Source organism: Clytia hemisphaerica, unplaced genomic scaffold (assembly GCF_902728285.1).
Source record: "Clytia hemisphaerica strain Z4C2 unplaced genomic scaffold, Clytia hemisphaerica genome assembly, whole genome shotgun sequence".
Taxonomy (NCBI): Eukaryota; Metazoa; Cnidaria; class Hydrozoa; order Leptothecata; family Clytiidae; genus Clytia; species Clytia hemisphaerica.
The window spans coordinates 111,956-251,571 of NW_027104166.1; the positions used below are offsets into that span (position 1 = coordinate 111,956).

The 139,616-nt window shown below is 34.7% G+C and overlaps 9 protein-coding genes across 18 annotated transcripts; 6 read left to right on the forward strand and 3 right to left on the reverse strand.

The window, feature by feature from the left end:
- Positions 1 to 2,685: 2,685 nt before the first annotated feature.
- Positions 2,686 to 27,034, forward strand: LOC136814192 (eukaryotic translation initiation factor 4B-like). Its single transcript, XM_067070697.1, has 11 exons — positions 2,686 to 2,770; positions 6,646 to 6,792; positions 10,903 to 11,102; positions 11,908 to 12,015; positions 21,580 to 21,658; positions 22,011 to 22,125; positions 22,596 to 22,711; positions 24,282 to 24,635; positions 24,938 to 25,051; positions 25,440 to 25,975; positions 26,248 to 27,034. The coding sequence occupies exons 1-11, from the start codon at positions 2,758 to 2,760 to the stop codon at positions 26,338 to 26,340; spliced, it is 1,875 nt and encodes a 624-aa protein (XP_066926798.1). The 5' UTR covers positions 2,686 to 2,757; the 3' UTR covers positions 26,341 to 27,034.
- A 2,992-nt stretch (positions 27,035 to 30,026) lies between these two features.
- Positions 30,027 to 57,709, forward strand: LOC136814193 (uncharacterized). 8 transcript variants are annotated; one of them, XM_067070698.1, is made up of 19 exons: positions 30,027 to 30,922; positions 44,899 to 44,993; positions 45,253 to 45,325; positions 46,206 to 46,274; positions 46,841 to 46,897; positions 47,582 to 47,629; positions 48,311 to 48,372; positions 49,054 to 49,131; positions 50,308 to 50,416; positions 51,178 to 51,316; positions 51,893 to 51,993; positions 52,681 to 52,791; positions 53,329 to 53,466; positions 54,146 to 54,199; positions 54,724 to 54,792; positions 55,273 to 55,353; positions 55,735 to 55,791; positions 56,347 to 56,499; positions 56,852 to 56,988. In XM_067070698.1, exons 1-19 carry the CDS (start codon positions 30,095 to 30,097, stop codon positions 56,942 to 56,944), a joined length of 2,415 nt encoding a protein of 804 aa, XP_066926799.1. In that variant the 5' UTR covers positions 30,027 to 30,094; the 3' UTR covers positions 56,945 to 56,988. The 8 variants fall into 8 exon arrangements, with proteins under 8 accessions (XP_066926799.1, XP_066926800.1, XP_066926806.1 ...); XM_067070699.1 differs by having other exon boundaries at positions 46,844 to 46,897; XM_067070705.1 differs by lacking the exon at positions 30,027 to 30,922 and adding an exon at positions 35,494 to 35,579.
- A 522-nt stretch (positions 57,710 to 58,231) lies between these two features.
- Positions 58,232 to 66,415, forward strand: LOC136814194 (glycylpeptide N-tetradecanoyltransferase 2-like). Its single transcript, XM_067070707.1, has 12 exons — positions 58,232 to 58,663; positions 61,207 to 61,331; positions 61,496 to 61,587; positions 62,038 to 62,154; positions 62,406 to 62,576; positions 62,863 to 62,971; positions 63,548 to 63,619; positions 63,894 to 63,932; positions 64,144 to 64,203; positions 64,474 to 64,641; positions 64,935 to 65,072; positions 65,375 to 66,415. The coding sequence occupies exons 1-12, from the start codon at positions 58,270 to 58,272 to the stop codon at positions 65,393 to 65,395; spliced, it is 1,506 nt and encodes a 501-aa protein (XP_066926808.1). The 5' UTR covers positions 58,232 to 58,269; the 3' UTR covers positions 65,396 to 66,415.
- Positions 66,416 to 66,667: 252 nt separating this feature from the next.
- Positions 66,668 to 71,451, forward strand: LOC136814195 (steryl-sulfatase-like). The gene is made up of 5 exons (XM_067070708.1): positions 66,668 to 66,995; positions 68,006 to 68,185; positions 68,519 to 69,196; positions 70,296 to 70,763; positions 71,070 to 71,451. Exons 1-5 carry the CDS (start codon positions 66,716 to 66,718, stop codon positions 71,378 to 71,380), a joined length of 1,917 nt encoding a protein of 638 aa, XP_066926809.1. The 5' UTR covers positions 66,668 to 66,715; the 3' UTR covers positions 71,381 to 71,451.
- A 1,293-nt stretch (positions 71,452 to 72,744) lies between these two features.
- Positions 72,745 to 76,613, reverse strand: LOC136814197 (uncharacterized). Its single transcript, XM_067070709.1, has 3 exons — positions 75,933 to 76,613; positions 74,520 to 75,514; positions 72,745 to 74,215 (listed from the first exon to the last, which is right to left on the reverse strand). Exons 1-3 carry the CDS (start codon positions 76,540 to 76,542, stop codon positions 73,574 to 73,576), a joined length of 2,247 nt encoding a protein of 748 aa, XP_066926810.1. The 5' UTR covers positions 76,543 to 76,613; the 3' UTR covers positions 72,745 to 73,573.
- An 11,186-nt stretch (positions 76,614 to 87,799) lies between these two features.
- LOC136814198 (acid-sensing ion channel 5-like) lies at positions 87,800 to 95,388 on the reverse strand. 2 transcript variants are annotated; one of them, XM_067070710.1, is made up of 6 exons: positions 94,283 to 95,388; positions 91,651 to 91,804; positions 90,546 to 90,596; positions 89,424 to 89,601; positions 88,344 to 88,435; positions 87,800 to 87,928 (listed from the first exon to the last, which is right to left on the reverse strand). In XM_067070710.1, the coding sequence occupies exons 1-6, from the start codon at positions 95,177 to 95,179 to the stop codon at positions 87,813 to 87,815; spliced, it is 1,488 nt and encodes a 495-aa protein (XP_066926811.1). In that variant the 5' UTR covers positions 95,180 to 95,388; the 3' UTR covers positions 87,800 to 87,812. The 2 variants fall into 2 exon arrangements, with proteins under 2 accessions (XP_066926811.1, XP_066926812.1); XM_067070711.1 differs by lacking the exon at positions 87,800 to 87,928 and having other exon boundaries at positions 88,346 to 88,435; positions 89,429 to 89,601.
- Positions 95,389 to 115,874: 20,486 nt separating this feature from the next.
- Positions 115,875 to 123,759, forward strand: LOC136814199 (mothers against decapentaplegic homolog 1-like). Of its 2 annotated transcripts, none has more exons than XM_067070713.1 (4): positions 115,875 to 116,361; positions 119,668 to 119,814; positions 120,040 to 120,132; positions 121,252 to 123,759. In XM_067070713.1, exons 1-4 carry the CDS (start codon positions 115,953 to 115,955, stop codon positions 121,872 to 121,874), a joined length of 1,272 nt encoding a protein of 423 aa, XP_066926814.1. In that variant the 5' UTR covers positions 115,875 to 115,952; the 3' UTR covers positions 121,875 to 123,759. The 2 variants fall into 2 exon arrangements, with proteins under 2 accessions (XP_066926814.1, XP_066926815.1); XM_067070714.1 differs by having other exon boundaries at positions 120,043 to 120,132.
- Positions 123,760 to 124,762: 1,003 nt separating this feature from the next.
- Positions 124,763 to 125,179, forward strand: LOC136814153 (low molecular weight phosphotyrosine protein phosphatase-like). Its single transcript, XM_067070666.1, has one exon. It carries the CDS (start codon positions 124,763 to 124,765, stop codon positions 125,177 to 125,179), a length of 417 nt encoding a protein of 138 aa, XP_066926767.1.
- Positions 125,180 to 131,075: 5,896 nt separating this feature from the next.
- Positions 131,076 to 133,320, reverse strand: LOC136814200 (hatching enzyme-like). The gene is made up of 4 exons (XM_067070715.1): positions 133,202 to 133,320; positions 131,989 to 132,359; positions 131,455 to 131,609; positions 131,076 to 131,285 (listed from the first exon to the last, which is right to left on the reverse strand). The coding sequence occupies exons 1-4, from the start codon at positions 133,271 to 133,273 to the stop codon at positions 131,113 to 131,115; spliced, it is 771 nt and encodes a 256-aa protein (XP_066926816.1). The 5' UTR covers positions 133,274 to 133,320; the 3' UTR covers positions 131,076 to 131,112.
- Positions 133,321 to 139,616: the final 6,296 nt, after the last annotated feature.

Below are 139,616 nucleotides of genomic sequence, written 5' to 3' on the forward strand. Positions count from 1 at the left end.
GATTCAGGGGGGGAATGGGTTTTGAGGTCAAAAGGACGTATAGGGGGGAAAGAATTTTTTTTGAAGCCAGGGTGGGGGAAAACGAGGGGGGGGGAATGGAAAATTTTCATTCTAGGCATGGGGTGGGGGTGGGGGGAACTCACCAAAATCAATTCAAAATTTAAAAACATCTGGTTTTATGAGATGATATAGCATAATGCTTAGTTTTATTAATATTATGGTTTAAAAACAACCATCCTTTCCATTTATTCTTGAATTAGAACTACCTTAGGGAAAACAATAAGCGTTAAGTTCATCAAATTACAGCTTTTTAATTTTATGCTTGAGGGGGGGGGACAGAAAAATTTTTGGAGGCAGGGTGGGGAAAAATGAGGGGGGGGAATGGAAAATTTTCATTCTAGGCATGGGGGGAAAGAGACCCTGAAGGACACTATGCGGTACCTCGAACCTTGTGTTACCCCCGTACGTGTTCGAGTTTTGGAGATTCCATTGTAAAGTCTGTTTCGATATAATCTCCATTTTCTGGATTTTTTGAAGTCCTTCTACTTTAATGGGATAAACTTTCGCGGGGATTAAATCTCACGAATTTCGTGGATTTGGGTGTCATCCGCGAAATTCCGCGAAATTAAGTCCCAATGGAAATTTAAAAGGCCTCTTCCGCGAAATATTTCTAAACAAAACTCAAAATATGTCTGACAGTAAAAGTCTCAAAATTGTGAAAACATTGCCACCCAATAGTGTCACCCGCAAAATTTTTGAATTTCGCGGATAGGCCCAACCGTGAAATTCTATCCCATTAAAGTACCTAGTAATATTCCACTCCTGAATATCTTTTCAACGCGTACAAAATCGCTATCTTGTTCGAATTCTACCGGGTGTCCCAAAAAAAACTAATCTTTACATGTCTTCAAATGCTAATATTTCAACACTTCGAAATTTTAAGGGTTTCTCAAGAGTTCATATTATATCCTTGTGCGAAATTCCAGGTAAATTTGATTTGTTGTATCATAAACTTTACTTTTTGATGATTTTGATGACGTTGAGCCAAGTCTATCAAAACCATTACCAGGCTGAAATTTGTATAGACTCTATAAACCTGTAATTCGAATTATTTTTCACTTTTTCAGTACGTTGAATCATTCACAAACCAATTTGCTACTAATGAGAAAAATACTGTCTACTAAACAAAAATATCCTTGGCTTGTATATTTTATTTATTTTTTATGTGAAGATCTTGATTGTAATTGATACTTTTGTTGTTGTAAATAAATTAATGATTAAGTAATGATTATATTGAAAAATAAAATCCATCTATTGGGATGATGCCAACCTTTTATTTCATTTAGTCTGTTTGGAAAAAAAGTGGAGCTAAATAATTTATAAGGCATTGTTAACTGAAAGTGCCATAAGATTTGTTCGAGTTTTTAAGAGGCTCGATTTAAAAGAGACTTACTATTGCAAACTCTCACTATTGAATCTTTTAGAAATCCATTAGTCTAAATTGCAGACCTCTACAGATATACTTCCTATATAGCGTCCTACTATCGTCTCACTTGAGCGTCCCACTTAAGCGTCCCACCGTCCCAAGTCCCACTTACCTTAAGGGCAGAAACTTTTGCGTTTTTCGCGATTTTGATCCTTTTTCGTGAAAGTTTCTGCCAGGTAAGAAATTAAACCTGAAAGACGCGAAAAATAAACTTTCCTACTCAGTGTTGCACTGTTTGCTAAGTTTTTGTTACCAAACTGTACCAAAAAAGGTAAATTTTATTTTAATTCGCGAAAGTTCTATCTGTGAAATTTCGGCTAAAAGCTAAAACCATAATTCGCTAAATTTCGCGACTTCTTCCCTGAGTATCTAGTATGCCCTTGTTACCACTCGACCACTTTTGCCTCTACGATGGAGCAATCGTGGACGCTTTTTTATAAAATTCGACGTCAATATAATATAAGCGACGAGAAAAGATGGTGGCCAAAAAAATAAACAAATTTGGATGCAGAAAAAAATCTTGTTGAAATGGCAATTTTGTTCGAATACTCATGGCTCCCAAAACGTCGATGAAATAAAATTTCTCTCAAATCTAGAGGAAAAGAGGTTTTACAAAATGTAAAACGAAACGAGATTTTTAATCCTTTACGAGGTATGCAGAATTCCCTTGAAAAAAATGAGATAAATCAGGCCTGATCTTATTCCAACATTAGCAATGTTATTCGATGAAAGGTTCTTGTACTGCAGTTATCTCTCTGCTCTTTCTATTTGACAAATTCATCTCTTTTAACTTTTTATAACCAACCAGTGACACTCGAAGTTCCAATCAACAACAAAAATAAAAATTAAACATTTCGAAGTCTCTCGGAACATTTTCGAATGTTTTGATTCGATTTGTGTATCAAAACTCTCCTTCGCGGTGACAATTTTTTTTGGTTAGGTTTTTTGTTGCAGTTAAAAGCTACGGTTACGACGGTTCTTTGGCTTGAAGTTGAGGATTTTTATTCCCCCAAGGATCTCTGGAACGGTGGTGTCGAGAAAAAAGCCATGGTCGTCTGGTACAGGCAAGATAGTCATTAGAGCTAGCAAAGACTTGAGCTAGACAAAACAACGAAACAAGTAAACACTTTCTTGATGGGCGGGACTTTACGCCCACTAAGGCGTTGATTTATGTACTTTCACCTTGCTCGAACGGAAGATCTATTTGGCTACAAGTCATGATTTGAAACCACGGCGAGAAGAATCTACTTGCACGTTCTATTTATTCCAAAATGGCCACCCCTGGTAAGACATTTTTCTGATTTTCTATATGATGACTATCACGTATTCGTACAAAATCTTCTCCTATTGCAAATTTTTTCTCAGTGTATTGGCTGTCAAGCAAATTCAATGGTGGGTTGGGAGGCAGGGAAGCTCCAGTTTACAGAAACATTATTAGACGTGCGCGCTCTCGATAAGGATCGATCATCAGAACGGCCCGATGACGGATCGATATGTGATCGATGGATTACTTAACGATCCGGATGGGAGATCGATAAAGGATCGATACTCAAGATTTTTTTAAGCTTATGATTAGTTATCGATTATTTATCGATCTATCATCGATCTTTTATCGATCTTGATTTACGATCGATAACAAATCGATTAACATTTGATGACGAATCGATTAACGATCAATGACGAATCGATATACTCGATTGAAATACTAGCTCGATAATGGATCAACGAAGGATCGATACTCAAGACTTTTTAATGGCTGAATCTTCCATCCGATCTCCCATCACATATCGATCCGTCATCGAGCCGTTCCGATGATCGATCCTATCGAGCGCGGACGTCTGGAATAAATCTTTATCAAAAATATAGTTTAGGAATTTTCAAGGACAGGTCTTGAGGGAGTCATGTGGAAATGATGCCCCAGTTAGGTTCTTTTTTGAGACTCTGAAAATGTCTGAAGGAGTGTGGAATTTGCTAATTTCTGAAATATATCTGACAAGTTTTGAGATAGTAGAGCCCTTGGTGATTCCAACTTCTCAGAAATGACCCGGGAAAATGCACGCTCCAAAGTTGAGTGTAAAAAAAATTTTCAGAGATAAATAAACACGTTTTTGCCTGCAAGGGGTTGGGGCAAATGGGTTTTAAGCTTCTAAAAATGGATGAGTACAAAATGCATAAAACATAATGCATAATGCATAATAGTATTGTGTAATTTACAGAACAATTTTATATTTTCCAAAACTCTCCTTTGTAGAGGCTAAAACTGTGAAATCCTCTTTATAGAAGAGTTTCTTAGTGAACATTCCAATCAGAGGGATTTCCCCAGACATGATATTTACTTTTCGAATCCAAATGAAAGAGAAAACATTCGAATCATAACAACAAAGGGTTTTCTGTCAGCATGAATAATAAGAAGATGCAACAGTTCTTCTTTCTCAAAAAAAGGTAAACACATAAACATTTGACTGTAAAAAGATTCGAAGTCTATTTTCTTTGATCTAGCTTTTGCATGAAGCTCTTTAATTTATATTGGCTGGGTATTGGCTTCCGTCCGCTTCACATGGTTAATGCTTTGTAAGAGGGAAACCCCGTTGAAATTTATTAGCAATTGTTCGAAAAGATCTCTGAGAAAACCCAGAATAAAGATCTTGTTATAAAATTTACGTTGTGGATTAGAAAAGTAAAATACGGAGATATTTTCGTGTTTTTCTACTCTATACTACGTTCTGTAAAATACAACTATGAAAATCAAAATGGCGACAAGCATTTTCAGTCGATCATGGATTTTCTTCATCATCCAAAATTCAAATTTACAGCTTTTTAACCTTTATTTTCTGGTAGAAAATGGTATATTTGTTTTGTTGAAACAGGTTGAATGTAAAATAGGTTTGTTTTACTCCCAGACACGCACAAAAATAGCACTTCAGGATCAGATCACGCATTTCCAAGTCTGACACCCCCAGAGACTTAGAAAGATTGGGTAAGTTAGTTTTCAAAAATCTAAGGAGAGAAAAAGTAATGGGGGGGGGGGAGAGAATTGTTTTAAAAAGCCAGGAATGTAGAAAAAGTTAACTTTCTTCTTCTTCTTATGTTTTACAAATATAAATGTGAAATATGTAGAAATATGAGAAAAAATCTCAATGATACTTCAAAATCTATTTTACAAAACAATCTATGCCTGTCTATGTAGGAAGTTCAACAACCCACGGCCCAAGCATACCCCAAACTTTTTTGGGTCATGTTCTGTCCAAAATAGCGAAAAATTCTTTTGGCCTGAAGTTGGATGTTCAAGCAAAGTTAGGCCACAAAATTTTACATATTTGCCTTTGAAAACTTTGCCCGAACACGACACATGTGTGGCGGGCCCACACATGTTCAGGCCATGGTCGTGACTTTTTTAAGTTCAAAATTACCAAGTGACCTGAAAGAGTTTGGGCCGCTCCATGGGTTGTGAAGTTCAGGACAAGAGTGCTTTTCTGTATGTAGCTATTGTAGTTGTACAACAAGCCTTAAAAGAGGTGGCCACACCAAACTTTTTTTTGGACCTTCCACCCTGAAACAGTTCAATCAGAGATTTTTAAAAAAATATTTAATAAGGGTGGTCCCACAAAAGGTTTTTGGAAAAGCTACTCAGGCTTAGTATCTCCAGTTTTTAACTCAGTATTTCGATAACTAAGGATTGTGCTGTTGTGCTGTGTTTTCCCAATTTCATAAACAGCAGCATTGAAAAATGCAAACATAGGGGTGCTCTTGTGAAAAATGCATTTAAAGTCTGTCCAGATATAATTGGCAGTGGAAACAAGAATGCCTGTAACTTTTGATAGTCAAATATGATTATGAAAATTTTTTTTGCTTGTTTTAGAGAATCAAAAGCGCTATATTTGATTGTATTTTTGGTTGAAAAATTCGCGATTTTTAGCGGTTAAATTTGCGATTGCAAAAATTGAGCTTTTTATCTACTTATGCTATAACTTTCATTTTTACACTAGTGGTAGTTCAAGCTTAGATTAAGAAGTTTGTTAAATTTCAAGGCAAACAAAAAAGTCCTTCGGAAGATATGGGACCTGAAATACCCCTTGGTAGCACTTTTCTGTGAAATATCAAATCTCCAACTTATTACTAAAAAACGGGGGTGATATGATTGATATAACAGTTTTTCGATCATAACACATTTTACGATCTTTTTAATGACATCATAGCCAAACTGTGTTTAGTGTTTTGGGAATTAGCAAAGTTCTTTAATGACTTAAAAATAACAAAGGCAATATAAGTTCATGCTTATCTTTTTCGAAATAATCAATGATACCAATAATACCAATGCACCGAAACATTTTCCAACTTTTAGTTGCACTGTTCAAAAAAGATAACATAACCCCCGTTTTTAGTAACAAGTTGGAGATTTGATATTTCACAGAAAAGTGCTACCAAGGGGTATTTCAGGTCCCATATCTTCCGAAGGACTTTTTTGTTTGCCTTGAAATTTAACAAACTTCTTAATCTAAGCTTGAACTACCACTAGTGTAAAAATGAAAGTTATAGCATAAGTAGATAAAAAGCTCAATTTTTGCAATCGCAAATTTAACCGCTAAAAATCGCGAATTTTTCAACCAAAAATACATTCAAATATAGCGCTTTTGATTCTCTAAAACAAGCAAAAACAATTTCTGTAATTATATTTGACTATCAAAAGTTACAGGCATTCTTGTTTCCACTGCCAATTATATCTGGACAGACTTTAAGTTAAAGCTCTTCTAATGCTTTAAATAGTTTGCACTCTACTTCAGAGACTAAATCTGTCTAACACGACATAGAGTTTTGGCAGGAATGATCTTCGTAAATATACTGAGTAATTTTCCTTGTAAATTCTTTACCACTCCCCTCTAAATCTGACCTCGCTATTAATTAAGAGATTGGTAGGACTGGGTAGGTGTATATCCCTTTTTAAAGCAAATTGTAGCAAAGTAGCATGTCTCCTTTCTACTTTCTTTTTTGAGCAGTAGATTAGCTGGTATTTGTCATTAACATTGCTAAGGGAACTGATGAGGGTATTATTATCTGCAGAGTCATCAGAGTTTTCTTGCCCTTGAAATATGTATGAATATGGACAAGTTTAAATTTGTGGCTTCTGTTTTATTTATTATAATATATTACATTATTTTCAGGTGGTGGTAAAAAAGGTAAAAAGAAGAAGGGAGGAAAAGGACAAACCCTCTCTCTTAACGCCTTTCTTGGTGACACGCCAACGGTTGCGCCGCCATCCAAACCAAGCAGTAATTGGGCTGATGATGATGACCTAGGACCAGCAGATTGTAAGTGTTCAACCCTTTATTAGAGGCCCCCAGCGGACCTTTAATTCACACAAACACTCAATCTTTTTGGACCTACCCCGGTGGAGGTCCTATAAATTAACCGTTGTACGATCGTCCGTTCGTTAGTTACCAGCTTTTCTCGAGATTGGCTCATTAGTTTTTTCTGATTTTTTGCACAAAGATGCATAACTATAAACCATCGAATGTGACGGAGCCCAATTTTCGGAAAAAAATGTTTTGGGGCAAATTTGGGCCAAAAAACAGCTAAAAAAAGGGTTTTTTGGACTTTGTGAAAAATTGGGTCATAAATTTTTTCCAATTTTTTTGCATGAAAGTAGGGTACCATCATAGGTAAAAGATGGCTAAAGCAGTTTTTTGCAAGAAAGGTTTGTTGGCTCAAAAAACGCATGTTTATCTATAAGAATCACTATTAATAAGCATACATCAATGTTCTTACTCAAATTACTCAATTTTTTTTATGAGATAGATGTTTTTTTTGCTTGCTTGAATATGAAAGAATATTTAAAGCATGATTTAATATTCAAAGAGCATGAAATTTTTGTTTCTAAACGGTTTTTTTATAAGAAACAAACGACTAATTTTAATAGATCGTCACTATTTGTGTTCTGAATGGTTGTTTAATGGTCACGTCACGTAGATATCAATTATAAATGTGTTAAATGCATAACCAGGTAGGTCCATAAAAGTATCACTTGTTTTTTTTCAAAATTCACGCTTTTATGCAACTTTAAAAATTATCACGCATTCACGAAAACCGCTGGGAAATCCAAAATTGATTCATTTTCACTTTTGATCATTCTTCAAAAGTTTTGATCTACAGAACCGTCATTTCAAAAGTTATTCACCAGTTTCAAGTTTGCCTTTGTAAAAATGCACATTCATTATAAACACACGTTATAGACTCTTTAAGATTGTCATGGATGTCATGTCATACGGTACAAAGGTATTAATTTCACGGTGGAGACAAAGCAAAAAAATAGTAAAATAGTAATAGTAAAAATAACAATAGTAGTATTAGGCTGATTTTGCCAAAAATGAATTTACCTAATATTCTGAGAGAATTATTCGGCATAGGATATGATTTTTTATAATAAACTAAGAAATATTTTTAGTGTGCTTAATTACTGTATCCGCAGGAGGGGTTGGTACGAAAATCTCAGACATTATATAAGTACTAAAATCTCAGACATATATGAGTACTAAGATGGTTTTCGAAAATTTTTAACATATTGCCACCCCATTTAGTCTCGATACTACCTTTTTTGTATCTTAGTACCCAATGGTACTAAAAGGATTTTTAAGTTTTTTGGGTATATCACCACGTCACTAAAAATCATCATTTCCTAGATTTTAGTACTGAGCCCCCTGGTATCCGTAAAATCTTTTTATTGATAAATGCTTTATAAAAGAATCTGAATTCTTTCACATGAAACCAATAAACCACACAGTTAATGGTACTGTTAATGAAAATCACACTGTTCAGAAAATTGATGACATCTTCCACTATCTTTATAGAACTTCCTTCAGTAGCGTACACAATTCTTATTATGTATAATCCAGTCAGTATGAGGCTTGGTATAAAGACAGTCACAGATGCTAAGAGAGCCGTCCACCTCAATGTCAACAAAGCTCTCATATTCCTTTCGTAAAGTCTCCTATCTTGTGTTCCATCTCCTTCGGTCGAAATTGCTGCTTGGTTCTTTAGAAAATATGAAATTTTAAGATTGAATATTGTTATTAAAGTGATTGGTACGCAACATATAAAAATAGCATGAACCAAAAACGATGATATATGAGTCTCAAAGGAGGGGACTATTCCATTTCGACAAACATTGACTTTTGTATCCATAAATCTTTGTTTCCCATATGGAATATACACTAAATAATTTAAAGGACCTGGTGCCAGACACATCAGATGGATAGTCCAACGTGGTAGTTGTTTTTTCAATGGCTGAGTTATTTTACGGTACCGGTCAAATGCAAGGCCACATAAAATGATGATCGACCCATTTGACAGCGCCAGTGGAAGCAAGAAGATTTCTTTACAAACAAAAGACGCAAATGTAGAGTTCGAGTCATACAATGTGACCAGAACAGCAAAAAATCTTGTCACACATACGCTCAAATCGCTTGCCAAATACGATATGAATAGATAGTAGGAGTTTTTTCCTTGTTTGATACATTTGAAGATGAAAAAGTACAAAATGAGTAGATTTCCAGGCACCCCTAAACAAAGCACAGTGGTTGCAGAGATGAAATCAAGTAAAAACATTTTCTCGGCCATTTTCTTGTTTATCTGTACTTACTTTATCTGTAAGTTTTCTTGACCTTTTAGAAATTAGTAAGGAATAAGTTGTGGATGTTAAAAATAATATCTTTAATGAATATGAAAAATAATTTGTTATTCAATATTTTTGGGTACCAAAACTCACATTGGAATAAAAATTTAATAAGAGTGGTCTTCTTTAGATTAAAAATGTAATCAAATTTAATATATATTTTTATTAAAATTTATGATTGGACGAACTATGGAATGAAAAGACTCAAATTTTAATAGCTGTTTGTTAGATGGTTGAGATTTGACTTTAATTGAAAATTAAACTTTCAACTTTGGGTTGGAGTTAAGACGTTAACCCTTTGAGTGCCAGGGTCCTTTTTTCTAAGTTTTTTTTAAAAAATCACTAGTTCAAACTTTAAGGGCTTATATCTCCTGATCTAGAAGGAATTAGAAGCTCGTATATAGCTCGTTGGATAGCTTAGAGTCTCTTCTTTCTTTTGGGCGCCTTCGGCGCCGCCCGATTTAGGAAGGGCGTGGTGGGCGGCGGCCAAGGGGGGGGTAGGTTAGGGAATTAAAGCAGTCGCTGCGCGGACCTGACTGAACTGATGAAAAGGTGCCCAGTGGTAAAATTTCAAATCAATTCACTAGAAGACAGAATAAAGTAAAACAGGGCCAAATTTGGAGGTTCTTGGATCATTCGTTGACCAAAAATAGTCAAAAAACGGTCAGAATCTCAAAAAAGTGAATTTTTGTCAATTTTTTGCATTTTTTTGACTTTTTTGCTTAAAATTTCGATGGAAAGACTCACTTTTGAATTTTTTTTTGCTTGACCATAAAGGACAATCTAATTCCTACGAGTTCGACCAAAAATAACGATTTCTAACTCAAACTGGGCATTACAGGAGGGCTTCGCCCTCCTATATAGCCCATGTCGTATATATACGACATCGGCACTTAAAGGGTTAAGAGCTTGTTTCCTTTAAGACTAAGAGTCTTCTATTTAACTGAAACTTAAAGCACGTTTAAAAAAATATGAGCCTCATCTTTCAAAAATAGTTATAAAAACGCTGAACATCACCCACAATCTAAATAGGGTCAACATTCAAAAAGTTATAATTTTAAGATTTGAAAGTAGCAGTATAAGCAACTGGGACTTGAATGAAAAGCAATTTGTTCTTATGAGGTAAAAGAATGAATGCTTAATTTTTGTTAAGCCTTTTCAGTCATCGTGTATGCTGACCTTCCTGTTGTTGTTCTAAGGTCAACCTTCTAGTCATCAATCATAGTCGTCAATCCCTGACTGGGAGGCGTTTAAAATTAGATTAGTTATCCAAAATCTACGACCACGTTTTCTTTCTCTCAAAAAGCAACAATTCCTTAAAATCAAAAACTTCGAAATTTTGACCAGTTGTAGATCATGTTTAATTAGATATGATTTGCTGAATCTTGGTTCGGCCACCGAAAATCACGTATTGATTGGCTCGTTTGATTTGACTGAAATTTATTCACAAAGGCTTGAAGTTTTCACCAGATAGATATTGACCTTCTATTATTCGAAGCTTTCTATAATTCGAACTAATTCTCAGTCCCCGTCAAGGGGAAAACACTCTTAAAATACGCTCTATAATTCATTCGAATCTTTCTGTTATTCGAACAAGTAACATTCCTCGTTCGACTTCGAATTAGCGAGAGTTGATTGTAGTCCATCTATAAGTCGAATTTTGACAGAGCTCTTTAAGTTGACCACGAAGTCTGTATGAATGACGTTTTTATTTCTTTTTTACCACCTTTTTCATTTCATTTCATTTCAGTGGCCGAAGAATATGGAGGGCCAACCAAACTACAACAAAGCATCGATCTCTCCAAACTTCCAAGTGCTCCCAGAGCTTCACGAGGAGTTGACATAGACCTTTCCAAACTTCCCAGTAAACCACCATACACAGCTTTCTTGGGAAATCTCCCTTTCGAAACAGACGAAGAAGACATTGTAGAGCTCTTTCGTGGATTGAACGTAAGTTTTCTTTTTTGTCTATAGATGGATTTCTGTTTTCCTTCATAGTTCGCCCCCCCCCTTTCTTAAGGGGTGGTGACACCTTCAGAAAAGTTGAAGAAGGGGATCAGAAATTTTCATGAACAAGGGGGATAGCAAGGAAGGGGGATAGTTTAAGAAGGGGGATAGTTTAAGAAGGGGAGGTTTACATACATATTGTAGATTATTTTCAAGCACAGGTTATGAAATTTGGTCTTCATGAAAGGAAGTTTTCTGTTAGAGTAGTCTAAGTCAAAAAGTCTCTAAGATATTTCACCATATATTTGTTAGCTATTTTTGTCCAAAATAGGCATTTTTAAAGGTTAGGGGGGGGGATGCCAGGAAGGGGGATCATTTAAGAAGGGGGGATCAGACCCCTTTCCGCACTATGTCCTTTCGTGACTTATGGATTTTCTCCTTCTGAGCAAATGCAGTGGTCCTTTGTTTGACTTGATTGACCTAAATTCATGTTTATTTAACAATTCTGCTCCATTGAACTGAAAGTGAACGAGGCGAACCCCAAAATCAAATATTAAATCAAAGATGGCCTATATATTCAAGAGGCCATTTTACATTTACGTTGGAAAATTTACACAAGCTTTCCAATTTAGGGCAAATTTTGTTGATTCTTCCAAGACCCCTTTAATTATGAGACTCTCCATTGAGACATCTTTTGATTTTTAACGACTTCCAAATAAAGTATTGTGTCACAAAGTCATTATCTGACCGAGATTTATTCAATAATTTCAATTATTATCTTCATTGCTTTGTCTATTACACTTTGTAGGTAGAGAACATTCGGTTACCTCAAGATCAAGGGCGTGCCAAAGGCTTTGGTTATGCTGAATTCTATGAAATTGAACAGCTGAAGAAAGCTCTCGCTTTAAATGGAGAGGTATCTATATATAAATAGCCGTAGTCTGTATGTCTCTTTTCTGTCTGTGTGTCACTTTCGTTTTCGCAGGCAATGTTTTTGTTCTTTTAAAAGATGATTATAATTACCGCCTGTTATGTTTTTTTTTCTCTCTCTTTTCTTTTCTTTTATGTTTTCGAATGTAATTAACGACTTTATTTGATTTGAGATATTCGAATTCTTTTCAAAACAAAAAAAAATCTTTTAAACAAAATCTGTTATAGAAAAGAACAAAATATAAAATAAACCGCATAATAATCACAAGACAGAACAACAGCGACATTAATAAGTCATTCAAAAGGCGGTAAAAAAACAAGACTCCGTAAAAAAGACCTAAAACATCTATTTCGATAAATATGTTTCTTGTAAATCTTAATCATTCATTATCGAATTCGAAAAGTTATGACGAAGGTTTTATAAAAAAGCAAAATAAAATTGCGCTATCACGCTTTTTTGTCTGAGTGTCCTAGCTGCCTTCCGGGAGGAACTATGGTCGTGAGCTGACGGGGATGTGCCCATAGATTTATAAAGCCCGAAGGGCTATATGTCGTACTTTTGCTGAAAAGTGTGCTGTAGTTAGGTAGGAAATCCTACCTAGGTCACTTTACATTATAATAGAATTTCAATGCTTGTCCAATCAGAAGCTTCGCGAGTTTTCGAAAACAATAGCAACAATATTTTTTCCGATATTCAGTTATTTTTGCTTGGAAAAGCTTTAAGTACGCCATCTAGCCCGGGTCTGCCGTCCTACTTTCGGCCCTCTGACCCTTAGCAGGACTAAAAAAAAAAACAAGGGAAATTTTGTGAATTAAGCGAGCGTAGCTAAAAAGAATTCAATTGCACAGCCGTCTTGGACGTCGCTGGTCGCCTGTATGGTGTAATTTGAATGGCGCCCTTTCTGATAATTTTAGACACAATTTAAAAATATTTTTCAAAATATGGTCAAAAGATGCGTCACCCGGGAAGGATAAAGTCTAACTGAAGAGAATTCTGATTCCCTTTAATTTTGATTTCATCGTGTTTTAAGCCACCTTCTCAACATCCAAAGGACTAAGTGCGTTCAGCTAAACCGGCGTGCGACGCCGGGTACCGGCTAGTGTTTTTATATAGTTTGTTTTAATAAAACAACTTGTATTTGCTAAAACATTAACGGAACATCAATTAGGAATAATCAAAAGAAAGAGAGATCATTAGCAATTTGAAAAAAACACAAATCATTTTTTTAAATTGTCGCGATAATTTCTATGATCAATAATATTTTTTCATATTTACTCTATATTTACTCTACCAAAATATTGAGAACAAGTAATGAACATTTTAAGGCCCATTTCTTAGGAAATTGCACAAAAGTACTAATTAGAAATACAAAATAAAACAGGGAAGGGGTAATTAAGGAGCAAAGAATTGAATCCCATAATTAAGGAACAAAGAGTGTTTAATATATAACATGAAATCCTAGAACCAAGACGACATTTATTTTCACCAATATTTGGTCATTCCATTAAATTTCCATACAGGGGGTTGGACGAACATTTTCAGGTCAAAAGATATTTCTTTGAAATGTGTGGATACCCCCCTGGAAAATGGAAAATTTTCAAATAAACCCTTGGAAAATTTCTATTCATACCTTAAAATATATCATACCTGAAAATTTTAGAATAATATTTTACCCCCTGTAAAAATGAAAAAATACTCTTTTAGACCCCCTAATTTTGCTCGAATTACCCCCTGGAAATGTTCGCCCACACCCCTGTATGGATTTAAAATATAGATTTCTTCTTTGCATAATATATGAAAAGGGTTGCGAGCCACAAAAAAAGAAATTACTATTTATGTAAAACTCAAGAACAGGCTTCGACCTCTTCGGTGACAAATAATACCCTGAAATTACCCTAGATTGTCAACTTTATTACATTTTATATTTATTCGAAAGGGGGTAGCTTTTTATGGAAAAGTCAGCAGGTCTCTCTACCTCAAGAAGATGTTTTCGAAAATCATGATACTGTTGACGTTAGCAATGAGAAATTATGGAAGATTTTCTTCTTCACCTATTGGCGAACCTTACTTTGTACTTGGTATTGGATCAGCATGTTACCAAAAACATTACAATCAGTTAACTGAAATAAACCTCAAAGCAAGATTCCATGATAAAGTAGTGGATTACTTTTTCAAAAAAAATGATGTTACTCACCCGTTGATGAAAAATAGACGTTTATTTTTCTACCAATATTTTGACGTTTGTAGTGATCATAAGAACACGACATCACTTTTAATTGATTTTCTTTTGAACTTAAAATACACTATTACAGAAGACCCGTCTCCAAAAGCAAGGAGGAAAATATACGGTTGGAAAAATCAATCAAAAATTTTGATCGTTTACACATATTTGGAAAATAATCTTTTTCGATTGATCGCTGAAGTTTTGAGTGACACAGACATCATGATTTTGAACTTGAAAACCAGCAAAACCTTTGAGAAGAATTGGTATGTCTTGCCATTAATACTTGGAGCTGTTGATGACGTGAAAAATATTTTTGAGAATCTTGTCCAAGTTATGGATTGGAACTATGTCACCTTTGTTTTGATTCAGGACGAAATTTCTAGCTCATATCAATATTTTACAGACTATGTCAGCTTTCTTAAGAATCGTAAAGCTTGCTTTAACATTCAAAAAGGTAAACAAACAGCAATGGACACTCTGATCGAAGCAGTGAAAAGTCAAAACGAAGCTGAAGTCATTGTTCTCCTCGGCTCGTCTATCAGCCAAGCAATGTTTTTAAGTGATTATGGTCCTTCAAATAAAACTTGGTACCTCAATGAAAACTACCGTGTCATCTCGCAAACGGGGATGATCATTAGAATAAGAGATACTCGTTATGAAAATCGGATCATAGATGGCGGATATGCACGTATGTTTTTCAGACGTTTTGAAAAACTTTCTCCATACCATCATCTTTTCACACTCGAATACACAATAGAATTGTACCAAGTCTTGAAATATTTCGTTTTGACATATCGCAAACGAGCTAAAGCAAAAAATGTTTTTTTATCATTCATCAAAAAGGTTGTTCGCAATAATATGCATTTCCGTCGCCTGCGAATTGACGTTAATGGACGTAAAATTGAAAATATTAAAAACACTACAGCACTGAAAGTCGCAATGACGCCTTTTAAAAGGCTGAGTCAATGTCCTCCAGTCCACTGTCAATCTGGTTCAGAATATGCTTACACCAAGTTGGACAACCACACTACAATATGGAACGAATCATATCGTTGGATGTGCCGGCCCTGTACAAATGGATTTTTCAAATCACGAGGTGGAAATTCAGGATCCTGTATTCCTTGCCCCGCTATGCATTTTTCGAATAAAGATAGAAAATCTTGTTATGATCCTTACAAAGAACAAATGATATCGATTTCTCAACCCTTCACCATATTCGCCATTACTTTGTCCTGTTTTGGTCTTCTTTCGTGTTTGGTGGTGACTTTGGGTTTCATCAAATATCGCACTACTCCTATGATGAAAGCGGCTAACGTCCAAATGACTTTTGTTCACTTATTTTTCTTCGCTTCGAATTTTGTTCTGTTGTTCTTCAGTTTTTACGGCAAACCAAACGTTTACAAATGTTATGGACGTTTGTTGACTTTGACTGTCTTTTATACAATCATTGTATCCATCATTCAACTTAGATTACAAAAAGTTTTGAAAGCTTTTCAGTCCAGAGTGAAAATGACCAAAGCCGAAGTTCAAAAAATAGAAGCAATCGGAGTGTTTTCCATCATTATTTTGACAGTAGTAAACAATCTCATTTTGTTTTTATTGGTTTATGCCAACCCTGTGAAGATTGACACTGTTATCAATCATCGAAAACTTGAGAAAATATCTCATTGCAATATAGATTTACATTTCAAAATACTTATCGGTTTCACAATTTGTCTACAGTTTGTTTGCTTCATCCAAGCGTTCCGTGGTAAACGACTACCCGGTGCATTTAAAGAAACAATGTCAATTGTATACGGAAGTTTCATGGTTATTTTGATTTTCATTGTTCTGTATCCGATCGCAATTTTCCAAAAGAATATTTTACAAGCAGAAAGTGTTTATTGGATAGCCATTGCATTAAGTATGGACCTTCTGATCATATTTTGTTATTTCCGGCGAATTTACATTGCAGTATTTCACCCGAAAATGAACACAAAAGAATATGCGGGAGCAATTATGCTAAAGAGGATGAGGAAAAATGCTGACACGGCAATTGGAAATATTACGTCATGATTGGAATAGCGAGGAATAACGATAGAATACACTTAAATTTGAATAATGTCATTGATACTGTTTGGAAGGAAAAACAGTTTAACTAAATCAATTATACGGATATTTGAATGCAATTTAACTGTTCCTATTAGAATGAAAAATGTTCATAGTTCTTTTATTACGACCAGTTAATCATAGCTGCGGCTGGGGTGTTATTATTTTTTTCGTGATTTTCAGGCTTAAATATTCTTAAAATACTCTTAATACTTTATTCACTGATTGACTTAAAATCAGCGTTTTCTTAGACATTAGGCTTGTATTGTATGTAATTTGTTTCATAGATTTTTGCCAGAGTTGAGCCTCGTATGATAATGTATATAAGTAGTAGTTATCACACGATACCGAGTATAATATGGGATATATTTTTCGAGTTCAGTATTTTCGTCATATTTAAAATATAGAAAACTCTGAACGAGAAAAATATATCCAATATTGTACGAGTGAAAGTGTGATAACTGGTTTATCGTCAACTTGAAAAATATCAACAAACTTTCTCTCTCCATTTGTCTTTCTCTATGTTTTGTTTCTTCTGCATTTTGGTGAAATCAACATCAAAACATTCGAAAATGATTCGAATGGTCATTAAAAGATTAAAACACTTTTATTTGACAACTTTTTTGTGATTTGAGAGGAATCCGAAAACATTTCTGGGAATAAATTTCGGATAAAGATACAATAAACCAGCTGCGCCGGAAGCTCCGGCTTTAGAGATTAAAAGATGTGAAAGATGAGCTTGTTGAGTTAGTTGTGTTCGAACGTTGCCCACAAACTACTAATCAGAACAGATCAGAAAGCAAAGCAATAAATCTATTGCAGAGCGAGTATGAGAAATAATCTTAACGAATAAATAAACCAGCTGGAAGTTTATCTCTTCTAAGTGATTACACATGCACTTTCTTGCTTAAATAACCAAGCCCATCCCCCGCCCACTCATCCTCAACTAAAAAGTTCAAAATTGGAGCTAAAGGAGATAAACATTTAGAAGTCAATATTTCCAAGTTCTTATAAATTTATTTTTTTCTAAACTTGCCAATAGCGAAGCCATGATGCGCCGTTGATTTGATTGTCCGGCTGTGTCCGGATAAAATTTCGTTAATGGGATAAACTTTCGCGAGGATTTAATTTCGCGATTGGGCCTACCCGCGAAATTTAAAAATTTGGGGACTTAATTTCGCGGGTGGCATTATTGGGTGGCAATATTTTCACGATTTTGTGACTTAACTGTCAAATCTTGCATTTTGGTTGTTGAAATACACATTATTAGCACTTCTTTGATGCCAGTAAACATTCAAAAAGTATTTGTTTGACAAATTTTGAGTTTTGTTTAGAAATATTTCGCGGATGAGGCCTTTCCAAATTTCCATGAGACTTAATTTCGCGGATGACACCCAAATCCGCGAAATCAGCGAAATTTAATCCCCGCGAAAGTTTATCCCATTAAGCCACGGGTTTTTAGCTAAGCATTATTTTTTCTGCTAGGATAATACTTGGAGAAGAGTAGGATAAACCAAATAAAATGGTACAATAGTGTGTATGTAATAAATAGTGTTATATTTGGAAAAAACTTGTTTCGGGTTTGAAAAATGTTTAAAAGGAACAGTCGCCCCAGCCAATGAAATTACGACAAGTCCAAAAAATATCATTTTTAGTTATAACACTGTGAAAATTTCTCCGATCTTGTTCAAATTTACACAGGAATTGTGTTTTAAAGTCTATTCACGATAAGTGTGCACTCTTTTTTCATTTACCTATAACTTTTGAAGGAATTCTTCAATCTTTATAAATTTGGTATCATTGGAAAGATATTAGTGAGTGGAACAATTTGAAATAAAAAAAACTTTAAAAAGATTATAAAAATGAAGATGAAAATGAAGAAGAAAAAAATGAAGATCTTGTAGAAAAGTGCTATAACTATCATTTTCACTGGAGAGATTTTTTGATCTTAGGAGATCATCACTGTGAAGAAATTCCATTAAAATATTTATTCAATATAAAGTTATGATACAAAGTTAATAAGTGATTGAATCCAAAAAACAGCAAAAAACTGCAGAAAACAGCGTTTCTAGACGTCAATCAGCTTATAACTTTGTTTGATATCTTTTGACTGAATGATTATTTTTGAGAATATTTTTCACAGTGATGACGTTCGATGATTAAGGATTTACTTCAGTGAAAATGATAGTTATAGCACTTTTCTACAAGATCTTCATTTTTTTCTTCTTCATTTTCATCTTCATTTTTATAATCTTTTTAAAGTTTTTTTTATTTCAAATTGTTCCACTCACTAATATCTTTCCAATGATACCAAAATTATAAAGATTGAAGAATTCCTTCAAAAGTTATAGGTAAATGAAAATAGAGTGCACACTTATCGTGAATAGACTTTAGTATCCTTTACTGAATTCTCATAGTGATATGTTTGTAAAAAATCTGTGTCGGGTTTGAAAAATCAAAAGGAACGGTCGCCAGCCGCGACGAAATTACGACAAAGTCCAAAAACGATCATTTTCAGCCATAATACTGTGAAAATTTCTCCAATCTTGTTCAAATTTACACAGGAATTGTGTTTTAGTATCCTTTACTGAATTCTCATAGTGATATGTTTGTAAAAAATCTGTGTCGGGTTTGAAAAATCAAAAGGAACGGTCGCCAGCCGCGATGAACAAAGTCCAAAAATGATAATTTTCAGCCATAACACTGTCTGACTGTGAAAATTTCTCCAATCTTGTTAAAATTTACACAGGAGCTGTGTTTCAGTATCCTTTATTGAATTGTCATAGTGATATGTTTGTAAAAAATCTGTGTCGGGTTTGAAAAATCAAAAGGAACGGTCGCCAGCCGATGACAATAATACGACAATAACAAAGTCCAAAACAGGATCATTTTCAGCCATACATAACACCACAAAAAATATGTGTATCAATGGCTGTGTGTTTGAAAGTTTCATTGTCAAGTTTGAAAATCCAAAAGGGACAACCACCAATTATATCATCATGAAAAATGACCAAAAGGTAGATCATTTTTACAGCATAAAATCATGAGAACACACGTATTTGAATTCAGTATACAGTACAACGTACAACGCACCATCAAACTTCTCATAAATCATGTCCAAAACATCATGAATAAGGATGAAAATGATCAATTTTTCACTGAGATTTGCCAGTATTTGCTACACAGTCAGCTAGTCCACTTTCGATAGCCATCTTTTTCTAAATACTTTTCGGCCAATCAAATCACAGTATTATCGGAATCAGTGATCCGTTTTTGTTAAATCGGAAGAGAGAATTGAAGGCTCCTAGGCCGGAGCAACAAGAAAGTTCAAAACACGATCTCTCACTTACCAGAACCCTTTTTGGACCTACCCCGGTGGAGGTCCTATAAATTAACCTGTGTTCGTTCGTTCGTTCGTTCGTTCGTCCGTCCGTCCGTCCGTCCGTTCGTCTGTTACCAACTTTTCTCAGGATTGAATCATAGGAATCTTTTGATTTTTGGTACAGAGGTGCAAAATGGTGATGGCCAAAATGTGACGGAGCCTGATTTTCGAAAAAAAAAACTTTTGGACTTTGTGAAAAATTGGATCATTAATTTTTTCTGATTTTTTGCATGAAAGTAGGGTACCATCATAGGTAAAAGATGGCTCAAGCAGATTTTTGCAAAAAAAATTTGTTGGCTCAAAAAACGCATGTTTATCTATAAGAATCACTATTTAATAAGCATACCGGGTGACCCACGAAAAAGTTCAGACGTTTCTCGACGTCTTGAGGCCGAACAAATGTCCCAAAGTGCTTGGAGTTTAGATATTTAGAAAGTAGATATCCTAACTTAAAATTTGAGCTATCACTTTTTAAATTTGACCAATTTGTTCTCTACTTATGAGCTTTTAAAGTCAAAATTCACTTTTCGGAAAGTGTAAAAAACACGTAAAAAAGGGGTATCAAATTTGGTATTTATTTAAATCTACAAAAGCGCCAATTTTTATAAAAACTAGTCTTGTTTTAAACAAAAATTACTTTTAAAGGTGTTTTTATTAATTATTAATGTCATAAAACTCGTTAAAATAAGTCAATTTGTAAGTGATTTTCTAATTGATTGCATAAATTTAATACCTCTTTTTTACGTGTTTTTTACACTTTCCGAAAAGTGAATTTTGACTTGAAAAGCTCATAAGTAGAGAAAAAGTTGGTCAAATTTAAAAAGTGATAGCTCAAATTTTAAGTTAGAATATCTACTTTCTAAATATCAAAACTCCAAGTACTTTGGGACATTTGTTCGGCCTCAAGATGTCGGGAAACGTCTGAACTTTTTCGTGGATCACCCGGTACATCAATGTTCTTAGTCAAATTACTCAATTTTTTATGAGATGGATGTTTTTTTGCTAATGAGAGCCTACTTTTGAAAAATATGTGTGTTTAGATATGAAATTTTGGTTGCTTGGCGTGTTTTTATAGAAAAACTTGCCAAATTCGATATTTTTTTATAAGCACATTATCAATTACTTAGGTATTAGCTTTTCTAGAGATTGGCTCTTTCATTCTTTATGATTTTTTTTTGCACAAAGATGCATAAATATAAACCCTCGAATGTGACGGAGCCCGATTTTCGAGAAAAAAAATGTTTTTGGGCAAATTTGGGCCAAAAAACGGCTAAAAACGGGTTTTTTGAACTTTGTGAAATATTGGATCATTGTATTTTTTAAACGCATCTATATCTATAAGAATCACTATTAATAAGCATACATCAATGTTCTTAGACTAATTACTCAATTTTTTGATGAGATAGATGTTTGTTTTTCCTCACGAAGTCTTGAATATGAAAGAATATTTCAAGAGCATGAAATTTTGGTTTCGAAACGTTTTTTTATAAGAAATAAACGACTGATTTTAATAGATCGTCACTATTTGTGTTCTGAATGATTTTTTAATGGTCACGCTCACGGAGATATCAATTATATATGTGTTAAATGCATAACCAGGTAGGTCCATAAAAGTATCACTTGTTTAAACGCGGTTTTGTATTTGTATGGTACAATATGAAATACAGCATTTATGTACGCGTTTTTAGCTAATCAGATTGCTTATGTTTTTCATGTTGATGATAATGTGTATTATGTGAGTAAAAGCGTTTTACAAAAGGCTCAAAATTACGATTTCAAATCAATTGACTGCAAGTTCGTAATACAAATTTTTCGAATTTATACAAATCTCAACACTCCCGTTCTTTTGTTGTAGAAAATTCGTTCACGACCGATTCGTATCGATATCGCTGAGTCAGGAAAAGATCAGCGTGACGGAGGGTTTTCACGAGGAGGTAAGTGAAGGGCTGTTAAAAAGTAAGAACAAGATTTCATGCCTGACGCGATAATTAGGAAAAAAACTGAAAAATTCACACAATTTCATTGAATCGACTTGGCAAAAGTGACTAAAATTCTTGGCCTTCAAAATGACACAATTTTATATATTCGGGATTATTCGTGATATGCACCATTGCAATGTCTTCTTCGAACCCAACGGCTGATTGGTTGAAAATGACGTATTGACTGATTTTACGTCACTTACAACCAATCAGCTATTAGGTCCATTGATGTAATGTCAGAAGACATTGCAATGGTGCATATCATGAATAGTATTCGAAACCAATACCATTTTGCATTTTATTCTAGGTTTCGGAGGGCCACCACAAGACGATCGAACTGATAACGATTGGCGGCGTGGTGGAGATGATTTACCGCCCATTAGGCGAGACGATAGAGGTGGCCCAGGTGGCTTTGATCGAAGGTGGGTTATATCGTACCAACTTTGTGTCACTGTTAATTTTTACCGTAAACGATTGTTAATTCCTTTCTATGATCAGAAATGCTAGCGTAACTGTTGACTATGTTATTGTTATTTCATGATTTGAAATTTTATAAAGATCCCGGCGTTTTCCGATTGTTATAACCAATATTCCGAGCTAAAGATAGCTTAAGATCTAGTTTTGCTTGCTCGAATACGTTGCAAAAGTTTTCAAGTTTTCGGCTCATATTTTCAAAATCAAATAGAATTAAGTTTAAATAAGATTAAAATCTTAGAATTTCGCGGAGAGGCTCGCACATTTGGACTTTTCTCGCAGATAACACCAAAATCCGCGAAATTTGATCTCCGCGTAAATTTATCCCATCAAAGATATCTAGAAGGTAACAGTTGGAAGGCCACATAAGAAACACTTTTTACAGGGTATTAATGACTCTCATTTACTTATCTTTCAGAGGGCCACCACGAGATGATATGGATGGCGACCGTGGGAGACCGCCAGTCGGTGCCGCAGACATGGATGATCAGTGGAGGAGACACGACGAACCAGAACCTGAACGAAATGGATGGGGTACGTAACCATACTTATCTCTTTAAAATAATCACTCGAATAATCAACTTCGTGTCTTGAAGTCGTAAATATCTACAGATTGACGAAACACTTACAGATTGAGAGAGGTTATTTAACTTGCGTTAGAAAGAATTAGCGTTAACTAGACGGTTCCCGTCGTCGCAAACGGCGGTTTAGCAAAGCCTTTAGGATGATATGATAAAGATGGTATTGTTGATGCTCTCTAACTTTATTTTTAAGGGGAATTCGAATAAGTTTTCATAAACCACGGGAGTTGCATTATCATATATCGTAAATATCTTTTTATTTTTCAAATGGAATAAGAGAATGAGAGTTCTTCACCCTGCTTCCCCAGAAATAGTAAATAAAAGCTTAGTAAATAAAAGCTTAGTAAATAATAAATCTTCAATTGTGAGAGTTTCTTCAGTAAGTTTGCAAGCGATTTCAATTTAATCGAAAACGGGAACTTATTGAGCAGTCAAACGTCAAATTGAGAGCGTCAATATATCATCAGTGTATAAGAATGGAAAATATATAAAAAATGTTGCTGTATTTACGAATTTGGGGTCGACAACGCGACTTAAAAGACCAAATAGTAACTGCATTTTCGAAAGACGATAAAATTTTTTGTTTTAAAACTGCACGAAATCCCTCTTTCATACTCGAATCAACCCCTTGGCAAAATTTGAGATTGACCAAATATATTCTCATGATGATTTCCGATCCAATGAGGGGTCAATCATTGCTTAAATCCTTCTCAAACTCTAGATATCGTATTTTTCAGTTTTTGATGACGTCATGGGATCTAAAATGCCTCATTTTGAATATATTTAGTATAGAAAGTTTCTATATACCCACTGTTACCCTCCCATCTTATTCCCCATCGAATTTCCGATCCAATGAGGGGTCAACCATCTCCTAACTCCTTTCCAATCTCGAGATATCGCATTTTTCCTGTTTTGATGACGTCGTCAAGTGAAAACGCCTAAAAATTCTGCCAAATTTCAAATTCACTCTCAAGCCTCGTACCCCCTCCCAACTTATTCCTCATAGAATTCTCGATCCAATGAGGGGTCAACGACCTCCCAACTCCTTCTCAAACTCGAGATATCGCATTTTGAAGTTTTTTCCAAATCTGTGACGTCATTCGGTCCCTTTACCCCTAATTTTGTCCCTTTACCCCCGAGAATTTTGAAATTTTTGCGGTCAACAGGTACCTTGTGCCCCAAGGGTCCCAAATAACCAAAAAACGTCAATTATTTCCACGGGAAAATGGGTTTTTAAATTTTCGAAAGATTTGCACTGCAACGACTTTTTCATAGATTACCTATATCCGTATACTCTTACGGTTATGCGAAGCCTGTGATAGACGGAGATGTCTCTTAATGCTGGGCTAGCGTTACATAAATTTTTCATTGTTGATTAGCCATCGTAAGAATAATGTTCTACCCAAAGATGATGAGCAGCATATCCTGAAAACGAGTATTAATCAAGCAATATATGCAATATTTATAGCTCTATAAGATTTTATTTATAAGATTAAAATAAAACGATTTTTGTGAATTTACAGGGAGGAGAGATGATCGTGGTCCTCCAAGGGACAGATTTGATGACCGAGGACCCAGAGGCTTCGACGATCGGGGACCCCCACGAGACCGCTTCGACGATAGAGGTCCGAGAGGATTTGACAGCCGTGGACCGCCAAGAGGATTTGATGATCGTGGACCAAGAGGATTCGACGATAGGGGACCGCCAAGGGACCGGTTTGATGACCGTGGACCACCAAGAGGCTTTGAAGATCGTGGGCCCAGAGATCGTTACGACGACAGAGGGCCAAGGGACCGTTTCGACGATAGAGGTCCACCAAGAAGGGGCTTCGATGACAGAGGACCTCCAAGAGGATTCGATGATCGAGGGCCGAGAGGTATAAAGTCTTTCAAAAATATTTTTTCCTTTTCAAGTATATTATTTTAACGCATCTACTATCGATTTTTTACAATACATTTAGAAGAAAAACGAAAGTCGTTCGCCGCCTCCGACGCCACGCGAGCACAAAACTTGACAAATTCCATTGTTAATTCTGCTCTGTCAGAGGCATCAAAAACAACGTCTTTAAGAGATTTTGTACCAATGATTGTTCTTGAAAGTTTCAGATCTTTTGAATCTAAGCTGAAAACCTTCCTATCTCTCAGTAGTCTAAGAGCTCCATATTGTTTTCTTTTGTAGGAGGTTATAGAGACGACAGAGGACCACCCCGAGGAGGGGACGATGGTGGTAGTAGCTGGAGAAGGGATGGCCCACCTCCTCCTTCTGATAGAAATGCTCCTGATATTGTTCCAGGTAGGGATGTGCTATTTCATTTTTTAAGGCTTCTTCACTTGAGAATATTCCTCAACAGTTAGCATCGTTCTTTGAACATTTATCATTTGAGTATTGTTGTTGTTGTTGTTGTCTAAGCTTGAACATTATTTGGATGTCATACCTACCAGATTCAATTTTATATTTTAACTCATATACAAAGCTTGTCGTTAATGATTATTTTGCCTTCCTTGGAATGGTATAGAATTGACTCGTGACTTTTCTTTTGAAAAATATATGTTTCAGTGTTTCCCATATCAAATGTTTTGCCATTTCGCATCCAGGTAAATTCCAAGGATAGTCTAAATTCCTAATTTATTGATTTAAATGATGCCTTTAATTATAAATGACTGTAATTTGTCTTTTTTAGAACAACCAAAAGAGCGTCCGAAATTGAACTTAGCTCCGCGAACTGTTGACGATGGCAACAAAGACAAATCAAAAGCTACATCTTCAATTTTCGGTGGCGCCCGGCCTGTTGATACAGCCGCAAAAGAACGTCAAATTGAGGAGAAACTCAACAAATCACCTAAGCGAGAAAGTCAAGATCGTGACGAGGACCGTCGAGATGGACCCCGTCGAGACGGACCACGTCGAGACGGACCACCACGCGACCGTGATGACCGAAGAGACGACGGACCTCCTCGCGACCGAGACGACCGCAGAGAGCCGCGTGGGCCACCTCGTGAAGAAGATAACACAGCTGAAAACTGGCGTGACGAGAGTCTACGGAAAGATCTCCCAAAACCAGGTCGTCCTGATGTTGTTCCTGAGTCTGAACGTGGCCGTGATGGCGGTAGAGGCCGAGGGCGAGGTCGTGGAAGAGGGCGCTCAGATGAACGGAAAAAGAATCGAGATAAGGATCGAGAAATCGTTCCGCCCAAGTATGAGGAACCAGCTCAAGTGGTATGTAATTTTTTTTATGTTCTCTTTAAAGTAAGTTTTTCGAGTCCTAAAGAACAAAGACAAAAATTAGGGGTTATTTTAGAAAATCATTAAAAAACTTAATCTTGGCGAGGTGGTTTATATTTTTAATTTCGACCAGTTTTTCCTACTCGACAAAATTAGTTCACACCGAAATTAGTTTACCTTTGTACCTTTGTATTGATATATTTTAACAATAAAGCAAATCTTATCTCGCCTGTTATCTAAAAATCATTATCTTTTCTCATTTCAAGTCCTTTGGGCAAACAAGCAAATTCGCGTTGCTTGGCGACGAAGATGACGGTGTCGGTGATAGTGGAAGTGAAAACGAGGCTGTCGAATCTTGAAAAGAAGGAGAAATTGAAAATTTTGAAAAATTCAATTTGTGAAGTAAGATGTGTGGATGGAAGATTTAAATGGGTAATCATTTTTTATAAATCGGTGAATTTTTCGACGTTGGTTATAACGATTATTGACTTTGGTTATTTTGTGAACAGAAGAAAAAGGAAATTTTTTGCGCAATTTTTTTGGGTATAAAACAACGTAACCAGCATCAATCAAAAGTATAAAGTAACATTTTGGAATTTATATTAGTACAAGTGCAAGAAAATTTTTCAGTAAAAATATTTTAAAAACTTTATCATTGCCATATTATAAGTAGTTTTTCTTTCAAAAAAATTTTTTTTTTGGAAACAATATATTCTTTTAACATTTTTCATTACTATTATAATTACTACTATTTCAGATTTTTAAGTTTCTCAAGATTTTTTTTGTCGTTTCTGAAAATAAAAAATTTAACTCAAATTAAATCCGATGTTTATGGCGGGCCTGAAAATCGTTTTTCCTAGTACTGTTTTAATATGATAATCTCTCGGACCATCATCGCTGCTTCGGGCAAGTTTTTATTTTTAGTTAGCCTTTTAAAAATGAATGATTTTATTTCCTTATTTTTTGAAAAACCAAAAGGTATTATTGTAATTTTTTAAGAAGGAGGAATGAATGAAAAAGATAATTAACCTGTGGAACTCTTTTTTGTGTTAATCATAATTGTTTCAAATAATTTATCTGACTGACTGACTGACTGACTGAATGATTGACTGACTGACTGACATATTCAACCTTTCTCAAGCAAGAAAAAGTGAAGCCTTTAGATTTGCACTGCATCTAGAATGACGGATTAAATCTAGCTCTTTCTTTGTTTTGTGTGGAAACCACGTGGGTCACGTATTTTGGATGGGAAATAAATGTCCTCTTATCCCGTCCGGGAATTTCAAATCTAGCACCTTCGGGGCTTTGAATGTGACTGACTGACTGATACGTCTACATAGAAAGGCAAACAGACTAAAAGATATTTTACGGAACAAACAATTCTTAGTAATATTATACGACTAGTCTATTCCATGCTCCAAGTTGAAACAGTTTTTCAGTGAAACATGCACCGGTAGATGCATTTTCTCTTCAGTTAGAATTACTGTGATGAAAGGGAGCTAGACACTCTTTTTTTTAAGAACCAGTAAATTTTGGATGAGGCTCAGCTCTTCTTATTTTTATTGGCGCGCCTCGTATAGTCTTTATCATGTTCTTATTTATAGGGTGTAATTATTGAGCTAATTCAGGAAATTTAGTAATTCCAGGTTCAGCATTGTTCTTAAATTGTTCTTATTTTTTGGCGATTTCGAGCTTTATTGTTCTTATAAAAGAAAAAGAGTGTAATTGAATAGATCAAGAAATTTCATACAGCATTTTTTGCCCCGCAGGGGCTTTTGTTGCTTCACGTAGCGGACCTGCTCGCCAGAAAAATATTCATGATTCATGTTCATGTTGTTTCTTCCGATTCTGAGCGGGCCGCGCGCGGTTAAAAAATGTTCGCGCGCGATATCTCTTTTGCTGCTACTTGTATTGATTTCCTAGCTATGCACGGACAGAGAAGGTAGCTTCCCGTCTGCACTGCCAGTCCACACAGCTAAAAGCTTTCACAAACAACAAACAGCGCACAAGATTTTATTTTTGCTTGGTTAATATCTTTTTAACGTAGTTGCTCAACTGGATTTACTTGAGGGACATTGTTTGCTACTGAATGAATAACTATCAAACTACTGATATTAGATGAAACCTTATACAATTGTCAGAATGGACGATGGACATCTTCAATGACAGTTTGTTACACACACACACAGACAGAGTGTTATGCGCTGCTCTAACGAAACCCTGCTGATATTATAAAGGCATAGACAAAAGGGAAATTGACCGTTAATTCATATTTGTTTACCTATATAGTGATTTCATTTTGAAGGAAATTAAATTGAAATTTTTGGTGGAAAGACAAACCCAGTTGAAAAACCTTTTATTTGCAAAAGCAAGTGATGACGTCTTCACATGTAAAAGGGAAACCAGTTTTTGTTAATTCTTTCACGTACACGCTTTTTCTTTTATAAGAATGGTGTTTTTTCATTTCATCATGGATATTCTTAACTTTTTGGCGAAAATCATCCAAAAATATTCTTACGGTATTCTTAGGTTAAGATCGAAATTGGTAATCTACAGGTTAAAATGCATTAAAAATGGCATTCTTAGGTTCAGTTGCTAAATTCCATGATGGCAATATTCTTACCATATTCTTAATTTTTTGGCCATTTTCATCATGGACATTCTTATAAAGTGTATTCTTATAAAAAAAAAGCGTGTAGTAGAAGCCTGAGCAGGGAAAGCTGTAGACCTCAACTATTTCCATATTTTGATAGTCAACATTTAGATTTCATTTTCCCTTTTTTTTAACTTATTCTTTTTTTCTATATTTACACATTAAACTTATTTTTCAACCTTACAAACAAACTGAGTTCACACGGCTCCCTCATCTATCCTCACAGAAGTAGATTTTCTCATGTTAAAACTCCTGTAACCCCCAACCTTCTTCTAAAAAGCTTATTTGAATCGAATGTTTTGATGACGTCATACTAAGTTTGAACTTTTGATAGTGGTTGTTTTGATTTTTTAGGAGCGATAAAGAATCTATAATATCTAATTTATTTTCTATCTAATTTTTTATCTTTGTGAAATTTAGCTGAGACGTGCAGTGGAGAATTGATGTTGGAGCTATAGGATAAAGTGCTTGAGTAAAATTGTTTATGCGATAGTCTTGCTTTTGGGCCTTGAAGTAGATGTCTATTTGGGGTTTTAGGGGTACTAAATTTGTTTAATATCTTATTATTATGTTTTAACAAATTTAACTAAATTTTAGCTTACATTTTTTCATCTTCTTAAAATAGAATTAGGATTTTGTTCAATAGCGTGCACCATTTTTTACACCCCTTTCTCGATAACTCGGTGAAAAAACTCTTAGCTAGTTGGATTACATGATAGGAAAAGGAATATCTCTTGTTTTGAATGGGTTGGTTATTAAATCTTATTGTTGTACTGTTCCGAAGTTAAAGTGTAGATTTGGGGGGGGGGGTGTATTAGGGTTGCGAGCTGACGGGTATGTGCCGCCCGACTTTTGACTTTTGAACCTTATTGGGACTAATTTGACCAAATTTTGATCTTCCAAGGAGCAAAAAGTTGAAATTTTCCTTTTTTCCGACCCTTAGTTGGACTGAAATTTAATTTTCTGGTTTTTCCAACCCTTACAGGGACTTTCACGTCCCCAAAAAGACACCCTTAAGGGCGGCACATGCCCGTACCCTTCACTTGCTTAAGTACACCCCCGGGATGTAGGTATTTTCTAAACTGTCCTATTAGATTTTCTCGGGTCAGTGATACAGGGGTATAATTTCTGGTAAAGTCTAGGCTTCGGGTCATATTAAAAACATTAAGTAGTTGTTAGGATTACACTAGATTCTGAATAATTCATTCATTCATGAAATAATTTTTCACATTCAGTTTAATGGATCCTTGTTGAATACGCTGTTAATCAAATATTCACATTCTCCAATTCAGCATTATATCTACGTAATCAAAAAAAGGAAAAAAGACAAATTATTAAAGAAAGGAACAAAGTGGAAACAAGCAAAAAGTGTCATTATTTTGGCAAAATCTATTTTATTTCTAAATTCAATTGAATAATTTTAAAGATAAGATTACTTGAAATTTCAACAGTTAGAAAATATGACTAAGACTTCAGTCCGGAGAAAATTTGGTATGGTAGGGACATTAGATTCAAATTCTGGTGCAACAAGTGGCTTGAATGGAGTTAGAATAGATCAATATCCTGAACAGAGATTCCACTTCAGCAAATCATTTGACCATGATGATCGCCCAGTAAATCAAAATAAAGACTCGTCTGATTTTTGTCCTCAAATTGGCAACATTTGTAACGTTGAGAGACCCAGAGCGAAAACGATAGGTTTTGAAAATCAAGATTTTGGACATACTCTGGGTTCTGAGAAAGTTAGAATGTCTACCGATGGTTTATTTGTACCAGATGTTATGAACGGAAATTTGAGAGTTGAATCGTGCTCAAAGAAGATATCAAATGGACGACCTTCTCCGTGTAGTTTTGAGAAACCTGGATCCTATCAAAATTCGAAAAGTATAAATTCTTCATTTGATCAACCTATTATGAATACGAGAGTCAACGAGTTAAGAACGAGTGAATGTACTCGTTTACGACAACGACCTGACCCGCGTAACCGACTACGATCAGAAAGTTGCGAGCTGGTTACGACAAGTTTACGACGGAACGATTCATTTTTACGAAAATTACGAAAAACATTCAGTTTGGATGCGATCGATTTGTCATCAGTAAAAGATAAACTGATAGTTAAATGTGATACTTGGCGCACACGCTCGATGCGACAAAGAAAGCCGCCAGCGGATTTCGCTCGGCGACGTCGTAGTTTCTCAACGAGCGAGATAGAGAATGTTGGAAAGAGCCGAGAATCAGGGCTAGGAGAACGTGTATGGTCGCTGCATCGATTACCATTTTCATATGAGGTTTGTCAATTCTTTTATTGTTACACGTTTTTTAATAAGGACGTCAAAAAATTTTCGAAGCCTTCGTAGTAGCGTAGACAAGGGGGCGCAAAATTTGTGTAGGAGATCAGATTTTTATGACACTGTAATTATCTTTTTATATTATAAATAGATAATTACAGTGTCATAAAAATATCCTCTCCTACACAAATTTTGCGCTCCTCCTGTCTACGCTACTGCTTCGGATGCTCTTAATTTTTCGGTTTTTAAGCCTAAAAATGTTAAGTTCTTAGATTGTTCTTATTTTCGGCACTGTTGGGTATTTTGTTATTCTGTATGTAGTCCACAAAGGCTAAGAGAATTCTTAAAATGTTCTCAAATTTTACATAGTTCCTTAAAACACCCCCTTCTCACAGACCCGGTAGGATTCTTTCAGCCAGTGGGGGTAAAACGAAAGGACTGAAATTCAATGGGGATTGATTTTCCCGTACCTTTTATGGGTGGGGATTTAAATTCCATTTTTTTCGAGTCAGAAAATCAGTGAAGATAGGAAAAAGAGCATGATATTTTGCAGCGAGAAGGGGTCCCAGTGGGTCTGTGAGAAGGGGGTATCTTACATGCCGAGAATGACTGAAATGCCAGTGAAAAGGGTCAAATAAGTCTTTCATAGTATCGATTTCTCTAGACAGTTGTGTGTAAATGTAAGAAAATTATACCAACACAATAATAGTTTTTACAACAGTCATTATGATAAAAAGAATTAACTTTCTTTACAATTTTCATGACGTTAAAGTTATTGAGAATTGTTTTTTGTAAACGTTATTCATAAAATAAAAAAATGACAATTAATATGCCACAGAGAGAAACATTTGATAAGCATTGCAAATTTAGTGAAACACACACAAGAACTTTCTTTCTATAGAAGTGGTGCGACTCAATACTTTTTTTCGGGACACCCTGTACTTCTTTTTGAAGTACCTGGTAAAGGAAACTCAATCCAATTTCCAAACGCAATTCCTGTAGAATTAAATAAACACTCTGTTTTGGATATAGTTGCCATGAGTAAGCAGATATTTGCTGAAATAGTTAATTATTGAGTCATTATATCAAAGGAAATTTGGTATCAATTTATATTTAATGCTTAGAGTTTTAATTTGGGAAGAAGTAGCTATTAAGCTTTATCCTTTGACGTTATTCGTCTTAAATTTTTATCCGAGAAAATCTTGATTTAAGCCTCAATATTATAAGGATTCATCAACTTCAGTTTTTTCTAAATAGTCGCGCAGCTGAGGTCGAAAAACGTTTCATTTCGTGATACATCTTTTAGATTCCAAAAAAAATAACGGAAACTCGCGAATTAGTATGTGTAGATTACAAAATCAAAAAGTTTCCACCATATTATCGTGCAAGTAATCGGCGATTTTTTGCGTTTCCAGGCAAAATTGCAAGGCCTGTAAATTCATGATTCTTGGGGGGTCTTAGCCTGGGTATCCAGACTCAAAATTTTAGAAAAAAACACTCTTACCTCAACATACAAAGTTTCTAAAATTATAGAGTCTGGTGCAACTAAAAAAGTCTGATACAGTTTTGAATGACACAGTCTGTGAGTAAACCCTTGTTGACAGAATCTCAAAACTTTGGAAACCCAGGCAGACACACATAATTACTTACCATAAAACCTCTTTTACAAACTCAATAAACTTTCAAAACCACTTTAAAGTACATCAAAGCATCAGCCACATTCATAAAGGCTCCTTTCCAGCGGCCATTTTGTTTAGAAATGAACTTGTGTTTTCTTTTTCATTTGTTTATCTTTTTTTGCAAGGTCAGCTTTTTCCATAAATTATGCGCGCGCATCGAAAAATATCAAAAACCCCGCGAAAATTCTGCTCAGTGACTGGGCGCGTACTGACCAATTAGCGACACTCGCATATGCAGGGACAGATATCCCTGCAGACGAGTTACTTGAACCAGACCGTAAACCTGAGACAAGATAATAAAAAACTAGACGGTGAAATAGTTTACGGTCTGGATATCCAGGCTAGGGGGGTCTTCAAATTAAAAAAAAGACCTATTCAACATGATAGAGCTCTTCAAACTGAGCAAAAAAGTGTATTACACCAAAGTCCCAACTTCTCTAGATCAAAAGTTGTGGGCCTATTTGTGGTAAAAAACTGATGGAAAACAGGGAATTTCCCCACAATCTGCATTAGTTTATGCAAAATTAAACACCTTTTTGACCACAAATAGGCCCATAACTTTTGATCTAGAGAAGTTGGGACTTTGGTGTAATACACTTTTTTGCTCAGTTTGAAGAGCTCTATCATGTGATATAGGTCTTTTTTTAATTTGAAGACCCCCCAAAAATCATGAATTTCCAGGCCTCGCAATTTTGCCTGGAAACGCAAAAAATCGCCATTTACTCGTTACTTGCACGATAATATCGTGGAAACTTTTTGATTTTGGAATCTACATATACTAATTTGAGAGTTTCCATCGAAAAAAGTGGAATCTAAGAGGTGTATCACGAAAATCATTTTCTAAAGTCTGTCCAGATATAATTGGCAGTGGAAACAAGAATGCCTGTAACTTTTGATAGTCAAATATAATTATGGAAATTTTTTTTGCTTGTTTTAGAGAATCAAAAGCGCTACATTTGAATATATTTTTGGTTGAAATATTCGCGATTTTTAGCGGTTAAATTTGCGATTGTAAAAATTGAGCTTTTTTTCTACTTACGCTATAACGTTCATTTTTACACCAGTGGTAGTTCAACCTTAGGTTAAGAATCTTGTTAAGTTTCAAGGCAAACTGAAAAGTCCTTCGGAAGATATGGGACCCTAAATAGCCCTTGGTAGCACTTTTTTGTGAAATATCAAATCTCCAACTTATTACTAAAAACGGGGGTAGTGATATGATTGATAAAACAGTTTTTCGATTATAACACATTTTACGATCTCTTTAATGACCTCATAGCCAAACTGTGTTTAGTGTTTTGGGAATTATCAAAGTTCTTTAATGACTTAAAAATAACAAAGACAATATAACTTCATCCTTATCTTTTCAATAAAAACAATTATACTGTGATTTCACTTCGTTTCGAAATAATCAATGATACCAATAATACCAATGCACAAACACTTAACATTTTCCAACTTTTAATTGCACTGTTCAAAAAACATAACAAAACCCCCGTTTTTAGTAATAAGTTGGAGATTTGATATTTCACAGAAAATGCTACCAAGGGGTATTTCGGGTCCCATATCTTCCGAAAGACTTTTCAGTTTGCCTTGAAACTTAACAAAATTCTTAACCTAAGGTTGAACTACCACTGGTGTAAAAATGAACGTTATAGCGTAAGTAGAAAAAAAGCTCAATTTTTACAATCGCAAATTTAACCGCTAAAAATCGCGAATTTTTCAACCAAAAATACATTCAAATGTAGCGCTTTTGATTCTCTAAAACAAGCAAAAAAAATTTCCATAATTATATTTGACTATCAAAAGTTACAGGCATTCTTGTTTCCACTGCCAATTATATCTGGATAGACTTTAGCCACTTTTTTCGACCTCAGCCGCGCGACTAAAAGTTTCACAATACAATATAAGAAACCATAGTCCGTATAAAAAACCCACGGTCTGAAAGCCTTTTGTTTCTTTCTATTGTTTCGAGTTAGAACTTGCGTCGAGAAATTATTTTATTTTGCTCACTTTTTGATCATGTAATTAACTTTTGAGCCAATCCCAAGAGAGTATTTGGTAACGTGATCAAAAACTGAGCAAGTCGATTTTCATAATCGTCATTAACAAAGAAGAAAGTTAACAAAAAGTACAATATTGTAGTCTAAAAATTAGAATTTAAGAATTTTCACTCATTACTATTGCGCCTAAAAGTTATAAACTATAATCGTTATAAACTATTATATGTATGTATCTCAACCCTCATTTAAACAAGATACACGTTTTTTTTATATAAGGAACACGTTTATAAAGGAACTTGAAGCTGAAAATGGTCCAAGAATTAAGGAATTATGATTAAGGAACTGCTCAGGCTCAGAATAAGAAATCAAGTTAAGGAATATTAAGAGTTAAACTTGAACTTACCCACATTTAAAATAACCTAAACATAAAGATAAAATATCGCTGAAACGACATTCAATGTGTCAAAAAGAGAAAATTTACAGAAGTTATACTGATACTGAAGTTACATACTAAGCAAATCCTACTTAGCAGCTAAGTAAATAAGGAATTATCGATAAGGTACTTTCAGACTCTCTGGAAAATAAGGAACTCCAGGCTCGGAGCCAAGTTAAGGTTCCTTATTATTGTATTCTGAAAGTTTCATAAAGTTTTCAAGCTGTTGGAAAAAAATTGTCAAATTTGTCATACGAGGCGAGAGGTATGAAATTTCATTGATCAAATCCCACCCGCGAAGCAAAAGTATTTACAATGTATCATTTGCGTAAAAAAATATATGTGAAATAAGTTTATTGATTGCTTGCTTGCTTGATGTAAAGTGATTTCAAATTTCAAAAACAAATTTTTCTGGATCAACCTAAAGTTGTTTTTCTTAACGTTCTGTTGAAGTAGATGATCTGTTTGTTGATGGTTGGTTCCAGTAGTTTTTGTTATTGAAGCAATTGAAAATGTCAAACGAAGAAACTTTTGAGAATGAAGAGGTAACTTAATCATTATTTTCAAGTATTTGAAATGTTTACAACTCCAAATTTCGAAATCTCTGAACAAATGAGGACTTTCCTTTTGTGTGTTTGCGACCGTTCAGGGGGAGGGGGTATTGTATGGGCTCAACGGTGTTGACGGTCTTAGCCCTTTTCATTTTTGGTATTTTGGTAAAGAAAAAAGTGACGATGTTTCGTTGTCAAACGTGCCATGCGATGACAAAATAAAGATTTTGTCAATTTTTGTTGCCGTTGTTGGTGGCGCCCTCGTTAAGGGCGTTTTTTTACAAGGTTTTTCAACATTGATGTACATTATGCCCATACCATAGCTTTGTTACATGTTACATTTTGAACATTTTTATCAGGCGACAATAAGATAATACGTAACCCATTATAAAAAACTCCTACGTGTCTGTATGTTGTCCTAATTACTTATATACACTGTAATTAAACTGCTTTAAGATTTGGATTTAAATTAACCTTGATCTTCAATTGACGGTGTTCCTGTTGAAGCTTTATAAAAGCAATTCAAATGATTTGAGGGCAAGAAATCTGATATAATTATCGCTATTAGATCTTTCTCAATTCTTATTAATTTTCTATAAGGAAGAACTCTTTCAGGGGGTCAAAGCAATTTCTAATTTGCTTCTTTCTTCATTTAATTGACATGGTATTATTTCAGCTCGTACACAGTCCTGTCACCTTAAAACAGGGAAGCTGGGAGGACATACCCTCTAAACTTTAAGGTTAAAGTTACCAAGAGTGACCAGGGCTTGAAATAACGGTTGGAAATCGGACATTGTCCGACCCAAATAGCTTCTTGTCCGGCCAGAAAATCATGATTTTCAAGCTAAAGCAACCCTGATCGGACATATTGTCCGACCCACTTGATATCATTATTTCGAGCCTTGGTGACTACTACATCAGATACAATTTGCGAAAGATTTATTTTGAGCTAGAAATGCTTTTTCAGTATGAGTAACAAGACCTGACTACGGTGCTGGCCAAAGAATTATAAGAGCCTTCCAAATACTTGTTTCCCTACCCAAAGAAAGGTCATTGCTCGTGTTCGCTTAAGAAGAGGCCTTGCACCTTAAGAGTTGCATCCAATTTTGAAGGAAGAAGTTGGTTAGTGCATAAGATTGATTAAGAAAAGAGCGTTTTCGCACCCCCCCTCCCTTGTCTGAGCATTTTTAGGAGAATAGTATACTTGTACTGGTTTATAGCAGCCCAGCAAAAAGGTCACCATAACCTTTAATCGATATGTAATTAGGTTTTAATGACCCCCGTCTTTTCGTCACAAATCTATGTGATTTTGGTATTAATTATTATAAGCTTTCAGTATTTAGATATCAATATCCGATAATTATTCCGGGGGGATTTAAAACATTGCTTTGACTTAATAATAAACCTAACCGGAATTAACCATTTTTTATGAATGTATATTTCTTTAAAGTTGGACTACCATATAAGTTCAGTTACTATTTGTCTTTTCATATGCTCGGATGCGTTTGCGTTGAGAACGATCTAAAATTGCCAAACAAGAGATAGTTGTAGTATTCCTTGACACGTTGCTTGCCGTATTTCTTTTATTGGTTGAAAAGTTGATTTTAATTCTGGTTTGACTTTTCATTACCGATCGATTTTATTGGTTATTAATTTTTCAATAAAGACAATAAAGACAAATTATTCATACCCAAAGCACGCAGAATGACATTGAGTCCGTCCGTCAATTTGAATCGAAAGAATTATGTATTTGATATCAGAGTGAGTTTTTTTTAACCTATTTTCATCACGAAATCTAAATCTGTAGTAATTTACTTCTCAGTTCTAGAACGATTTAGAAAATACTGCTTTTTGTCTGTTTTTAGCAATTCATCTATCCTAAGGAACCTGACAGAACTGAAAGTTGCCCCACGCAGTGGGAGCGGGGTTCGAATACAGTTGACGCTCTCTTAATCGACGTTCTACAATTTGATACGCTCTATTATTCGATAATATTGAAAGTCCCCGCCAACAAGAAACTCTCATGAATGACACTCTACTATTCGACACGCTCCCTTGTTCGATAAAAATCCACCCCCTCCCCTTGAAAATCGAACTAGAGAGCGTCAACTGTACTAGTTAATCAGAGTTGAATAACTTAAAATGGTGCATTCACAGCGATACAGATATTTGACGACAATGCAACCCAAATAGCCTCTCGCTAAAACCTTATAAGCTTTTATATGGCCTATTTTTTCATCTCAGTGTAACCTTCTTGACCTGAATTCTTTTTTGTGTCAACAATATTTCATTTATCGCAAATCTACGCTAATCAACATTATAATCCAGTCGCGAATTTCGATTCTCATCAATTTTCTAAAAATATTATTGTTGTAGTTGTCCGGTTACTAAAACCACAAAAGTCTTTACTAAGAACTTAATCGACAGGTTTAACCAATCGGATTGCTTTGATTGTTGAGTAGACTTTTGGATAGTAACGAGATTATGTATTGGAGATATTCTACGGCTACGGTTGCGGGGCTGCCTGTAAGGGTCGTCAACAAAGGCGACATGTCGTTGTCTACTTTGCTCTGTACGGGAAAAACACCAAAACACCGTATAAGCAAAGTCGACATAATGCCGTACGTCAAATATCGAACTTGCTTTCACCCGCCATTACTTGCCTTACTCGCCATTTCCCTCGCCACTTTAGCCGTAGCCGTAGAGAATTCCAGATACATAATCTCGCTAGTAACGCTGTAAATACGGTTACCATAAATACACCTTTTTACGGTTAACTGCTTCGTATAAAAAGTCACCAAAATTTCGAGTAAACAAACAAACCATCTCATTGGCTAAAAGCAAAAACATACGAAACGGCTAACCGGAAAAAGGTGAAATCTTCTGCTTTATCTTCCGGAAGTCTCAATAAAGCTTTATAAACTTATAGCTAGATAACAAAAGTAAACTTTCTAAATATATCAATTTCTAAAGCGAGAACACTCGTAAAACCCAAAACAAACCCTCCACCATAAATAGTTTGATATAGATCCCTGATAAAACCCTATGAAGAAACAACCGATTTTTAAGAACGACAAACTTGTTTATGTTATCTTCTTAATGACATTATCATGCTGATAGATAACGGATTGAGTCAATCTTTCTTTTTGTAAGAACCAGTAAAATTTGGTTGTTCTTATTCTTGTGACTTTCAGCCTTAAGAATTCTGAAAATTGTTCTTATCTTTTTCGTGTAAGGACTAATATCATGGCATGTCCTTGGCCATTTTTTAAATCTGAACTCAGATTTGTTCTTAACCTGTTCTTAGGCACGGAATAAAGAACTTACTTACAATTGCATCAATTAATCTGTTCTTAAGCAAAATGAGTCACAATGTACCCCATTGTTGTGTCATTAATTTTGGATACTTTCATTACATGATTCGATTCTGTAATTCGTCGTTAAGTGCTAGTCTATTTAGCTGTCTTCACCAAGATTGATAGTAATGTCTATAGTTTAAAACTTTCGTTGGAAAGATATTTTAAGTATAATTTGATCAATTTTTGACGAAAATGAATGTTTGTTGGTATGAAAAATTAGAGTGGAATGTTAAGTTGTTTCTTCTATTTTGAAAGATATTCTAAATATTTGAACGTACTTAATGTGTGCATTGAATGTTCTTACAAAACCTAATCAAACATATCATCCAAATGATCCTTTTTCATATCATTACAAAGTGTGGCAGACATCACTTGCTTCAGCTTGCTTAACAACCAAATCTTAGCTAGCCTTTACTCCGCGACTGTTTGTTTTCTGACATAATAGGAAGTCAAGGCTTGTTTACAGTGTTACTATGTCACATCCAATAAACGTTCATATTACATCACACACATTTTAACCACAAGCACCCTTTAGGAGGAATTTTATCTCGAATTACAAGTTTTTTTTGAATGTTTGATTCATCATAAGAGGAATTGACTGAGTGAGAGAACTTTTTTTAACACTACAGTAGCTCTTTTGTGTGTTTTTAAAAATTTGTCTCTTGATGACGACAGAAATAGCGCGTTTATCGTTGTGAGACGTTGTTTAAGTTGTTTTTGATGAAGATAGAGTGACTAAATCATTAACTGATCGTTCTATTGGAGTTTTAAACTTGACATCTTTAATGTGACTGGAAAATTTTATGTTGGGAACTATTACGGGAGCAAATTTTAGATTGCTACAAAAATTGTTCGTTCCCAAAAATCAAGCGTTACACTTTCGCTCAAAACATATTCAAGATTTTTTTATTGATATTTTAAGCTTGGTTGGTTTTGATTGGAGTGTATTACGTTGTAGCCTCCTTTTGCTCATAGAAATATTTAACTTGAATGTATCGATTGAGATAAAAAAAGTTCAATTGTTGAGTTCGATTTTTCACCAATTCGTTTTGATGGTTGTGCTTGGAGAAATGTCAGCTGAAGCCTCACAGCCGCAACAACAGGCAGCCCAGTCAAATGGCTTTGTTGCTCGACTTGCAAGCCCCTTCAAAAGTAACTCTGCAATAAATAAAGTACGTAATTTCAAAGCCTAATTGGTATCTTTAGTCAAATACTCTTGCTAAGTTGAGCTTCTAGTGTTCGAATTTTCTAGCATTCGAAGTAATTCGAAGTTTCCGGCAAAGGAAACCCCCTCGTAAATAATCTCTTCAATTCGAATATCTCTGTAATTTGAACATATCAAACACTTTTTGTTTCAGCTCGAATTAGTGTATCCCAAATTTTACCTCTTTTTTAATACTACACATTATTAGTGTATTCCAAATTTTACCTTTTTTTTAATACTACACTTTCAAAAAACCCACGTATTAAATAATTGCATGAAGGAGATACAATATAATACCTACTTTGTTTCAAATTAGACGCGATCATGTAGCCTATAAGCCGATTATGATGTCATTTACACAGGCTAATAGATGTGTAGTGCCCTCTCTCTATACTGTGATATGATCCCTTTCGTTTTTACTTCTTGCAGAAAGTTGCTTGAATAAGACCGCTTAGATGCTTCATAAAAGTCAACAGTTTACTATTGACAGAAGCTACATTGTAAACACTGTAAAAACCATAGTTTGTACAAAATTGTATCCATACTTAGCCCCTTACAAGGCTGTCTTATACAAAACACAGTAACCCCACTAGCTTACTGATTAAGTTTTACTCGAATTTGATTGGATGTCACTAGTTCGACACGCCAAGTTCATTTTATCAAACTTAAAGTTTGAATCAGTTATGATTTTAATTTACTACCCTATAAATAAACCCTGTTAAAGTCACTGAAAGACCGCTCTAATCTTTAAGTCCGGATCGCATAGTGCTGCTTGAATGATTCGATTAATTGCTAGTATGTTTGATTGTGCCGGTTCAATCAAACAGTCCAAGGCGTCGGTGTTTTTTAGACAGGACGGCTCCTTAGATCTCGATAAACATTTCCAATGTAGGTTATGGATATTTCCCATAGTGATTGTCTTAGATTGTGTTTCCTGCCATTGAAATTTTATTTTGAGTCTTGAGCATGTTAAGCATCATTATTCAGAATACTCGATTTAGATGTTGGGGCCCAAACCGAAAAAAATTATTAACAGAAACCTCCTTGAAAGTTGTCCTTTTTTCCTCATCCAATCTTCATTTTAACCCATTTTATTGTGTAAAAATATTTTGCCAAGACTTCTTGAGCTTTCTCTTCTCTCAACCATTTTAAATTTTACTTCGAAAACACATCCTAACCTCCTGCGCTATTTCCTCCCCTGATTCTCTGCTCCCTGCATTTACGATGTCACAAGCGGTAATGAAAAGATCTCTTTCATTCTATTGGCTGAGGGATGGATGACGTATCATTAACGTTTTATTAACCTCACAGGAAGCAATAAGTTTAAAAAGTCAAAAATACTTACTGAAGAAGGTCATGCGTTGAATTTGCTTTATTTCGCAATCAATTAGATTAATTGTTATGTAATGCCTTTCTTTTCATTAGTCATAATTATTCGTTTTTTGGCATTCTTTCTCTTCTTGTTTTTTGTTTTACTTCCGTTTGATTGGTATAAAATTTTGAATCTGTTGCAACTAACAGACCTCATGGAATACAATTTGCAAACATAACTCAGAACTCTTAAGTTTTTTTTAGCCGGAGACTATATCTTTGTATTTGTGGATTCTAAGCTTTAGTGTCCTTATTGTTGAAATCAATTCTTATACTTTTTCAAACACTTCTTTATATTTTGCTGCGAGACTTTTTTGTTGATATCCTCCTTATCTCAAAAGCTACCAAGTTGACCTTGTAAATAAAAAATCACTAGACGGCCTGCCTTCCCATCCACTATCATACAATACGGCTATCACTTATTTTTTTATTTTTTCTTCTTGTAGACAGCCTCTCTTTCATGCTGACACGATAAAAATAGCGGTATAACTTAATACCTGGCTTACAACCCCAGCTGGCACACAACGTTGTTTCAGCGTTCATTTAACGTTATATGGACGTTGTGGACGTTAGATAAACGTTGAAACAAGGTTGCTTGCCAGCTTTCAGCACTTGACTGGATACTAAACGACGCAACATGACAGTGTTTTAAGCATTTCCCTTTAAATGTTCGTTCAAAGAATGACTTTCATTTACGTCGTTGTTATATAACGATTAACATAACCAAACCACCCACCGAACGAGAGTAGGTGTTTTTACAGCAAAAAGCTATCAGAAAGTCGTTAGCATGTTACTTGTCAAAGGTTTAACTTTTAATAATTGTTTAAGCGAAATAGTTGTAAGTCTCCATTCCTCACATCACGATCTTATTACCCTTGCCCATGCCACGATTCTTAGGTAGAAAAGGACTATCAAAATATAGATCTTATATTTAAAATCTAGAAAGCTGGCTTGACACTTTAGCACTTCGTAAACATGCAACACAAACGAATTCAAAGGTTCTTTTAGAATTAATGGATTTCACCCCCATTTCACCGGGTCGCTGGAGCTAGCCATCATGACAAGGAATTAATCATAGAATACCTTATAAGATACTACTATTAAAGACACCCAATATGTCAAAAATCCAATGGTGTCACTGTAATTCATAATTACCAATCAATCAATAAAGACACTACAAGCTACATATTTCACCTTGGTGATATTTATGTCAAAAGCATATGTCTAATTAAGCATTCTTTTATCTTCCTTTTGCTATAATTAAGAAGTGGGAACAACAAGTTATGTTTATATAGCAAGGTTCTTAATTACGTTATTATCATTGTTTATGGAAAGTACTACATTCTAATTACAAGAGAGAACGAGATAGACTTTAGCAATTTTCGTAAAGGAAGCTTAAATTTCTATCCTTCTTCTATCCTCTTGGCTTTGTTTTTGTATTGAGGAATCTTTCATCTTGTACGTAAGGTATTATCCTTGACGTTACCCTACATATTATTTGTTATTGGGAAAGATGTTGACGAAAGAATGCATGTGAGTAATTGTTACAACCAGTTTCTTTGTTTTTTTTATTCTATTGTTTACTTCACTCGATAACGCCTGTAAATTCTTGTTAGTGTTACAATTTTTCAAGGCTACACTATCATAGTCTTGAATACTCAATTTTATATTGTATTTACTCTTAGAAAGTGTGACATTGGTTTAGAAATCAAGAATTTGTCAAACCGGTAGTTAAGTTATGCTTTAGAAAGTTGAGTCGTGGACACATTTTGTTTTGATTTATATAAAGGATTTCAACTGTGTGTTGTTTTAGTGAGTTCAGCCACACTGGAGTTTCAAAACACTTTAACCGGTAGTCTCGGCATGATAGAGATTTTGACGTCTTTAAAAAGTTTCACGTCAATATAAACAGTATTTTCTTCTATATAACGGTTTCTCGACAGAGTGTAACATTCTGATTTTAGAAAGTTAAAGGTGTGGAGAAAACGAGCTTGTTTTAAATGATTTTTATATAGCGCAGAAATTTGTCATTCAAAAGACGAAGAGTTTGAATTTAGCGCATTGTTGCTTTTTTGTGATTATGATATTGACGAAAATTGATACTTAATGAATTGATTGTGAATAGATTGATGAATTGAGCGAACAGAAAATTGAATACGCTCTATCAAATAGCTTGAACTTGGACTGATTTATCGAATTTGGGTACTGGGGAAGAAAAAGTTGAGAGCACTTTACAAAGGACTTCTAAATCTTGAATCTTTTCTACATTAAACTAGAATTACAAAAGTTCAGTAAAAATGTGGTTTAAGAACGTTTTACATCGTACAAAATCTATGGATGTTATCATTATTCAACAACAAACACCTGAAAAACCTCCAATCTCTGGCAATGGAGGCGAACCAGGTCCTATTTTAAGAAGAGAAGGACTATCTCGGAAGGAGCGTCCGAAATCACTTTCAATTCGTCCAAATTATTCTCCTGCGGACAATTCAAGAGGCTTTTTTCGGACAAACACTCCTTCACCGACTGAATATCGGTTCAATATTGGAAAGGTACCTCGATCGAGTTTTCAATAACAGTATTATACACGATTTTTTATAAGAACAAACTATGTAAGAACATAGGGCTTCGATGTCCAAAATATCAAGAACAAGTTAAGAATATTTTTTAGGCTTTGTGTCTAACACAAATGGTCAAAAATACTCACAAAACGTTTTTAGGCTTAAAACTCAAGAAGTTAAGAACATTCTAAAATTTTGGATGTGCTTACAAAAAAACGTGTAACTAGGATTCTGCTAATTGGCCAATAGCTCTCTTTATTTTGAATGCAGTTTTATTTACCAGCCTTTCTATTGCAAAATAAAGAATATTGTATGGTATCGCAAACGTGGTAGTGTATTTTGATTAAAAACAAATTTGTTGTCTAATCAACTTATCGCGGACTCAAAGCTTGAAAAATGAAATATCTCAAAAGGCATGGCCTCATCTTTGAGGTTCATCGATTGAGTTCATGTTTGACCCTTGATCAAAAAGATTTAATCTCCAATTAACGGGCACCTTAAATTCGGACACCAATAAGCGGACGCCTTTCTCAAAACCTATTAGCGACCACTACTAATCGTGAACCTTCGGGCATTCCAAATGTCCAAGAAAAGGGTGACGCTAAGATTTTACTAAGAACCGTAAAGAATTTTTTCAGGCTAAAGTATTCAAACCATCTTGTAGTAAACGCTAGCTAACTCGAACTCGAACGTCTGATTTGTTCGAATTTAAAGATTCAAAGATTCGATTTATCGAGAGTTCACTATATTCGGCCGTTTTTGTTGTCATTCCACAATTTCTAATCTCCGAACCTTTTTTCTTTCCTATCTATCATCAGGCGAAGCAGGAGAACAACGTGATGATGTTGAAACTTGCCAAGGCTGAACAACAGCTGCATGAAGCACTCGAAAAAAATAAAGTCCTTCAAGATAAGTATGTGTCTCAATATTTACTATCCACAGGCACTCTTCAGCTCTGATTGGTCAAAATGGCTCCTGTTAATGACCCATGATGGAGATCAAATCTTTGTTTTGTGTTTTAAAAATCTCCTCAACTGGGCAGCTATTTAAGCCCTATTCTTATCGCAAGGCTGGGTCGAAGAATTATCTTTCTTGATTATTTTATCTTAGAAAGTTTTTTGATTCTAGCGTTGTTATTCTTAAAATTCTAACATAATTTTTTTTATTTGCAGACTTTCAGAACGAGGCAACCAATTAGAAGACGTGAAAAGACAAGTCAAAATGCTGACTGCAAAACTCGAGCGCGTAAGTGATATATTCGGATCTATTAAAGCCGGTCTCCACTTGCGCGCGTTGTGATTGCACTTTATCTAGTAAAGCTTCCACGCTATTAGTCAAAAGAAAAATGAAGCGATTCCATTGGCGCGATCTGAGGTAACTGTTGAAAAATGTTGAAATGTATTCAACTTTTTTTTTTCGAGCGCGTGCTGCATTTTTATGACGTAATCTTTTTTCCAAGCAAAAACAATTGAAGCCAAACGGTGTTATCACAGCACGCGTTAGTGGAAACCGGCCTTTGTATCCTAAGATTTTATCACGGTCACCGAATTCATTATCGTTTATGGAACACTAGTTGTTTTTGAAGGTAGAAATGAAACCATTATTTTTGAGTATTTTTGACGTCAATTTTCAAAGTGGAACTCACCAAGAAACGGAAATGAAAAATGCCAGTTTATGGTGAGGTGCTCCCCATAGATTTTTGTAAAGCCCAAAGGGCTAGATGTCGTGCTTTAAGCTCTTCCAAGAAAAAACAAAAGTGAATATCGCAAAAAATATTGCTGCTATTGTTTTCGAAAACCCGCGAAGCTTCTTATTGGTCAAGCGCTGAAATTACGTTTTCCTACCTCACCTCATCACACTTTTCAGCCAGAGCATGACGACATCTAGCCCTTCGGGGCTTTATAAATATATGGTGCTCGCCACTGAGAACAGGGCGAATTTGGTTTTTGGATTTATTCATTACACGGGTAGCAAATCAAATCGTCTAAAATTTTTAGAGCTGCCTGCTTAGTATAATACCGAACGAAATTCGATTGATAAATTATATAATAATTCGGTCCCGGAAGATTTATTCTTAACTCAGTAATCATCAATGAACCGTATTTTTCTTCTTCATCATTATCAGGAAATCCAAAGTTCCGGAGATTTATACAACAAAGTTAAAGAACTTGAAAAATCAATACAAAATCATTCGGTATGGTCTATCATCATTGTTTATTTTAATACTATATACCTATCTAACACGCGATCGAAATTTCCGTTTATATTTCTTCATAAAAGACAACTCTTTTCCTTTGAAAAATATTAATTCTTTAGTTCCGATCTTCAATTATCGAATTTCCGAAATTATTATTAATGGATTTTAAATGAAAATTCCGGAAAATGTTTAATTTTTTGTCACATACTTTCTTTGTATGATGTGGGTTTTTATGTAACTAAAAATGATACCTCTGCTAATGTTACATGACTCAACTATAATTCACGAAACCGCAATGCTGTACATTTGCACGCTTTAGAACACTAATTTAAACAATTTCTTTCGCTTCTTCATCTAAAAAAAAACAACACGAATGATTTTATCCATCTAACTTTCACCAAGGCCTTTTAAAGCTATGGAGAATTTTACGGAAGATTAGCCTCTATTCTTTACGAAGAAGTTGTAACCACCCATAGCGATTTCTTTCTACCTTTTAAAATCAGGAAAACTACTGACTCGTTTTTTCAGCCATTTTCATTTGCATTCTCCTTCCATATTTTTAGCAGTTAAATGGCTCACTCGTCACTGATAACAATGACAATGAAGTCAGCCTGGATACGGTATGTTATTACTTTGCCATTGACTTTCAATCCGAAAGCTAGAGGTGAATCTTCAACATTCCCGAAGCTAGAAAAACGTAAAAAAAAAAACCTTCAAAATTTAGACCGCCTTTCGGATGACGGACTGAATCTAGCCCTTTCTTCGTTTTACATTTTACTAATTTGGTCCTAATTGTTACATTCAATCAAGCGTTTGTATGAAAACCACGCGGGCCGAGCAACTTATGAAAGAAACAAATGGCTTTAAATCCTGCACAGGGATTTGACTCTAGACTTCGGCCAAACCTTACATACTTTACATAAGTCTGTGTTCTTTGTGTAAACACGTGACTAAGACCTGAAAGCACGTGCGCGAAACTGTTGTTGTTTTGAGTTATTTTTACGATTTCCTTTATTTTGAAAATCAGGTACCACTAAAATCAAAAAATACGTGATACGGATATCTCGGATAGCTATTTGGCATCCAAACTACATATTGATTTTTGTCATTCGCTTTCAAAAATTACTATAAGTATCTTGATACCGATATCGTACTTCCGTTTCTATGTACAGTTCCCTGTCTATAACTCAAGTTCACAACAGGGAACACAACTTTGTTCGAATTATGGAGAGATTCGAGCTATGGAAGATCGAAATAGAGAGTTTGTTTTTATCAAATTTTAATGATTTTTATTTTATTTCCAGTCCTTCTTAAATGAAAGTATCGAACAACTTGAAGACCATCTACGAAGGGTAAGAAAAGCTTTTTGTCTGTTTATGGTAATTACAATCTAAGAATGCCGTGTTCCGAACAAACTCTTTACCATTCTCCTTGCAAGCAAACAGCGTGACTAAAGGGGTGTATGATTATTTCCATCATCAACAATCGATACTCCCCTTGCTTAATAGATGGCGTCACTAACAGCCAATCAAATCCAGCTTAACACTTTGACCACGAATATTTCATAAATAACTTTACTCCTTTCTTTAATACAAACATGTATCACTTTCTGATTAACACCGTGTCATCAAACCGCTTGGTGACAGAAATCTTTCCCTTCTATGATAAAACTTTTTTAGCATCGATCGAGCTTGTCCTAAGGTGTAATTAGAGCCGATATTTCATGTGAATAGTCCAGTCACCTAGAGGACTTTTAGATACTTTTTCGATTGTTTTCACGGGGTCCACGACCGGCCGGCTTGGCTATATATCATAAACTGAACGAAGCATTGAGATTAGCGGGGACTCGATTCGGGAGACCTTGGTTTGTAGCGCTAAAGCCTTGACCACTTGGCCATCGTTCTTTAAGATGTATTAACGGTATGCCAATATTAAAGCCGTGACTAAACAAACTCTTATTAGAGAAGTGACCCTTTTTATCTTTTGAATTTTGAATTGTGAATAATAAAAATGAATTTATTTATTACTTTCAGCGCTCAATCACACCGATTGGAGATTTAATGTTATCCTGCACACTTTGTAATGCACGGATCAGGTAAAAGAATAGTTTATCATTTTGTACGCTAATTCGAATTTCTCTTACTCGAAGTTTTCCATTTCAAGGTTTTTTTAGTCTCTTTAAGAGCTCCCTACAGCAGACCTTCAATTCACGCAATCACGCAATCGCGCAAAAAAAAAATTCCAAATTCACGCATTCACGCAATTTTTGTTCACGAAAAGTTTTCAAATTCACGCAAACCGCCAGAGGGGGGGGGGCTATAATTTGAATCTCCCGAAATCTGAACAAATTAGACTACCCGACCGAATTCGAATTAGTGAGAGTTAATTGCATGTTTTTGGGTGTAGTTTATTATTACCAAAACGACAACGATTAGACTGTTAACCCTTTGTTTGAATTTAGTCAAGAAGCTAGAGACAAATTGTGTGCCAGTAGGGAATTTCCATCATATTCTTTTAATCTTGATTCAAATTAATCCCCTTTTAGCAACTTGTCAGGAAGCTTAGTATTTAAGTAGGGTAATAATAATCATTTGATAATGCTAATCATTTAATTATATAGACTGCCCTGAGATTTTTGATTCTGTTTCTTAATGAGTAATTAAAGGTTGTGAAATTTTCTCGGAAGTTCGTTTAATTGGGTTCGATTAATTATTATAAGGCTGTTCTTCCTATCCAACAATACAAAAATTAAGATAACATCTTTTTCTCATTATAGGATTGACGAACTTGAATCGCATTCTGTTAAATGCTCATCGGGAAATGCTAAAAAAGCAAACGGAAGCGGCCCTAAATCGTGAGTATTTTCTCATGTATATCGTTTGAGTGTTCCTGCTCTTTGAAACAAAGATCATCACTTTTATTTGAAAATAGTGCGACTGTAGTGCAGTGGTAGAGCATCTCGCTACGGTTCACAAGGTTGTGGGTTCAACCCCCAGCCGGGTCATACCAAAGATGCCCAAAATGGTACTTGATGCCTCTCTGCTTGATGCTCAGCAATTAGGAAGGATTAAGGGCAAGTGGAGCAATTCAGGGAGAAAGGGTGGCGCCCTCCCCTACCTTCAGGTAGATAGCTATCGAAAGAGCCTTTGGGTCGACTCCGACTGCGGTTGCAGACTTACTTACTTATCTGAAAATATGATACCAAAAAGCTTGTCTGAATCGCAAACCTCTATAGATAGACTTCCTCAGCCTCAGAAACTCTTTTCGCTAGTGGAAGAACCGAAGCCTGAAAAGTTGGTTGTATTTGGAGCAACCCCGGCTCACAGACCAACTGAGACCACCACCCCACTGGACAATTCGACCAAAATTTCGTCCCCGGTGGCAAAATTATCCTATAGTTTCAGCCCCACCGGGAAATTGAATTCGATTTCATCCCCATTTGAAATTAAAGGCGAAAATTGCACTCCGAAACCATCCAACTGGACTTTTCGACTAAGGAACAATAGAATTTCTACTTCCATCCCCACTGTAGGAAAGATTCTCGCCGGGGCTGCGACACAGGGGTGTCCGTTTTGATCATTCTTTACATTTGGATATTTTCTACTCCAAATCCAAAGTGAAGTCTATCATAGCCTATGATCGCTTTTTCCCATATGATTAATTTATTAACCATAAAGTAATGGTAGCAATGAATGCACACTTAAAGGTTTTGTTTTTAAATAAGAGTTATATCGTTTGCTTACTCATCAACTTTAATTCACAAGCTTTTTCACATTGGATTGACACGGTTGAGGAGATTGGTCAGAAAGAGGAAAAGAAAAATATTTTTTTGCTTATATCAGCACAATATAACAATAGGCAGACACTGTCCTGATATGAAATATGTACCTGATATGAAATGGGAACACTTATGTAAAAATAAAACCACAGCAAACCTCCCGTTAGAGGATGCCAGCATCTTACACTTAAAACAAATGGGGTTTGAGGAGAGTATTGTATTTCTTTTCAATTTATGTTTATTTAATTCCAGTCCGACACAACCTGGCATGCTTGTTGCTACAGTAACTTGCGCACAACGAAAAGGAAGCATTGTGGGTGGTGGTCCAGAAGAATGCAATTCGTTCAAAGTTATTTGCAAAGTAAGTTTAGTTCTTGTATTCTTTGGAAAGCAGGGAGAGAATAGTCTGATTTGCAGGCCTTTTTCTTTCTTATAAACTTATGAATCTATGAATGGGCTTTTCCAGAATTTTTTTTTTGATTTTTCGAAGTATCGAACCCCCTAGATATCCTACTTTATTAGTAAAGACCCCCTGGATATCCACTCTTAAAAATATGCACAACCGCCTGGTTATTCTTTCTTATAAAGATGCTTACTTCTGGATATCGTATTTTTTAATTGAAAAGACACTTTGCCCCCTGGATATCCGCTCTCTTGTAGATATTTCACCCCCTAAATATCCACTTTTGAACAAAAATCGTTAACCCCTGGATAACCGATATCCTTAACAGGGGGCACGGACTATTTCTGGAAAAGCACAATGCCAATCTCGTGCCCAGAGCCACGTGTCACTTTTTTGAATTCACTGATCAACGTGATGTAATCTTTCGTGAACGTTATCAGAATCACAAAAAAGTGAACTAAGAGACTAGGTAAGAATGTGTTGTATGAATGTACCAATTGGCTTTAATAAAAAAATACCTTATTACACGAATATTACTAGTCATTTTATTAACACGAATTGACAAATTTCGTGTTAATAAAAACCCTCTTAATTAAAACCAGCTGCTGTTTCCTTGAAAAAGCAGAAAAATTCGTGTTAATTTCAGATCGTCCAAATTTCAAGGTCGTTGAATACTTGCTTGAATATTCGTGTAATAGAATTGATTTGTCCTTTTTTAGACAACGATTCCAGAATATAAACAAACATTATTGGTTTCTGAGCGTACGAAGGAAGATTTCTTGTGGTTCAGAAAAACACTAGAAGTATTACACCCTGAACGTATCATACCACCACTCAAATTTCAAGATGATCTAGCAGGTATTTGTTTGGCTCTTTGCTTATCTAACTTTCCATAATTTCCAAATTAAATTTGAAGATTTGACAAATTGAAACATTTGAACGTTCAAAACTTTTTTGTAAGAAGGAGGAAGGGTCTGAAGAATTTGACTAAGAACATGTTCAGACGTTACGGTTTCGTATCGCTCCGGTGTGGTATTCTTTACGGATAGGAAGTGTTCGTACTCATTTTGGAATGTTTTGGAGCATGAAAACGGAGCAGTCCCGTTCCGATGAAAACAGTGGAGCGAAACCGTTTCGATCTGTTTTGTTTTGTAATGTCTTTTTTTTGACATTTCCAAATTTGACGTTCACACGGTGTTTTGGAACTGTTTTCTTTTGCGGCGAAACGGAACATAGCAGACGTGGTCCAAATCTTAATAACAAATTAGAAACAATATGATAGAATTAGAACATTAGAATATTTATGACTTTTTTGAAAAATAAAGAGCAACCGATAGAAATCGTGTAGTTTTTGGATTCTATACTTTCAAGATTTTAATCGCCAGGATTCTTATATTTTACCAAATCTTATTCTCGTTTTATTTTCTTCGTCAGCCAACTTGCGAGAAATCCAACGTTTCTTGAGCAGAACTTGTGTCCACAAAGTATTGAAATCAGATTCACTGGTCCGTAAATTCTTCGAAGCCACCAATAAGGTAAGTAGGAAATATTTGATAATATTTATTTCTCGAATGCGTCTATCTTAACCACTGACTTATGCTTCATTAGGCCTTTTGATGTAAAAATTCAACTTAAATGAAATGCTTATTGCTTATTGCATTCTTTGCCTACACAATCATCCGGTGTTAAGCAATTTATTCAATCGCGTTTGTAGCGCATATTGGCGGTAACAGCTTCAAGCACTGAAAAGCGGTGAATGATCGTATAATTTAGACATGATGATATTCAAAACACAAAATATATGATGCATCATCAACCTCTAACGGTTAGAGGTCGAATGATGTATGTTTTCATTTACGACCTCATCAACGGGAATTCCTCGTCAAAATTTTTTTTAGCTGCAAATTCCAAAACTCACGTTCAATCAAGCAGCTGGCTTGCTTTTAATGATGATAAATATACAAAGAGATTAAGGCCTGTGAGAACTCTACTCGACCAGGTCTTAGATAAATTAGATATTTCTATTGATGAATTTTGTACCCTTGCCCTTAAGGGCAAGAATTAGAATTTGATGGAGAGATGTGTGACTGAGAAAACAGGGACTTATCCCAGGTTTCCCCTCCTTGCACATCTCTTCATCTCTGTTTTACCTAGGAGTAGGGATACAGTAAATTTATTTTAGGAAAACAACCAATCAAACAACAATTTTCAATTTTTTTTAGGAATTAGATGAATTGAGAAGGAACCTGGAGGCGAAATTACCTTCACCAATGAAACATCACAAACCGGCTGTGGAAGTAGAAGATCAAGATGGAGTCTTATACAAAACACAAGTGAGTTCAATTATCCTCCTATTTCAACTTTATTCGAGACTCCGGCGTTCCTTCCTTCGTTTGAAACCAATGAAATGACTTGAAAGTACCAATTTTACCCAATGATTTTCTACCGTTTCTTAAGGATTTTAGGTAAAGATCAGGTAGTCTAAAAATTTAGTTTTCATTGGAGATTTTTTTCTCGATGCTCGAGATATATTTAATATTCAAAAAATGAGGCTCAAAATGTTGCATACGAACTCTCTCTTCGATGATCAGGGCATTTCATGTTCAATTCATTTTTTGTATTAAGAATAACACCTTAATTGGGAAAACTTAACCGGGAAAACTTAGTCTTGTAAAATTTAAGTCAGGGGAAAACTTCGTTTCTTTTATAAAAATCTTTGACACAATTCCCTTGAAGTTGCCCAGAAAGCTTTTTCGGCAAGGGAAATTTCGTCACTCGTTAGATATTTTGTCACTCCCAATTCATTTCTCCCTTTAAAGGTAGCTGAACTCTATTTAATTTCTTTTTCTTCTTTCGTGTTTTCTTTGCAGAAATACGTCAGTCAATTATTGATGAACTTGGAAAGTTTGGTGGAACACTTCAGATCAAGTAATAACAAAACTGGTGATGGTTTAAGCCAATGTTTCAAAATGCTCAGCGAAGGGGAACCAGCCGATACGTATCTTAAAGTATGATCTCTTATCAATCAGTTTTTATTATACACTGGAGTCTCCATAACTCGAACTCGTATAACTCGAATGTCTCCTTAACTCGAACAAGTTTTATGGTCCCTTTAGTTAACAATGCCTTGCAAACTTACTCCATAATCCGAAATTTCCGTAATTTGAATAAACTTGTGCACCCCGTGTAAAATAATATATGAGATCTCAGCAGTGAGCTTTACATAAACACTGGAGGCAGTTTCTTAATCCCAGCCGAAAAAAAATCTTTTAATCGTAGTTTTTTTATAAAAGGGGTTCCCTAATGTTGGCACTACTCAAAGTTGCTTTTTCCCTGTATGTGACGGAAAAACTCTTCGACGTACATACATGTGGTTCTAAAAAATCTGATTAAAGATGACAGAAATAACTTAGTCCATTGATTTTTAATATAAGTCAGTGTTATTCAGTTACTCGATATTAAAATATTCGTGATTCTCCATCTTGAGCCTTATATTGGCGACAATATGAGAGTATAAAGATAAATATTCCATCTGGTTAACTAACCATATATAGACTATATCATAAATCTTAAAACACCATGTTGACCAGAACGAAGGGTAATTCCCACAAATCCTGCTAAGTTGTCATCTGGGCTACCATATGAAAGATATTGATTAATTTTTCATTTAATTTTTTTCATTTTTAGTCAATAACATCAAGCTTGAGCAGTATCATACGAGATTTAGAAAATAAAAATAGCGTAAGTGGATTTTTTATCCAAAGTAATCCTCTAGTTTTAGAATTCAATGGGCAGTTCTAGAAAAGAAACCATTACCCCTTGTGGACGACAGGGTTTTTTGGATTTTTTTTTTTCACTTGGATATCCTATTTTGAAAAAGGTTCCGGAAAATGCAAGATTTTCTTAATTATTTCGTCATCCATATTGGAAAATCCATGTCGTCCACAGGGGGTAACGGACTATAACTGGAACTGCCCTAAAAATTTTAATTGCTTCCATGCAAATGTTCCCTAATTCAAACAAAGACTCCCTCAGCTTTAAAGATCTTTCAAAATAATGCTTACTGTTCATTCTTTGTCGATCGAATTAGAGAGAGAATGCTTTGTTTGAGTTATTCTGGCATTTCTCAAAACGCTTTTAACCTCGGAAAGATAAAACTCGAAATTTGACCTCCACCCACCCTATTTGCAACACCAAGTTAACATAGCATAATCTTCTATGGTTCAATTAATGAATATGTTTCCCTCGACTTATTTCATCTGCAGGTGATATACGATGAAAGTGTATTAGCAGAAGATTTAGAAAGCATCTTGGATATGGTGCAATCAGCTGATGTAAGTTTCACCTCGTTCGAAATTTACTGTGTTTGAATGAATTTCATCCTTTTTCAGATGGGTTTGACCTTTTTTTTTATTTTCCTTACTCTTATTGTACCAAGGATTTGGCACAGTCGAGCCTACATTACTCAAAACTCTATACCCCAAATTATTCTTGACTCAAACAAGTTTTCTGACCACTTCAGACTAGTGTACAAGTTTGCTTTCCCCGTGAGTTATCAAGACTCAATAAAGATTTTCCAGTATGACATTTCACAAGAAAAGTTTTATCAAATACAGTGGATTCTTTCGGTATAATTCGAACTTCTGTTATTCGCATCTTTCCTATAAATCGAGCTAATTTTAAGTCACCATCCCTGTGAAACTTTCTCAAAATGCTCTTCGAATTTTTCTGTTATTCGAACAAATTAGAATTCCGATTCAAGTTCGAATTAGAGAGTGAGTTAACTGCATTTTATTATATTTGTCACTATACAGGAATTATTATGTCGTGTGGAGAATTGTGTCAATACGTTTTTATACTGGGAAGAAGAGATTCGAGTTTTTGAAGAAATGAAGGTAGCGATCAAAGTCAAATTTTTTTTTCTGCATTCAACATGATGTTTTTATAAAATCATAATTTGATCTTTTGAAATATTTTAAGGTCAATAGCTTTCCAGGATTGCCGGAAATAAGACGAACAAATAACTTGATTATCTTATGAATGCGCCTTTTAGAAAATTAATATTACTCAGAACCAAGCTTTGAAAGTCCGAAGGGTTGCCATCCTATGGGAGAAAGAGTGGCGCCCACCCCTACCTTCGAAAGAGGAGCCTTCGCGTCGCCTCCGACTGCGGTCGCAGACTTACTTACTCATGGCTCAAATGGTGCAATTTTATGTCAAAGAGTGTATTATCATGTGAATTTTTAACAAATTTTGCTTGATCTTTCATCTTTTAGACGGAGGGACTAGTCACTTCTTCCAACGGAAAAGACATCACTCACCTTTGGGCTGAGGTAAGAAAACCACCCTTAATTGCTTTGAATACTTTTCGCTACATAAAAATCTGTTGAGAGAGCTGTATGTATTTCTGAAAGCCCTTAAACCAGATTAGACTTTTCTACTCCCATAGTTTTTGTTTTATTTTGGAGATTGTCTACATAACTGGCTTTATTAAATTTGGCATATATCACAAATCTACCCAAGTTATTTAGGTGAAATAACATTTAAAACAACTTTTAACTTGCCCTACGACAAACCCTAAAAATCATTTAACAATTTGATTGTATCAGTATTTTAAAGTGATCCTACACATAAGAAAATATTATCAGTGATGTATTTGGCAAAAGAAAGTTTGATACAGGGCTGTTTTTTTCTCCCCTATTTGCACAAGCCGATGAAAATGAACTAGAAATCGCAAAAAGTCACTTAAAATTACTGTACTGGAGGAAAATTTACTTAGATATAGTTGAACTGAAAACCTTTTCACTTGTGTAATCGACTTTTTGCGAACATACAACGCCATACAAACTGTGACAGGGTTTTTAAATTTTTGTTTTTTTGTTTTCCAGGCTTCATCAAACTGCCGAACAGCCAAAGACGAATTGGAGCGCATGTGTCGTCATCTGTCTGAGGAGTTGAAGGAATTTGATTACCGCAAAGAACAAGAGCTCAAACAAGTCTTTATTGAGTACGCTGAGTCAAGATTTGACGTCTTTGAGAAGGTATTATAATACGTCAACTTTTTTTTTGGATTGTTTCAATAATTCTAACCTTCAAGAAAGAACGAGTAGTAGCTCAATTAAGTTGAAAGTTTTCCCGTCTCATATGAAGAGATTTTTGCGTCTCCAATTTTGCATAAGTCAACAAAATTTAGAGAATATGTGCTACACAGAAAACCTTGCTTAGACCACTGTAGATTTTGATGTTGAACAGGTAATGCAAGACGAGGATCATTCGAATGAGATTTATTCCAAAGTTTTTTTACATCTTCTCGTCCAATGTCCAATTTATCGGCATTATTCAACTGCTTGAATTTTTACTCCCTATAATTTATATTTTTATCTTCATTTTCAGATGCAAAGCAAATGGTTTGGTGTGAAACTTATGTTAGATACTGATATTGTTCCATCGCTTAGAGCTATCGATTTCAATGATCCAAACTCATGATGACGGCGAAAAAAACAAACAAGACAAGAGGATACGAATGAAAATTCTTTCGCAGTTTGTCAATGAGAAATTGAACCTCGTGTTGATTCTCAAGTATCAGTGGTACCCAGCCTCTAAAATCGAGAAATAGATTTGAAATTTAAGGGCTAAAGGGAATATTGAGATAAGTGCCAAAAATCAAAGCGATAAATAAAAAGTTTTAATTGGTGACTGACAATGATCTGACTATGGTATTATTAAATCTGGACGATTTTGGTATTATTGGGGAAGAATTTGCAGAAGATATGTACTGTGCATGCTCCTTAGAATATTTTTAACAAGATCAATAATATATTCTATGGTTACTACCCTTTTTGAATGATACGGAAAAGATTCACTTCAATATATTTTCAACACTGAAACAAAATAGTATAGCTTATTATTTTAACCTAAAATCTCACACACTTAAAATTTTTCGATTTTTCAGATATTTTCGTGTGATTTTACACGAAATTATTTTTAATTATGGTTAATTAGAGAACTGATACCTGGCTGTTTTGGTATATCTGCTTCTTGGGCAGTCCTGAACTTTTGCGATGCCTGATTTCTTATTCTGCCATTGTGAATAAGTTTTAATATTTCATAAAATTAAAGTTTTGTAATTTTTTTTTGTATTTTTGCAAGGTTATTATTTTTCAATAACATTTTTAAATGACACTCATTTCGTAATATATTGCTTTATATAATGTATTTGTTCGTTAAAATGAGAAAATCTGATATAAACTAGATGAAAATTTTCTTAATATTTTTCGGCTATTCCTTTACTTTTGCCTTAAAATTTATCAAATTCTGCACCATTTTGATCTCCGCTAGAATATAATTCTTACGCTAGAATACAATGAAAAAGGTTGAAAAAGGTTCTGGGATACAGTATGGTTATACTGACCAAAGACTTTGTATTGAATTCCTTGGCGCCGAATTATTTTACCACTCCAATATCCTTCTTTACCATCATCTGCCCGAGCATCTGCTCTTCTTTTTCAAATCAAAGAACAAATATCAAAGCTATATACAATAATTTTGAAAGAGGCTTTGAGTTTTACTTCTAGTATCGATGGAATGGATGATCATTAACAAATTTCAAATCACCAGAAATAGGATCTCCCTGGCTCCCGTTTTTCTTTGGCTCTCCCCATTCAAAAAAGTTGCGGCAGTGCTTTTTGTAGACGATGCATGCTTTTTGATGGCTAACCGGAATTCTTCCGTAGTGAAATTTGCCGGACTGGTAAGAACCCATTAGGCGGGAAAGTGAAATCCGGGAAACACATTTTGGAAGGGAAAGAAAGATGGCGGACGAAAATGCTGCATATTGTCCTCAAAATGAACAAGCTTCGTCGCAAGAAAACTCAGTAGAAACAGCTTCCAAAGATGAAATAGATGCAGGAGATCAATCTAATGATGGAGAGAATAATGAAACGACATCTACAGAACAGGCCTCAACAAAGAAGAAAAGGAAACGAAAGAAGAAGAAAGGTGGAGCTGCGGGAGGTGAAGCTGCTGCTGCTGAAGATGTAGTAGATGGTGAAGAGCAAGCAAATTCAATCAATCCTCCAAGATTGAATGCAGAAACTCTACAAAAAGCTTTTGCATCTATCATGCTCAATGAATCAGCCCTGGAAAAGGAGAAAGCATCAAAGAAACACTTTGAATTTTGGGATACACAACCGGTTCCAAAACTTGGTAATTTTTTATTTTTTTTATTTGTGCAGCATTTTTCATGTCTTTCAAGCGTCTGGTAACTGGATGCTGCTAAAAACAGCCCGTTTCGGAGAAAAACACTACTATTTTTGGCTTCTCTTCTGTAGCGCATAGCATAGCGGCACACACTGCCCTGCCTTTTTTTAACATAAAAAAAAGTTTGATATTTTTAACTAAAGGTACTAACAATAAACATCAGCAATCGCTAGGAAAGGGTAGCTACAAAGCTCTAAAACAGCATCTAATAATATGAAAACCAGAATATGATTCTTCAATCAGTTACATCAATATGCCTTCTTGTTACCTGTCTTTATAAATATAAATAAAAGTAATCACGGAAAAGGACGCGAAAAAAAAGACATAAGTGTGAGAACAGAGTAATCAAACTCATTAGAAAAAGTACCATTAGAAGTCATAAAAAATCAACCTGAATAAATGCAATCGAAATTCCAGAGAACTTCATAATTCCCCAAACAACATTACATTACTATGTCAAACTCCCATCACATGAATTTTACAATTACGTCAGAGTAGACTACGCTCGCCACCGAAGAGGTTTATTTGGAAAGGGTAATTATATTTTATTGTTCGCTTCTTTTTTAAAGATTCGCCGGGTTGGAAAAGTATGAATTTCTTTGTACATATTTTACCTACCCCAAATATTTAGGAGGCTGAGTTTTAAACGAATTGTCAAGTTGGAACGAACGATAAATGTATCAAGGTCTGTTTTATTTACCCCCTGGTGACTTAACAAAAGAGACTTAACTCGATGTTACAATCCAATTATTGAAAGTTTGTCTCGGCCTTTTTATAATGAGCGAGACATACGTTCTCTGATTACGCAATTTTCATATTGACATTTTCGAGGCATTTTGATGTAACTGTCAATGGGAATCAAGCTATATAAACTGCACTTACAGTCAGGAACAAGTGCAAATTAGGATACGACCCTGCCGATTCTCCGGACAATCCGGGGATTTCTTGTAAATGTCCGGAGATTTTAACATTTATTTTGAAACTTAGTGCCCCGGAAACCCGGACTTGGTGCGTTGTTTGCGCTACGCACGTAAAGATAAATATGCCTTACTGGCACTGTGATGTGCCATACTGGCTATGTGGCGTGCCATACTGGCCGCGCGACGTACTCTAACGGCAGCGCAGCGTGTATACCTGATCGTGCGGTACATTTAGATGGTCGCGCCGCATGCCTCTATGGACGCGCGTGGTGGTGCACAAGTTACATGTCCGGGGAAATATAGTTTTTTTTCGATCCCCAGACATTTACCCCGGATTGTCCGGGGAATCGGCAGGGTTGTATTAGGATACCTGTCTGCAATCTCTCCTACTTAGGCAGTCAGGGCCATCTTGGTCTTTTATAACATTAGTTCGGATAGAATAAAAACATACCTGATCAACACAACCAAACCTTCTTCTTGCGTTTACTCTTTCCTTCCCAACAACTTTCGTTTTTGCTTATGTAGGTTTTAAAATCCACAAGTAATAAACCGCTTATAGCTTTATTTGAATAAATATGGTTGAAATACAGGTTTTTTGGTTTTTAGTATCCTAATTAGGATGTTGATTGCTATTTTGGATACTATTTTGTATCCAATTTTTAAGATACTCTCCTAAGTAGGAGAGATTGCCGAAGGTATCCTAATTTGCACTTGTTCTTGACTGACTTACAAACATCAATATTTGTCACATCTAACAAAATTTAATAACAGTACTATCACAATGGACAAATAAACAAAGGATTTTCTGTCAAGAGCCTTGTAAACATTCCAACAACAAGCAAAAACTTCCATCAGCGCCGTGCATATTTTGTCAACATCCTTTTCATTGGATAAATACCACTAAAATATACAAGATAAGTAAACATAAGCAAGCGAGCACGGCTTAGCTAAACGCACCTCTCTTATTCATTATCTAAGAATTGAAGCGGGCAAAGATTACCGCGGGGGCTGATAGCGGACAAAGCTTATTTGAAGATATTTTCAGTTAATCCAAGGTAGAACAAACTAAACATAGAAAGGGGGTATTTTTTAGTGCTCTATACGATGATCGGTATTTTTTTGGAATTCTATGTTTAGATTTTCTACCCGGCCCGGTTTCTATGTACGCGCGCAAAAATTTTTGAGAATCAATCCTGAGAATGAAAAATTTTAGGAATGGATGCTTTTTATTTTAATGCTAAAAAAAACTCTAACTTCGATCCTCCTAAATGTAAAGAGGTTGCAGGATCTGGGTTAGAGAGGCAAAAATCGCAAATAAGCTGTTGAAAGTCGTAATCCTGGAATATCAAAGGTCCAGCTATACTGTCTGTTGTCCCGCCCAGACTCCCTGCTCATATTACTCTTGTTGCCATTGCAAAATTACCGCCCAACAGAAATTTCCTTATTTGCAGCACTGAATATTACAAAATTACAATTTAAGCTTTTCCTTAGATCTGTGCATCACATTCATGATAAATAGTATGAAACACTTCCAAGGCAGTTACATGTTTTTATTTTTTGTTTCGTCAGATGATAAGATCAGTTTGCATACCAATGAATCCGTGGAAGGTGACAAACAAGACATCCGTCAAGAACCATTTTCCCTGCCACCTGGCTTTGAATGGGATACATTAGATTTGGGAGATGAAGATCAGGTCAGTATTTCATGAACTGTGATCACTCTTCAGACTTTGTACTGGCATTGTAATGGGCTATTCCCTTTAACATATGCATGGTGTGATTTAAGAAAAATTGCCTTTTACAGCTGTGGTTGGTTAGGAATTGAAAAATCTTTTATTTCTTTGTCATTCATTTATAGTTAAAAGAGCTGTATACATTGCTGAACGAAAATTATGTAGAAGATGACGACAATATGTTCCGATTTGACTATTCTCCCACATTTTTATCATGGTTTGTTATTGATTATTGTTTTTATACAATCGAAAAGTTTTACTGTGGACCATCACTTTGTATTAATTTTAGCCATTTAAAATGACTAAGGGTTATCATAGCACCAAATTTCAGCCAAAAATAGCTGTTTTTAGGGACCTTTTGTGCTTTACCCCCGGTTTTCTTTTGTGCAGACCCCCCCTGGTCAATTTTTTTTCAAATTTTCTTTCTTCAAAGTTTTAATCTACCATTTGGAACATATTTGGAAAGTTTCATGTAATATAGAGCATTTTTTACTTGCAAGCAAAATCCCTTACAATTTCAGTATTTTCAGACAGCTGATAATTCTCCCAGCCAGGAAAAAGAGCTGGATTACTTTTAAAAATGAAATGTTGTACGAACATTGTAATCTAATTTATCTTTGAGACTGTTTCTAGATGATGGATGAATTTTTTCTTATTCAATCTCAAGGGCACTTCGTCCACCAGGCTTCAAGAACATATGGCATTGTGCTGTTCGTGTTTCTACAAACAAGAAGCTGGTTGGTTTCATCAGTGGAGTACCAGCAAAAATTAAAGTATACGAAAAGTAAGATTTGCTGATGTTTCCTATTTTTCCCTATGTCTTGCAAAAGCTATTAAGAAATGATCCAAACTCTACTGCGTGTGAAAAACTGGGAAAAAGCTGTCTGGATCTCACCATGAAAAGGAAATTACCTTTAACTTTGGTTTTTTTTGACTTCGCATTGTTTGTTTTTCAGAAAAGAATTATTGCTTGGCTAATTCTGGAGCAAGAAAATTGTTTAAATTCTGTCAAAATGTTGCTCCCTTATTTTCTAGACATGTAAACATGGTCGAAATCAATTTCTTATGTGTACACAAGAAGTTACGTTCAAAGCGAGTTGCCCCAGTATTAATCAGGGAAATAACTAGACGTGTCAATTTAGAGGGAATCTTCCAAGCCGTTTATACTGCAGGTATTGTGCTGCCAAAACCAGTTGGAACTTGTAGGTAAGAATATTTCATAGATTTATCCATTCATCCTTCTGTTGTCTGTAAACAGATCTGATGCCTATGGAAATTTCAAAATTCTTTGCCGTTCAACGCTACGTTATGCTCTAGATACACTCTTGTGCAGAATACCTTTCAATTTTATTAGCATCTATAATAGACAAGTTTTGTGAGAGTCACAATGTTTTGGTCAGTTGCAAAAATATTTTTTAAGAACAATTTTTTTTAGTAGGACCAATGAATTCAAAAGTTAATTTTCAACAAAGATTTCTTTTCATGTTTCTAGATATTGGCACCGCTCAATAAATCCTAAGAAATTAATTGAAGTCAAATTTTCACATTTAAAAAGAAATATGACCATGCAAAGAACTATCAAACTTTATCGGTTACCAGAAGTAAGCCAATCTTTCTCTGAAATTGGCTACCTTATTGGAACTAATTTTTGCGGGAATTAATTTTAGCGTTTTTCGCAGTTTTTTGGCAAAATTCGAACCTGCGAAATACAATTTTTTCCAATTTTATCGAAAAATTTGAAAAATCCCTAGGAAAATGAAAAAAATTTATTCCAAAAAGGGCAAAACCTCGAAAATTAAAACCAGCAAAATGCAATTTTCCAATTTTTCTGATTTTTCCGACCGCAAATATTAGTTCCCGTGAAAATTAGTTTCAATAAGGTAGTACTTTATACTAAAATCTTATTTTGTTTCTTTTATGAGTGTTTGTATAAAGTGTTGAAATTTGTGTCGGAATTCCGCCCTGTGAAGTATACAAGGCTGCTTATAAACCGTCTCAAAGTTTATAGCAAGAATTGAAGAATGCAGGCTAACTTACTTTGTAGAAACCATTATGTGTCTGAAATTAAGAACTATGCTTTAACCACTGCGCAGCAAATCTTGTTTGTTTATGATAGTGATTTTAATGATAAGGAATTGTTATTATTTTAATATTTTGATTGACCTTTACTATTCCAGAGACTGAAAGATAGAGAATTGCGACCCCTAACTGAAGCTGATGTTCCCAGTGGTCATAAATTGTTATCAAATGTAAGTAAATAAATCTTGTATTGCTTGTGTGCACTTTTTGGACTTATTCCATCATGTTTGCAATAAAACGAGGCTGAAATTAGGCTGAAAGTAATGACAAAAATTATTACCTGTTGCTCGAAATTCAAGCCCATTTTCAGCCCTTAATCGGGTTATAATTAAGAACATCCTAGTTTGACAAAGTGTGAACCAAAAAATAACCCTTGATCTTTCATTCATTGTAACATAGTATCTTTGTTTTTTCTTATAACTCGTTTTTTTTGTTTTTTTTTAGTACTTGGCTAAATTTGATTTGGCTCCAATGTTTGATGAGGTTTGTTAAAAATAATTTTTGTGTTTACTTGACGACCAAATCAAAATGACTGGAAAATGTTCAGTCAGTATTTACACTTAGGATTTCAGCCTTGTTTTCTTTCTTGCTTTTCCTGATAAACCTTTTGATGCGTCAAATTTTCTTTTTGACATGATTGATTTGTGCTGATTTATGACTTTTATGCTCATCTTTTTTGTCTTGTCTTATTCAGGAAGAATTCAAACATTGGTTCTTACCTAAAGATGGCGTAGTTACTGCGTATATCAAAATGGTATCTTTTCATTTGACAAATTTGCAATTTCATTATTGTTTCCCGTAAACCTTTTTCCAAGTCTATATAAAAATCAGAAGACATCGAAAGAAATTTATTTTTATAGTATTAGGGTCTTCTGTCTCAGACGAATTTCTCTCCGAAAGAAGTATTCAAAAATTCAAAATAAAATTGAAAAATCTCGGCTGATTCTTTGTGTAAATTATGTATTTTGTCTCACATGAAAAACTTGACTTTGGCTAAAGATAATTCTTTCATTTTGTTTTGCAGGACGATAGTGACAATGTGACGGATATGTTCAGTTTTTACCAGCTACCTTCAACCATAGTCGACCATCCAAAATATAAAACCTTGAAAGCTGCATACTCATTTTACAATGTTGCAACGACGATGACATTGAAAGATCTTTTATCTGATGCTCTCATTGTAGCTAGAAATGTAAGATTTTTCGTTCAGAATTAGCTGTGTTACCAATCTTAACACACACTTATAATACAGCAGGTGTCGAAGCCTTTTTGTCACCAGTAAACGATAAAAAGTTTTCCAACCCCGTCATCACATCTTGATAGTTGAATTTTTTAAAGGCAAAGGAACTCAACTTAATCTATGGAGTGCGATGATACTTTTTTAAAAGATTGTACTGGCCTTTATTTTTCCTTCATAGATTTGCTTGGTGTTTTTAAAAGCTAATGAAATTTTCTTCTTCATTTTTTTCTTTCATTGTTTTCCAGGATGGTTTTGACGTTTTCAACGCACTGAACCTAATGGAAAATGAAGAAGTTCTTGAAGAATTGAAGTTTGGTATCGGTGACGGCAATCTGAATTATTACATATACAATTGGAAATGCCCAACTATCCCACCACAAAAGGTATGAAATAGTTCCTTTGACATACTTACGTCTGGTTTGAACACTCCTCCATCCAAGTAACATTTTGACTGTATACCTTATTATTGAGAATATTCAATCACCAAGAAAGCTGTTGTCAATTTTTATTCGCAAGAATGAATCCTTTTCCAAATGAAGACAAGGAAGTGGCGCGGGGGAGTGGGTGCTGTTTTTTTTAAGTATCTACATAAGTTTTTATAAATCATTCCCTTTGAGTGTATACCTTTAGAAGTGTTTCACTAATCAAAAGTTGATCTTTAGTAATTTCTGTATTTCACTTATAGGTTGGACTTGTATTACAGTAGGGGATTGGTTCACAATGTTGTTGGTGAGCTCTTATGAATTCATTATCTTGGCTTTGGCTTCTCATAGAATGGTGGATGGTGGATGAGCAGAATGTTTTCAATAGAACCATTATGTCTGCCTGTGACTGAAGCCCATTCAAAACATTTCGATACAGCTCGTTCAAGTCAAGTGTCAATTGAAACTAATTTATAAATTCTAGGTTAAGAGCGAGGGATGAAAACTCCAGAAGAATTTGAAAGCCTCCGCCTTGGTTTTTTTTTTGAAATTCAGCAAAGTACAAAGACCTAGAAATCTTTTTTATGTTATTTTTATGTTTTTTTTCTACCCGAAATTTATTCTTATTAACAAAGTAGATCTATTTGAAAGATGAATTACTGTAAATTTTTCAATGTCAGTATGATTCAACTTTTTTTAGCATTTTTCTTTATTTTTATTTTCGATATGTTTTTCTTCTTTGACTAGAATTGAGTAGCTAGATTATATTAAAAGAAAATGCTAGTAGTAAAAATATAGTTACTTTATTTAAATATACGAATTTAATATTCAGTTTTTCAATGTTTATTATGTCTTAGTCTGAACAAGTGCAGACCCTACAAAACCGCTAAAGAGCATGAAGCGGATGCCAACAGACTACTAATTCATGATATTCATGGAGTAATGCTTTACACGGAAAGACCCCGGTATTGCCAGTAGTGGCAAACTTTATTGTCTAGTTAAAATTTGCCACTACTGGCTAAAACCGGGGTATTTCCGTAGAAAAGATTACGTCATGAATATCATGAATCTCTGAGCTCAAAAACCAGCGAAATTCATATATCCTTTTCAGATTTAGTTTTTTATTTTTCTTAACCTTCAACTACATTCCAATATTTTGTAAAGTCAGTCCACTATCATCTGGATTTGTAATCGTTTGCAATTTTTAAAGAAAAACCTTTTTTCGCTTATTGACAGCAATGAAAACAAAGTACTTGTAAATAACCGTGCCCAAATGATCATAAAAGACGAAACAGAACACCAGAGATCACTCACGTCCATCTTCCATTTGAAAAATAGATTTTTTCCTTATTTATGTGTATTGATTTGAGAGGTAGCAAATAAAAACCATTCTAGATGCAATTCAAAGCATCTATATTTATAAACTCAACATTTGATCCCTTTTTTTTGTCCCATAGCCATGTAGATTCAAATGATCATGCATATCAGGCTATATTTTTTTCCAGAGATTATTCACGTTCGATTTTCTATATGTGATACTACTTCTTTTATCCCATAGATTATTATAAAAAGTAAAAAAATAAAGAACAAACAAGAAAAATGAAATGAAGATGGTAACACCAATATTGACCATACTGGTATACTTCCTCATCAACAATCAACCAATCAAATGCAATGATGAAGAAAAATCTTCAACATATTCATCAAAGAAACCAAATTTCGTGATTCTTTACATCGAGCATTTGAATGAGATATTGCTAGATTTGGAAGGTTCAACAGATGAATTACCAAACCTTCAGAAGTTTGTCAATTTTGACGGTAACCGGTTTCGCAATGTTTATGGTGAAGCGTCTTCGGCATCAACTTTTGCAAGCTTATTTACTGGTGAGTGAAAATTAACCTTCTTTATTCACCGTCATAATATTTGACACAAAAGGGGAATTCCCTCAAAATTTTAAAACTTGAAGTGATTTTTAAGGGCATTAAGTTACGGTTGGAAAGTAGACTCTGGGTTTTAAAATCCAATGGAACAAAGGGTAAGTACGGAAATCGAAGTTCCCGCCCGAATTTTAAATTCTTAAAAAACTTTAAAATATTGTCAATGTATTTTGACGATGATTGTAGAAGTCAATGCTCCGATTGCTACACCACTCTTGCGGTAATTAGTTTAATTAGGCTGACACGTTCTCCACATTGGAGCCAGTGGGAGCAACAAAAATTATACAATTTTAAAGCAATTAGACTTCATACAACAATCATGGACAAAAGGTTTGTAGACTTTTAGGGAGAGGGGAAAGTAGGGCATTTTGAGAGATTTTTCTCAATTTTTGAAAAGTCTACAACCTTTTGTCCATGATTGAAGCCGGCTTCCTTAAGATTAATAGCTTTCTTCGATTTTATTCGACCAGATGATAAGATCAGGTTGTTTTTACTATAATACTGTTCAGGGTTTCGGTAGCATGGGAAAATCTATCCCATGGTACCGAAACCCTGAAAGCAGACGGGTAATCTATATCAATCTAATTACCAGTAGTAAGTTTATTAAAAAAAGGAATATAAATAGCAAACAAAGTAAATAAAGCAACAAGCCGAGGTAACAATCATAATCGTTCGAATTACTAAAAGTTCTACTGACATAGCCTCTTAAAATAGATGAGGTGACTCGACGTTTTCTAATGACAGCTAAGTTACATACTGGCCAATCTCGCCAGCTGACATACGAATAAGAAAAAGATTTCAGGAATCTTGGATTTACTAACTGATTTCTCACAAGTCTCTAGATAGACATTTTGTGCAGGATCCCACAGTTAGATTTCTCTTCAACTGCTTCACAAAACGAACGCATTTAGCCTACTGACCATTAAGATAATTTCCACGTTCTATCTCGATTCCAGGTAAACCAGCAGTGAACACTGGTATCATTCGTGGTAAACTTCTTCCGTTTACCAGTTTCCCGAGTCTTGCAAGCAGTGGTGGGCTGAGTACTAAAGAACCAAACCTCGCTTCCACACTGAAGAAAGAAGGATACTCAACAGCTTTCTATGGATACTGGAAATTAGGGCTTGGTCCTAAAGGTAAAAAGTTTGACAATTTTGTGAAAAATTCAGGGACATTGATGAATGAGTCTGAATATCAAAATCTCCTCCACACCTTGCCTTATGTTTTCTTTATGCCATTTTTGTGTTTTGTTTGACCTATACAGCACTCTAATACTTTCTTTTTCCCATACAAGCAAATTCGCAAAACATTTGGAATCGATGCCCTCATAGCCCCAAAAATCTGGAATTCAACACACTACCATCTCTCACACAAACATGTCAGTATTCCCACCCATGCTCTCATACTTTCTTTTCCATGCAAGCCAATTTACACACATACTTTATCCCCTCAAATGTTTTTATCCATAGGTATAAACAACCCTTTACAACATGGTTTTGACACATGGATGGGTGTGGCTTACCCACATAACGAATGGTGTGAGGAACAAAAGAGTGTCATTACAAACCAAGAATCACTTTTAAACCATCCCTACCTCAAGTTATTCTACCACACCTCATTCTTATGGTTACTGTTATTCCTATTCTTGACAATGCTGGTCTGGTTTAAAGTAGTGTCTGTATACCTATACATGAATTTACTGGTTTATACTGTAAGCACAGCTTTGGCTTTCTATATCTTACTTCACCTGTTTATAGTGCAGCGGTCAGCTTCGTGTGTTATGTACAGGGAGAACGAGATTCGTTTACAACCTTACGACATGACAAATCTAACACTGTATTTCACAACAGGGGCTTCATTATTTTTGAAACAAGTAAACGAACCTTTTTTAATGGTTGTCAACTATTTGAAAATGTTACCACCGTACGTTCATTCGCCTTATTTTTCAAGCGAGCGAACGCGGTCGCCTAGATATTATGCTCTGCAAGAGTTGGATTGGAGTGTAGGCTATGTCATAGAGAAACTTGAGGAGCAAGATATTTTGGATGACACGATAGTGATTATAACAGGTGGTAATTCATGTAATTGGAAACCAACTTTGACGGATGCATATCAGAAAACGTCGACAGGTTTTGAACATGTTGAAGGTTAGTATCAACTTAAAGAGGTGAAGTTAAGTATTTTTGATATTCATGACGTAATCATAGTGGGAACCCCCCCCCCTAACTTTAGGGGGGGGTTGGAGGTTTTCAGAAAAATTTAAGCAGGTGGGGGTTAGCCTGCTCACAAATCTTAGGTGGGGGTTACCCTATACAGGTGGGGGTGACTTTTTTCAGGTGGGGGTTGGAGAGTTTATTTACTAGTTTTCTTATTTTGACTCAAAAACTTTCTTTCAACCCTGCTCATCATAAACATATACATTGACAGTAAAAGTCTATTTCTTCCCAAGTCTAATAATTATAACAAAAGATGTATGAAGTATAAAAAGCATAGAAATTATTTTCAAGTGATTAACCTTGCTTACCCTCAAAATTGTTAAAACAGTCAAAAACCTTTTTCAGGTGGGGGTTGGAAACTTTTCAGAATTTAGGTGGGGGTGGTCCAAGAAGGTGGGGGTTGGGTCAGTAGCATTTTTCAGGTGGGGGTTACCCTATGCAGGTGGGGGTGACTTTATTCAGGTGGGGGTTGGAGGGGTGCTGCCCACTATGGTAATCTTTCATACGGAAACACACGAAAAACACCGGGCGTCTGCCACTTGCTTCCTTGTTTAAATTCAAAACTGGTGGCAAACGCCCGATGTTTTTCGGGTGTTTCCGTATAAAAGGTTACGTCATGAATATCAAGCATGCTGCTAAAGTCACGACGATGAATATGAAATTTAATAGACTAATATATGTTACGAGACGTTAGCATGGGTCAAACTCGAGTCTGTTACATTTTCCGCGCTTGTCGTTGTTGTTCAACCGGTAACCTGACTAATAGATTATCATGTAGAAAAATCCCTTTCAATTTAACGCACTACCGTACTTACCTATAACAATCCAAACGCTCCCTTAACAATCTAAAGCGCCAAAACCTAAAAAATTTTGATATTTGCTTCGGTATAGCCACTTTTTGTGCGATTTTTGTGCTTTTGATTGTTAAGGGAGCGTTTGGATTATTTTTAAAACTAGAAGAAAGAATGCTTCCAGTCAGATTTTGGAAAAGCGTGTAAAATATTTTTTAATTGCATTATTTCCTTTTTAGTGAAAATAAATTGGGATGATTGTTTTCGAATCCCGTTATGGATAAAAGACATTAAACAAACGAAAACCAGTGGGGTTCAACCATCCGAAGATATCGACGAGATCTTGCCTATAACATCGCTATATAATACCATATTAGATGCAGCTCACGTGACCAATATTAATAAGAATAACAACAAGAGTTTCTTGAAGATGATCAGAAAAAGGGATGAGTCGTGCCCAGTCCCAAAACCTTCTTTCTATGTAGATTTAATGACAAGGAGTGCTTTAGAACAATTCTCATTTACCGATGCTAAAGATTACAATAATACAGACGTTTTTAGTGTGAATATGACTGGCTTACGTGATCAAATTGATGAGGTCATTATGAACCAATCAGTGAAGACTTTGTTTCATTATTACAACGTTGAAAAGCCTGTAATGTTGACTTTCGAAGAAGGATACAAAATCATTTATTATTATTTAGATGGTGAGATTTGATTGATTTCCTAATACACCTTTTTACGGTTAGCTACTTCGTATAAAAAGTCACCAAAATTTTGAGTAAACAAACCATCTCATTGGCTAAAAGCAAAAACAAAAGCAAAAAAATGTCCAGAGTAAGAGCACAGAAAGCACATTGTCCTCTTACTCTGCACTTTTTTTGTTTATGTTTTTGCCTTTAGTTGTTTATGTTTTTGTTTATGTTTGCCCCGACTGGTCTCTATTGTTTTGTTCCTCAAATGTCTTTTGTTAGATAAGAAGCTAAAAATTTTTTTTTTTTTTTTTTTTGCAGGATCAAAATCATTACGAAAACTATCTGAGCCAATCATAGTGGATACTGTCCCAAAAAGATTCCCTAGCAACCAATCAGAGCTCGCCACACATCTTAACAATATACTTATTAAATCAAGTGACATGTTAAAAGCGCATTTTCAAACGAGACAGAATTCAAATTTATGGTCTTCACAATTTGAAATGCCGGTTTATCCGTGGTTATTACCGTGTCATAATTTCCCTTATTGTCGTCGTGTTTGGGACGCGAATGACGATTTTCGAGATTTATTCCCTTTTGGGAAACCTCGAAGCGAGAATTTAGATACTTAGCTAATATTGTAATATGCATGTAAATAAGTCATTTTCTGACAAAATTTCTTTGATATTGTTTTCTTAGACAACCGCAATGTCAAAAATCTCCGACATTCTGCTCCATAATCAAAATATCTAATTTCTTTTTGGGGTAAGTGTTTCTCGAAGACCTTAAACTGAAAATTGGTCTATTTGACCATTTTGATGTTTTATTCTCTGAAATACTATAAAACAGCTAGAGAGCCTAAACCAAAGTATGTTCCAAAAAACTTGGTTTTCTGTAAATTTAGATAAAGTTTTTTACATTAAGAATTTTTAGTGGATGATTTTGAACTTTTTAGATCTTTCAAAAAGAGAGTATATTTTTCTATTAGGCCAAAATCTTTGAATATATTTTTCCCTTAACTTTGAAATTCAAACGTTGATCTCAGGATTGTAACTTATAGCCCAAGAAGAATATGGAAAATTTAAGATCATAATAGATCAGCCAAGTTCAAATTTCAGAATAAAATAAATCCACAATTTTTGATCAAGCAAAGGAAATTATTTTTTTCTTCACTTCATTTTCATTAACATTAACAAGCTTTTCTGAAAAATTCACTAAAATTTATCTACACATCGAGGTATATCTTTTTTCTTTCAAGAGCAATAGCAATGTTCAAAATGTACGGATTGCAATTTTTTTTTCAAATGACCAAAACAAACCTTAAAATGATTTTTTTTGGGGGAGTCTCTAGTCTTCCAGGCATTCCATGACCTAAAGTTTAGCAAAATAGCATAAAGTTTCATTCCCTATATCTTTTAATAACAATGCCTTTTCTCAGTTACCCAGAAAATTAAAGGACCAATTTTTCCCAGTCTTTTATTTACAATATTTTATATTTTTAGATACTCTAACATAGAAAAATATAAAGAAAAATTTAAAAATCAAAATTAATTCAAATACTTTGGAACAAATCTAATGAAATGGTTTTATATTTTTAGATACTCTAATATAGAAAAATATACAAAGAAAAATTAAAACATCAAAATGAATTCAAACACTTTGGAACAAATTTAATGAAATGGTTTTATATATTTCTAGATACTCTAACATAAAAAAATATCAAGAAAAATTGAAACATCAAAATGAATTCAAATACTTTGGAAAAAAATTAATGAAATGGTTTTATATATTTCTAGATACTCTAACATAAAACAATATCAAGAAAAATTGAAACATCAAAATGAATTCAAATACTTTGGAAAAAATTTAATGAAATGGTTTTATATATTTTTAGATACTCTAACATAGAAAAATATGAAGAAAAAAAATTGATAAGTCAAAATGAATTCAAATACTTTGGAACAAATTTAATGAAATGGTTTTATATTCTGGATGCTGAACGTTATAATGGCGAACCAAAACTTGTGAACTATTAGTGAAAAATTTGGTTGAAGTGATATAACTACGTATTAAAAAGTAAGTTTTTACTAGGCTGTCCTATTTAATATCCATACAAATACCCTGAATAGTCGAACGTGCGCAACGCACTGGGCTCAACTTCAGTGGCTTCAAATTATTCATAGGCCCAATTGTAGACCCCCAGATATTTACCCAATGAACAAGTGTGCAAAATTTCAGCCAAATCCGACCATTTTTTAAGTCTCCAGGCTGCCCCAAAGTTTTAGCCTCGTTTTGGCGAAAAACTCGTCCCCAGTCCCCCAAAATAAAAATTTTCAAAAAATGGAAAAAACTCCCCCAGATATTCACCCAAGGAACAAGTGTGCCAAATTTCAGCCAAATCGAACAATTTTTGAAGTCTCCAGGCTGCCCCAAAGTTTTAGCCTCGTTTTGGCGAAAAACTCGTCCCCAGGCCCTAAAAATCAAAATTTTTGAAAAACGAAAAAAACACCCCCAGATATTCACCCAAGGAACAAGTGTGCCAAATTTCAGCCAAATCGAACAATTTTTGAAGTCTCCAGGCTGCCCCAAAGTTTTGGGACATACACACACACAGACAGACACACACACACACATTCTCAGATTCTAACTCAACTGAAGTTGAGAAAATGGATTGATACCCCCTGGATATTCTTATCGGATTACCCCTGGAGATATTTTCTTTTTCACTCGTATATTTGGAACTCGTACCTTTTATGGACACTTGATTTTACAATATTTACATTACAGTATACTTGTTTCTATGTTAAACCAACAGTCAAAAGACTTCATACATTATTTATATCATCGCACACAATTATCAAATTGGTTGTACATCGCATGTAAAGGTTACTTTTATCATGGTGATTCCCCCTATTACCAACAACTACGGTGGGCCATTCGAAACCCTTCCACTTGGACCATCCAGCCATTAAAATTCCACCTTTCAAAAGATATTCATATGGTGAATAAGGAGCATTAAATTCTTTAATCTCCCATCCGTTATTTGTCCCAGACATGATCTTATATCCATTAGTTATATCAAAACTACTTATAACCAAAATACCTTCGGATGTCATTTCTCTAGCTTTATCTACACCTTCATCAAGAGAATCTACTGTGATTGGACGACATCCACGTGGAAAGTTCTTTGGAGGCATGGATATCGGTGTGGTCCCGAATATATCGTGTGCTATCTTTTTCTCTGCTTCTAACACTATCTCTCCACTATTGCGAAGGTTTTTGTTGAGATTGACCCCGGTAAATGATTCAATGCTCATTTCTTGAAATTGAGCATCTAGTGCAATCCATATAACATCAGCGATATCTAATAATTCGTTTAATGTACTGGTTTCATACTGAAATTCGTCAATCAAAAAGGCTTTAGGTCTTTTCGCAATTTCCATTTTTTTCATACCTTCTAGCAAATCCTAAATTAATAAAACAAGATTCTGTTCATTAAATAGATTTCAAGGCAATATCATTTAAATTCATAGTTTGTCCGAAAAAATAAACAGTACAAAATTTATAGGTATATCTAACTCATTAGCTCCTAATAGGCTTAAGAATAGCAGGATGCTGTATTTTGTTGAGGTAAAGTATAGGATATCAAGGTTTCGAAAAAAGATGTTCCCGTTTAATGTAGATTTGAGAGGCAATTTTCCCCTCCCCAACCAAAATAAGGCTGTATTGAAGGTTTGAAAACAGCTCGGTGAAGAAAGTAATCAAACTTACCCAATTGAGATTCCCTTCAACATGTACATTATACTTTTGTAGATCATATACTGTTCGCCAGTATAATAGAGTCGATTTGAAGTGAAACAAACTCTTTCCACATATGTACATCACATAACCACTGAAATATGGATCTTTGCTCAGCATAATTGCTTTCTGCTGGAGCAAAAAGCTTTTACCTGTGCCATAACCACCTTTTAGAACGACTTTCTTGTACTTGGGATCATCTGCTGTCAGTGCTGGTAATTGTTCCTTGGAGTGGAACAAAATGTTATGGCTGGTGCAGACTGAGTCGATGGCATCGCTGATGTATTTCACCCAACTGGTAGTTGTGATGGGTGCTATTTGATCTTTCTTTGAGATGTGGATTGCGAAAACAATGAGTCTCAAGACGCTTTTCAGTTGCTCAATGGGTGGTAGGAAGGGTATTTGAGAGTTTTTCTCAGGAAATTTGTTGAATATGGCTGACAACCACATTTTGATGTCAGTGTTAATGCTGATATAATGCAAGCTTTCGAACGTCTCGGTGTTTTTCTCAACACAAATGATTGGCACAAACGTCCAGCCATCACCGAACTGATCCCCAAGTCTTTTTTCGAATAGTCGGTGGTATTTCTCAGTTTGTTCAAAAGCAGTATCAGTGAGTTGTCTCTTCATCTCAATTCCGATAACTAGTTTTCTTGACCAAGAGAAAATGACAAGATCGAATTCTTGGTGTTTCTTCTTTTTGACATCAGTCAAAAAACAAACAGATTGAAGAATTACTGTATCATTGAGAACGGAATCTTCTTTCATTGACAAAAATCGATCAAATATTGTGTGCTCTATTTCTTCACCACGTTCTGATAGTTGCAATTCGAAAAACCATAACAAGTTTGAATCTTGTGGTGGGTTTTGTTCGACCAGTTTTTCAACCTCGCGTTTTAGATTCTTTTTACCACCATTGCTTGGAAACTTCAGAAGACAACTTTGGAGAGTCGTCTGTAGTTGTGATGCTATGATAATTCAAATTAATGTTTATGTGAATATCAATATTTTGAAACCTAAATCACATCTTCAAAGCTTTGAAATTAAAGTTATCAGACAGATTTCTTATTCAAAGAAAAATCAATAAAATGTCAATAGATTTTTACTTCCAAACTGGAAAAAGTGGCTGTAATAAAGCATCAAATACAGCCAGCCCGGAAAAAGCGGACAAATTTTTATGTAATAATTTATGCCGAATTTTATGACTTCAACAATCTCAATAACCTTTTCAATCATCTAGGAGTTGAATTTATATTTATTGAACAGTTTTGAGGATTTTACTCATTTTACATAAAAATTTGTCCGCTTTTCTTTGGGACACACTGTAGCTTTCTCATTCATTAGTGGCAGGATTAGTGACACAGCATAACCATAAGAAATTCTCACCTGTCGATTTAGATCTCAGTTCTGCAATGCAACCTTTCAGAAAAACATCATGTTCTGACATAGATGGGGGTAGAGTGAGGCTATTGACAGATAACTCATTAGCAACGAGATGAGTGATTTTAACGTTCAGAAGCCATTTGGTGAAATCAGCAGCATTTATTTGATGGACAGTTTCACTGGTCATTCCCTGATTTTGTATGAAAGTCTGCAATTGCTCAGTAAACCAATAATTTGGCGATCCCTTCGTTAAATTATCTAAAGTCTCAAGACACTGCTTTTCGATGTCATAATCAAGCAGAGCAACAGGAGACTTCTTGGTGTATTGATTGGAGCAAAAGACCGGAGGTATAAAAACTGGTTCATGCTGAGCAGGATCAAAAAGTGAAGTTTCTCCATATTCTCGTTCAAGCAAGTAATCGGCAGCTTTAATAGGATCTGTGAATGTTTGAGTGTTACCAAGGTTGAATTGTTTGACTTGTCGGTCTGATACCATCTGAAAGTTCCTCAATACTTGTTGATGAAGTGATTTATCTGGTGAACATTTTGTTGAATCGATTGCTTTTGGTTGTAGATTTAACAGTTTTTGTTGAACGGTCAACATCGCTGCCATTTTTTGATAGCCTTGATGCACACACTAAGCCTTCATTCAAAGTGTCTTACTAATCACACAAACGTCAATATTTTTGTATGTTGTTTTTGTTTTATTTTGATTGATTTTTAATATAAACAAACTCTCCGTCTTACAGTTTATGCGCTCCTTTTGTATTATACAAATAGACATATATTTATCTCTGTTCTCTTAACATTCAGTCATCCCAGACTTGTCTTTGGTACTAAACTATTCTTATTCTTTGATGCATTTGAGCCTTGATTATTATAAAATGAAAAAAATAATTAAAAAAAGAAAGTTAGAGCTTTAAGCATGGGCAATTTAGGCTCAATCTTTCTCCCATCTAAAGATTAACAGATTGATAGATTGATAGATTAACAACCTCGTGCTTAATTTTCAGAATTTCTAAGGCTTATTTTATGAGCTTTTAACTGGCGGTCTGTGTTTTTAAGGTCCACCTTTTTGAACCGAGAGAAAAAAATTAAGGCTTACCCTATTTTATAGTCTCGATTTCCAGATCACTATTCTTAACACACAATGTAGGAGCAATCCTGCCTCAAAGTCAAAAAAAAGAAAAAAATCCGTACGGGAAATTGGAATACTAATTCAAACACTTGAAAAGTAAACAAACTTCTAGGTAGGTTTTTTGTCATACTACTGTAAAAGAAGCTCTTGAGTAAAACTGATATTAATTAGTAGTCTAGCTCTAGACTACCTATTTCAGGGATGCTGGTATACACCGACAAGGTTACTATATACACTATTCCTACAAAATGTTTCATTCCTACTGAAAATTTCATATTATAATAAAAAACAAGCATAAGTAAAATTCTATAAGCATACATTTTTGAGTGAAAAATATGCCTCTGCTTTGCTTACTCATGCAATTGGGTAAATATTGCACATTATTTCTGGATTTGCTTAATTTTTTTAAAGCGCTTTTCTTATAAAAATGTTTATTAGATCATGTTTAGACGACTGACTTTATTCAAAATTAGAATAGGCAAGGCAAAAAGTGGGCCTTCTAAACCAGAGCTTACACACTGGAAAGATTCTAAAAATCAAATCATGAGTCTTTTATACCGTTTGTTCTCCCTCGTTTACAAATTGTTAATTTTTATTTTTGGACCTACCTCCGGGTACCCCGGTGGAGGTTCTATAAATTAACCCAAGTCCGTTCCGTCCGTTCGTTCGTCCGTCCGTCCGTCTGTCTGTTACCAGCTTTTCTCAGGATTGGCTCATTAGTTTTTTCTGATTTTTTGCACAATGATGCAAAATGGCAATGCCCAGAACGTGACGGAGCCCGATTTTTGAGAAAAAATTTATTTGGGCAAATTTGGGCCAAAAACTACCTAAAAATAGGGGTTTTTTTTCTTGTCATTACTTTTTTCTGATTTTTTGTACAAAGATGGAGGGCAAGATTCTCTAAAGAATGGCTGAAGTGGTTTTTCCCGAAAAATTCTTATTCGCCTTAAAAAACGGATTTTCGTATTTTGGGGGAAATTCCCATTAACCAAATAAGCAAATATAGCTTTTCTCAATGTTGACTCGTTATTTTTTCTGATTTTTTGCACAATGATGCAAAATAGCAATGCCTAAAATGTGTCAGAGCCCGATTTTCGAAAGAAAATATATTTGGGAAAATTTAGGCCAAAAACTGCCTAAAAATAGGGCTTTTGGGACTTTGTGCAAAATCCTGTCATTACTTTTTTCTGATTTTTTGTACAAAGATGGAGGGCAAGATTCTCCAAAGAATGGCTGAAGTGGTTTTTCCTGGAAAATTCTTATTCGCCTTAAAAGACGGATTTTCGTATTTTGGGGAAATTCCCTTTAACCAAATAAGAAAGTATAGCTTTTCTCGATGTTGACTCATAATTTTTTTCTGATTTTTGCACAATGATGCAAAATGGCAATTCCCATGACCATTTTACAATATTCAACACACAAGCTTTATTTTTCCATTCTGAATTTTTGTACAATTATTGTCACTTTTTTCTTATTTTCATCTGATGCTAATCATTAGGTAGGTCCATTCAGCATGTTGCTTGTTTCTTCTTAGTGAACAGGAGATTGAAATAATCGTAAAAGAAGAACAAGAATTCAAAAGCTGTCACAAAACTGAAGCCAAGACCAAGTCCGATGTTTCCTCCGATCGTCGCAGAAATAAGAAGAATTTTCAAAGTAAGGTGACTGAGCTGTTTCTAGTTTTCAAAATTGTTGAGGCATTCTGAGGCATTTTATGATACCATGAAAAGCACAGGTCAGAATCATATATTGATGCTCTGCCGACGAATTGAGATTCTTTTCATCGTGCAATCAACGAAGACAAAAGTTGCATACTGATACAGTCTGCTAGACATTAATAAGGTAATATTTGTTCTTCATCTTTAATTCTTTCTACAGTGATTAGATTGACACATGCGCGATTAAATTTCTATTATTTGTCTTCAGAGGTTTATATGTTCTTTGAAAACTTAACCTCTGATACTCAGGGTAATTTTATTATGATGTCAATTTTCGGCAAAGAAGATTTTCAAAAAAGTTTTCAAAAACGATTTCGACTCTTTTATCTATAAGATCGTGAAAGTAGGTATGAAAATTGGGTCGTTTTTAAACTTTTCCGTCAATTAGACCCCCTTAAAATTTTCCGAAGTGACTCAAAATCCTGCTGACGTCATCAGTGAAATCGACTTTTAAACCAGGTTCAAGTGTTAGGTTTTGATACGTCCTGAAAATAGTATGGTCTATAAGGGTTGGATGGCTAGATCACGAGGTATTTGGGTTTTATTAAAGTTGTGCTACACGTGGTATTTGGAAATTTTCAGGTTGTGACCAAAATAGACTTACTTTTCAATTACCCTCATTATTTATAAAGTAAGTCTAAATTAGGCACATTCAAAGTCAAAAGTACTATTTTTGCCTTTTTTTTATGTCACACTATTTTTGAAACTGATCGTGGGAGAAACAAGTTAAGCTAGGGATTAATTTTTTAGGTGGGACTTTTAGGGTTAGGTGGGACCTGAATTTTTAGGCGGGACCTGGAACCCCCTTACACACTGTGACAGTTTACCAGGACTTACGTCAATAAAACTCTTTCAAACATTTGACGTCATTCGGTGCTTCTAAACTCGAGTCCAATCTCCTTTCAGCGAATGAGGGTTGATAGATATATTAATCTAAAGGAAGAAAGTGGGGAATGTCCTTTACTCACCTATCAAAGTTATCCATTCCACTTTTTCGGTAATTTCTTCAATTATGATTTGATTTTGGAAGGATGAAATGTGAATCCTAGCTATATTTTCTCTAAAAAGAAATTAAATTTGAATGAATTATTTTAACGGAAGAAATATTAGCGAAAGGAAAATTTTACGGATTTGGTGTATTTAGCCAAAATTCGCCCAATTAAATCCTCACTGAAAAATCTATTTCTGCAATCCGCCAAATTTCTTCCCTTAAGGTACCTTAAAACAGCAGGGTACAACCCATAGCCGGGTGGTGGTGTCTATTTTTGCAATTCAAAAAAGTTAGTACCAGGTACTACTTTAGGGGTGGGGGTGTGTATTTTTCACTCTTCTAGCAAGTACAGGGTACTATTTGGGTACTTTTTCACAGAGTTTTGCTCCTTTTTCAATAAAAAAAGTAGTCTTTTGTAATATTTTGACTTTTTTCAAATATTATTTTTTTGATTTGAAATTTTTTTTAATTGAGAAACTTTTTTTTACCCTTTTGAGAAATTTTTTGATTTTTGTGAAGACAAAACTTCCGAAATGGCCAAGAAGTGTGTTATTAAAATCAAAGGACAAAAGCCTCTGACTTAATCAATGATAGTTTGTTTGAATTATCTGTCCATTTCAGTCAGAAGAACTAACATAGTACCCTCTCTTTTGGTCTATTCTGTAAAATATAAGATTTTAGGAGGTGGTGCTGTCTATTTTTTACAGCAAAATTGAAGTAGTACCCGATACTAAATATGGGTGGGTGGTACTAAAAAGAAATTGAGTGAAAAATCAAGTTAGTACCCTATGGGTTAGTACCCTGCCTCTGTACCCCCCCCCCTGTTTAAAAGGGTAAAACCTTATTATTTCAGTATAGTTTTATCAGTATATCAAAGACTGATAGTAATTGGACTGATACGATAGGAGACTGATAGAAGGGCCAAATCTTTTAACTGCTCCAAAAGAATTGGTATCTGCAAACTTAGAACCCCTATGAGTAATTCTTCGTTTCAAAGACAATTTTTAATGGATGATTTTGAAGTTTTAAACTCAAAACAAATGAAGATGAAAATCAATGAAGAAGAAAAAAATCTTCTTTCTAATAGAGAAAAAAACATTTTTTAGCTCAAGAAGGATATGAAAGATTTGATACATTTGAGATTCGTCAAGTTCAAATTTCAAAATACAAATCCAAGATATACTATTGGTTCTTCACTTTATTTTCATTAACATTATCAATTTTTTTTTATTTATCTACACATCGAGGTATTACTTTTAATCAAATCTTTTTCAAGCAAAGACAATGTTCAAAATGTACGGATTGCTAAATTCTTTCGAAATGACAATACTCTCGGGTACTTAATAAGCAGGGGTTTGGAGTAAGCAGGTGTTTGGAGTAAGCAGGTTGGGTGGAAAAACTCTCAAAACATAATAAGTGGGGGGAGGGGGTTGGAACAAGAATGTCCTGGGTGAAAGATTTTTGTAAAGGAGGCTAATACAGTAGAGTTAGGGTGAAAGAGGGAACATTCAAAAACATTTTCCCAAAAATCCATAAGTGGGGGAGGGTTTGAATAAGAATTTCCTGGGTGAAAATTTTCGAAATATTAATTAGCGGTGCCCATCGCTTATTAGGTACCTACCAGAGAGTAATGGATCTTAATATGGCTTTTTTGAGGCATGTCTAGTCTCCCTGGCATCCAATGCATACCCTAGAAGGTTTAACAAAATTGCATTATGTTTATTCTCATTATCTTTTATTGATACTTACATAGTTGTCCGGGAACAAATTTAATGAAATGGTTTTATTTATTTTTAGATACTCTAACATAGAAAAATAAAAAAAATTGAAACATCAAAATGAATTCAAATACTTTGGAACAAATTTAATGAAATGATTTTATATATATTTTTAGATACTCTAATATAGAAAAATAAAAATAATTGTAAAATCAAGACGAATTACAACAATTTGGAACAAATTTAATGAAATGGTTTTATTTATTTTTAGATACTTTAACATAGAAAAATAAAAAAAATTGAAACATCAAAATGAATTCAAATACTTTGGAACAAATTTAATGAAATGGTTTTATATATTTCTAGATACCCTAACATAGAAAAATATAAAGAAAATTAAAACATCAAAATGAATTCAAATACTTTGGAAAAAATTTAATGAAATGATTTTATATATATTTTTAGATACTCTAATATAGAAATATAAAAAAAATTGAAACATCAAAATGAGTTCAAATACCTTGGAACAAATTTAATGAAATGGTTTTATTTATTTCTAGATACTCTAACATAGAAAAATATAAAGAAAATTAAAACATCAAAATGAATTCAAATACCTTGGAACAAATCTAATGAAATGGTTTTATTTATTTCTAGATACTCTAACATAGAAAAATATGGGTCAAGCTGGAGTTTTTACAAGTTCTTTAATGACTCTGTTGTTCGTTAAATGTTGAGACAAACGATTTTATTACTTTTTCTAAAGAACGCGTCATCCCTATTGTTTAAAAATAACCAATCAGTTAAGCATCTTCTAAAAACTCCAAAGCATCCAAAAAATATGAAGAAAAATTGAAAAATCAAAATGAATTCAAATACTTTGGAACGAATTTAATGAAATGGTTTTATATTTTTTTAGATACTCTAACATAGAAAAATATGAAGAAAAATTGAAAAATCAAAATGAATTCAAATACTATGGAACAAATTTAATGAAATTGTTTTAAATTCTGGATGGTGAAGGTTATAATGGCAAACCAAAACTTGTGAACTATTAGTAAAGAATTTGGTTGAAGTTATATAACTACGTATTAAAAACCACCCCTCCCTGTATGGACATAAAATGGAATACATCTATTCGCTGATTTTATGGATATAAAATGGAAAAGCCTAATTTATTGTAGTTTAACTCTAATTTTTTCACAGTTTTTCGTAAGACACGTGTTAAACAATCAAATAACTTTCCAAATATTCCTGTATAAAGTTTGTTTGTAGATTTCTATTGAAAATCTTTCTCACTCATATTTTTGATTGCAATTTTATGGACACTTGATTTTACAATATTTACATTACAGTAGGTATACTTGTTCTATGTTAAACCAACAGCAAAAGACTTACATTACATTATTTATATTATCGCACAATTATCAAATTGGTTGTACATCGCATGTAAAGGTTACTTTTATCACCGTAATACTCCGCCTCCGTATCAACAACTACGGTGGGCCATTCGAAACCCTTCCACTTGGGCCGTCCAGCCATTAAAATTCCACCTTTCAAAAGATGTTCATATGGTGAATAAGGAGCATTAAATTTTATAATCTCCCATCCGTTATTCGTCCTAGACATGATCTTATATACATTAGTTATAGCAGTACTTATAACCAAAACACCTTCGGATGTCATTTCTCTAGCTTTATCTAAACCTTCATCAAGAGAATCTACTGTGATTGTAAGACATCCACGTGGAAAGTTCTTTGGAGGCATGGATAAACATTCTTTGGATATACGTGCTATTTTTTTCTTTGCTTCTAACACTATCTCTCTACTATTGCGAAGGTTTTTGTTGAGATTGACCTCGGTAAAAGATTCAATGCGCATGTCTTGTAATTGAGCATCTAGTGCAATCCATATAACATCAACGATATATAATAATTCGTTTAATGTACTGGTTTCATAGAATTCGTCAATCAAAAAGGCTTTAGGTCTTTTCGCAATTTCCATTTTTTTCATACCTTCTAGCAAATCCTAAATTAATAAAACAAGATTCTGTTCATTAAATAGATTTCAAGGCAATATCGTTTAAATTCATAGTTTGTCCGAAAAAATAAACAGTACAGAATTTATAGGTATATCTAACTCATTAGCTCCTAATAGGCTTAAGAATAGCAGGATGCTGTATTTTGTTGAGGTAAAGTATAGGGTATCAAGGTTTCGAAAAAAGATGTTCCCGTGTAATGTAGACTTGAGAGGCGATTTTCCCCTCCCCAACAAAAATAAGGCTGTATTGATGGTTTGAAAACAGGTCGGTGAAGAAAGTAAACTTACCAAATCGAGATTCTCTTCAACTTTTACATTATACTTTTGTAGATCATGTACTGTTCGCCAGTATAATAGAGTCGATCGGAAGTCATACGAAATCTTTCCACATATGTACATCACATAACCACTGAAATACGGATCTTTGCTCAGCATAATTGCTTTCTGCTGGAGCAAAAAGCTTTTACCTGTGCCATAACCACCTTTTAGAACGACTTTTTTGTACTTTGGATCGTCTGCTGTCAGTGCTGGTAATTGTTCCTTGGAGTGGAACAAAATGTTATGGCTGGTGCAGACTGAGTCGATGGCATCGCTGATGTATTTCACCCAGCTGTTAGTTGTGATGGGTGCTATTTGATCTTTCTTTGAGATGTGGATCGAGAAAACAATGAGTCTCAAGACGTTTTTCAATTGCTCAATGGGTGGTAGGAAGGGTATTTGATAGGTTTTCTCAGGAAATTTGTTGAATATGGCTGACAACCACATTTTGATGTCAATGTTAATGCTGATGTAATGTAAGCTTTCGAACGTCTCGGTGTTTTTCCCAACACAGATGACTGGCACAAACGTCCAGTCATCACCAAACTGATCCCCAAGTCTTTCTTCGAATAGTCGATGGTATTTTTCAGTTTGTTCAAAAGCAGTATCAGTGAGTTGTCTCTTCATCTCAATCCCGATAACTAGTTTTCTTGACCAAGAGAAAATGACAAGATCAAATTCTTGGTGTTTCTTCTTTTTGACATCAGTCAAGAAACAAACAGATTGAAGAATGACTGTATCATTGAGAACGGAATCTTCTTTCATTGACAAAAATCGATCAAATATTGTGTGCTCTATTTCTTCACCACGTTCTGATAGTTGCAATTCGAAGAACCATAACAAGTTCGAATCTTGTGGTTGGTTTTGCTCGACCAGTTTTTCAACCTCACGTTTTAGATTCTTTTTACCACCATTGCTTGGAAACTTCAGAAGACAACTTTGGAGAGTCGTCTGTAGTTGTGATGCTATGATAAATCAAAATAATGTTTATGTGAATATCAATATTTTGAAACCTAAATCACATCTTCAAAGCTCTTTAAAATTAAAGTTATCAGACAGATTTCTCATTCAAGGAAAAATCAATACAATGTCAATAGATTTCTATTTCCAAACTGGAAAAAGTGGCTGTAATAAAGCATCAAATACAGTGAGTCCCAAAAAAAGCGAATACATTTTTATGCAATAATGTTTGCCGAATTTTATGACTTCAACAATCTCAATAACCTTTTCAATCATCTAGGAATTGAATATTTATTCATTGAACAGAGAATTGGAATCATCTTATTTTAATTATTTTTTGCCCAGTTTAGATAATGAGTTTTGAGTATTTTACTTATTTACATAAAAATTTGTCCGCTTTTTTTTTTGGGGGGGGGACACGCTGAAGCTTTCTAATTCATTCATCACTAACAGGAAGACACAGCATAACCAGAAGAAATTCTTACCTGTCGATTTAGATCTCAGCTCTGCAATGCAACCTTTCAGAAAAACATCATGTTCTGACATAGATGGGGGTAGACTCAGGCTATTGACAGATAACTCGTTAGCAACGAGATAAGTGATTTTAACATTCATAAGCCATTTGGTGAAATCAGCAGCATTTATTTGATGGACAGTTTCACTGGTCATTCCCTGATCTTGTATGAAAGTCTGCAATTGCTCAGTGAACCAATGATTTGGCGATTCCTTAAATAAATTATCTAAAGTCTTGAGACACTGTTTTTCGATGTCATAATCCAGCAGAGCAACTGGAGACTTCTTGGTGTATTGATTGGAGCAAAAGACTTGAGGTATAAAAACTGGTTCATGCTGAGTAGGATCAAAAAGTGAAGTTTCTCCATATTCTCGTTCAAGCAAGTAATCGGCAGCTTGAATTGGATCTGTGAATGTCTGAGAATTACCAAGGTTGAATTGTTTTGTTTGTCGACCCAATGTCATTTGAGAGTTCCTCAATACTTGTTGATGAAGTGATTTATCTGGTGAACATTTTGTTGAATCGATTGCTTTTGGTTGTAGATTCGACAGTTTTTGTTGAACAGTCAACATCGCTGCCATTTTTTGATAGTCTTGATGCACACACTAAGCCTTGATCCAAAGTGTATTACTAATCACACAAACGTCAATATTTTTGAGTATGTTGTTTTTGTCCTATTTTGATTGATTTTTTATGCTTTGATTAATAAAGCTATTGATATTTCACTCCTATAATTGCCTAGCAATAAAGACACAAAAGGTTAAAAAAGGTCTTTATAGTACTGTCTTATTTAATCTTGTTTTTAAAACATACCGATCATAACAATAGGTTCAATCAATCCTTTTAAAAGCCTTAGATATTTTTCTTCACTCTGTTTGTATAGGAACCACTGAATTTTTATCTAAGCTATAGTTCTTAGGGTTTATAGCTTTATGCATGCACTATATTTATCACTTTGGATCGCTTAAAACTCAGTCATTATTTTTTGTCGTGTTTAATTAAGCCTTATTAATCTTATAAAATTGTCGTCATAAAAAAGTAGTTATGCTTGATTATTCAAAAGAATTTGTCCTATTGTTGATACTTTTGGCTCCCGCCAGCGGTAACTCTGATCACGATATTATGCTTTTTTTCTTCAATCAAGATTACGCAAATCAGCAAAAAACTTAGATAATCATGCATCCATTTGAAAAAAGTCCAAATCAGGCATCACGGCTCAAAAATCTTTCAAATCAGGATCACGTTTTGACCTCTGATCACGCAATCACGAAAAGAAATTTCCAAATCACATAATCACGCTAGAAAAAAGTCTCTTTCACGAAATCACGTAAACCACTTGGGAGACCTCGTAAAAATGCACCCTGTTTTTAAGTAAGAGAAATTTGAAAGGAACTAAAATCCTCAATCTTGCTCTTACTTATCTAAAGAAATTCCAGAGCTTTTAAGATTTCTCTTTTGCCAAGGGAAAAGAATTAAAGGCTTGACCTATTTGACAGTTATTAGGCTATATTCTTACAAAATGTCTTATTCCTACAAAATAGTTCATAAATAATTACGAAAAACGCTTTTATATGCATTGATAAAACTTTGTAAGCAAAATACATTTTTGAATTAAAAATACACACTTTTTCTTTTATAAGAATATTTTCTTTATAAGAAATTTAAAAATATCCTAAGAATACCACCATCATGAAATTTGGAAAATTACCCTTAAGAAAGCCAACCTAATATAACCAACCATATAAATTGCCAATTATCCCCAGCAGTAGGAAATGCTTTCACAAAAATGCCAAATTTTTAACTTGAGCTGAGGTATGTACTTTTGGTCTTAACCTAAGAATACCGTAAGAATATTTTAGGATGATTTTTTCCAGAAAATTAAGAATTTCCATGATTAAATAGAAAAAACTATTCTTATAAAAAAACGTGTATGCTTATACTTTGCTTACTCATGCAATTGGGTAAATATTGCACATTTTTCTTTTTTCATGTAATATTGAGATATGCTTGGTATATAATTAGGTCTGGGAGGGGGTACTAGGGTTAGCGGATGAGAGGTATGTGCGGATGGGACCTCCAAAAACAGACCCTTAGAGAGCCTGATTTTTGCTAAAAAGGTGACCCTTAGAAAGATTGTGAATTAAAAATTGTGAATTTTCCGACCCTTAGAGAGACTAATTTAAATTTTCCGATTTTTGTGACCCTTAGAGAGACTTTGAAATGTGAAAAAACAACCCTTACCGTCTGCACATACCCAGCGGGTGTTTGCATTATTTCCAACATTTGAGTCTAAATATGCTTAAAAGCGCTATGCTTATAAAAATAGTGTATTGACCCTCTGCCTACTTAAATTCAAAATTAGAAAAGGCAGGGTGAAAAGTAGGCCGTTTCATCCAGAGCCTACACACTACAAACATTACGCAATGTTGGAAAGATTCTAAGATTCTAAAAGAGTCTTTTTACCGACTGTTCTAAATGGCTAGTTTTTATTTTCTCTTCTTAGTGAACAGAAGATTGAAATAATCGTAAAAGAAGAACAAAAATTCAAAAGCTGTCACAAAACTGAAGCCAAGACCAAGTCCGATGTTTCCTCCGATTGTCGCTAAAGAAAATGAATTTTCAAAGTAAGGTGACTGAGCTGTTTCTAGTTTTCAAATTTGTTGAGGCATTCTGAGGCATTTTATGATGATGTCAATTGTCGGGAAACATGATTTTCAAGTTTTCAAAAATAATTTCGACTTATTTATATAAGATCACGAAAGGTAGGTATGATAATTGGTTTCGTCAATTAGACCCCTAAAATTTTCCGAAGTGACTCAAAATCCTGCTGACGTCATCACTGAAATCGACTTTTTGAATCAGGTTCAAGTGTTAGGTTCGATGGCTAGATCACGATATATCTGGGTTTTAAAGTTGTGCTAACTCAGCAAAAAGAAACATCGATCTTAAAACCAAAATATAGGGTTGATAGATATATTAAACCAAAGGAACAAAGTGGGGGAATGTTCTTTACTCACCTATCAAAGTTATCCATTCCACTTTTTCGGTAATTTCTTCAATTTTAATTTGATTTTGGAAGAATGAAATGTGAATCCTAACTATATTCTCTCTAAAAAGAAATTAAATTTAAATGAATTAATTTAAGGGAGGAAATATTGGAGGAATATGAGAAGATGCAAAAGCTTTTGCAAGTAAAAACTTTCGCGATTTTCGCGAATTTTAGCCCTTTTCTCGAAAGTTAATGTCTTTGAAAATTCCTGGAAGGGCCACTCGCGAAAGTCTATCCTCGCGAAAAAATTTTTGAAAAAAATGAAAAATCGCTTAAACTTCAAACTTTGAATAAAATGTAAGATTTATGGTACTTTTTAGCCTGTGAAAAGCTAATTTAAAAGAAAAAAGTTTCAATCCTATTCAAGAAGTATTTGTCCCTCAGCTAGTCTAGCATGCTAGACGACTTAACTCAGTAAAAAATAGAAAGTAGAAAACTTGACAGGAGCATCAATATAGTCGTCTAGAATATTTTGTGCACAACAAACTTTTCATAAAAATTCTCTTTTTTCATGTTTTTGGATAACATTTTCAGGGGGTCTTGTTGGTTTGTTTTGGTTTTTCTTTTTTTCTTTCACTTAGAAATTCTCATTGGCTGAAATTTTTATTTGTTTATATATTTTTTTGTATATGATTGTTTTCTCACCCCGCAGAAATCTGCGGGCCCTGCTGGAACTCCCGTAAGCTACGGAAACCACCTTAGCCCAGTCGTTTATTTTAACCATATTCCGACATAAAAATTTCCCGCTTCCAACAAAAACGTTATAAACGACTGGATTCCCAGTCTATCCCTCAGCCAGTTTTTCATCTGAAAATTTTTTATTTTTATATTTTGATTGGCGAAAGATTTTGTTTCCGAAAAAGTATATTTCGTCAAATTTGCGAAAGTAAATGTCGCAAATTTCGCGAATTTTCGACCACGCGAAAAATTTATTTGTGAGGTGGTAACGCTAGCAGTAAAATCGAGCCTAAGATTAACGAATAAGAGCAAAATAAGCCATTTTTTCGAAAACTTTCAAAATTAAAAAAGCTGGTCTACTGGAGCTTACCGTACGTTTTCCGCAATTTCGGTAATGGTTTTATTCCCCCATCCAGGCATATCATGTTGGAGTATTTTATAAACTCCACGATTCCCTAATTTGCGTTTATCTTTAAGAAAGTTATAACCAACTCTGCGACATTCGTTTGGGCAACTCTTAATACATTGTTTTTCAACGTCTTCATTGTCTGAAAGTGAAAGTGAAAGTAGTTTTTAATGAATCTTTTTACCAAGAAAACTTTGCCATAACCCTCTAACCCTTTCTGTGTCCATGTCAAGTATATATTTTACATTGCGGAAATTTTTCGACAGGCCCATGGCATGTATATTTGACATTGCAAAAACGACAACCCTTTTGCAAAATGATATTTTTTAGAATCAAAATTGAGGACCCGCACAAAAAAAAACTGGGCAAAAAAGTCCAGTATATTTGACATTGCGCCTGGCGGCTAACAACTGGTGATTACAAATATAATATACATGCCATTGTCTGCTCAAAATATTTTTTTTCATTTTCAATTTTTGTCAATTCTTTTTGCCATTTTTTCCCCGTGGTTACGGAAAGGGCTAAACTACTGGTACATGACCTAGTCTGAATCGCAGACCTCTATAGATATACTTCCTATATATTTCTATAAGAAACTTTTTTCGCTAGACGATGAGCAAAAGGCTTTACATGACCGTGAATAAACAGAGTTTTATCATGTGATGCTTGTGGAACTGGGTTAATGAGAATGATACCGTTTCTACCATGTTCAGAAGGCTTTTTGTTAAAATAATCTCCCTTTCAGCTTAGTAAAAGATATGTATTTGTGCTTGTGAATTTCTTTGTTAGATTTTCGTTATATTTGGTGCTGCTTGCTGTTATGAATCAATAGAGGTGACAATATGCTTGAAAAGGAGTGAAACATCTACCTTAAAGATAGCTTTCGGAAAAAAAATACTTTACTAGGAGGTCCCTGAATTTCAAAATTTTCACACATGAAAATACTCTCCTAAGCTATGATTTCTTTTGACTTTGGTTACAGGATAAAGGCGGAATACGAGATATAAGCTGTTATGGACTGAAAATTATGCCTTAATATCTGCGCTGCATTTTAGATGACGGAATGACCCATTTTCGAAATCTTACCTCTGTAATGAAAGTAGCCAGCCATTTCTTTTATGGTACAGTAAGGTATCCCTAAGAAAACAAAGGAAATCGCAAATAAAACAGTATCTTCCCCATAAAGAAACGTAAGAATTTGTTTTTATATTTCAACCATTTTACGCCTGCAAGGCCTTAGCTTTATTTAATTGCTTGTCCGTCGAACGAACGTAGTAGCTTTTTTGTATATTATTTCAGTACCTTTTATGATTGAATTCTGACAATTCACTTGTTTACTACATTGTATCCTCGGTTTTAGCAGTGATACTATCAAAAGCGTAAAGCCTACTCAATGTTTTTTTACGTAGATAGCATACGCCTTTTTTATAGAAACATTCAACATTTTTGTAGCCTGCGATTGTTCTTAGCTTTTTGAGTTTTGAACTTGAAAAATGTTCTTAAGGATTAAGCATGCTCTTATTTTCGCCATTTTGTGAGTATTTTTTACCATTTTCCTTAAGAAATCGAGTGTTTTAGAGTCCACAAAGCGCTAAAATGTGTTGTTCCTAATATTTTAGGTATCCAAGCCTTGTGTTCTTATAAAAAAACGTGTAACAATGTAGGACTTTGAGACAGTCTTTTGATAGTTTTTACAGGGTACACGGCTTGGCTGCTATCTATTAGCTGAACGAAACATGGGAAGGAGCAGTGATTAATACTGGGAACCCCCTCAGGCCACCTTGTCAACGCACCCTGTTTACATTGGAAATCATGCAGGATTTTACTGTACACGTTTTTTTTTATTAGAACACCTAAAATTTGGCTGAGCCTGGATGTGCCTATTTTTTTAGCAATTTTCAGCCTAAACTGTTCTGAAATGTGTTCTTAATTTTTCTCTCTAAATCGACATCATCATGCAAAATAAAGAGCACTTAAAATTGGTAAAATTTGGACAATATTTGACTCTTGATTTTAGAAAATCCTTCCCTAAGTTCGTTTAAAACTGCTTGAAAAGAGGAAAAATTTTAGTTTCTTGTCATTTTTTTCAAAGTGAGGCTGGGCATGTTCTTACGATGTTCTTAATTTTTTGACGAATTTCAGCCTAAATGTTCTTATAAACTGGGTTCTAATAAAAAAAAACGTGTATTACCTTGCACTTGATGATAGATATCAGGGCCTGCGCAACCGAACTTTTTGTAAACATGTTGAAACATACAGTCGTTTATACTTGTCGTTTTCGTGTATGGTCGATCTTTGATGAATTTCAGCTCTTTTTCACCACATTTGCTTTTCAAATGCCGTGTCTAAATTTGAAAGATAATTGGTAGCTTGGTATTGATAATTGAAAACCTAAGTTTAATTCGTTGTCTTAAGAAGTCGATAATTTTTCAAATGTGCTGTTATAATTACGTTTCTTTTTAATTTCTCCTCATCCGGTCAAAATATATTGAGAATTTTGGTTAATTCCTCATTTTTAGCAATTCAAAGTGGGCGAGAAAGTCGCTTTTGGGTTAATTGATAAATTTAACAAACACTGTTTTGACCGCATGCTGACAAACGCTCGAAGTGAAGCATTCATAAGTTTGAAAGACCACAAACCAAACTTCCAAAACAACCCCAAAACGAGACTTCTGAATCCAGCGAAGAACGAACTGGGACGTATCAGTAAAGGCATCCTCGATAAGATAAATAAACAGCTAAAAGCAGCATTAAACGTGAATCAATGGCAGAGCACAAACGAAGTAATCAAATGGTTTACTGACATACCAAACAAAGGTCAGCATAGATTTATTGTTTTCGATATCAAGGACTTCTATCCATCCATAAGAGAATCGCTAATGAAAAAAGCAATAGACTTCGCAAAAACGTTAGTTGACATCCCAAACGCTGATATCAAAATCATAAACCATGCTCGTAAATCACTCCTATTTGACGGTGACCAAGCATGGATCAAGAAGAAAGGGGGCTCATTTGACGTAACAATGGGTGCATACGACGGCGCAGAGCTCTGTGAGTTAGTTGGTATATATATGCAACGGTTGATTAGTCAACGCTATGACAAGAACAAATACGGACTTTACCGTGACGATGTTTTGGCTGTGTTCGAAACTAATGAAAACGGCTCAGAATCTGAAACGATCAAAAAAGACCTCCAAAGAACATTCAAAGAGGAGGAACTGGACATTGTTATCGAATGCAACAAACGTATCGTTGATTTTCTGGATATCACATTGAACTTAATCGACGGCAGCTATAAACCTTTGAAAACCGACTTTCTGAACATTCTTCGTCAGAAGACATATTCAACAACGCAAAACCGGTGTACGAGAGAGCTCTCAGAGACTCGGGTTATGACGTAAATTTGACAAACAATCCCCCAGTTCAACAAACGCAGAACCGTAACCGTAACTGTAAGCGCAAAATAATCTGGTTCAATCCACCATACAGCAAATCAGTATCCACCAAAATTGGACATCGTTTCCTGACACTCCTCGACAAACATTTTCCCAAACAACATAAGTTCCACAAGATATTCAATCGTAACACAGTAAAAGTGAGCTATAGTTGTACGAAAAATATAAAATCGCTCATCGATAGCCACAACAAACGTATTCTCAAGCCGACCAACAACCAAGATGTTCCTACCTGCAACTGTATCGTGAAAAACCAATGTCCGCTTAATGGAGAATGTTTCGCCGAAAACACAATTTATGAAGCCACGATATAGATCGATGACGATACTAATGACGATACCGTGCCAATGATGAAGTGCATTGGTCTCGCTGAAACTACATTCAAAAAACGGTTCAGCAACCACAAGAAGTCGTTTAATCACGAGCGGTATGAGTACGAAACAGAACTTTCCAAACAATATTGGAAATTCAAACATCAAAACAAGAACCCAACCGTATCGTGGAAAATTGTTAGACGAACTGGTGGATTCCAACGAGCCTCGATGAAATGTAATCTTTTGTTTAAATGAGAAGCTTGAAATCGCCACAAAATTCGGTGACATTATGAACTCAAAATCTGAACTGATATAAAAATGTAAACATGTCAACAAGCACACCCTCGCCTTGTTTGACAGCAAAGACTGAAATGACGTCAATTTTGACAAATGAAGACATCATACATTGCGAATGTCGTTTTTGTAATTTTTTTAAATCTGACTGAAGACTGCCTGAAACGGCACGAAACTCCGAGTATCGGAAAATAAATTTGTCTCTATTCTTGACTGATAAATTTATTCAAATATTTCAATTCGGGAGGGGTTTATAGACTTCCAGGCTATTATTCTGAGCCCTATTGGATCATTCCTGGACTTTGGATCCTCAGATCCTAAGGTCCTAAGTCTTATGTCTAGCATTAAAACTCAGAGTTAGAACTCTACCCTTCGAACCTAATTTAGAGCAATTTGGAATGTTTGTGGTTGTAAGATTTCGTGGGAATTTCCCTTTTTTCTCAAATAATTATGACCATGATTGTAGCTATCTACCAGAAGGTCACCCTTAATCCTTCTCTTTAATTACTGAACTTTAAGTAGGTTGCACGCGTCCCCTCTGATATGCTTTGATAGATCAAAATCAATTCTGGGGATGCGCGCGGCCTAAACATTAAGCAGAGAGGCATTATGTACCATTCTGCATTAAGCGCGAAGTCTTTGTAATGACCTGCTTTCGGATTGAACCCACGATCTTGTGCACCGTAGCCGAATCCTTTACTTTGCACTACGATAGATGAACAACCTAGGACTATCACAAAAAAGATTACGTTATAATTACCTCAGTTTGCGTAATCTTAACAGCCGTTTCCCACCCAGGGTTGACGCTGATTATTTCATTATCAGTGTTCATTCCAAAAGTGTTGCCATAACTTGTCATCTCGAGGTAAAATCCATCCAACACACTAATTTTCTTAATATCTGACAGATCAAAGGTCAATGAAAAACCATTGAAATATCCGTTACTTCTAATGGTGAGCCCTGGGTTACCTTTTTGATATGTATTAAAATCAAAACATAACATTTTCGGTAAATATTCAACAATTACAAAATCTGATTTATTGCATGGTCTCTCGTAAAAGTCACACGAAATCGACTGATTCTGTTTTTCACCGCCTTTGTCAAAAATTGTCCGAATTAATTTTGTGTCTGCGAAATCTTCGTATGAATTCATATATGCATTCAAAAGTTCCATGTAAGTATTGATTCCTTCTTTGTTAATTATACTCATAACTTTTTTATACACAGTCGAGTTTGTTTTGTTTTTGATCACTCCATCTATGAAATATTTTATTTCATCTGTTGTTAAATTACCTTTTAGTTCTTGAAGTTTACGGTTCGATATAGTGTTTAATGGGCAGATGGAGACAGTCGGGAATTGTAGCGTAGCTACATCTTCGAAATCATTAACCGTTACTGTTTTATGTTCCAAATAATCGAATAATAAATTGTAAAATAAAACCACAACAAATGCTGTAATAGTACTTGTTATCAAAAACCAAATAAATCTCCTTAAGAATGACCCTTCGAATAAAAAGCGAAACCCATGCATTGTCACATTTTGACAGAAATCTTTGAATAGTAGTCTACGTTGGCACGTCTCGTCTTCCTTGAGGTCTGCTGACTTGACAGTGTTTTCTTCTTCCGAGATTTCATAAACTTTATGTTTCATTTCCATCTTTTGAAAACGATTTCAACATGGGTTAATGTTATTAAAATATTTGCTCTCTTGACTCTTGTTTTTTAACTTTCTTCCCAATTTAAACAGCTACATAATACCAAAACCTAATATTATCTCCTTGATGACAGTTGAAATTTCAATCTCAAATCTCCTCAAATTGTTTCGATGGTAAAGCTTTAATCTATCTAATTCAGATTTAGCACCAATTTCTAATCAGACATTTTTGTTAAATAAATTTTCTTTTTCATTTTGTTTTAAATTATTCATCAAAATCTTTCCAAACAAGTAAAATTTACTTTTCTCCAAAAATGATATCTTTTCGATATCAAAAATTAATATTATTCATCCCCGCTGTGTGTTTAGGTTACGATTGTCGGATCGGTTGATTCATTTCAATTTTGCCCACATTAAAGGAACTCATTTATTTAATATTACCCTGCTTAAATTTTGGCTATCTCTCCCCTTGGGTTTTGAATTTATTCATTTCATTTCGTCTGAATTTTCTCTTACCAGACGGTCATAATCGATAAAGTGGATCATCGATACAATCGAAAACTAATCGAAAGAATCGACAGATTAGATAATCCATATCTATGACTAATATCGATATTAAACATTATTTTGCACTCGATCATTAATCAAATATCTTAGATCTTATAGATTTTTAATCGATTTTATCAAATTTATCGATTGCTTATCGATTTCATATTGTAATCTAGTACTACTAATCGATACTAGTGATTGACGATCGCTGAATTATAAAAAACAATTGTTAGCAGGACGTAATCGATTCAAATCGTTTTGGTCTGAGTATACCTTAATCTCAAGGGAAAAAGTTATAACGCTATAAATTAGCCAGCCAAAAAAACAATACTTTCAGCCACAGTTTTTCCCTACTAGTGCGGCTGAAAGCGAGATACACCGTATTATTGAGACAGAGGTGTAGAAGTCCTTATTCATGGTATTCATAAGACACCCCGGTAACACCCTGGTTTTAGCAAATAGTGGCAAATTCAAGCTAGAGAAAAATTGTTTAAAGTTTGGCACTACTGGAAAAAACTTCGGTTTGTTCAGTAGAAAACATTACGTAATGAATATCAAGAATAAGATTAATTAGGGAACTTACACGTTCATTAAAATTCGTGAGTGTATTTCTATCGGGATAAATAGAGCGTCACGCTTGGAGAGAGTTAATCTTTTAATTCAAAACTTATTTATTCGCCTGCATATCATTAAAAATTTACATATTTAAGTTTGTATAAATTAGGGGAGGGGATGCAGGCCAGGAGTCCATCCAATAGACGTTTCCGTCTAATCATATGGAATGGCTACCTGGACGCAGATTTTTTTTCTGTGGGGTTGATATAACTATTAGAGTAACAATATTTCAATATTCCAAATAACAAAGTAAAAAAAAACTCAACGTAACTATCGACAAAAAAATATATAGTTATATAAGTAATCTTTTGTTTTAATAAATCAAATTAGAGTATTTTTATATCTATATGGACTTTCATTTTTCTGGTATGCAAGAGGTCAATTTTGAAGGAACTCGCTTATCTTTTTTTTGATCATATATCCAGATAATGGTTGTAGATCGATTTTAGTATGTAATATTAGCTGGTTCCAGTTTAAAAGAGATTGGTACTTAATCGATTTCAATCCATAGTTTAATGTTTTGGCTTTTGGGCGCTCCAAAAGTTTCAGTTCGTTATTTCTAGTAAGATAATTATGAGACAGAGTTTTGAAGTTTAAAATGTTCGTAACAGCTTCAGGAGAAAGATTAGTGAGAGTTTGATGTACGAGTCGGATATTGAACTTTGTTACAGTATGTGGCAAAGTTGGAATATCCAGGTTAATGAAAAGAGGAGCAGATTCTGCATTAAAATCTGAAAAAGTCAAGATGCGCACGCATCTTTTTTGAAGTTTGCCTATTCTAGAGTTTTGAGTGAGACTTTGCCCCCATACGATTATTGCGTATGACAAATGAGAGTGAAAAATAGCATAGTATAAAGTTTTAAGAATGGTCTGTGGAACAAAGTGACGCAGTTTGGATAAAATGCCATTTGACCTTCTAAGTTTTGCGGATAAATGATCAAAATGGAAATTCCACGCTAGACATTCATCGAGAAAAAGACCAAGATATTTGACACATTTCGAAAATTTCAAGACATGCCCATCAAGATTGAGATTCATTGTATATGGTACAGGTTTATTTTTACTTCTAAACAGGATAACCTCAGTTTTTGTAGTATTAAGAGAGATTTTGTTGGCACGAAGCCAAGAGGAGAGTCTGATTAAGTCAGAATTCACTTTCGTCTCAAGTGAATTTAGATTCGAATCGGAAGAGAGAAGACAGGTGTCGTCAGCAAAGAGGTTTGTTTCGCTATTCAGAATGGCTTCAGGAATGTCATTTATATATATTAGAAAAAGTAGAGGCCCTAGGACAGAGCCCTGGGGGACTCCGTGTCTGATAGATCGTTTTGAGGAATCATGCCCAGAAATTGAAACATATTGTTTCCTCTCAGTCAGGTAAGATCGAAACCAGAGAAGTCTTTTATGGTTGACTTCCTTTCACAAGTAATGTTTTCATATAAATATGCTGCCTGCTGTCTAAGTTTATAAAATATTTCTTCTGTTTGTTAGAAAATTTATGTTCTGCAAATTAAAGGGTAGTTACTATAGTTTCAATTGAACTTTTATACATTGACTGTTTTAGGTTTTGGTTGTAGGCACAGGTCTAATTTGTATGCGATCCATGACCCTATGTGTCAAAATTACTTTTTTCATCCTACAAAAACGCAATAAGTACGTATCAGTGTCTAAATACCCTTTTTGAAAAGACCCTATTCTAAATGCTTATAAATTGTGAAAAAACCTTTAATAGAGTATTGTATTTTTTTGATAATGCATCTATAAACATACCATTGGAGATTATATCAGGAATTTCGTAATAAGTAATGTTATACGGTTTTATGATGAAACTTTTGTATGTGGATTTTAGTAAACAAAACTTTCGAATATTGCTTTCATGTTGTTTTTTGGTGTGTTGAGTGTCAAATTTATGCTGATGTTGGGGTAAAATAAGCCGAAATAGGGTGTAGCCATACGATTTTTTATTATATGCCAAAAATTCGACAAAATTTGCAATCATGTGATTACTCAAGTGTTTTTGAACACAGATTGTCTATGTAATCAAAAAATAATTGATCATAAGGGGAAGTTTTTGACACGTTTTTGAGAAGTTGAAATTTCCCATTTTACTATAGTAAATTTTAGTAGAGTATAAAAGTGATACGTTCAAGTGGGAAAATCATTCTTACCCTTTCGTATTTAAAGACATTTGACTTATTGCGTGGTATTGCTTCTTTCAAGGACGATGGAATGATTGTAGACGTGACACTGGTGGCTATAGTGAATTAAGATTGACGATAAAATGTATACTTTATGTAATTTTTAAGACTTCCTTGAGTTAAGATTCCCTATGAAACACCCCTATATGAATGACTCTTTTCAAATTCTATTGTTTACATACAGATCAATAATGTATAGTGGGGATGGTCATTTCTGTGGTGTAGTTTTCCAATGAAGATGAAATCTAAGGAGTTTTTTTCTAAAGCAGTGCCACGTCAGGGGTGCCTCAAATCAAGAAAGCTTTGAGTTATAATGGGCACAAGGCAGTCTGTTCGTAGTTTTTAATAGCCTGGAGATCCTAATCTAAATCGCAGACCTCTATTCTCAACTTCAGTTGAGCTACAATCTGACAATGTCTGTGTGTGTGTCTGTCTGTGTGTGTGTCTGTCCGAGGGGTAAATCACTCGAAAAATTATCGTACACCTCTACAAAAAGTCAAAAAAAAAAGTTAAAAAGTAAAAAAAAGTCAAAAAAGTCAAAAAGTCAAAGAAAAAGTCAAAAATTCTTAGAAAAAAGTCAAAAAGTCAAATAAAAGTCAATAAAAAGTCTTGTAAAAGTCAAAAAGTTTCTTGAATGGGCGGATGGGTGGAGCAAAATTTATGGGCGGTTGGCGTTTTTGGACAGATTTGGGCGGAAAATCTTAGGCGCCCGAAGGCGATGGGCGTTTTTGTCGGGAAAAAGTCAAAATGGAAGTTTGAAAAAAGTCAAAAAAAAGTCAAAAAAAAGTCAAAAAGTCAAATAAAAGTCAAAAAAAAGTCAAAAAGTCAAATGAAAATTCAAAAAGTCAGAAAGTATCGTACACCTTTTTTCAAGTGATTTACCCCTCGTGTCTGTCTGTCACAAAAACTTTAGGGCAGCCTGGAGACTTCAAAAATGCTTGGATTTGGCTGAAATTTGGCACACTTATTCCTTGGGTGAATATCTGGGGGTGTTTTTTTCATTTTTTGAAAATTTTAATTTTTGGGGCCTGGGGACGAGTTTTTCGCCAAAACGAGGCTAAAACTTTGGGGCAGCCTGGAGACTTCAAAAATGGTCGGATTTGGCTGAAATTTGGCACACTTGTTCCTTGGGTGAATATCTGGGGGTCTACAATTTGAAGCCACTGAAGTTGAGCCCAGTGCGTTGCGCACGTTCGACTATAGATATACTTCCTATATATATAAAGAAACTATAAGAAACTTTTTTCACTAGAGGATGAGCAGACGCCTAGGAGATCCACGCTAGGATTTCTTCTTTTGTATACTGATGGCAAAATGAATAGCATTGTTTAGACTTTGATTTTGAATTTCTTACCTTCAAAATATTTGATAACACAGCCGATCAAATTTTGTTATTTTTTCTTGGATCATACTTTCTACAAAAAACGGGAATAAACTTTCTAGATTATTAAATCATAGTAAGTCTCGTAGTAAGTGAGGACAACGCTTGATTCGAAATCTCCAAATATTATTTTTAGTCAAAAATTGGCCTAACAGCTCGAACCCGTCCGGTATACATCAGATTATAAAAGTTTTCAATGGGGTTAATTTTATCCACAGGTTTCAATACTGGGTCACGGGACTTTGGAAATCCCAAAAAAGTACCCTTAAGGGGGGCACATACCGTACCTACCATTTGCCTAAGTACCCCTCCGGGATTGTGTTGTAGATGGAGAGGAAAAGAAGATGCTGCCCCCGTATGGTTAATAGTCCTAAACTATAATAAGCAGCTCAGTTCACATAAATCTACTAAATGTATCCATAAAACCTTTAAACCTAATTGGGCTTTTCCAGAAAAGGATATTGATTTTTCGAAGTATCGAACCCCCTGGATATCCTACTTTATTAGTAAAGATGCTTACCCCTGGATATCGTATTTTTTACTTGAAAAGACACTTTACCCCCTGGATATCCGCTCCCTTGTAGATATTTACCCCCCTGGATATCCACTTTTGAATGGAAATTGTTAACCGCCTGGATATCCGATATCCTCAACATGGGGGTACGGAGTATTTCTGGAAAAGCCCATTAAACCTAATTCAGTTTATAGAGACTTCACAGTAGATTTTTTGGTCTTTTTAGGCTACTAACTCTCATTCGAAATTTGCTTTTTGTCAAAGTTGTACCTTACTTTTTACTAGTGGGACAACTTTTGCAAAAGCTGAATTTCAAAGGTGGAAAACAGAAATTTTTAGATTTCAATAATTAGGAGGCTATCCTGTGGGATGAAATTAAATTAAACTTAACTCCTTTCGAAAAGTTGGTTGATTCTGAACAATTAATATAGCTAATCTTTCAGAGTGAACTGCCTTATCAAAGGGAGAGGAAAGTTTAGACTGGCACGTCACTCGGATTGGAACGATTCCACGTGGGAAAAGTGAGCGTAGGAGAAAAATTTGACCCCGGGTACCAGAGGCCAAGTTTTCAGAGAAAATATTGATATTCATTCGATCTGTAAATATTGATATTCATTCAATCTGTGATATTCACGGTAAGATTTAAGAAGATTTTTCGGCGGGAAATGTTGAAAAAGTATCATCCCTCTTGTTTTCTTTTATCCTCCTAAGCAGTTTCTATTTAACAACAAACGCCCTGCGCCCCTTCGATTCCCGCCCTATTTGACGTGATTAATTAATAGACTATGTAGTTTGCTAGTCTAAAGAAAATTTTAAATGGTGGAAGTCACGAAAATTGGTGAACCATTTGTATTTTTTAGAGAATGACCTTATAGCATAGATTGTTCTCAGTTTTGATGATCAGTTTTCCTACGGAGTTTATAAAATGCACTGACTTATCATAAATTTTATAATTGATTGGGAAATTCTTAAATGTCCATATGAAAAAGTAAAAGCAATAAATAGCTGACTTAATTCAAAAGATGTCCTTTTATGATATAGAAAAGAGGTTGGCGCGCCTCTATGCTGACAAAACAGAATAAACAAAATAATTTCTCAAAATTTTTGCTCACGAGGAACAGAATGAGAAGGAATTAGTTTTTTCTTTTGTTTAAAAAATGCTGTGGAAGCAAATGGTAGGATAAACGTTCAAAATCTATTTTGCTTTACATATTTCTTCTTAAAATGATACCTTTGTTGTGGAAAGGTTTTTGTGGATTTTTCAATTTTCTAGTTTTATTTTTTTCATGTTTTTTTACACCATTATCCTCTAGTAACCCTTTCCGTTCCAATGTCGGTATATACCGACATGAGCACTTTTCATTTATTTTTTGCTGAAAGATTTCCTTGGGTTTTTGAATGGAAAAATTGATGAACAAAAATTAATTCGATTGTTTTTAATATCAATTTCATAATTATACATTTTGCAACTCAATGTATAAAAACACACATTACTCAAATTTCTGATAGTTTTTATGCAGCATATTATGTCGACGATTGGTAAATAAATGGAACCTTTCCCGCGGCAAATAGGTTGAACTTTAAAAAAATACCGGACCAATAGTTAAAGGGCTAGTTTCGATATTCCGGATATCCTCCATAATGACCAAATCCTTTATAGTCTTCTACAATATTTTGCCGTTTTTCATCTACGTAGCTCACCCAGCATCTTTGTTGTTCCGTTTGCCTGGTGATGGGACGTAATCGAAAAAAAGAACAGGAACTCGAAGCCCAGTCACAAAACTAAAACCCAACGCTAGTCCAACACTTCCTCCAATTGTTGCTGGAAAAATTAATTCGATCTTAGTAAAATCTTCCACTAGAAAGAGGTTCAAATAACATCATGAGCTCAGTGTCATGTTAAAGACCTCTGTTGACTGGAGTCGTTTATAATGCGTATAACAAACACAGTAGTATAGGCGTTATATGATAATACGGTCATTGTTACGGGATTTACTTTGTATAAACTAAAATTGTTCCCTCCATTACTTTTTGCTTTATTTGCTTAATCTAGCAAGCTAGACGACTAATTCAGACATAGAAAAAAATAGAGTAGTAGCTATTTTGTTTTCTATGTCTGAATTAGTCGTCTAGCTTGCTAGACCATGGAGGTATAAAGAAACAGGAGAAGTATGCTATTGTAACCAAGCTCGCCCTACGATTAAAAAAGTTACGATGTATGCATGCTCATAATCTCATATATCATGCATTTTTAATGAGCTCTTTTATCCATAGGTGAAATCCTATTGGCTCATTTAAGCGTTAGAAATTAGATGAGACGAGATTCATTGTTTCTGACATCAGTGTAAGAAAATATTTGGACTAAAAAAAGGCCTGTAAACTTGGCAATCCTTCATCAAATGATAAGATTTTTCGATCAATGTTTTCCTTAAGGTGAACTCTATTGCTTGATACTTTCCTCCAAAATTCTCCAGCGACTTTATGTCTACAGATTGAGTCTGAAATCGTGTGTGCTTATAAAGAACTTTTCATTTTCTGGCTTGAGAAAATATCTTTTCAAAACAAAATTGAACGGATAGCGAAATGGAACATAAACTTGCTTCGTGGACGAATTTTTATCTAATTTTCGTATATTAAAAGGCGAGAATCTTCAATACTGATTATTAGAATGTTCATAGCAAACTTGAGTTCTACTAAAAAGTCTTATTTCATCGGGCGAGCTTAGAATTTCTTTTGATACATTTTATAAAAGAAATCAAAAGACTTTAACGACCAATTACCGACACATTCAACTCCTGTTTTTCTTTATACCTCTATGGCTAGACTAAGACCTCTGCAAAATCAGGGATATGTTATAGCGGAGCTGGATAACGCACATTTGAAAAAGCCTTGTTCTATCTCTGTCCCTGACATTAAAATTTGATATGAAATTAAACTTTTTTAATTACAAATTCGTGAAATTTGGATTTCTTTTTAGCCAATGAGGTCGTGTTCAGACCAAGGTTTAAAGCAATTAGGTCTACATGTTTCTTTTATATTCCTTTTGTATCTAACGGCACGCTCCTCATTAGTTAAACCAAAGTTTAAAAAGGAATCACCCTCTAGTTTAAAAAAAAAGTTTTTACGATTTCGTTACAGTTTTCTGAATAGAGGAAATTAGAATTCGCAAGTGAAAAGCATGCTCCTTTTGTAAATGAAGAAAAAAGAACGTGAAATTTATGACTTAGAGACGCTCGGAGCATCTCTAGCAGTAATGGCTTCAACGACCACGAATTAGTGTTTTGCAGAGGGATTCCCTGAAATCTTTTTTGTTTCAAAGTATCTCAAGAGAGAAGATGACATGATTTCAAGTTAGGAAAGGAGATTCCTCGAGATCGCCAATCGATGATGACAAAAGAAAAGTGATTATAATTAAATTCCCATATCAACAAAGTACTACTTGAACCTTAAACTTAAACTTTCAGGTCTGAACACGACCTGATTCTGCTGCTGCATTTATCGTCCACGATTAGAAACTTTTGATTATCAAGAGGGTCTGTAAAACATTGGTGAATGACAATTTAAAAAATGAAAAACATTGTTTTCATTAGTAAAGTTATAAGAAATTTCTTCTGTAAGATTATAAATAGCTCTTTTTCATTTGAAATACCGCGCTACACCGCGGGGTGCCTCACTTTCTAACTGATATTTTCAGATAGCAAGTCGGTATGTCTGATTATGGAAAAAATTTCAAGTCAATTGAAACAATATTTGTCAAAATATTTACATCCGAAATTTTTAAAGAGAAATCATGAAAGCTTCTCAAATTCATAACGCACGCTGATAAAATTAGATTTCATTTACAAAGAAGCTTTTGGGTTATCTTTTGCAAATATTATTTTGATGAAAAGCGGGAACATCATAGCAAAATATATGCAAACGTACTGCATGAATACTTCGTCTGCTTCATTTTTCTTAAAACAGAACACTCAAGGGGACAGAGATGGCTTTCTATTATGAACAGTTTACAATAGAAAAGACAAAGGAGCAATCCGCTAAGGAATTCTCGTCCTTCATCCAGCTCCGCTATAACATATCCTTGGCAAAATCGACCATTATTAAGAATTTGTTTTGTCGACTTGCCTTATCAGAGCTATAATTGTCACCACCCCCACACTGGTTTGTATGAATGTATGACTGTACTTTATTCACTGCATAGATGCGTGAATTCTGAAAAAGACGAATTCGTGAATTCTGGGTCTACTCGGGGGCTCATTATTTGCGAGTTTGCGAGGCTTTATTTTTTTATTCCTGCTCAGTCATACCCCGTCATACTAGCTTGCTATAGAGCTTCCTCGGGACTTTTGATGACAATAACTACACGTTTTAAGGAAGGTATTTATTTGTACAATGTGATTTGAACAATATTTAGGGCATGTTTTTAAATACACCTTATGTAGAGTTGATCCTACTCTGTTGCAGGGGTGGCTTTACTCCAGAATGTATCTCACGTTTATCGTTTTGTAGTACACTTTGTGAGCATGGTCTGTTTGATAAAAAATTTCCCGTACGGAAACCTCTGTGATGAAGTATGATTTATAAAAATCAACACTTCTCTCATGTCTCCCCTCTTTCACCAAATCCATCGCAGCGGTCGGAGGGGTACAGACTTTTTCTGGAATAGCACTATACAGATTTCTGTTGCTTTCTGAGACAGATGTGTAAGTCTTACCAATGAGTGTGGTCCAACTAACAACATGTATTAGCACGTGGTATTGCACTAAGTTGTCCGAAAATGAAAAATGAAGACTCAAAATGTTGTCCCTACAAAAAAGTGAATAAAAAAAGAAGAACTTATAATTTTTATATCAGAAACCTAGCCAGGAAACCCTTAGGCCTCCTTAGAGATTTGATTTGGTCCTTTGGTTACTTTAACCCGTTATTTTCTACAAGAAAATCTGATGATCTTTCACTTATATATTTGGTTATTTTACAATTTTCGAGAGACGGGTTGTACGCTGAAAATATCAAGAGCCGCGCGTGCACTGGTGTCGTATGTACCCTATATGATTTTCTGTACCGCAGATATTGCAAAATATTATGCTATCTATCTCAGCCCTTTGAAAAGTATAATGGGGGGGGCTATAATGTGTCAGGTTTGAGTTCATTGGAAGACTCTTTTATTTTCAGGTTTCGTAAAAGTCTAAAATTATGTATATATTCATTACACGTTTTTTAAAAAGAACAGAATATATAGGAACATCAAGCTTCGCTGGCCAAAATGTTAAGAACAAGTTTAAACATATATAAACATTTTAAGGCCTTGTAGATTCAAAAACACCCTATTTCTTAGGAAAATGGTCAAAATAAGAGCCTGTTAAGAACATCTTTTGGTTTAAAACTCAAAAAGTTAAGAACATCCGAAGGCTTCAAAAATTTTGAATGTTCTTATAAAGAAAAACGTGTATCTGTTTTATGTATACCTATGTATACCTAATTCGAAATTCAAAAATTTCATTCAAACTTTTGTTTTCCCATTCAGGCACGTCTCTTTGAAGTCTTTGGAAGGTCATTAAATTTCCAATGTTGACTTCAGAGCGTTTGACCTCGTAATATGGATTGACATTCCATTGGACATGCTTCGTAGCATTCTGATTCGGTGTGGTTGAAAATTGCATCTTCTGAAGTAATCAAAGGTAATTAGATTTTTGCTTATCATCCTTATAGGGAATAATAGGCCTTCGAATCAAGGATTGTTTTCAGACTCAAGTTTCCATTAAAACAATTTTCCCTCGAGGAATTCCTAAGAGATTTCTATTGTAATACTCCCGAAACAATCCCACGATGCATCGCTTTTTTAGAAAGATAAAAAACTCCGATAAGGTCTATTAGCGAGATTCAATAAGTTTGTGCTGAGAGCACAAGTCATTTTTTCAAGATTTAACAACTCTTCCCTTTTTTATTCAGGCTATTCTAATAAAGATAAAAAAAAGAAAATGTTTATACCTCAACTATTCCCCAAAAATGCTTTGATATAAGAATTTTTGCTTATAGCCTTATTTAGATTATTTAAGAATTTTTGCTTATAGCCTTATTTAGATTATTTAAAGTGAGCAAAACAATATTACCTCATGCTGTGCCATTTTGAAGGAGTGAAAGACCCCTGTTTTAACTAATACTTTCTCATTAGTGCTATATCGAAACGTTGATAAGCTTTTCCGTAAGCCTCAATAGTCACCACGGCTCCTTGATAAGAGCTTTTCTCGCGATAGTCTTGGTCCCAAACGAAAGAATCAAACAGGTCTAAATGTATTAACAATCCTAAATAATAATTCAACGTTTTTGGAAATTTCACCGGTGGTTTGTTATGGTCAAACCAGTTAAATTGAAAACATGTAGTTTGCGGTTCAGCTTCTATGCATTTAAGTTCTGGGCAAGGTTTACCGAAGTATGTACAGCAGCCGCCTTATCTGCGTTTTAAAACATCCAACACTTTAGATTTAGTAAGTGTCTGAAAACAGTTTGTGGTGTAGTATGATTAGATTTTGATAAGTTTTAAAATTATATTTTTCCAGAAGTTGAACCATAAAATTACTTTAAAATTCAGCCTGTCTTAGGCATCAATCAGAAAAATAAGAAGTATTTATCGACCAAGAGTCGATTGAATTTGGTCAAATTGTAGACTAAAGGAGCGGGGTGCCAGAAATAGTGATCAGATGCATAGGCGGTTTTAGATCACATCGAACATATCAGAGGAAGAGATTTGTAATTATAATTTCGTTGTCTTTTAACGAGCATTGCACTCCTTTGCATGTTTCCGACGTACTTGCTCTATTGTTTTAAATCCGCCAGTGAAATGTGCATTTTTTGTGGGATGTGAGGGAAATACAAGAAAATGAGAATATTCCACAGTAAATATTTCTATCTTTATTGTTTCCGTGTGAATGACAAATGATAATAAATTATTTTAATTGACATCGGTAGGTTTTGACATATATCAATTAGCGGTTTGCTTCATTTCAGAGGACCACACCAAGCGACACTCCTTAGGAAAAATGTAAAAAAATACTTTAGAAACAGATCTACAAGATTTTATACATATGAACAGATTTGTGTGTAAATGAAGCTCAATAATTATGCCTGAGACCTATATTAAGAATAAATTAAGAACAATCCGAACATCTGACTGAATTCTTAAGGCTTTGATGGCCACAATGTTAAGAACAAGTTGAGAACATTTTAAGCTCGATTTTAAGGCTTTGTGGACTCTATAATACACCCGATTTCTCAGGAAAAATGGAATTAAAATTTTGGATGTTCATATAAAAAAAAGGTGTACTTCACTGGACTGAGCGTCATCAAAAAATATAAAAAAGCAAAGTTCAGCCAGAAGTCGACTTTAGTCTACCTTCCTCCTGGTCTGAAGCACGCATCTCTGACACTAGGTTGTAGGATGCTTCCAGGATGCTACACGTTTTTTATAAGAACAAACTATATAAGAACAAGTTAAGAACATTTTAAGGCTTTGTTGATTCTAGAACGCTGAATTTCATAGGAAAATGGACAAAAATACCCCAAAAATGGCGAAAATAAGAGCATGTTAAGATCATTTTAAGACTTAAAAATGTTTGGATGCTCTTATAAAAAAACGTGTATAAAAGAACAAGTGACAATGGAATTAAATAACGGTCACGTTTTCCACCATCATTATTGTTATAAAAAGATTACAAATTAGAGGGTATAAAAATAGTTTTTTGAAAATCGATTATTTTGATATCATTAATTGAACAAGGATATCACAACACTATTGCATCGACGTGCAACAACTGTTTTCCCTTATAAGAATTTAAAAATTTAAAAAAATTTTTCCTTATATTAATTTTTGGCTACTGAGCCAAAATACGGTCAAAATGAGTAGCTTTCTTCACTTTCAAACTACTTCATATTCAATTTAGACCGAAATTTGCTCTTAGTTTTCATTTTTAAGGCTTGGGGACCCGAGAATTTTTTTTCGCGTTGATGCAATGCAACATACTCTATCCCACCAACACAAGAAAAGAAGTGTGTGTCCCATGGTTTTTTGTCTTTGTTTCATGGGACAAAAGGTGAGGGAAATACCCAGAAGACACGCTGATTTTGTCCCTGGGACAATGGAGCAAAATTGATTCACTTTTATTGAGAAAAATGAAAAATGAAAAATGAAAAAGAAAAATGGGGTGGAGACACAAGAAAGCGTTTCAGGTTGTTGGGATGGAGCATGTTGCATTGCACCAACGCGAAAAAAATAACTTCTCGTGTCCCCAAGCCTTTAATCTTAGCTTTTTTCAGCCTTATTATTCAATAACTTCTCTGTAAGAATCTAGTTCATTTATTTACTTTCTTGTTCTTACAGATGGCGACAACAACACCACAATGTCAATTCAAAACCACCAGAAATCATCAACATATGCAAATGACGTCAATGAAGTCAATTAACGTTCAACTTGAATGAATTTTTAAATTGATTGTTAAATTTAATGAATAGTGATTACCGACGCTAATTGAATGCGAAAAAATACAAGCTCTTATCTTTGGTGTGTGGTGATGATCTTATGTGGGTTTGTAAGTGCTCCTTTTTTCTTAAAGTTTGTATTGTATAGAGCTTCGCTAATCAGGGGGGGGGGGTACTAGGGTTGGCGGATGAGGGGTATGTGTGGACGGGACCTCCGAAAACCGACCCTAAGATAGACTGATTTTAGCTGAAAAGTTAACCCTTAGAGAGACTTCTTTGAAAAATGTTCTTCCATTTTTAAAAAAAGTCCTACCCTTAGAGAGACTTTTTTACAATCAGAACAAATTCTAAAAATTGTGAATTTTCCGACCCTTATAGAGACTACTTTGAAATTTTCTGATTTTTCCAACCCTTAGAGAGACTTTAAAAGGTGAAAAACCGACCCTTACCGTCCGCACATATACCCAGCACCAATTTTTGCTTAAGTACCCCCGGTTCGCTAATTCAAACTTGTTTTATTCGAATCTTTCTTTTTATTCGAATCTCTTTTTGATTTACACGTTATTCTTTGTGAGAACAAACTATTTAAGAACAAGGCTTCAGTGGCCAAAATATTAAGAACAAGTTAAGAACATTTTAAAGCTTTGCAGGCTGCAAAAAAGTTACAAAAATGGACAAAAATACTAAGCTTAAAAACTCAAAGATTTTAGATGTTCTAGAATGTTTTGTAGAGCAAATTACATTTTTAGTCCGAATCAGCGAGAGTCAACTGGGTTGTTTTCACTATTTTCTTTACATTGAGGGGGTTCCACTTTTTCATTCTAGAAACAATTAATTTTTTTACTGTACTTGTGATCATGTTGCATAGAAAATACCGAAACGTCAAGAATGAATAAAATTAAATTTTTAGTTTTCACTTTTAGTACGAATAAATTTATCTGGCCCAGCAAGAAATCTTTTTCAAATTGTGGATCATTCTGCCGTGATTTGGTTGAAGAACACAATGCCTTTAAATTCGAATATAAATTACCACAAATGGGAGATCAAATCAACTGACCTGAAGTTACAATTTTTGCAGATTTGTCCCAATAAGGATTGTAAAACTCACAAAAATTTTCTCTTTTTCCTCCTTTTTAGTTAAGGGTCTGAGAGTCGAAAGTCGGGCGGCACACCCCCGGTCGAATCGCAACCCTAGTACCCCCCCGGGTTTTGAATATAAAATTTCTTGAAATGTAAATTTCATGAAAACCTCTTTTGGAAATTTCTTAGTGAAAGCTTTTACCACCGTTGTACACCAAAGTCCATGAAATGAAATCAGATAACATGAAAATGATATAGAGACGCCCATTTGATAGCGATGGCTCCATCTTTATGGTCGAAAGTTTTATCATTGCTTTTCTTTATTATGTCTTTATTATTGGGTGGAAGTTTAACCTATGTTCTTTACGTAAACTAATGGTTATCGATTTTGACCCCCCCCCCTTCTCACAGGCCCACTACGACCCCCCTCCCACTGGGAAAATTGGCCAAAATATCATCCCTAGTGGAAAATTATACTCTAGTTTTTATCCCCGCTGAAATAATCAAATAAGAAAATCCTCGCTGCAAAATATTGTGCTATTTTTTCTATCCCCGCCGATTTTCTGACCTGAAAACAATGTAATTCTAACCCCCAGTTATAAAATGCATGGAAATATCAATCCGCATCGAGATTCAGCCCGTTATTTTTACTGAAGAAAAAATCCATCGGGTCTGTGAGAAAGGGGTGTGTTTTGTGAGGCCTGAGTTGAAATCTTTCTTCAAACATCATTATGATTCTTTGTTTTTGTGTGAGTGTTAGCTTTATTTTTCGCGCATTTTTTTTTTTGTCATTTCTCTGATATCATGAATTGCAATAAAAATGGACAAAAATACACGCCTGACTGCATTATTTCAGCTCTATTTTAACTCTAATTCAGTCCGTCCTTTAAGAAGGTGTGTGTTCTGTAGTCCAGAACCAACTTTGCAGTCAAGAAACTATACATCAAAATTTTAAGTAACAAAGCAACTACTTGGAGTTAAAAATTAAGATTTAGAACAAGAACCAAATATGAAAAATAGATTTTCGTTGCCCCGCCCATTTGTTACCTTGAAAAGAAAAAACTTGGAATCTGGCGGACTGTTTTACGTTCCACCTAAGTAAAAAAATATTATTGATATTGATCCGGGCCACTTACTCGTGACATCCAGTCTATCAAAAGGCCTTAAGTGGACCAAGGATGTGTGCTCCGCGAATCTTTGTCAATCAATCGAAAGGGCGAGCACGCATTACCCCATGTGTTTAATGCCCCAAAGATTAAATTTAGGTAGTCATGTGTTTGGAAAAAAATCTCCGAGTTTATCTTCAGACGCTTGAAGTCTTCCAAATATGACTTTGCCATGACCATTTATCATGACCATTACTTTCTAAAGTACCTTCCAAATATGGCCTCTTCGGGACTGGGATATTCCAGTTTTCTTTACACAACAGTAAAATCCTATATCTGGCTCTAGTCCAATAGAACCAGGCACGATGCACTGGGTACGGCCGCCGTACAAGATTTTCACAAAAAATCCCGAAATTTTCCTCTTCGTCGGTAAAATCGCTTAAATTTCCTCATTTGCCGTACCATATTTAGACAGCTTCCGCCATGACTGAGAACTCATTGTGTGTGCTTTTAAGCCCCGAAGCAGTTGTAAATTTACTGGAATGGTGAATTTAGGGGGCAAACATAGACCCTGTTAAAGCATTGTACCTTATGTTATCAATTTTTAACCAGATATTCAAAATGGTAAATGTGTCTAAAATCATGGCATGGTGTCTTATCAATATAATCGCGTGGTTTAAAAAAAAAGCGGAAGTTTTTTCCTTTTAAGTTGAAAACGTATCTTGATACAAAATGGTAAAAAACACACCTTGTAACCATATCCATCATTATGAAAGGAAAATATCCCTTAAATTGTTTCAATAAACCCATCAGATGGGCCTAGATCTTTAACATTGTTAAAAGCTTTCTGTTCTTTATTCCATTAAAAAAAATGGCTGAAATCAAACTTTTAAATCAGCCATATCATATCACAATTTTTTTTTTTAATTAGCATTTTATGAAAAATATGTAAATGGCGTCTGTTTTGTCTGATATATCACCTATATACATGTAAAACTTTTAGGTACATTTTTCCTCCATGAAAATCAATAAGACGTCTCTTCTGATTGGTTCTTTTACAAAAAAACTCATGTGAATTACTGGATTTAGAATTTATCTTCTTCTTTTAATTCATGGCAGGCAGAATTTTACTACTGAATCTTTGGAAAATCTTTAAAATCATATTCTTAAAGTGCTTTGATCTGTCTACTGATAGAAATATGGTCTTTATAAGGGGTAGGTAATGTGTATCATACCCTAAGTAACCTTTTTATTGGTAGTACCCTACCGTTTATAGGCACTACACTAGAGGAACTCAGAACATTGAAGAGAGGAAGAGATATGAATGATATTCATGACAGTGTACAAGAAAAAAACAAAATTGAATTACGATAGTACTTTAGTAAGTAAGTTATCGTCAGCTAAAGATGAAACTTAAAGTACTATCGTAATTCAATTTTGTTTTTTCTTGTACACTGTATATGAAGTTCTGGTCCTGATCATCGAGCACTTTTTGATGGAATCATTGTTCAGTTATTTATATTCATGATGTAATATTTTCTACGGAAGCACTCAAAAAATCCCGGACGTTTGCCACTAGTTTTATTGTTTAAATTTAAAATTAGTGCCAAATGTCCGGTCTTTTTTGGTGCTTCCGCATAAAACATTACGTCATGAATATCATGATTTCAAGATATTGCCGAAATGTTCTTTCTTTCTTGTACATGTTTTGATATGGGTATTATTTATCGTCACTCCTTTTTTCACAATGATCCGAATTTTAGTGTATTTGGCTTTCTTATAAAAATTCAAAAATTAAAGAATGTGATCCGAAATTTTCCCCGGGAAGAGGGGCTGCTGTTCACCCTTTTTACGATCATTCCTTCATGGAGATGACCCTTTTGTAAACAATTTGTTTCCCATTTCAAGATAATATCTGCCTGTTGTTTAAGTGGTATATAGTCAAAGAACCCAGTGTTATCCAGGGCTCAAAAGCGCGAAGACCTAGGTGGACTGGCTTTTTTCTATGTGGGGGTGGTTTTTTTAAGAAATGGCAGATCAGACTCCCACTCTGCTTAACGGGATGGAATGCTCAATTTGCCCAAATATAGGAAAAGTGGATTAAATTTCGTGTGAATTAATTTTCGCGATGTTCGCGAATTTTGGTCATTTTCGCGAAAATTAGTGTTCCCAAAATGTTTAAGATCCGAATTTTGGCCAAAAACTCTAGGAAAATGAAAGAAATTGGATGAAAAGAGGCTGATTTGCAAAATTTTGTCCACGCGAAAATTTTAGATTCTCAATTCGCGAAAATAAGTCCACGCAAAAATTAATTGAATTATAAGGTGAAATCTTTAAGAAATTCTATCAATTCGATCTTTTGAAAATTTCTTCCCGCAATTCGTTGAGTCTGAATCGCAGACCTCTATAGATATGCTTCCTATAAGAGGCTTTTTCGCTAGAGGATGTGCAGAAGCCTAGAAATTAGTTAGAGAAAGGTTAAAGAATGTTTGAATTGAATGTGAAATCTTTGTGGGAATTGTATTATATGAAATTTAATTTACGTAAAAAGTCTGAAAGTGGCAACTGAAAATATTTAAATTTCAAATTTGTACAAAATGTCAATACCAGATTTCCAAAAATAATATTTCTACTATGAATGGTAATGCGTCTTACTGTAAAGTATGATATTAGGGTTAAAAAATGATGGTGGAATGTTATGGGGCTATATCAAAATATATCAAAGAGGGTGCGTGCATCCTATTGTTCTCTGAGAATAACAGCCCAATATAGCTTTTTCCACAGAGAATCAAACTTCAGATTTTTTCTTGCCAGAAGAATTTTGTTACTTATTTTACCGGGCTGTGATAAGGAGGAAAGTCTAAAATGCAGTTATGAATACCATAATAATAGAACCCATGAAAACATTTTTATGAATTTTAGGAAAAAGGAGCAAACCTTTAGACATCAAATTGTCAAGTATCATCATTGTCAAGTTTCATCTCTGACACAAGAAATAAAGCACGAATTTCACACCGTCCTGCAATGTTTTACTTTTAAGAAAGAAATTTCATCTTGAACAAAAAACGCATTATGCAGAGCGAAATATGTAATACACGCATTTCCTATTAGCAGATTCATGTAAAAAAATCACGAAAAAACGTCGAGTAAAGCTCTATATTGCACACATAAGTATATTTTTTTCAAAATGTCCAGAGTATGAGGTAAGGTCTCAGCCAATCAGACATTTACTCGACGTTTTTTCGTGACTTTTTTATATGAATCTACTAATAGGAAATTTGTGTAATTCAAAGGTTGTTTAAAGAAACCTGATACGCCCCGCCGTACCTTTCGTACTCACTGGCGTTTACAGTGATGAATATTTTTTTCAAGTCAAGCTCTCATTTATAGGATTCTAAGTATGTAACTCGTAGTATAGTGTAACTTAGTATTACAATGGACTACAGTACAGAAAAAGACGTGTGTTTTGTTTAAAAAATACATGTCCAATCTTTCCCAAATTTTAACCAAAGATGCATCTAACTGAAATCTAATTCGACATGTACTTATAGAATTAGAGCTATTTTACGATTTATGACGTCATAATTTGATGACGTCAAAATTCACACTTTTATTGATAATTAATTTTTAGGTTAATATTTAATTACTTTAAAAAATCTAGACACGCCCTAACTCACCCGAGAAATTTTATCATCTTAATTAAATGTATGTAATTCAAGTTTAACTCTCTGAGTGGGTGTGTTCCTTATAAAAAATATATTCGTGTATTCTTATAGAATTTTGTTCCTAAAAAAGTGCCTGCATCTCTAGGCTTCTGATCATCCTCTAGCGAAAAAAGTTTCTTATATATAGAGGAAAAGTATATCTATAGAGGTCTGCGATTCAGACTACTGCATCTCCGACCGTTGACTCTCTAACTCTCCACTAAGCCGAACGTATTTTTCTTCAGGGGGGTTGCTCGATTTAGAGAGGGAAGGAAATGTTCATGAATAATGAAGGACTCCTTTTATGACGTCATCATACTGTTAGAAAAAATAAAAAGTTTACATAACAAAGGGAGAAACAGTGCAAGTTAGAGATAGAACGGTATAAAACGTACAAGATCGATTTGTCATGTCATTTTTTATTTTGTAATGTAAAACTGTGAGAATTGTATTTTCAGAAAAAATCACCCCTGATATTTTGTACAGGGATTTTGTCCTCAAAACAATTTGTCTTTGTGCAATTAGCCAATCATGATAAGTTATCTTCGATTAATTGAAATTTATGTAGACACCCCGGTTCTGTCTGATTAAAATGTCCCGGCGTCAGCCTGTTTTCAGCAATCCGGCAACCATGATAATATCACGTGGTGCAAAATTATCCAATCACTTTACGTTAGAATGTTTATATCTTATCTCTGATTGGCTCTGTATTATCACGTGATAAAAAATAAGCTTCTTGAATCGAAAACATGATGTTCTTGTACGAGACTTAGCACTCTCAGACCTTGTTTTCTCAAAGGATTTCGAACCAAATTATTGGTGGTGTCGCCAGTTACTGTCTTCTTGTCTGGGGATTTATCTTACATTCTTTGATTGCTAAAGATATTTTATCTCTACTTCAATATGCCAGTTACTTCACTATATCTATGTACCTTTTTATCAGCCTTTTATATTTACATAAATTCATAAGGTTTTGTTTGATTTTGGCTTGGCTTTTTTAAAATGGTTTTTATTGGTGATTTTGAACGTTTGTGAGTTCGAGTAATACATATATATGACAAATAATAACAAGCAGCTATTGAAAGAATTTCCTTTGAATTTGTTTTAGATTAATTTGTTATTTTATTACAAAATTTAGTTACAAACAGAAGGTATTTTCAAGATGACGTCGATGGGAATGAGTTCCTTGTTCTCTTTTACTTCTCCTGCTGTCAAACGACTGCTTGGTTGGAAACAAGGAGATGAAGAAGAAAAATGGGCAGAAAAAGCTATAGATTCACTTGTCAAGAAGTTGAAGAAACGAAAAGGTGCCTTGGAAGAATTAGAGAAAGCTTTGTCCAATCCAACTGGAGAATCTAATTGTGTCACAATTCCAAGAAGTTTGGATGGTCGTTTACAAGTTTCTCATCGTAAAGGTCTTCCTCATGTTATATATTGTCGTGTATGGAGATGGCCAGACTTACAAAGCCACCACGAATTAAAACCATTAGAATGTTGCGTTTATGCCTTTAGTTTGAACAAAAAAGAAGTTTGTATCAATCCATACCATTACCGTCGTGTTGAAACACCAGGTAATTTATATCCTCCAAACTTGTCTGGCAAAAACCATGCATTACTTGGGGCCTGATCCTGCTCTAGAGTCACAGAAGTAGGGGCAAATCTGAAGGGTTTTTTGGTCTGGAAAAGCAAATTTTGTAAGTTGGTCAATTTTAATATCTTTCTAGTGAGCTTTTACTAAGGTTTTTTCAAAGAAGTTTGAAAACTACTGTACCTTTAGGTAATAATCCAAAACTTCCCTTGACAATCAGAAGCGCCGAGGTCACAAAAATTCAGATAGTGCTGTGGTACAGTCATTTGAAAATAAGATAAAGCCAAGCTGGCATAATCTGTGAGTATCTTCCACACTGTTTTCTAGGCGGCCAACTTAATGCATTCTTCAGAATATTCTGTAATTTGTATTTTCTAAAGAAATGTTTTCATTTGATTGTTCAGGGAAATTTTGGGTGTTATAGGTAAGTACAACGGTAATACAGTTAGGTGTATTTGCTGATTGATAAAATAATAAATTTATTTCCACTTCTCTGGATAACCTGATAGTAGATCAATTTCAACTTAATTTTTATCTTAACTGTAGTAAACAAAACATCCACAAGCAGTGCTTAAAATAAAAGTACTCATACAATCATTTGATATGATTGAAGTCCCAGAATGCTAAATAGCATAATAAATTGTGCATGTATTTATTAGCTTAGTAGGCAAATACATTGTATAGGGATATCAATAAAGATGATTAGGAAAAGGTCCATTTCAATACAGACACTGATACCACTTGGACGTATATAGGACACTTTTCAAAGCTTCGTTAGTTGAACATGCACGCCTTTGGGTTAATCCTGAGTTTTTTACCAAGATAATAAAATAACACAAATCATCTTCTACAGGGTGCGTCATAAAAAAGGTTTCTCTCTTTAATGTGAATTTTTTGCTGATCTTAAAAATTTGAAAGATAAGGCAAAAATAAAAAATTGTAGTGTTCCTGGAAACTGGCCGGGTGAAAAAATGGAAATTTTCTGACCCGTCCGCAGACTATGGGTTTATCTTTATGGTTCATCATAAAGAAAATCAAGTTGACCGTTCAAGCTATCAAACGTTGTTTGTTTAGATATTCCCGCTTGTAAATCAAGTTTTGTTCGTTACTAGTTGATGCATTAGTATTCAGAGCTTACTTCATACTGTTTGTATATACATAAAAGTTATCTTTGAAGTCCTATTTCAATGATCTTAAGTTATTAAATATATTTTTAAAAGAAATTTTCCAGCCGGCCACATGAGATGACAGCTTTTTTCTTTCACCCGTATTCCGGAAACACTACATTTGTTTTGTTCTCCTAAACTTAAAATTTTGATGGGCTATTTATTAAATTTGGTTCATTAGATCAAAATTTATGCTCAATTAAACAAAAAAGTTACTTTCAAAAACGTTAAAATCGACCTATATATCAAATTAATCAGAAGCATAATTGCATTGTACATTATTATTCTTTTTCTATGGAAAGGAAGGTTGAATTTCAATAAAGAAAATTCATCAGAAAATGCCATAAAATTTTGTAAATTCATAAAACTAAATCAGTGTATATCCAGTCTAGAACCAAAAAACTACGGACATTTTTGATAAAGATAAATTAAAATGATTTTTATGAAGATTTTAAACCCTTACGAGCCTTCAGATTCAAAGTTTATGTTTTTCATTACTAAAAAATGCTCTTATTCATGTATATAAAGGCTATTGCAATTGCCAATTTTAAAATAAAAATTTGTAACCCTCCAAACGATTTGGAGTACATTAAAAACGAGACCGGTCTTGGTGCGGTCGTGCTCGTGCTGCTTTCCGACTGGTTAATTGTGCATGTAAAAGTTAAAAAAAGCGGCCAGAAGACCGTGCACAGTTCCGTATGGTCCGTCCGTGCGGACGATGGTGCGGTCCCCGCCGACTAAAGCGGACAATGGTGCAGTCCCCGCCGACTAAAGCGGACGATGGTGCGGTCCCCGCCGTTTGTTTATATTTCTTTCGGTTGCCGTAAGAATTTCAGCCTCGAGTTCAACCAAGCAAAACAACAACTTGTTTCTGGACACACAAAAAGAACTTGCGTTGTTTGATGTTCGATGCTCACATGTGAATTCTTGAGTTCAACTTTGTTTATTTTGCCGAACGTTATAAAATCGGCAAACAGTCATGTAAAAAACCATTCCGCAAAATGTATGCTGTTTGTTATGATTTCTCGCCTGCCGGCAAACGTTTCGAACGGCAAAATGTCCGCACCATGACCGCACTGAATACCGCACTTATTCAAATGGTGCTCTTTAGTGACCGATCGAGTGCGTTTGAATGGATTTTTAGAAACGATTTTTGGATGATTTCTGGCCGATACAATGGTATCATTTTACCGCACGGTAAATCGTTTCGCCGCTTTTTTGCCGCACATTTTATCGATCCGTCCGCACCAAGACCGGTCTCATTTTTAATGTACTCCAAATCGCTTGGGGGGTCACATTTGATAGGTTGGTTTTCAACGTTTTCAAGCACTTTCTGAAAGTAACTTTTTTATTCAATTGAGCATAACTTTTGATCTAAATGAATCAAATTTAATAAATGACCGATCAAAATTTTTAAGTTTATCTTTCTTCTGTCCAATGAAATAGAAATAGTTTTTTAATTTTTTTCTATTTCGACCAAAAAGTAATTTTAAAGAGAGAAACTTTTTTGTGACACACCTAGTAGATTATTTTCTATACAGAAAAAACATATATAAACTTTGAGCAAATTTGAATGGGAGGGCAGAAATGGTTTCACTGATATAACACAGATTTTTAATTTTGAAACTCTTTAGACTATATCCAACACTGAAAATGCTGAAATCAATCAGCATATACAGCAAATATTCATAAGCTGATTAGATTAGGAGCTCTAGATTTTTCTATCCATCTCTATCCAAGTACCCTCAGGTACATCTTGTTTAATATGATCTTTATTTTGATTCATTGGATTTAGAAGTTCAAAATTTGGTCAAAACTCTTGAAAAATGAATGTAATTAGATTGGTGCACTAAAAAATATTTTTTACCAAAATTGGTTTATTTGGAAAAGTTTTTCTTTTATATTCGACAAAAATTTAAGTTTGACAATATCTGACGATTTAGGTTTTTAATGGTTTTCATAACCCTCACTAAGATTTTCTTAAGGTCCAAGAAAGCAAACCCCTCTGATTTATATAATTATGTCTTGAATATTAGGTCAAGTGTAATTAGCATGTGTTCGTTATATAGCAATTCACAGCCAATACAGAAGAACATGATGTATTAAAATCTTTTTTGTTTCAGTTCTTCCACCAGTATTGGTTCCACGTCAAAGTGAATACCCACGAGGACCACTTCCATATCATATGCAACATGCTAATCACCAAGGAATGCCAAACAATGCAAACTTTCCTTCATTTTCACATTCCAGATCACCTGGTGCTCCTGGTGGTAAGACTGGATTCCTTTTGTTTCAGAAAAACTGTGTCTTTTTTTAGCCTTTTTTTTAATTATTTTGGCAAGGCCATAAACTTGGGGACTACTAAAAAGTGGATTTTGGTGAACTTTGGTATACAAATCTTTAAGCTTGATGAATACAGTATCTGTTTAAGAAACATATTCTCAATGCTCCTGAGCAATTTCATAGTATGATTCTTTTTTCTTTCTTTTTTTCAGAAGAAGGACCACCTGGTTATAATGGAGTCATGTCTGAGGATGGTGGTAGTCCACGGCCAGATCTCTCAATGGATGCTGATAACATCCCACCAGGTACAATTTTTGAATTTTTTTACAATGTTTTGAAAATGCATAATATGCCCATATAATACTTATTCATAGAGAAATCAAAGTTTGAGATTTTGTTTGATTGTTTGAAGCAAAAACAGCTTGATTTCATAGCTTGAAAACATACATATTTTTCAATTAAATGTATGTAAATTAAACAATCAAAAATACATTATTTAACAACTGCTGAATATCAAAGTTTAATGTTTGAATATCAGTATTAATACCTCATCAGATCATTTCATTTCATTCATCATTTGAAGGCCAAATTCTACATCATGTTTATAGCTTTTCTTGCAGCTCTAGCCTTTGCAGACTTTTTGTCTTTTTCAAAGCTTCACATCTGCAAGATCTTCTATTCCAATCGTTAAAACAATTGATTCCAAACAGTCTAAAAAATGTTGAAAATTTACTTTGACTGACTTTGGGAAGAAACTTTGCAGAAAGATACTTTTGCAAAAGTTAATTCAATGAAAAATTATGAAAAGCAACACGATAAAAAACACGACTAGTTTACTGTAAAACTACCCTCGAAAAATTTGCTTGGATACGCTTTAGATTTAAAGCTGTGAAATAGTAAGCCTGTTAGGACTGAGTTTCATAATGCTGATCTTTCTCTTTTAATGGGTTATGAGCATCAGGCAGATTTTGAAGTCTTTGTTATGAACAGGCCAGGCATTGAACTGACAAACTTGTGCAATGTATGCACAGTGTCTATCATAAATAACGCTTATAAGCATTATAAGCATATGAAGGCTCAGGTTTGCAGAAATCCTAAGCATATATGTCAGCCTGAAATATTTTTCAAGTTGTAATTTTTTATCTGTTTAAAAAGGTTTGGTAGGGGTCAAGTAAAACATTCCCCACACGGCTACATTCCACTGCTCCCAAAATCTGAACAAACTTTTACAAAATTTCTGAAATTTCACTAAAAACTTGGCTCGGGGTGAATCATAAGCATATAATTAATAAGCATAAGCTATGTCTAGATGCTTTGGGAACTTTAGCATACACGAGCCTGACCAAGGGGCAGACCCTTGCTACAAAACATGCATCAATTATATATGTGATAAGTATAAGTTTTAACACCGATTTTCTATACAGATGTTACACCAATCACCTATAACGAACCAACAAACTGGTGCTCCATTGCATATTATGAATTGAATATCCGTGTTGGAGAACCATTCCAAGCTTCTGGAACCAGTCTTGTAATTGATGGGTTTACTGATCCTAATACAAGCTCTGATCGATTTTGCCTTGGTGGTATGTCAAATGTTAACCGTAATTCAACAATCGAAAATACACGTCGGCATATTAGTAAAGGAGTTCATTTGTATTACGTTGGTGGGGAAGTTTTTGCCGAATGTCTCAGTGATAGTGCTATATTTGTTCAAAGTCGAAATTGTAATTACCATCATGGATTCCATCCCACAACAGTTTGTAAAATCCCACCTCAATGTACTTTGAAAATTTTCAATAATCAAGAATTTGCTCAACTCTTGTCGCAAAGTGTTAACCATGGCTATGAAGCGGTTTACGAACTTACTAAGCATTGTACTATTAGAATGAGTTTTGTTAAAGGATGGGGTGCAGAATATCACCGTCAAGATGTAACAAGTACACCGTGCTGGGTTGAAATTCATCTCCATGGTCCTTTACAATGGCTTGATAAAGTATTAACACAAATGGGTTCTCCTGCAGGAATCATTGGGTCGGTATCATAAAATCAAATCAGGACTAAAATCATGTTGTCATAAAACTGTTTTGTTACTACCATGTTTTAGTTGGTTTGTTTGATAGATATGGGTGGATCAGTCAGAGAAATACAGGTTCAACATCCAAAATCGAGAGGAAAAATGAAATTGCTATTTTTACTACATACTAATAAATCAGAACATGACGTAACGTTAGAAACTATGGAACTGCTAATAAAATTAATAACACACAATTCTAAAGAATCCAGAGTAGTTATATATACAGCAGAATCTATATTTTATAGCAGAAATTATAATTTTCCTAAACAAGCTTCTTGTGTTCACAGTTTTCGAATATATGAAGGTCAACGAAATTTATTACAATGTACCGTATGAAGAAGTTGTTAACATTGATCAATCTAAAGTATGTTACAACAAAGGAGATTTTTTTTAAAATACTAATATTTATTATTTTTGTCTCTCGTTAGTAACCTGTGTAAAATATATTATTTTTGCGAATGTTTGGTCCAATGCAAGGTAATCTTGTAAGGATTCTAGAGAGATGAAATCGTTTTTCCCTTAATTTTTCTAAGCAGTAAAAATAAACCAATTCTCTTTTTGCACGATTACAATTATGTGTTTGGGCCTTTTACCTTCTTAATAATAATCCTCTATATTCTAATATCTAATATTATACTTTTGTTTTCATAATGTTTTATATATACCTTGCAATATTCTTTTAGCTACCCATTTTGTAATTATGTTTCAGTTGACAGTGCCAGAAACATTTATACAAAAATGAACGCTAATGGAAGTGTTTTAAAGGGTATGCTACTTTTTTCAGTCAAGCTAGTACAGTTTCTAATGTCATTTTTGTCTTGTTTACGTGTTATGCTTCTCATGTTTTGTCTCGATTATTCAGTCATGAAAGTAAGCTCTTTAGCTTGAACAAGTTTTCCCATATTTCAGCGTCCAACGTTCTGTTTATTTAGCAAAAAAATTACTTTTTTTAAATTGTAAATTTCATTTGTAGATTTTTTTTGACATAGACAGTATTTTTTTTGTTTACGCTGCTAGCTTCTTATATGATTTATACGCGCTTTGCGATTTTTGACATCCGTTCGACTTAGTACTTTTTAGTTTTCGATTCAACTTTTTGACTGAATCAGGTAATTGATTGTTTTTTTCAATAATTCTTGATGCCCATCTTTGTACGGAAAGACCCGTCAAAAACTGATTACCTACAAGCTTTTGGAATATAACCGGTGTTTTTCATTTGTATCCATACAAAAGATAAGGGCTTGAATTTCAAAATATAGTACCTTCTCAACCCGGAAAACTAATTAGGGCAAGTTTTGTCAATGATCTGTTCGTAGCATTTATTTTTCAAAGCTACACATGAATGAGCTCGATTCTACCATGGATAGCAATGCTTTCTCCTAACGCCATGTCATGGGGGGAGAATACTTTCAGTACCCAATGCACAGGCTGCAAAATTAAAGTCTGAAGACAAAATCACGCTTTTACTCGAAATTTTTGTATGCTTTTTACATGACATTTATTTCTGATTCATTCGAATTTATTGACACTAATAAAGTTATCAGCTGTAAGTTGTAAAGCAAGTAATATGGGAATAAAATCACGTGAACTTTTTCGAGTAATCACATGTTTTGGCTGCATTGATATGATTTTGCAACCCGTGTATTTAACTTTTCCTTATGCTCTTCATAAGTTTAACTTTTGTCATTCTAATTTTTGCTGCTAACTTTTGTTGCTTTAAGATACGTCGTTGAATCGTACAATATGTTTATGCTTCAACTTCATTATCATTATTACTACTACTAGTTTTTAGAAAGAAATATTTTGGTTTTTATAGATATACAAGAAACGTGATACAAAAATCACACATAGTTTATTCTTATTTTGTTGTTGTCAACTTGACCCCTTTTTCTATTTTTGCCTCGATTTCGAAATCACAAGATTTACACTTTTGAATTAAATTTACCGATCATTACTTATTTGAAGTAGTAAACACTCTTAAGATACTTGATTTGTTTTTCAAAACACACACACAAAATATCCTTTGAGGTTTGATTGACGTTTGACACTTAGAACGTGGTCACTAAAATATACAAATTTTGACAGTCATTATTTGAGGTTTTGTTTTGTATAGAGAGTTCCGGCTTCTTATGAGGTCACTTGATTTCCTTTGTTGAATTGAAATGTCGCATTGTCTTTGAAAATACCGTCCTTTCTCTACTTCAACCGACACAATTTCAAGGGCCCTGCAAAATAATACTTTTAATAAAAGATTTGAGAATAGTATGCTTAAAGTTCTGATTCGTTGTGTTGAGTGGGCATTGTTCAGCAGGAAAGCACCCACGCGATTAATTACCCTATCTATTTCATCATAAAAGCTGTTGGGGCGATATGGGCGGAGAAAAAACGAAACGCCGTAACAAATTTTCTGTTGCCACCGTCACGATGATATAGCACTCGTAGTCGTAAACTGGAAGCAGAAACGAGAGCGGGAAAGAAATGCTTTATCCTGTATCGACAAAAACAGGACTTTTTCCTATCTTATTGACCCTGCCCTCTCCCATACATTGTTTGATGTTTTACTGGTATTTTTAAAAATTTAATAACAAGTCCGCCCGAAGTACAAACGAAGCGTACATTACGCGCCTAAACTTATGACCGGTAATCCTAACTTTATCTGGTACCAGATGTGGAAATATGCTACGACACGCTTTGCTCTGAAGGTCGGGCATATTTTATATTTGGCCGCCCCTTTAGAGCTTTAGGGTGGGCGGCCGCCCAATACGCCATCGGAATATCAGATAAATCCTAACCGGTTTCACTTTCGATTTTTCAAAATCAAAACACAACAGGGCGGCACAAGCTCTGATAAAGTCAAAATGGCGGCTGACAAATCTTCAAAATCTGTACTTTTTGTGTGTTTGGGCAACATCTGTCGCTCTCCTATGGCTGAAGGCATCTTCAAGCACCTTGTTAAAGACCGATCTGATACTTCAGATTGGTTGATTGAAAGTTGTGGGACTGCACGTTATCATGTTGGTGAGCAACCTGATGATCGAACACTCTCCACTTTAGAAAAACATGGCATCAAAAACTTTAGAAGTACTGTACGCCAACTTGCAAAGGATGACTTTTCAAGATTTCAATGGATTTTTGTATTTGACGATGAGAATAAAAGGAATGTTGATCATAAAAAGCCAGCCTCATCAGACAGCAACATAAACATGATTCGTAGATATGATACCGAAAAAGATGGCTGGTCGTATCCCACCAGTTACAGACCCTTATTATCATGATGATAGCTATTTTCAAATGTGCTATGACCAGTGTCATAGAAGTTTGGTTCATTTTTTGAAAACAGAATATCCCTAGTCAGTGTGTTGATGTATTAGACTTAATTTTTCATATTTTTTGTAGTTTTTGTATTTTTATAGTATGATTATGGATATATTTTAGCTTGCAATAGCACGACCCACGGCATGGCCCGAACATGGCCCACTTTTTTGTGGCCCGAGCATGGTCCGAACAGGCCCGAACATGTTCGGGCCATGCCGTGGGTCGTGCAATAGCTTGCTATTTTCCATTAAAGAAGTATTTATGATATTTGTAAAGTAGGTGCCGTGAAATCAGGTTAACTTGCATCAGTGGAGGGAAATTTGCATAGCCATCATATGCCTGACACCTAACCAACCAACCAAAGCAGTAAAATCTCAAAACAAACTTAAGTACAAGAACTATGCAGCTCTGCTCTTGCAGCTCTACTCTACCATTTTAGAATCTCATATTTGCTATGCGAGTATTTTTGGTCAGTTATTGGAAGTGCCTCAATTTTAAGCATGTTCAAAGTTCCCAATAACAACTTTCTTTTTATTACAGAAACCAAACGAGTGAGAACAAGTCATAAAACTAAAAGGCAGTGGTTGTGACGTAGTTTACGAAATTGTTAAGATAAAATGACATACTTTTTATTTTCTACGTCATTTTTTGAAACCTCTTCGTAGGAGAATGTGTCTTTTATTTCTATAAGGAATTTTATAACAATTCATTGCAGATTAAAAAGACGATCAGAAAACGAAGACTTCTTCTTTTTCGGTGGATATCACTTAATAGTGATATTAAACATAATTTCCTACCTATGCACCTACCTACCTATCACTTTTATGGTTTTTGTAAATCAGGTTTGTTTTTATTTAACTTTGTATTTTAATGACCAGCCAGGCCATTCATTTGAGGGCTATGCATGTTAGCTTCCACTGATGCAAGTTACCCTATCTCAGGATAATCCTTTAATCTAATCGCAATGTCATGTTGAATAATAGACCTTTTTTCAAAGTGGCCACCCTGTTGAATAATTATGTAGTCCAGCAGAAAAACAATGCTAAAACCATGCATAATTATTACAATATGCATGATACAGTAATTATGCATGGCTTTATCATTGTTTATATGGCTGGACTACATAATTATTCAACAGGACGTCCTCTTTGAAAAAAGGTCTATTAAAAAGTGATTTTCTTAGGATCTTTTGTCAAATTCCATGATGGTGATGTTCTTAGAATATATTCTTAATTTTTTGGCTAATTTCATACATAATCTAATAAAATATATTCTTATAAACGAAAAAGCGTGTAAACACTGTTTACAATTTGTTTTGAATACCTTGTTGCACTTATATAACTACTCAAGTTATTTTAAACGCGAATCGGTTACCCTCCTTTTGATTACAACTGTTTAACAAAATTGAGCCGTGGTAATTTTCGAAAACCCTGACTTTCGCATTAATAAATTGGGCTCTTCCAGAAAATGTCCGAACATGGGGGGTGGAGGATATATTGTCCGGGGGGGTAGCGAAAAATCATCAAAATTTGCCTTGTCCGGGGGGTAAATCACTGAAAATTGTTGTATCCTCCACCCCCCATATTCAATTTTTTTTTCTGGATGGCCCATTGTCACATATGTGGAATAAGAATAAGGTAATAAGGTAGCTAAAAAATCCAGCATCACAAAAATATGTAACATACGTAAGCATGATTATCATGTGTACTAAATATTTCTTTTCATTATCTTGATGCTATAGTCAGTGGAGTCTTTAATTATATTCAACATGGCATTACGTCCTAAACTTTCTAAAATAGGTATATTAGGTAAAGATCTTTTAATACTTTTGTTTCAGCTAAAATTTCACTTTTCCACTGCTTTTCGGGAAGGGGGTTTGGGGTTGGTGGCTGAAAATTGTGGAGGTTTTTTCTATAAGTTTGAAAAAAGCTTGCTGAAGTTCATTTCTCAACTAGCCAAAGTGCAGATGAGAAAATGAACGCGAAACATTTATAGATAACGTCTTTTTGGCCCCTTTTTTGAGTTGCGTTGAGAAATCGATAATATCCGCTTAAAAGTTCTCCTTATTACTTACCAATTAAAAAAGAGAGTAAGAATTCGAAACACCAAATACCAAATCATTACTTTGCTTGGGGAAAACTGGGGCTGAATTTACGTGTTACATTTCAACAAAACAAACATGAAAAGTTTTAAGATTTTGATATTATCTTGTAAACAAAAGCGAAAACGAAAAGGTTCTGATATTTTCATGTATTGTTTTATGTATATGATTGACATTTCATTTTAGTAAAATTGCTTTGTTTTAGCCAATGAGTGCACTCAAAAACTCATTTAATATTAATCCCAAATCTGGATGAGAATGATCAAAGCGGTGCGCCAACCTGGGCAGATTCTCTATTCTAGGGCAGAAGCCATGACTTTCAGAGAATCTGCTCGGAGATTAGTTTGGCTATGTCATCTTTTGTATATTTTTAAATGGAATAGTTAAAGCAGGACATAACAAGTAATTTAAAAGTATAATATAAAGAAACAACATAACTCCAAATTTGAGTCAAAGATTCACTAACTAACAAAAAGGGTGTGGTGGTAATCCTACACAACTAAGAGAGGTCCACCACGCCCAAGAAGAACAACAACACTGAGGCGATGATGATGTGATTACTTTTATTTGTCTCGGGACGAGGAACTGACCGGTCACGCCCTTAAATATACGGTTGAACATCAAACACCCTTCTCATGAAACAGACATTTTACAAATGGAAGATTGGAACAATCAATGTACGAACCTTGCAAAGACGACCAAAAACTCGAACGTGTCGTGAAGGAGGTCCACAAAGCGAATCTCGAAATATGTGCGCTTCAAGAGGTTAGACGTTTAAATCAAGGATCTGCAACTATCAAATGCGACAATACCAAATACGAAATTCATTGGTCTGGTCACTCTCTCAAAAGACAACATGGAGTTGGATTTATCATCAAAATAGACCCTAATGTTGAACTCGTTCAAGTTGAATACGTTAACGCTCGGATCATTGTGTTTCAAGCCAAGGTTTACGGATGTCTACTCAAAGTTATAACTTGCTATGCACCTACGGAGGAAAGTAGTGACAGTTCAAAAGACTTATTTTACAGAACTCTTCATAAACAATTCTTGAATACACCACCAAAATTCAAAGTTATTTGTCTTGGCGACTTTAATGCTACAACCTCAGCTTCATGGTATAATTCTTCCCTCAGGGAAAATAGTGTCATTGATAACTTGACTGTGAATGATAATGGTGAACGGTTTCACAATTTGATAAGAACTCAGAATTTATCAGCATTAAACACATGGTTCAACCATAAACGCTGCCGGCGAATCACATGGCATTCCCCAGATGGTACAACAAAGAAAGTTTACGATTTTATACTTAGTTGCTCTTGGTTACGCCAGTACACTACAAACTGTAGAGTGTATAATTCGTTTGATTTCGACAGCGATCATCGATTGGTTATTTCGAATATGAACACCCCAGGAAACAAATCATCTCGTGCGAGAAAAAGGAAACCAAAGACTATTCGCAAAAAGCTCAACTATAAACTACTAGAAAACGACGATATGTGTGAAAACCTGATTTCGAAATTCTCTAATTCCTGGGATAACATTCAGATAAACAATCTTGAAAACAATGATATTAACGATTTGATTATTAAAAATATCGAAACTGCTGCTTCAGAGACATTACCTGAAACTGTTGAACAAAAACTTCACCAACCATGGCAAAATGATGAAAAATTAAGAGAACTTTATTGTAAAAAAGATGAACTCTTCAAAAAGAATGCTAATCCAAAAGATTTGCAAAAACTTCGTAAACAAATTCGAAAACGATCCAGGCAACTCAGAAATGAACACTTCAAGGCCGAAGCTGAGAAACTTGACGTACTTGCTGCAACAAGAGAACTTGACAAATTATTCACCACTGCTAAAAGACAAACTACGACTTTAAATACCTCGAGTAGCAACTCTTCATGTCCTCCTGAAAAACTGTTAAAACATTTCAAACTCCATTTCAATCCAAATAATGATAACATGAGACCCAATGAACTTGATAACGTACCAGATTTTGTTGAATCACTTCGTAAAATTTCATCGACGATCACTATTAACAATGAACCTCCCACTATTGATGAAATTACTGAACACTTACATAAACTTAGAAACAAGAAAGCAAACAATGACATTGATTCAGAATTATTAAAGAAATGTGAATGTCCAATCCTTCTCGATGCTATTCATCAAATGACTACAAACGTATGGGAAAACTTCGACATTCCTACTGCCTGGGGAAATTCCCGATTGAAAACATTGTGGAAAGGAAAAGGGTCAAAGAAAGACCCCTCAAAGTATAGAGGCTTGAGCATAGGTTCAACTATATGTAAATTGATCGTGAACATTATTTTGAGTAGACTCCAGCCTTGGTACGAGGCACAATTGACAGACGAGCAAAACGGATTCAGACAGAACCGGGGAACAACAGATGGGATTTACAACATCAAACGTATACAACAGATCTCCAATCGAAAACTACAGCCACTCTACCTTGTGTTTGTCGACCTCTCGGCAGCTTTCGATCACATCCCGCGCAAATGGATGTTTGATTCAATTAAACTTCGTTTCAAAGATGATCAAAGCTCACTCCTGATTGACATCCTTGAGAAACTGTATGAAAACACTTCTTTAAATTTTGAGGAAGCAACGTTTGAAACAACAAGCGGTGTTCGTCAAGGAGGACCAGAAAGCCCTAACCTTTTCAACTTGTACATTGATTTCGTAATGAGGGTTTTTCTTGAAAATAGTCGACAGATTGAAGAAATTAAATTCTTCAACCATAAATATCGTTTGAACACGAGAGCCATTTCTCGAAAACAAAGGGCTGAAATGAGAGACAGGAACCAACGATCTTGGGGGACGTCAGAAATTCCATGGTCAGGATATGCCGATGATTTAGTGCTGTACCTTCTATCACTTGAAGGTCTTCAAAAAAGCATCCAACTCTTAGACGAAATCTTCACCTGTTTTGGACTTGCAATAAATAACTCCAAAACAGAAACAATGATACTGAATGTTGACGAAATTCCAACATCGATTGCAACCCTGAGAGGTGTCGACCTCAAAAATGTCTCCATATTTCGATACCTTGGAGCTTACATTAATTGCTGCGAGCCTAGTACAGGAGACAGTGAAATAAATCAACGAATCCAACTCGCTTGTCAAAAATTTGCAGAACTATCAAACCTCTTGCAAAATTTCCATATCAACTTGAGAACACGCATTTCATTTCTGAACTGTTTTGTGCGTAGCCGTCTTACCTACGCCTGTCAAAATTGGTGTCTAACTACGAATCAACTAAACAGACTAGACATCACATACAGAACATTCTTGAGAAGAATGATATGCAATGGGTTTAAACAAATTGACAGAGAAAACAATGACTATCGACTAGTCATCACGAATGAGAATTTGCATGCACTTTGTGGAACTCGTGACGTCACTGACTTTATCAAAAGTCAACAAGCGAGCTATGTGGCACATGTAATAAGAATGCCTAACGAACGGTCGTTGAAACAATTAATGTTTAACGATGACACAAATCGTAAACGTGGTCGACCTTCCAAGACACTGTTAGACCAAGTTGTTTCTGATAAAGATGTTTCAATTGATGTATTTTGTAATAGATCATTAAATGAGAGGGTGTGAGATTGCTCTAGGGTTCCCAACAACACAGACAACAATCGTCCAGTGTCTTTGGTAGCCCTACAGCCAATCCATCCTTATATAGGGATTAGATTGTAAAATTTTATTATTATTATTAATAGTTCTTTGTATTTAAAATGTATATTTCAGTGACAAGAATTATCTTCCATACAAATTTTGAATTCTTCTGATATCACTTGAACCAAGCTTCAATTTAGAAAAAAGACCACGATAGTAAGGATACATAATAGCGCTCTTATCTTGTGTGTCGTGTGATAAACCTAGAATATGCCCAATTTCATGAACAGCAACCCATTGGTAACTTGTTGCCCCTGGAAAAGGTAAAAAATAATATATACAGTTGACTCTTGTTAATTCGAACTTCCATAATTCAAATCTTTCTATGATTCGAACTAATTACTAATCTCCTTCAAGGAAAATCCTATTACCCCTCCCACTATCCCGAAAGGCTTTATGAGAGAGAAAAAACTTAAATCTTACAGAATTTCCATTTAGTGATAGCAAAATTTTCATCATCATCAAAATGTAGACGACCATCTTTTGGATAAAACGCATGCGCGAGAACTTTTCCTTTTCCATCAAATGATGTTCGACAAGTTCCTCTTCGATCATCACGGTGTGATTTTGCACCAAATCTAAATACCAAAATCTTTTTTCTAAAATCTGGGCTCTTCCAGAAAAGAAGTCGATATTTCATCCCCTGGATGTGTGATTCAAGCCGGGAAATCATATAATCGACCCTCTGAATACTAGAATTTACTCATGGTCACTCGATTCAAAAAAACGACCGTATGTGCGGCCCAAAATAGGACTTTGAAAATGGACCATTACAGTCCGTTTCTTTTCCTCTTTCTGATCAATCTTGCTCCACTCCACATCCGTGTCAATTCAATATCAAAAAGCTTGTATGTTGTATTTTAAAATTGATGAGTAAGCAAACGATATCACTCTTGTTTAAAAACAAAACCTTTAACTTTTCTTTTGAACCCAGGATCAGAAAATCATATAACTTACGCGATAACAATATCACCATTTCGGTCAACTCTTCTAAAGCTCAATGAACTGACATCTGACCAATATTTGAATGCCTTTGCTGTTTCTCGAATCAGATCATCTCTATCAATATCATTTGTATAGCTATCAAAATAATAGGTCAATTCCTTTTTGTTCCATTTCGGTTGGTAATAAGCATTATAGTTCAAATCTCCATAATATTCGTTATCTGGTCGTCCACATCTTGGGGTGTTCATTAATGCTTGTGTGTCTTTGTCTACTTTTCCGGAAGGGTTTAAGCCGAAAGTAATTTGGAAATGGCGTACTGATTCTGTAAGATCTGCATCACTGAAATGATGTTTGTCGTGGAATCCAAATTGCGTCAAATAATCCTTTACGAAAAATAAAATCAGCATAAACATTTTACATGAATATAGAAATCGCTCTCTACTCTATTCTTCGGGCATACAGTTGCATTATTACACCCCTGTGTCACAGACTCGCTGGGACCCAGCCCAACTGGAAAATTTGCCAAAAATTCCGTCCTCAGTTGAAAAAATATCCTACAATTTCAGCATCAGTTGGAAATCGATTTAATCCTCACTTAAAATTTAATGGAAAAAATTGCACTCCAAAACCATCCCCACTCGAATTTTTGTGCTAGGAACAATGGAATTTTCTATTCTATTCCCACTGAGATTTCAATATAAGTTTTCATCGCCACTGAGGGAAAATCTTCTACCGGGGCTGTGAGATAGGGGTGTATTATTATGACAGTAAACATCGTAAAATTTGAGAAGAATGTTTTTCTACATGTAATAAAATCGCTCAACATTTTACACTCAAAACCTTTTACATCTATCAGTTCGAGCAGAAACTACAAAGAATCGAAGCGCTGTGAAGTACTGTAGCTTAAGCGTTGCCAAATTCCGCAACGTTGTGAAATTCTGCAACGTTGTCAAATTCTGCAACGTTGTCAAATTCTGTAACGTTGTCAAATCTCGCCGCTTTTCCGTTGCTAAATTTGACAACACTTTCCTTTGAACCAAGAAAACGGTTGCAGAGTGATGAACGGGGTCTCAAAATCACGTGTATTTTGCAGAACAGCTCAAAAGTAAACTTTTCATCCTTAGATTTTATTTTCCTAGTAAACTAGGTGCGACTTACCGAACTGACATAGGGCCCTGGGTAGCCTAACAACAAAAGAAATTATAACTGCATGGTTTGAACTAACCTTGGCACCTTGGTCCTCGGTTGAAACAAATACCACCAAAAGTACTGCAATGAAAAAAGTTAGCACCTTCATTTTGATAAACTCTGTTGACTGTATCAAATCTATCTCTATAGATCCGATTTTGAAAGTTTTATATTACTTTGCATAGTCCGTTTACACCCCCCTCCCTAAAACTCAATAAATTGAATGTATGGAATGGTCACACTATAATCTTCAATTTCTATGTTTTCTATATTTTGACACACGTTGATTTTGAAGGAGTTCTTCAACAAATTAGTGTTAAATCGTGAGGCCACTTATTTGTTTTCAATAATCTGAAGAATAATAGTTCAAATGACGTTAAGTGATATTTTACGGGGTGAAAATTTGTAAAATTTTATCAGCATTATTATTTAATGACAATAAATATTAAATAACTTCAAATAAGTTGAACTGCAATGAAAACTGGCGGATCTTTTTCATTGAATTGTAAATATTACGAAATTCATTGTCAATGTTTTTATCTTTATCGATTCTTATCGGTAATTTACGATAATCAAATCTAAGAAACCTGTTTAAATATCTAAAATTGACAAATACAAATGAATAAAGAATTTGATAGAAAGCTCATCCGCGGTGTGTTTAGGCCCAGCAAATTTTGCACTCCACTCAAGAAATGGGTACGGAAATCACGTAAAAAGTAAATCATAATTTTATATAACTAATTTTGTACCGTGAGTATCACAATTCCAATAAAAATCTCTAAAAACTTGGCCTCTGAAGGTACCCAGGGTACCAATTTAGCTCCTTAGACATTAATATGGTAACATTTTGCAGTGATTTGATTGACACATGCGCGATAAAATTTCTTTACTTGGTCGTCAAAGGTTGATACTTTCTTTGAAAACTCGGCCTCTGATACTCAAGTTACAATTTTGCACCGTGAATATCTCGATATTTATTTACGAGCAGTGAGACTTCACAGTATCAGGGTCTCTTCACTGTACCCCTAGCATAAGTGCGGGAAGCCTGAAAAGCTTACCCTAGAACCACACATACGGTAAGTCATTTACCATCCATGATATGTAACGCACACATGTATTACATATCCCCGGGGAGCACTCATAGTAAGTGTCTGACCGTGGGTGCGTTTTCCCGTTACTTCTCAAAAAGTGCAATTTAAGGGTGGAAATAGAAGAAAGTACACTCTCTAACTCTAAGGCGGGTGTGAAATGAGTAAGAAAAAGTTTTTGGGTAAAATTTATTTGAAAATCCGACAAAATCTACTACAGTTTGCAATTAGTTATTTGCGCTGAGATGCTGTGCAATTCGATATGCATAACCAGGGTGCATATGCTGCTCTGCCAACCCAAATCTCCTGAAAGAAGATAGCTGGACAGAAATTCTATGAATTTCTTCAAATATTATAGAAAACTATAATAAATGACATACTTTTTAAACACAAAAACATCTGTAAAAAGGTAAAAAGCTTTTAAGATAAAGCTAAATATTAAACTGCGTTATTGCTTCGGAAGATGACGTGACACTGATAGAGTTTTTCGGTTTTCACATGAGAAAAACAATCGATAGTGCTATATAATAATTGCTGTACGTGTCTGAAGCCTTTTACTGCAGCGTTGTGATTTTCGCTGGCGATTTTTTAACCTACGTTAACGTAAACTTTTTCCGGGGATAATGTGTTACTTTTTTCTAACAGTTTTCAATCATTTTCTTGATCCTGATTGGGGCCTGATTGGTATCCAAGAATATTTTAGAAAAGAACAAAAGAGAATAGAAATCAATAGCATTTCTTTCAGCTCAACTTTGAGTGATTCTTTCATTTTCACAAATATTAGAAATCATTGCCACCGGAGGAAGCCTAAAGCTTCTGAAGATGGCATTCATAGCTTCACGCATAAGGAAGTTGGGCAAACATCTCATAATTTTGCGCGCGTTTTTCAGTATTTTAGTTCCGCTTAACGGTAGCATTCTTATTTTACGGCATTGAGTTTCAAGCCCGAAGGGCTAGAGGTCAATCTCTTTGGTAGGATTTGAAGCCAACAAATCCTACCAAAGTTGCGCGGCCTTGAGCGACCCGCCTGGTTTTTACACAAATGACAGATTGAAACTAAAATTTACCGCTTAATTTCGAAAAATATATCACTCGAAAACAAAGGAATTGCTAGATTCAATCCGTCATCAAAAATACGGCGCATATTTTAAGGCTTCAATTTTTCTTGCCTGAGAAAGGTTAGAGATTGACCTCTAGCCCTTCGGGCTTGAAACTCAATGTTTTACGGTCTCTCTATTGTTTTATCATCATCAAAAAGACTTTTCCGGAGTTATTTTGATCTGATTACTCATTTTGAAATGTCAGTTTGTCTTTTTCTTATCCCTGTAGTGTTAAATGAATCTAAGAAAATTCCCTTTTCTGGGAAATTCCCTTTTCTGGGAAATTCCCTTTTTATACCACTAGTAGTTATTAAGCGCTCTTCATAGGTTAAAAATATTACTCTACTCAAAGTATTCGAACAGTTATGTTGCTAAACGTGTACATTAGTAAAATAACATATAAGTCCCTATGAAGAGCAGTATCTTCAGATATTAATACGCTTATTATAGGAAAAACCAGTAAGTCATATGATTCTGGCTGGGCTGCTCTTAAAATTTATATGAGTTTTTCAGCCTTAAATGTCAATATTAATTAAAATGGAAACATGTACTTCTCAGTAATTTCAAGGCACGGATGTCACTCTAAGTAGACTGTAAATCACTTCACTTGACACATTTGTTAGCATTTGAAAGAATTTTGTCTCAGATGAGAGGTCACTCTTAACAAAAATTACTGTAGGGCTAAGATGATTCCTTTTGAACGCAAATTCAACTCTACATGTGTCCGTTTTGCTGCGGTGGCACCTTAATGAAAGTTATGGCTAGTTTAATTTTTGCTGGGTTAAAATAACCTCTCACAGAATTATTCCGTGCTCATTGCATTGACTTGATGACTCTCAATCGATCAGATTATAGCGTCTGAACGTGCTACTTTAGGGAATCAATTGATGTTTGATCACTTCATGTACTTACATGAAGGTGTCTTTCGTTTACTACATCGTCCACTATCTCCCCATGCGTTCCCACACTGCGGCAATCGATTAGGGCCGCCGCCCTATAGGAGACGTTTCCATTTTGTATTACAAACTGAATGAACAAGTTTATCAGTGTAGCGTCTTGAAACTGTACGTGATTTTACTTTTGCCTAGAAACTCACTTGCGGTTTTTGAGTAAATTCCAATCCAAGGGGACGGTAGAATATTTAATACTTTTATATCTCATTTGTAAAACGCACGTTTATTTGATTAGTACACATGTAATTAAGGTTTTCCACAATTGCTTTTAACATTTGAGTCAAAAAGTTCAATAAATCAGTCCTTTTGGATAGCTAAATTTTGCACTAAAAAGTTTTGGAGGTCTTGGATCGCGCAATCGCGCGCAATGAAATATGCCTAATGCCTAATGGAAAAAAATCTGCTACCTCTCGACAACCACCCATCCCGCCCCCGAGCGCCGCCCGATTGTTCTCCGTTCATCATGACGTCACTGCTTTGACCGCCAAAACAATGAAAATGGTAGCGCTGCTACGAACAGTTTTTCCGTTGGTGGATTTATTTTGATTTTTGGACATTTTTGGCTTGGTGTGTTTGAAAGAAGGTTAATATTTCTATTCATTGTTTCTTGGGAGACTTAATTGTATGAAATGTCTATCTGGTTCATCTTTATGGGTGTATTGATACAATTTTTTGTGTGGGTGTTAACAACAAGACCGATTCAACAATATGTCATTTATATTATTTTCACGCACCCCCCACACCACAGACAGCACAGCTCCCCACAGCCACACCACAATTGATGTGACAGGTGCACAGATGCACTTTAGTAACACAAAGAAATCAAGCTTTCAGAACAAGCTTTCAGAAAAACAACATCAGTCATCTACAGGCAGACAGGATTTATTTGCAACAACAAAAAGAATCAGTGCGTCACAATTTGATTTCCCAAACATTCGTCTAAACCTAAGCTAAAAAAGCGTTCACTTCCACAAAAATTTATGTAATTGCAATTTCGTTATCAGTCCACAGTACAGTCGGCTTCAACATATAGAGTCCCCTGCCCAGTTGGCAACCGGTCTAGTTGGCGACCGAACGTCTTTGAACCCAGAAAAGTCATACAAAAATAAACCTCTGGAGAATTTCTTTTGGTAGTGGACATGTTCATAAAACATAGGGCGAAATGTTACACATTGAAAAATGGCTTTTTTACATTTTTATCAATAACTTGGTAAGTATTGCAGCAGGGGGGGGTACAGCCGAAGGGTACTAACCCATAGCCGGGTCACGTGCGTTTGCGTAGGGTAAAATGGCGAAATGCGAAAATCGAATTTGGCAAAAAAATTTTGAAAAATGACCCTACAAGATTTGACTATATCTTTTTATTCCATGAAGAGATTACTTTCAAATAAAAAATGTATTAACAATGAATGGGTAAGCTTTCTAGAAATCCAAACATAAATTGTATAGCTTTTACCAAAAAATAGCACTTTAGGATCAGAAACAGTCAAAAACCAGTTTTTTCCAATTTTCTTCGAGTTACAGGAATTAATTCCTTGTTTGTTTTGATCTGAAATTTTCAGTAGGGGTGGCCATCATGGTCTCCTTGCTCATATCAGGGGGGGCCGAGCCGGGGGTAAGAGAATTAAAGTTTCTAAGTAAAATCTTAATTATCACCCAAAAAAGTGCCTTTTTTATGTCCATATCTTTTAAATAGATTGTCCCAGCCTTATCCCTTTTCAGTAAAGCTCCTATACCTTTTGTCCTTCAGAAAAACCAAAAATAGTTGGCCTTAATTGCTTGCTTTCAGTTCCTGTAGCCAGTAGTGTGACCCCCTGTATTTCTATTTTTGACCCCCTGGTATTTCACGCGGGTTTTTAAATAGAAAAGTCACATGACTCAAATCCCGCAGTCTTATTGGACTAGAGAAAGCGAAGTGAAATCGCGCGATCTGAATTGGATGAAAAAAGACCGCGGGAGCTGGAAACGAATGGAATTCTCTAGAATTCTCATTTTAAATTCAAGATGGCGGCGAGAAAAGCACGTCTTTTGCTTTGGACGAAAGGTTGTAAATTCTGGTTGATTTTAAGGTTTTATCTTATCTTATCTCATTTACTTTAATTAGTAGAGGCTTCTTCAATGTTTGGGGAAGGTAAGTCTGTAAAAGTTATTTGTTTTTCGGTGGAAAAAAGTGTTTAAAAAAGCATTTTTTGTGCTCAAGGTATATTTTTCTTCGCAAATTTTTGTCTTCAATCTTATATAGATGAACGAGTATTTGACTGATGCTTATGATTTTTCCATAGAACATATTAAAACTATTCAGGAACTTAGACCTTTTTACAGAATTTCAAAAAATCTGTTAGTTCTGGAGATATATTGAAAAGTTTAGACATGGGTAGTTTGCGTTCGTGTTTCGCGTTCCCAAACCAAACGCACGTGGGGTGGTGGTGTCTAATTTGGAAATTCAAAAAAGTTAGTACCCGGTACTAATTTTGGGGTGGGGGTGGGTATATCTCCAATTTTAAGTTAGTACCCGGTACCAATTTTAGGGTGGGTGGGTATCATTTCAATTTTTCTTCAAGTACTCAGGCCCTGAATATGGTACATTTGTTTAATTTTTTGTCTTCAACTTTCAGGATTTTAATGAGAAAAGATTTTACAGTATCTGACAGTATTGAAAAGTTTCCCCCTTCCAATTGAAGGTACTTTCCCTGCTTATCAAGTATTTAGGGAAGTTTGGAGGTTGTTAGTTTCAATAGTTTTCAGAAAAAAAGAACTGTTATGTTTCTATCAATAAAGAATTATTTTATTCAAATTCATGGGTACTTTCCCTACTTTCTAAGAGGAGAATTTTATGACCACTAAGTTATACAAATATTGAAATAGCTAATGTAAAGAAAGCTATTGTTCAAAATCAGTATTGTTTTAATTAGTGAGAAGGATAGTTCGTCTTTGATATCTCAAGTTAGAACGAGGTATATGTTTGTCATTGCCTTCTGATGAAAAGAATTACAAGCTGTTGCATCCAAAGTGATACAATCTGTCTTTTAAACAATAAAGTTCTTATCCAAACTGATGATTCTTACAGCCTGGTTTTTGTTAGAGGGATTAGTTAATTTTAGTTTATTGCAGTTTATATTATACCCTATAGCTTATTTTTGTTTATTTTTGTTTGTTTGTTTGTCTGTTTATGGCAATTAAGACGGAGGCAGGTCAACTAAGCAAAGCCAACCAGAGCCAATCAATGCAACTTTTTTCTATTTCAACTTCTTTCATAAGATTGACACAGTTTTGAACAATTTGAATAAATCACCCTTCTATTGAAGAAAAAC

Bases quoted from the DNA above. Each gene is read 5' to 3' on its own strand.
- LOC136814198 (XM_067070710.1), bottom strand. From the start codon at position 95,179: ATGGAAATGAAACATAAAGTTTATGAAATCTCGGAAGAAGAAAACACT. The intron at 90,597-91,650 runs GTAATACACGTT...TTGTTTTCTTAG, and splicing joins TATCTATCATCAAGTGCAAG to GGATACCTTACTGTACCATA. The intron at 88,436-89,423 runs GTAAGCTCCAGT...ATTTCTTTTTAG, and splicing joins GAAATTGCGGAAAACGTACG to AGAGAATATAGTTAGGATTC.
- LOC136814192 (XM_067070697.1), top strand. The intron at 21,659-22,010 runs GTAAGTGAAGGG...ATTTTATTCTAG, and splicing joins CGGAGGGTTTTCACGAGGAG to GTTTCGGAGGGCCACCACAA. The intron at 22,712-24,281 runs GTACGTAACCAT...GTGAATTTACAG, and splicing joins ACCTGAACGAAATGGATGGG to GGAGGAGAGATGATCGTGGT.
- LOC136814194 (XM_067070707.1), top strand. From the start codon at position 58,270: ATGGCGGACGAAAATGCTGCATATTGTCCTCAAAATGAACAAGCTTCG. The intron at 58,664-61,206 runs GTAATTTTTTAT...TTGTTTCGTCAG, and splicing joins ACAACCGGTTCCAAAACTTG to ATGATAAGATCAGTTTGCAT. The intron at 62,577-62,862 runs GTAAGAATATTT...TCATGTTTCTAG, and splicing joins AAACCAGTTGGAACTTGTAG to ATATTGGCACCGCTCAATAA.
- LOC136814195 (XM_067070708.1), top strand. From the start codon at position 66,716: ATGAAGATGGTAACACCAATATTGACCATACTGGTATACTTCCTCATC. The intron at 66,996-68,005 runs GTGAGTGAAAAT...TCTCGATTCCAG, and splicing joins TTTTGCAAGCTTATTTACTG to GTAAACCAGCAGTGAACACT. The intron at 69,197-70,295 runs GTTAGTATCAAC...TTTCCTTTTTAG, and splicing joins AGGTTTTGAACATGTTGAAG to TGAAAATAAATTGGGATGAT.
- LOC136814193 (XM_067070698.1), top strand. From the start codon at position 30,095: ATGACTAAGACTTCAGTCCGGAGAAAATTTGGTATGGTAGGGACATTA. The intron at 47,630-48,310 runs GTAAGAAAAGCT...TATTACTTTCAG, and splicing joins TTGAAGACCATCTACGAAGG to CGCTCAATCACACCGATTGG. The intron at 56,500-56,851 runs GTATTATAATAC...CTTCATTTTCAG, and splicing joins GATTTGACGTCTTTGAGAAG to ATGCAAAGCAAATGGTTTGG.
- LOC136814197 (XM_067070709.1), bottom strand. From the start codon at position 76,542: ATGGCAGCGATGTTGACCGTTCAACAAAAACTGTTAAATCTACAACCA. The intron at 75,515-75,932 runs GTGAGAATTTCT...GAATTATCATAG, and splicing joins ACTGAGATCTAAATCGACAG to CATCACAACTACAGACGACT. The intron at 74,216-74,519 runs GTAAGTTTGATT...TTATTAATTTAG, and splicing joins TTGAAGGGAATCTCAATTGG to GATTTGCTAGAAGGTATGAA.
- LOC136814199 (XM_067070713.1), top strand. From the start codon at position 115,953: ATGACGTCGATGGGAATGAGTTCCTTGTTCTCTTTTACTTCTCCTGCT. The intron at 119,815-120,039 runs GTAAGACTGGAT...TCTTTTTTTCAG, and splicing joins ATCACCTGGTGCTCCTGGTG to AAGAAGGACCACCTGGTTAT. The intron at 120,133-121,251 runs GTACAATTTTTG...TTTTCTATACAG, and splicing joins TGCTGATAACATCCCACCAG to ATGTTACACCAATCACCTAT.
- LOC136814200 (XM_067070715.1), bottom strand. From the start codon at position 133,273: ATGAAGGTGCTAACTTTTTTCATTGCAGTACTTTTGGTGGTATTTGTT. The intron at 131,610-131,988 runs GTAAGTTATATG...TTTGGTATTTAG, and splicing joins AATGGTGATATTGTTATCGC to ATTTGGTGCAAAATCACACC. The intron at 131,286-131,454 runs GTAAGATTTAAG...TACCTTTTCCAG, and splicing joins TATCACTAAATGGAAATTCT to GGGCAACAAGTTACCAATGG.
- LOC136814153 (XM_067070666.1), top strand. From the start codon at position 124,763: ATGGCGGCTGACAAATCTTCAAAATCTGTACTTTTTGTGTGTTTGGGC.